This window comes from Lissotriton vulgaris, chromosome 1_1 (genome assembly GCF_964263255.1).
Source record: "Lissotriton vulgaris chromosome 1_1, aLisVul1.2, whole genome shotgun sequence".
Taxonomy (NCBI): Eukaryota; Metazoa; Chordata; class Amphibia; order Caudata; family Salamandridae; genus Lissotriton; species Lissotriton vulgaris.
In genome coordinates, this window is record NC_141685.1 from 1,082,819,724 (window position 1) to 1,082,963,902 (window position 144,179).

The window sequence follows — 144,179 nt, forward strand, 5'->3', positions numbered from 1 at the left end:
GCAAGACACGGCCCAGGGAGTAACGACTCGACCTACCTCCGTTCTTGCCTTACTGGAGCACCACTCCGGAACGCTGCTCTTCACGAAGCAGGTACGTCGGTGTAAACACAATATCCGACAGCGTTGTACCTCCCGGTTCCTCCCTTTATAGGGCGTGTTTTCCTTGAGTTATGTAACAGCTCTCCTGTTTACATAAGGGCGTGTTTTCCTTGAGTTATGTAACAGCTCTCCTGTTTACATAAGGGCGTGTTTTCCTTGAGTTATGTAACAGCTCTCCTGTTTACATAACCTCTCAACCACTAAGCATCCTGGGAGATGTAGTCCGTTTTCGCTGGTTACCGTTTTCCTCCCCTCGCATGACAGGAATTCTTGACAGTACATCCTCCCTCTCAGCGGCTCCCCACGGGGCCAGCGCTGGCAGGAAAACGCCGATGGAACAAGGAGACCAAGCGCGGAGCATGAACCCTGTAATGGCTGGATTTTCTGTTTAGATGGGATCAGCCCCCAGGGGCCCCTGTGACCCAGCCAAAACGTACTCACCTTCCGTCCTCAGGACTCCTCTATATCCAGGCACCTGGTACCTACCTGAGGATAGGGAACTCGCAATATACAAGCTCATATTATTAAGAACACCACTAAATCTATAGGGATACTAAGAATACTCACTGATTACTAGGGATATCCATACCCTACACCACACTTATTCACATCAGTTGGTCTCGCGGCCACCCTGACCCAGACCGTTCTACCCTAGGGCAGATCTGACACACAATCTGGTGCGTCTACACACGGGCCTGCAGAACCCAATGCTCCCTTTTCCAAACAGTTCGCGATCCTGCGAAACTTACACACTAGTTCCACTACCTAGTGCTCTCATTTATTTAAGCCACAATCTGGTGGATTTACACGACAGTATCCTTCCTGTCGCTCTCATTAACGCCGCATATCAACGACGACCACATTCCTATGAACACCTATACATATATATATATATATATTGGGATATTATCTCAGCTGTCTACTCGGGATGAAACTACAATAATAACTTTGATTGTGGGTCCAGATTATTGTGTATTACCTGCTCTTGGCATCAAAGGTCCACTCACTCCCTATTTATGTGATCACCACTTACCTGATTGGGATTACTCATCCATTCATGCATCTAATGCTCACCTAGGAGCTTCATTTACCTTCAGTGAACAAGAATAGGGGCTACACACCAGTTTGTTATAAACTGGGGGTCTTTTATTACAGTAATATAAACATTAATACAAATCTAACAAAGGCTATAGGTAGAACACACCGCTTGAAAGAGAAAAGATTACACATAACAGGAACACTCCGCTGAAAGGGAAAAGATTAAGTGTAGCTAATGTGATGAAAACAATATCACCTGATTAGTGTGAAGTCTTGTTCTAGCTGTCATCTGGGTTCCTCTCTCGTCTGTGCCTTGGCTCATCTCATGCTCTCTCTCTCTCCTGCACTCTTGGGTACACCTCTGCGCTGATCGCTCTGTCTCTGAACTCCTCTCCCCCACACGAACTGTCTCTCCACCTTGCGTCTTCACTCTTAAGGGTTCCTGCCGCTCTGATCACCGTTCATTCTACTATCTTATTCGCTTTATCTCTGCGCCAATGTCCAATTCCATCTGCTCCCATAGGTTAATCCACGAGCTCTCCTCTATCTCTTCTAAAAGGCATTACTTCAGACTCCAGCTATTCACACTTCCTCCTGATAAGCAACTGCTTCTGACTGCTTCCTTCAGTTCCAGCTCACTATTCAACTCAGCTCTTCTCCAGATTGAACCCTCTCTCTCTCTCTCTGCCAACTCCACTCCACTGCTCTCCTCTCTGCTGGACTCTCTCCTCGACTGCCCTCTGACTGACTGACTGACTCCGCCTCTGCACTTCACAAATATAGAATGCTGTTTCCTCATGGAAAGTTCCATCCATCAGCCCACCGCTTACCAGGTCTCTGCATCACCTCGCATCAAGGACACACACCAGCCGGCCGGCCTTTTGTTGTGTCTTCTACACAGAGAATAATACAGCCTACCGATAAGGGCCGGCCCAGACCGGTTCTCTCCAAGTGGAAAACAGCCTTAACTATAAACTTCGCCTTTGCCCTGAAAAGCCTCTCTGCTTCCATCAAGATGGAGTCTCTCTAGCTTTAGGCCTGAAAGGGGTGAAATGCTCCTTAGCTCTGTCAGAATACCTACATGAACCATACCAATATGTCTAATATGTCAAAGCCAATAGGCAATAGACAGGTTAAAGTCAAGAATAAAGGCATATTAAGCAGCTATCCTCTTCTAGGTCTGGAAAAAGGGCTTAAAAGGGCCAACACAGGCTAAGAATGCCTATACTAGATGCGAGCAAGAATAATGATCTATTATCACTGCTAAATAAAGCCAAAAACCCTGCCATAACAAACCCCTTCAGCCGGTTCCCATGATTGCTCCTCCGGGCCATAGCCTTTCCACGCAACCAGATACCACAGCTTCCCCCTGCGCCATTTGGACGCCAGTATGCCCGACACTTCATACTCCACCTCCGACTCCACGCATACCGGCCTAGGTGTCCCAGACGGCTTGGAGGGTGCTGGTTTGAGCAATGATACATGAAAGACAGGGTGTATCCGCAATGACTGGGGCAAGCACACCTTCACGTTCACGGGACCCATACACTTGGCAATTCGATAAGGGCCCATGTACTTGGGATGGAACACACTGTTCTTTCGAAACCTCATGTTTCTTGTGGATATCCAGACGTAGTCTCCAGTGCGGTACAGTGGCCCGGGCCTTCTCTTCCTGTCTGCCGCAGCCTTGTATCTTCTCTTGGCCTCTATTAGGACAGCCCTTGAGCGCATCAACGTGTCTTTTATGTGTGCCACCCTGTCCGCTGTGGCGGGGATCCTGTCCTCTCTGAACGGATGTAGAAATGGCAAGAACCTGGGATGTTGGCCATAGTTGCTATAGAACGGAGATGACTGTGTGGAGCTGTGAGTGGCGTTGTTGTAGGCTATCTCTGCAACCGATAGCAAGTTGACCCATTCTTCCCTGCCCTGGTCCACAAAACATCGCAGATACTGTTTGAGCGTTTGGTTCAGGCGCTCGGTTTGGCCGTCCGTTTGAGGGTGGTAGCTGGTGGACAGGGCGGTCTTAACATGCAGCGCAGTGCACCAAGTCTTCCAGAATTGTGCAGTAAACTGCGACCCCTGGTCCGACACGATCACCCCAGGTAATTCATGCAGTCGTACCACATTCTTTAGGAGTAGTGACGCCAATTCCCCGGCCGTAGGGACTCTCTTGCCCCATTTTCGTCAAGTAATCCACCACCACCAGTATTGCCGTCATCCCCTGGTCTACCGGTAGGCCCACCACGAAGTCCAGTGATATGCTATCCCATGGTCTATCCGGGGTTGGAAGTGGATGTAAGAGCCCTTGGGTTCGGCCATGGTCGGCCTTCATGGTAGCACACGTAGGACACTCCTGTCCCCACCTCCTGACATCCACTCTCATGGTTGGCCACCAGAAATGCCGTCCCATGCTAGCCACCGTTTTTTCAAAGCCCAAATGACCTGCGCATGGAGAGTCATGGCACCAGATGAATGCTTGTTTCCTTAGCCTAGGCGTGGGTATCAATAGGCACCTGCCCTTCAGGGGGTATCCCGTCCTTCAGCTGCCATTCTCTGTGACTGAGGAGCCACCTCCGCCATGCGAATGACCTGATCCCTCTCTTTATTCCCCTCAGGAAAGTATCCGGTTGGATAACCCCCAATACCATCCTCGGGGAAATGATGGAATGCTCGGTCGCAGGCAATGGTTCCTTAACTGCAGATTGACGGGACAGGGCGTCCGCCTTCCGTTTTTCCGTCCCCGGCCGATATGTCATGCGGAAGTTGAACCCCGCAAAGAAGATCATCCACCGCAGCTGCCTGGGAGAAAGGTGTCTTGTGGCCGTCATGAACTGTAGGTTCCGATGGTCCGTGTACACCGATACCACATGTCTTGCCCCCATCAACCAATGCCTCCATTCGGTGAAGGCGTCCTTGATTGCGAGAAGCTCCTTCTCCGCAACATGGTAGTTGCGTTCGGCGTCGTTGAGTTTGCGGGACATGTATGCAACGGGATGAAGCACCCCTGTGTCGTGGTTGCGTTGGGACAAGATAGCCCCCAGCGCCACATCCAATGCGTCCGCTTCCACCACGTAGGGGAGATCCGGATCGGGGTGAGCCAACACCGGCGCCTTACCAAAGGCGCTTTTCAGGGCCTCAAAGGCTGTGTTCGCTTCAGGGGACCAGACAAACTCCTTGGACTTCCTCAGTAGCTGTGTGATTGGGGCCACCAATCCTGAAAATCCATCTATAAACCGCCTGTAAAAGTTGGCGAAGCCAATGAAACTTTGGACGTCCTTCACGCTTTGGGGCACCGGCCATTCTTTCACCGCCTTGATCTTTCGTTCTGCCATCTCCTGTCCCTCTGGACTCAGCATCACTCCGAGGAATTCCACGGATGTGACGTGGAAGTCACACTTGCTGAGTTTACAAAACAGCATGTTTTCCCTCAGCTTTTGGAGCACAGCTTTGACGTGGTGTACGTGCTCCTCCACACTGGACGAATAGATGAGGATGTCGTCGATATATACGACCACGTAGATATCACACTCCTCTCTGAATACCTCATTCAGAAAGTACTGAAAGGCTGCCGGGGCGTTGCACAGACCGAACGGCATGACGAGGTACTCAAAAAGGCCGAACCTGGTCTTAAAGGCGGTCTTCCACTCGTCTCCGTCCCTCATGCGTACCAGATGGTATGCCCCTTTCAAATCCAACTTGGTGTAGATACGAGCTTTCTTGACCTGTTCCAGAAGTACACTGATGAGAGGCAAGGGGTACCGATTTTTTATGGTTATCGCATTCAATGCCCTAAAGTCCACACAGGCTCTCAGCTCCCCATTAGTCTTCGGGATGAAGAAGAGTGGCGAGGCGGCCGGAGACTTGGACGGGCGGATGAATCCTAGCTTGAGGAGTTTATCCAGGTACCCCCGGAGATGCACGTTTTCAGGCTCCGTCAGGGCATACAGCCTGCCGCTGGGAACGCTGGCCCCTGGCACCAGGTCGATCTGGCAGTCAAACTGTCTATGTGGTGGTAGCACTTCCGCCTTCACCTCATCAAATACATCCTCAAAACTGTGATAAGCCTGGGGGAGAGCCACATCTTTTTCTGCCGCTGTAGCCACCGTCTGACTCCCGCTCTCATCTGCGTCAAAGGGATTCCGTTCGTATTCCACAATGCAGGGTGCAATACGGTGACGTCATTTTGATGTGATGTGTTGGCCAATCCACAGAGGGGTTGTGTTTCTGTAGCCACGGCAATCCCAATATGACGCCATATTGGGGCGCTCGGATGATGTTAAAATCGATTTGTTCCAAATGGTTCCTCCCATATCTCATCGGAAGGACCCCCGTGTGCTGCCCGATGGGCCCCGTCACCAATCGCCTTCCGTCTACAGCATAGACGTCTTCGGGTACAGCTTTGGGAAGAAGCACTAGCCCTAGCCTGCATGCCTCGTTGTGCTCCATAAACATGCCAGTGGCCCCTGAATCCACCATGGCCACAACGGGTATCCACTGGTCATGCACTCCCACGTGCACCGTGAGAAACAGGTGTCGTTGTCCCTTAGTGACCGAGTTGGAAATTGAAGGGATGGATGAGTGACTCCGAGATGCCCCTTCTTTGGTCTGGGAGTCCTCTAGTTTTCCGCCGGTATGTCCACCACGGCTGTTACCGACCGGTTGGCCCGATAACGTGACGTCTTCGGTTTGGCAGGGCAATCACGTACGTAGTGGCCTTTTTTGCCACAATATAGGCACAATCCTTGTTTACGGCGTGACTCTTTCTCCATGGCTGTGAGGCTCGCTCGTATTGCGCCGATGTCCATGGGTTCTCCCTTGGATGCGGTGGAAGTTTCAGGACTTCCCACCGTCACATAGGATGGAAGGGATTTTCCTTTTCTACCATGATCCCCCTTTCTTTCACTTAGCCTATGTTCCAGCCGTAATACCAGGTTGATAAGGCCCTTACATGTCTTGGGTTGAGGGTCAATATGAGCCACGGCGTCCTTGAGCTCATCGCACAGCCCTTGATGGAAGAGCGCCGTCTGTTTAGCAACAGGCCACTTGGTTTCCGCAACCAGCCTTCGGAACGCGTTGAGATACTGCACCAGGTCGTTGGATCCCTGTCTCAACTCAAGCATTTCACGGTCCGCCGTGTACGAGTCAGCCCTTCTGTCGAATACCTTCAGGAATTCCTCGCGAAAAGCACCCCAATCACATAAGATGGGTTCGTCCCTGCTCACCAGAGGTACGGCCCATTGTGCCGCGTTTCCAGCCAAATAGGAAATAAGGAAAGCCACACGAGCCTGACTCGTGGGGAACGCCTTTGGTTTGCACGATAAATGTAGCGCCACTTGTGTGAGGAATACCTGCACTGTGTTAGGATTCCCACTGTACCTCTCTGGTGTTGCCAAGGGGATGGCTACCGGCATTTCCACTACTACCGCAGGGGTCTGGTTCGTGAGGGAGGTGCTGGGCGTGAGCGGGTCCAATTGGATAGCATCCAGTCTGGCTTTTACATCGGCTGTTTCTTGCCTAGAGGCAGCCAATTCAACTTGCACGGTCGCTAAAGCAGCCAGCACATCATCAAGTGTTGCCATGTCTGTTATCGACCGGGAGACAGTTAGTGTTATTAAGGTCGGATATTTTGTAACGCCCTGAACGTCTCAGGATCGTTTAACAGACACGATAATGAGGACGCAACCACTTGTGAAGGGTTAGTTATTTTAATGAAGGCACAAATAATACAAAGAGTAAACAAAAGTTATAGTCACTGGAATCCTCCAGGCTAAGTACGTTACCAGCCCACAGCACGGATGGTCCTAACCGTCCTCTGCATATATGCCATTCCCGGCGTATGCCAACAGAGGGCAGAAATGAAATGGCCGACAATGCCAATCGGTAGGCTGTGAGGGGCACGAAGAGTGTTGGGGAGAATCGAGGAGTCAGGGAAACACCCAGCCGGGGTCTCTACCTGAAGGGAGCAGCCGCTCAACCTCTTCCTCAGACTGCACCGGGACGCGGAGTCACCTCCTGGTGATGCGTCACCGATACCCCAATCAAAAGCAAGAAGACTGAACCGAGAGCAGCCGCTCGATCAATCCTGTGGACTTCCGAGTCTGTAACGCGGCAAACACCTCCTGGTGTGCGTTACAGCTGGCAGTCCCTGTATCTCTGGTCGGGCTGGGAGTTACGACTCCAACCAGCATAAGCGCCACTGCGCTTTGACTCAGCCGAGTCAAAAAGCGAAGCTCAATGGTTGACCGGTAGAGCTTCCGGGTCCTTCACAGGTGACGATGGGGCAAGACACGGCCCAGGGAGTAACGACTCGACCTACCTCCGTTCTTGCCTTACTGGAGCACCACTCCGGAACGCTGCTCTTCACGAAGCAGGTACGTCGGTGTAAACACAATATCCGACAGCGTTGTACCTCCCGGTTCCTCCCTTTATAGGGCGTGTTTTCCTTGAGTTATGTAACAGCTCTCCTGTTTACATAAGGGCGTATTTTGCTTGAGTTATGTAACAGCTCTCCTGTTTACATAAGGGCGTGTTTTCCTTGAGTTATGTAACAGCTCTCCTGTTTACATAACCTCTCAACCGCTAAGCATCCTGGGAGATGTAGTCCGTTTTCGCTGGTTACCGTTTTCCTCCCCTCGCATGACAGGAATTCTTGAGACAACCTCGCCAACCTCGGACTCAAGCAGCTGGTGACCACCCCCACCCACTACGCCAGACACACACTCGACCCCTTCTTCTCATCCAGCAAGGACATCACCTTCAGCCACGCCACCGGACTCCACTGGACGGACCACAGCTGCGTCCACTTCAGCTTCAGAAGGACCACGATCCACCACCACCAGCAACAGGTTGCACGCAGAAGCTGGAACAAGATCACAGCCGACCAGCTCGCGACTTCCCTGAGCAAGGACCCACCCACCAGCGCAACGAACCCCAGCCAAGCGGCCACCAACCACACGAAGTAGATCAGCGACTGCGCAGACGACCTCGCCCCCCTGAGGACCCCGCCTAGCAGACCCGGCAGCAAGAAAGCCCCATGGTTCACCGACGAACTCAAGAGCTCCAAGAAGAACTGCCGAGCACTCGAGAGAACCTGGCGCAGAGACCCTACACCGGACAACATGACTGCCCTCAAAGTCGCCACCCGAAAACACCACCAACTTATCCACGCCACCAAGAAAACTGCATTCAAGGAACGACTGGACAACAACGCACACAACAGCAAGGAACTCTTCAACATTGTTAAAGAGCTCTCCAACCCCAACGCCGGAAACAACAACATCACCCCTTTGCAAGACCTCTGCAACTCCCTCGCCTCCTACTTCCACAACAAGATCGTGGACATACACAACAGCTTCAGCACTCAACCGACGCACGCCACGACCGAACCACCGCCCCCCACCACCACCCTCCGCGCCTGGACCCCGATCAGCACCGAAGACACCATCCGCACGATGAACTCCATCCACTCCGGATCTCCGACCGACCCCTGCCCTCACCACGTCTTCAACAAGGCCGACGCTGTCATCGCACCCCACCTGCGGGACATCATCAACACCTCCTTCGACACCGCTACCTTCCCGGAGAGCTGGAAGCACGCCGAACTCAGCGCTCTACTAAAGAAGCCATCAGCCGACCCCACCGACCTCAAGAACTACCGCCCCATCTCGCTGCTCCCGTTCCCTGCAAAAGTCATCGAGAAGACCGTCAACAAGCAGCTGGCTGCCTTCCTCGAGACAAACGGATCCCTCGACCTCTCGCAGTCTGGCTTCCGGGCCAACCACAGCACCGAGACCGCCCTGATCGCAGCCACCGATGACATCCGAGCCCTGCTTGACAACGGAGAAACAGCAGCCCTCATCCTCCTAGACCTCTCCGCGGCCTTTGACACTGTCTGCCACCGTACACTAGTGCAGCGACTCAGCAACGTCGGAATCCAGGAGAAGGCACTAGAGTGGATCATCTCCTTCCTCGCCGGAAGGACACAGAGAGTCCGTCTCCCCCCGTTCAGATCTGAAGCCACTGAAGTGATCTGCGGCGTTCCTCAGGGCTCCTCGCTCAGTCCAACCCTCTTCAACGTCTACATGAGCCCCCTCGCAGACATCGCACGCCAGCACAACCTCAACATCATCTCCTACGCCGACGACACCCAGCTGATCCTCTCCCTCACCAACGACCCCGCCAGAGCCAACCTTCACGAAGGGATGAAAGAGGTAGCCGAATGGATGAAGAACAGCCGCCTGAAACTGAACTCGGACAAGACGGAAGTCCTCATCCTGGGATCCTCACCCTCCGCCTGGGACGACTCCTGGTGGCCCCCCGCCCTAGGCAGCGCACCCAAACCAACAGACCACGCACGCAACCTGGGCTTCATCCTGGACTCCTCCCTCTCCATGACCAGACAAGTCAACGCCGTCTCCTCGTCGTGCTTCAACATCCTGCGCATGCTACGTAACATCTTCCGGTGGATCCCCACCGAGACCAGGAAGACGGTCACCCAGGCCCTCGTCACCAGCCGTCTGGACTACGGCAACTCCCTCTACGCCGGAACCACCGCCAAACTCCAGAAGAGACTCCAGCGGATCCAGAACGCCTCAGCACGACTCATCCTGGACATCCCCCATCGCAGCCACATCTCCGGACATCTGAGAGACCTGCACTGGCTCCCGGTCAACAAGAGAATCACCTTCCGTCTCCTCACCCACGCACACAAAGCCCTACACAACCAAGGCCCAGGATACCTCAACAGCCGCCTCAACTTCTACGCCCCCAAACGCCAGCTTCGATCGACCGGCCACGCCCTTGCCGCCGTCCCCCGCATCCGTAGAGCCACCACAGGGGGACGGTCCTTCTCCTACCTCGCCGCCAAGACATGGAACTCCCTCCCGACCTACCTCCGCCTGACCCAGGACCACCTCGCCTTCAGGAAGCAACTCAAAACCTGGCTGTTCGAGCAGTAGCGGACCCCCCTCCCCTAGCGCCTTGAGACCCTCTGGGTGAGTAGTGCGCTATATAAATGCTTTGATTGATTGATTGATTATGACCCTATTTATACTATCTGAGTACTCATGGGTATTGTAGTTTTCTTCTTTACTGTGTACTGATTGGCTGCTGTTTTTAGGTCTCGCGACCTATCGATGCGCGCAAGCGCATCGAGCGTAGCGAGAATTCATGTGGCGAAAACATCTTCAAACCAAAGGGCTTTCAGCCCAGCGGTTTTCATGCAGTGCCCGTGTACATGCACGCGCATCGCATCCAAGCCCAGCCCAGTCCTCCCCTAGCAGCACTCCTCCCACGCCAGCAACTCCGCCCTCCCACACCAGCACCTCCCCTCTCTCGCATTCGCGCCAACCGGCTTCTCCTCCCCTAGCAGCACTCCTCCCACACCAGCATCTCCCCCCTCCCACACCAGCACCTCCCCTCTCTCGCATTCACGCCCACCCACCAGGCTCTCCCGCCCCCATCAGGCTTCCCTCCCAATCCGCCTGCCTCCCCTCGCGCATTCACGCTCCCCCACCAGGCTCTCCCGCCCCCATCCGGCTTCCCTCGTAATCTGCCTGCCTCCCCTCGCTCGCATTCCCGACCCAGGCTCTCCCGGCGGCTTTCGTTTTCTCTGCAGACTCAAGGAGACAGCAGAATTCTCTCCATGCGGGTAGTGAATCATTCAGAATCGCTGTCAGTACAGTACTCTAGTTTTGGAAGGCAAAAGTAGGCCCAGAGAATCAGTGGTGACATTAGGGTATTGCATCGCTTTCAACTCTAAGGAGCCCCCACTCATTAGTGGAGTTCCTAACGCCATAATGAAGCGCTTGCAGCATTAGCTAAAGGCATGCAAGGGGCATTAATATCATACTTTTCACTGTACCACATATCGTCATACTTTGCTAGTCATGGTTTGTCTATCCCGGTCTTTTACAGTATTCTACCATTGTAATGTTACCCACATTTATTCAGGTGGTCCCATGCACTGATCTGAAATTGGTCTCGGCCTACCTTCAGTTAGTCCTGCAGATGGTGCTGCTTTATAACTGTGACACACCAGTAAGCGCAAAGAAGCCATGCAAAAGGTTGTTGTTGTCCGTTCACAGGCCTATAAATTAAAGTTACACATATCCGTTTTGACCAATAAAGAAATAAAGAAGCATATAGTTCATTTTCGTCCCCCGCTAGGTCACTCCTCATGAACTTTTAAGTCACGACTTTGACCACTTTATTTGGCAAGCATTGTGGACATGTCGGTCTCTTTTAATAATATTATGTCGATTCCGTGCCCTTACAGAGCAGAAAATGTAGGGCTCTCTTGTTATCATAGTATTATTTTTTTGCAGTTTTAGAGTTTTATCGTGAACTCAACCTGAAGGTATCGGAGCGTTTTAAATGAGGACCAAAGACATTATCTTTAAGCACAGGACTGCCTCCCCTCGCTCGCATTCCCGACCCAGGCTCTCCCGGCGGCTTTCGTTTTCCGCTTGATTGCCTTCCCTGCTGCTGCTCGCATCGCACTCTCTCCTCCCCCCTCACGCTCCCCCACCAGGCTCTCCCGCCCCCATCCGGCTTCCCTCGTAATCTGCCTGCCTCCCCTCGCTCGCATTCCCAACCCAGGCTCTCCCGGCGGCTTTCGTTTTCTCTGCAGACTCAAGGAAGACAGCAGAATTCTCTCCATGCGGGTAGTGAATCATTCAGAATCGCTGTCAGTACAGTACTCTAGTTTTGGAAGGCAAAAGTAGGCCCAGAGAATCAGTGGTGACATTAGGGTATTGCATCGCTTTCAACTCTAAGGAGCCCCCACTCATTAGTGGAGTTCCTAACGCCATAATGAAGCGCTTGCAGCATTAGCTAAAGGCATGCAAGGGGCATTAATATCATACTTTTCACTGTACCACATATCGTCATACTTTGCTAGTCATGGTTTGTCTATCCCGGTCTTTTACAGTATTCTACCATTGTAATGTTACCCACATTTATTCAGGTGGTCCCATGCACTGATCTGAAATTGGTCTCGGCCTACCTTCAGTTAGTCCTGCAGATGGTGCTGCTTTATAACTGTGACACACCAGTAAGCGCCAAGAAGCCATGCAAAAGGTTGTTGTTGTCCGTTCACAGGCCTATAAATTAAAGTTACACATATCCGTTTTGACCAATAAAGAAATAAAGAAGCATATAGTTCATTTTCGTCCCCCGCTAGGTCACTCCTCATGAACTTTTAAGTCACGACTTTGACCACTTTATTTGGCAAGCATTGTGGACATGTCGGTCTCTTTTAATAATATTATGTCGATTCCGTGCCCTTACAGAGCAGAAAATGTAGGGCTCTCTTGTTATCATGGTATTATTTTTTTGCAGTTTTAGAGTTTTATCGTGAACTCAACCTGAAGGTATCAGAGCGTTTTAAATGAGGACCAAAGACATTATCTTTAAGCACAGGACTGCCTCCCCTCGCTCGCATTCCCGACCCAGGCTCTCCCGGCGGCTTTCGTTTTCCGCTTGATTGCCTTCCCTGCTGCTGCTCGCATCGCACTCTCTCCTCCCCCCTCACGCTCCCCCACCAGGCTCTCCCGCCCCCATCCGGCTTCCCTCGTAATCTGCCTGCCTCCCCTCGCTCGCATTCCCGATCCAGGCTCTCCCGGCGGCTTTCGTTTTCCGCTTGATTGCCTTCCATGCTGCTGCTCGCATCGCACTCTCTCCTCCCCCCTCCCTTTTCATCCGCTTTCATCAGGCTCATCTGCTGCTGCCATTCTCCCCTCCCTTCTCGTTGTATTTCCTTCTCGTATTTTCTTGTTTTCATTCCTCAGACGGGCCCTTTCACTCAGTCATCTGCTGGGACGCGCCGAGCAGCGCCTCGAAGGCCTGGTTTGTGAAATTAGCGCATTGTGACAACACATCGCCAGTCGTGCTTTGCGCTGCTCGAGCTTGGCCTTGTGGTCTGGCGAGGGGCCAATTCCTCCCTCAGTTAGGAGTGGGCACAATCTTCTAGGAAGCTTTAAGACAGTTTCTATACATTGCGTGCCGCCTATACAAGGGAAGCTATCTCTCCAGCCTCATCATTCAGATGATTTAAGGGACAGTGTAAGACTGACCACAGTCAAACTACCTCCCCTGCGAGACTGCTGCTGTTCCCCACCCAGCATTACACACCATGGGCCATTCTCACCATACTCCATTCGCACTATACTCCATTCTCACCATCCTCCATTCTCGCCATACTCCAATCTCGCCATACTCCAGCTCCTATAAAATCAGGCCAGGGTGAAATTCTGATCACACCACTGAAGTTAGCCAAATTCCCATTACTTGATTTGGTCTACTTTTTTAAGTAACGCTGCACCTCATATGGATAGATTGAAACCCTTAGGATGGTATTACTTGACATATTTGTCCACAGGCTCGTTTGCTTAAAAAATATACCCTTAGATACTGTTAAGCAGAATGTTGCAATGTAGTCCAGGCCATTACTACAGTTTCTGTGTTAAATATTAAGGGACACCACCACATCACTCAGGGACACCATCACACCACTCAACAACACAACCACACCACTCAGGGACATCACCACACCACTCAGGGACGCCACCACAACACTCAGGGACACCACTACATCACTCAGGGACACCACCACATCACTCAGGGACACCACCACATCATCAGTCAGGGACACCACCACACTACTCAGGGACACCACCAAACTACTCAGGGACACCACCACATCACTCAGGGACACCACCACACCACTCAGGGATACCAACACAGCACTCAGGGACACCACCGCAGCCCTTAGGGACACCAACACAGCACTCAGGGAGACCACCACATCACTAATGTACACCACAAAATCAATCAAGGACACCACCACATCACTCAGGGACACCACCACACCACTCAGGGACACCACCACACCACTCAGGGACACCACCACATCACTCTGGGACACCACCACATCACTCATGGACACCACCACATCACTCTGGGACACCACCACATCACTCTGGGACACCACCACATCACTCTGGGACTCCACCATATCACTCTAATACACCACCACATCACTCAGCACCATAACAGCATCACTCAGCACCACAACAGCACTGTCCTTGCTGGCTAACAACAAGCATTCCCATAGCCAATAGGACTCGCATTAGGAAAGTGTAAGCTATTGGCTTTGTAAATAACAATGCTATTAATTTATATATTTTCAATGCCAACACATATTAAAAAAATAATCGTCATTTACAATACCAATAGCTCACACTTTCCTAATGCGAGACCTATTGGCAACGCCAGTGCTTGTTTTCCCAGTAAAGAAATAGAGAAAGCATAATCTGAGCCTCCGTCATGCCATAGAATCTTCTACCCCTAGAGGGTAGGATGTTCTATAGCCCTACCTCGAGCTATACTAGTTGTTAAAGCCCCTCTGCAAGGCCACGTCGTACTCGGGTTCAAGGGCTTTTAGAACGGTATAACCCTCGGCAGCCGGATATAGGTTACATTATAGAACCTGAGCACACTAGAAACCTTACAATACAAACATTCTATAACACGTTTAAAGACGCAACAAGCCCAATTAAAAAAAGCCTCTAAACAATAGCATCACAAGTCTTTTGTTGGTTCCTTAGAGGTACGAAAAAAACGGAATAAAATGTTTACAAATTATTATCTATTAGACGTGGCATGGACATTTATTACTGAACATTTCTTATAGTTCGAAGGCCCTGTAGGATGGTCTTCTTGTCAATGTTCACGTGTAATTTTACCTGTTCTAAGATGGCCGAGATTCTTGTATTTGCGTCGAGATGTCCCCACTACTGTTCCCCGTTCCACGCCTATAGCTCGTTTCTCATTGTAACAAGGGAGAACGATCCTTTTTCAATATGGCCGCCAATTCTGACGAACTTTGTAGAAATAGAAGACAGACGCATTTTGTTGACAGTGGTGGGTGCGAAAGCGTCTACCTGGTCAAGTTCAATGAACTTTAATTATATTTTGAGAGAGCAGATCACCCCCAGGGAGAGGCTGAAGTTACCTTTGGCGAAGGATGGCCGCGCACAGAAGGAGTCTGCCTCAAAATGTGAGCAACTGGGAACTCGTATGGGCAAAGGGCAATAAAGACTAGAATCACATTATGGTGCTTTCATTAAGGGGCTGCAAAATATGTCTCGGGTGAGTCGCAGACCCATTAGCTGATACTGTCTAGTTGCGGTGATTTGGTGGTGTCTCTGCACATAAGGCAGAGGGATCTGCGTCTTCTGGACATTGGGATGGGGTGGTAAGGCGTCGAGGGTAGCATTGTTGTGGGACTTTCATAAAAGGGCGCTAGAGGGTAGCAACCACCACCCCGGGAAGACCTGTAATTGTGTGAGGTACGGGGTTTGGGGTGAGTTACAGAGAGGGTAGAACGGGAGTTGCCTCCCCATAGGCGATTTCGAAGAGGTGAAATCTACATGTCACTTAGCAGCTGATAGCATTTTCTTTCATTTTTTTTTTATCCAGACGTAATATATATTTTACAACTTCACTTTGCATAAAAAGGCTTCAAGTTTGACCTTTTCCATTTTAAGCAAGTTGGCTCTAAAACGCAGCTGACTCGGTGTACTTTGGGCATCTGCAGACAGGCCCGTGGAGACCCTAGCATCGTCAAATTTCTCTAGAGAGTGAATGCCATGCTAAGATTGCAGGTACCCCTACCCTCCGCCTTTAAAAAAAATTGAAGTATCGATACTCCCTACCTGACCGCACCTATCTATTTAAAACAACGTGAAAACATGTGTTTAAAGACATGCACATATGTATATAATGGATATGACAGTGTATGTATTTCCTCATTTCACGTAAGGCTGTACCTCCAAAGAATATTGTTGTAACTCAATCTGTCTGCAATCTAAAATGGTGGGTCGGTTCGTTGCTCACTGTAAAGTGATTCTATGCTCTCGAGGTTAGATCTGCACCAGAAAAAATAGGAATGAAATAAGCGCTGGTAAAGCATGTAGGTCTTGCCTTTGCGAATGTATTTTGCTGGTGCTGTATAAACTAATAAATTCAGTATTTGTAAAGCTTGAACTAATCTCCCCTAAGGGTCTCAAGGCCGTTGGGGATATTAAGTGAGCTGTTGTCCATGGCCACATGATGTTGACCTGCCACAGTCCCCGGGGATCGAACCGCGAGCCCCGTATCAGAAGAGCATGGTAAAGACAGAGCATCAAGGAGCGCTTGGTTGGGGAAAGAAACATGAGGGAGATTAGTGGAAAGCAGATGCTTTCTGATGGAGTGCTAAAGCAAAAGGAAACAAGCATTGGAAATGCAATGGGTCTCGCATTAGAAAAGTTGGAGCTATTGGTCTTGTAAATGACAAATATTTTATTTGTGTTGGTTTTTAAAATAGCTAAATTGATAGCTTTGTCATTTACAATGCCAATAGTTATAACTTTCACGAATGTGACACCTGTAGCATTTGTAATGCAACATGTTTTGTATTTACGTGACTTAGATGGCAGCTCTAGTCGTTAGGCCACATCTCTAGAGAGATGTACGAACTACTGATGAAGACAAGATCAACTGCACTTCAATAAAGATGTCGAAAATAAGTTAGTACCTCTTTGATCGTTTTACTGCAAAATTTTCAAAATTATGAGACTTGTTCAGAACAGTTTCAATTTAGCTGTAGGACAAGGCAACGCAATAAGTGCCAGTGCAAAGTGTTGAAAGTAACTGGGGCCAAGCATCTACTGTAAACAGAGGCCACGTTGTCAGTAAACTTGGGAAAGTATGTAGCCTGGCCCAACATTAAAAGTGTTGCCGTCACTGGGTGTAGGCCATTAAAAACAAGAACAGAAGTGAAATATTAACATTTTTTTGTGACGTTTGTAATAAAGCATGAAACATTGAGAGAACATATTTGAACCAGTTGTTGAATGGTTGCACAGATTGATGCTGTGGTGGCGACGAGTGATACTGTGGTGTTCGGTGATGCTGTGGTAGCGGATAGTGATGTTGTGGTGCCCCTGAGTGATGTTGTGGTGCCCTGAGTGATTCTGTGTTGGTGCTGACTGATGCTGTGAGGATGCAATAGATAGATAGATAGATAGATAGATAGATAGAGGGAGGGCGATAGATAGATAAAGGGAGGGCGATAGAGTGAGGGCGATAGATAGAGTGAGGGTGATAGATAGATCGATAGATGGTTGTGTGTGTGGGGGGGTTGTGTGTGGGGGTGTGTGTGTGTGTGGAGGGGTGTGGGGGTGTGTGTGGGGGGGTTTCTGTGTGTGGGGTTGTGTGTGTGTGGGGATGTGTTTAAGGGGTTGTGTGTGGGGGAGGACGATCAACAGATGAGAGGGAAAGGAGAGAGTGAGAGAGGGAGGAGAGAGACCAAGGGGGGAGAGAGAGGAGAGGTATAGAGGGAGGGAAATAGGAGGGGGAAGAGAGAGTGGGAGAGAGAGAAAGAGAGAGGAGAGAGACAGAAAGAGAGGGAGGAGAGATAAAGAGAGAGAGGGAGGGAGAGCAAGGGAAATACTGAGAAAGAGAGTGGGGAGGGAGAGCGAGAGAGGGGAGTAGAGAGAGCCAGAGAGGGGGAGAGAGAGCCAGAGAGAAAGAGAGCGGGAGAGACAGAAAGTGTGATGAGAGATAAAGAGAGAGAGAGAGGGAGGTAGAGAAAGAGAGAGATCGAAAGGGAAAGAGTGAGAGAAAGAGGGCGAGAGAGAAAGAGAGTAGGAGAGACAGAGAGAAAGAAAGCGAGATACTATGCGCCCTGGTGGGAGCTGTGGGAAACAGGTTCATACAAATTCTGTTGAAAAGAAAGGGCGACATACGTAACATTATATGGATTCTTGAAAAGCACCCCGGCTTCTTGCCTGGGCTCTCAGCAGGCATCAGCTTTACACAGCATGTTTTTTTTTAGCCTTCCTAACACAGAGCACATAAAGTGTTCAAATGGGGGAGGCGATGTTGTTTAAAGGGGAAAACTGCCAATGAACGAGTTTGGAAACTAGATTTTAATGTTTGATTGTGCTTAATAGCCTGTGATTGTGGACGTATTCTTATACACACCAAAAATAAATATGACCTAAAGTGGAGCTACGCTACTAATTTTATTTGTGTATAGCTGCAAATACGCAGTGACAGACGCCCTACTAGTGCTTAATTTGTAACAAAGGAAGTGCCGGTGTTGTGATCAGGCAGCAGCTTCATACCCTATGATTCTTTTTTTAGTTTGCGTAACAGGGAGAGGGCAAATAAACTGAAATTTAATAATGGCTTGGCTGCAGCCGCTTTCAAGACTTATCTGCTGCCTTAATGCCTTCTAGTATACTGATGTTGTTGGAATAGATGCAAGTTCAAAAATCTTCACCGAGTTGATAATTACAAAATAAATGTGGTTCCACTAAAGTAAGAGACACTTTCTAATTAACAAGCTGGGCAACAGAAAAGGAGACACGGCCTGGCGGCCATGAAACTGAAAGCACGGCCGGCCGGCCGTGAAAGCCTTTGATGCAGCAGGGGGTGGAGCGGGAAGAGCTGCTGGCGGCACCACCACATTGTCTGCCTAGCTGTATTTTGAAAAAGCTAAAGCAGAAGGCAGCAAACACACTAGAAAAGCTAGATTAGGAATATACCTAACGCACATTTATTCATAAACATGTACAGTTTAAATATTGCCCGTTCACAGAGTAACTGATAAAAGAGGTACCAAAGGCTCGTACATAACCTGAACTACAATGTTACAATTCACGTGTACGAGGTGTTACAAGGGAAGGAAAAAAGTGGACCTGTGGCGAGGCGTAAGAGCAACTGAACTGTTACTGTTGAGGTGCTAGCAGGAAGGAAACAGATTACTAATATGGCTTTAATTATACGCTCCACATTGTCTGCCTAGCTGTATTTTGAACAAGAAAAGTAAAATAAAGGGAGACACGGCCTGGCGGCCGTGAAACTGCAGGGAGAGAGAGGGGAGGTGCTGGCGGCTGGGAAGGGGGAGGAGAAATGCGAGCCTGGCGGCCATGAAACTGCAGGGAGAGAGAGGGGAGGTGCTGGCGGCTGGGCAGGGGGAGGAGAAATCCGTGCCTGGCTGTTTGCCGGGAGAGAGAGGGGAGGTGCTGGCGGCACCAAGCTGGGGAACAGAAGGCGAAGACTGGCGATTTGATGGTGTGCACGCGCATTTTAGGTCAATGCGCTTGCGCATTGACCTAAAAGCGCACGGGCACAGCATCAAATCACCAGTCTAGTTAAACCTCTGTTTAAGCCCCTATAGTCTCGCTCCGCTCAATGCGCATGCGCATTGAGAGGCGAGACCTAAAAAAGTATTTCCGTAAATGTAAGCAGTGGAAGGATGAAAATAAAGAGGCTGTGCTCCAGATAAGGTATAAACTCAAGATGGACCAGGCAAGCCATAGAATAAGAAGCAAGCGAATGAGGGTGACAATAAAGCCAATGAATGATAGGCAATGGGTGGGCTTTAACCCCTACATTAGTTTACAGTAGGCGTTTTGCATCAAGACAGCTCGCGCTTTTAACCTAAATAAAAATGGATTATGTATTAGGCTTGAAGGATTAGTGTTTATATAACGTAATTAAATAGCATGGAGTGACTTGCAACAAAAAAAAATGAATTGCATGGCAGAAATCACAGCAACATTTTGTTACCCTCCAAGTATGAACTTCTGTCTCAAAAACCATAACGGGTGGAGACGAGAGCCCATGTGCTGAAGAAAAGAGGGATTTAGACGTCTGGGAGGCCCTGAAGAAAAATAAGTAGGGACTACGGTCCCCTCTCAGTGCTTTGGAGTAAAGGAAAACAAGATGGCAACCTCTTCACATTGTATTGCTGTAGTGAGACTTTGCAAAGAACAGCAGTGGCTGGGCTCTTCACAGATACCTCTAGGACAGGCTTCTCCAACAAGTAGCTCGTGAGCTACTGGTAGCTCTCCAGATACCTGTATGAAGCTCTCCTCTATTTATTCCAGCCTACTAAATTGGAAGCTTCTGCTTGGTTGAATAGATGGGCAGATGCCAACATTGTGTATATGAAAAACAAAAACGTATGCCTTTTCAGCACTCATAAGCTGATGTTTGGAGAAAAAAATGGCTGAATTTCTAAAATATATGAAAACTGATTTTTGGGTGATAAATCATATGGGGAGACCTATTACTAATATTATTACTTTCATGCCAGGGGAACCTCAGCTATGACGGACATGTGTTACCTACAAAGAGGCATTCCAAATTGACAAAGCCTTTTTAGGTCTCGTGGCGTTTACCGCGCGAAAGCACGGTTTCGCCAGAGACCTATTGTCACTGGCTCAGCTTCCCAGGAGACAAGAGATGGCCATGCGCATCTCGAAAAATCGGATCGGAGCGGGCCGCGCGCTCGCGAACGCGCTCGCTGTGGCCATCTACTGTCTCCTGGGAAGCGCAAACACACACAGCTACACCTCCCCCTGCTTTCAAACACGCATGCGCACACAGAGACACAAACACACGAGCGCACATACACGCACGACACATACAGAGACACCCCCCCGCTGCCGCCGCACACACACGAGTACACAGAGACCCCCCTGCCGCCACCCTCCAACTAAGCCCCACTCACCGCATCGGCGCCACTCCTCCCGGCCCAGGTGGGGCATCGGCTTCCGACCCACCAGCCACATCGCCTAGTTCCCGGCGCCCCACCAGCGTTAGTCCAGCTTCTTCCGTGGAGACTGCTGGTCACACTGGCATTTCCTACCCAGGGGAGGGGCATCACGGGGGCGATACGGGCACCATGAGCGTCCTGCTGTTGGCGGAGCCATGAGGAAGCCCACCCTTCCCGGACCACTGAGCCCAAGCCCTGCCTCGCACTGCTGCAGTGGGAGGGCAGGATAGCGCAATACGATCACAATACGCGCAGGAACGTCAGAGCGTCCGTGACGTACGCCGCAGTCGTCATCTGAAGGGAAAAAAGCACTTGCATGCTGGTATTTTTAGTCTCCCTATTTGGCCAAAGTACTTCAATACCCACAAACACTTTGTTGAAGCAAACGAAGAATAATGGTAGAATAGTAATTTATCCTCTCCTATAATATTTAGTGAACTTTTTTGCCTCTCTTTCGAGTTTCAAGGGAGGTTCAGAAATACAGGCACTTTCAGGAGGCGTCAGCCCAGTGCGTGAGGTGCATCATCAGAGCTATGTGAATAATAACTGCGTCAGCCATGTGCGTGAGTTGCATCATCAGAGATGTGTGAATAATAACAGCTGTGAGCCCGTGCGTGAGGTGCATCACTTATTTGTCTCTCTTTCGAGTTTCAAGGGAGGCTCAGAAATACAGGCACTTTCAGGAGACGTCAGCCCCGTGCGTGAGGTGCATCATCAGAGCTGTGTGAATAATAACTGCGTCAGCCCCGTGCGTGAGGTGCATCATCAGAGCTGTGTGAATAATAACAGCTGTGAGCCCCGTGCTGAGGTGCATCATCAGAGCTGTGTGAATAATAACAGCTGTGAGCCCGTGCCTGAGGTGCATCATCAGAGCTGTGCGAATAATAACTGCGTCAGCCCCGTGCATGAGGTGCATCATCAGAGCTGTGTGAATAATAACAGCTGTGAGCCCGTGCCTGAGGTGCATCATCAGAGCTGTGTGCATAACAGCTGTGAGCCCCGTGCCTGAGGTGCATCATCAGAGCTGTGTGAATAATAACAGCTGTGAGCCCCGTGCTGAGGTGCATCATTAGAGCTGTGTGAATAATAACTGCGTCAGCCCCGTGCCTGAGGTGCATCATAAGAGCTGTGTAAATAACAGCTGTGAGCCCCGTGCCTGAGGTGCATCGTCAGAGCTGTGTGAATAATAACTGCCGGCAGCCCTGTGCTGAGGTGCATCATCAGAGCTGTGTGAATAATAACTGCGTCAGCCCCGTGCGTGAGGTGCATCATCAGAGCTGTGTGAATAATAACAGCTGTGAGCAACAGCATACTCTTGCACACACTCTCACTGCTCACCAATTCAAAGTTTGCTAAAAATGTTATGCAACGCATTGTCATACACAATGCCAATAACTCAAACTTTAATGCTGCGAGACCTATTGCATTGTAAATGCTTGTTTACACTGCTGCTGGCAATGCTACCTGATGAGGTAATCACAGCTGGTAATCTTGCATATGGAGGTTAGGTCTGGGTGTGAAAGTCCGATCTGCTCGCAGAGTTTTCCCTGCTCCTTGTATTGCACAGAGTTCTTGAAAAACTCTGCCTTGCGTAGTGGAGCAGAGTTTTTTTCCTTGCTCGGGCGGGCGAGGAAAATATTACTCCAGACCACCTCTTGGCGAGGTTTCTCCATGCGGTTGGGTGCAATTGGCCGCTACCGCTCACATTGAGAAAACTTCTGTTCACGTTGAGGAAGCTGCAGCTCGAGTAGAACATCTACTTGAGCGGCAGGAAGAAGCAGCGCCCTCTTGCCATGTACATGGTGCTGTTCGTGCTGATATTCCAGCGTGGGACAGACGCCGGGTGCTAAAATTCAGCGCGACTTAACTCACTTCGCCGCTTGCGGAACTCCACGTAGCGTGGTGGAGTTTTTTGCGGAACTCAACAGACTCCACCCAGACCTAATGGTGGCCAATAATGTAATCTTGTCTGATGTGGTCACTATTATAAACCTAATAATAATAGCAGCTCACAACGTTTTCGATTGAACAAAAGTAGCTCTCATTACACAAAAGGTTGGAGTGCCCTGCTCTAGGAGTTAAAGAGCTTTGCAGGAAAGTGGGACTCAGATGAATCTTGTGTTGAGCCCTCAACAGAGACAGTGCAAATAGCTTAATTGTAATTCTCTTCCCACCATTTACATGATGTTCCCTCCTCCCCCCACCATTCCGTGTGATGCCCCAGGCAAGCCCTTTCCCCCCCTCTGTACTTCAGTGATTTCTTCTAAGTTTCTGATTCTCGTTTTCTGCAGGAGCAGCAACCAAGCTGGACAGATGATTTGCCACCCTGCCAGCTCTCTGGTGTGGGCTCAGCCCCCAACTGTTCCTACACTAGTGAGGGCCAAGACAAAGAGGAACACCCATTCGAGGATAATTGGCTCAAGTTCAGGTGAGTTATCAATGTGGCATGCATAACACCTGTTACAATACCAGTTGTCTTTAGGCACTAGTACAGAGAGGGCAATGCATTGTCTTGCACCATGCGCCCTATTTCTTTCTACCACTCATGTCATACTACATTTGCTGCTGTTTCTGTTCACATCCCTGCACCCCTCCTAGAAGTAGTCCGCATCCAGGTGAGGAGTACTGAAAACTTTGGCACCCTGCATTAATATCTGTGAGCACTTCAAAATTGGAGATGTCAGTTTATAAAATGGCTTCGCTTTGTCAAGCCTCCCGTGAGCTGACTACATCACAAGAGGGCAGGAGAATTTTGCCTGCAACTGATGTACATTAAGGGGAAATCACTGTAAACATTCAGCAATGAAAGATGGTCAATCTAACATGAAGAAAACCCCAGCCTTTATAAGGATGCTGCAAAACCAAAGGGGATGATGGATGGAGTGTTGAACATTGCAAGCACTCACCCCCAGTCAACTGATCTGTGTTTAATCCATCATCATTCTTTAGCTCACTCCGCCACCCCAATTCAGACATGGCCATATGCAAATCATTCTGACCCAGTGCCTCATGGGAACATTCCAGTCCGAACTGCCAAGCCATGTCTTCCCTGGACCGGAAACAAGCATCCCGGGACCGGTTTTGGGCCCACAGCCCTCATCAGCCAGGCTATCTTGAATCCAGTGGCAAAGTGAGCAAGGGACCCACGTCTTGGCATACTCTGCCAACTTAGGGTGAACAAAGCAAAACCATCATCCCCTTTGGTTTTGCTTTGTGCGCCCTAAGTTGGCAGGGTATGCCCAGATGCGGGTCCCTTACTCACTTTGCCACTGGATTCAAGTTAGCCTTGCTGATGACAGCTGATTATCCAGAAACCGATCCCAGGATGCTTGTTTCCGGTGCACGGAAGACCTGGCTTGGCAGTTCGGGCTGGACTGTTCCAATGAGGTAAAGGGTCAGACTGATTTGCATATGGCCATGTCTGAACTGGGGTGGTGGAGTGATCTAAAGAATGATGATGGATTAAACCCAGATCTGTTGACTGGGGTGAGTGCTTGCAATGTTCAACACTCCGTCCATCATCCCCTTTGGTTTTGCAGCATCCTTATAAAGGCTGGGGTTTTCTTCATGTTAGATTGACCATCTTTCAGTGCTCCTCCCGAAATGCCTCTAGAACTAGCACCACTTAACATCAGCAATTATTTGCTATTTCTCTTAGTTCCCGGCATTCCGGGGATAATAATGTAATATTTGGTTACCTTCCTTATCGGAATCCTGCATGTCACTAATATCCCAACACAACCTTGTGAATTACCCTAACATCCTAGAGTCTAGAAAGACCACACATGCTTAGTTCCTAACCTATCACCAATACCTTGGTAGTCCTAAAACACACACTGGCTTCCCCCAGCACCCCATCAATTGTGCATTCTGGTTGCATGCTTTAGCAACATGGACCCCTCCTCCCCCCCATAGGAATCCTGACAACTGCACGATCCCAGATGAATCACTCCGATTATCACCCTACACCTTGGGTCTCCCTGGCAGAACGCTAAAAAAAGATAGCGAAATGACCCAGAATACACTTCTGTTCATCTGGCTTAGCCACTTCTCCATAGCTCTTCCTCCTTACCCCTTAACCCACAGATTCCAATACATGCTTACCATTCCAATGTTGAAAATGAGATGCAGTTGGAAAGGATTGGTTTGCCGGTTGCTATTCCCGGTGGACGGTTTGCCCACTCCCGTACCCCCGAATTAGCCCTCACTAATATGCCCGAATTGACCACAAGGTTGAGGTATCATTTAGGAGGGCAACCTAGTAAGATGATCTGAAGCTGTTTTGTTTACGGTGGTTCTGTCACACTCTACCACCACAGGAAGATGGCTGAGCCTACCTCAACCCCCCCAACAGGCCGGGACAGCAGGCGATGGCCACTTTGAAGAAAGAAGATTTTGCGCTAAGCGTCGGCTCAGGCAGATGGAAAGAGATGAAAAAAGACCATGGGGCTGAAAGTCAGACTGTGAAAGAGAACGTGTTGTGGCAGGGAAAGGATGCTGTTCTGATTACTCTTTTCTTGGTACTAAGAGTTGGGTATCCGTCACAAGCCAACAATTAATTAAATAAATTAATACTGCACATAGTCACACATACACAGGCTGCCACAAAGGGTTAGCTAAAAAACAGTCAAATTTATAATACCCTTTGAGGTCGCTCATCTTTCAAATTACCCTGCATACATCCATTCTCTTCATATACATTCACACAGTCTTGAAAGAGCTGAGAACTCCACAGAATACTGAAATATTTATTTCTCCATGCTTTTTAATAGAAAATATTATTCTTTTTCCAATGTGTCTATTAAAATGAGACAACGTTAATATCAAAACATATACATACAATCCATACAAATACAGATAAAGGGAGAGACAACAAATACAACAATCACATTTGTCATAGAATCAAGTTAATTTGTAGGGATTCATAAAAACACCACATTGCAGAAACCAATTTCTTTTCAAAATGTGTTATTATATTCCACAAATTTAACAAACTCAAGTTCACGATGCTTTTCGATGGATTGTATATGATAAAACCCCCTTCTTCAGGACAGCAGCAAAATATATTCCTCTCCTAGCGATATTATAAAATGCCGGTGAGAAGCACTAGTTTATATGTTGCTACATTTGTGTTTTTTCAGCAATAAATGCGGAGACCTCTTATATATATTATAGATAACTTTTCCGCTTCAAATCCAAATACCCTCTAATGTGGGTATAATAAATCTTCATAATGGTACCAAAGTTAACTTGCAACTTTGTATATGCGAGGAGCCATGAGACAAAAAAAATAAGAGGGCGTTCTTGCCTCCAGCCACTGGTATCTCTGCCCAGCGGTAACGGCATAGGGAAGCTTTTTAGCTCCTTCGTCACTTCTGGCCCCACAACCTTTCCCTCTATATTTGGGCACAAGATTATGCCATCCATTCTGCTCCCACATCTCTGCTCTCCCTCCATCCCACCAGCATTAAAGCCCATCCTTCCTCGCAAAGCATTACACCATTCCTCCTTGTCCTGGAGAGGAATACTGTCTTTCATGCCCTATGCATGGGATCTCCATCCTCATCTAGCATCATCACTCCTTATTTTTGTTCTTCCCCTCTTTGCCCTTCTTCCTTCATAAGATCCCCTTTACCACCTAACTCAACCAGCACACTGTTTCACTCCATACTTCTGACTACTATCCTTGCCTAGCCTACCTTTCAAACCTCCTTGGTAGTCACTCTATTTCATTTCTCCCAAATACGAGCCTGCCCATCCCATCCCCCAAGAGCCGCTACTCTCATTCCTTACCTAGGATCCCACACCAATACACCTTTCCTAACACCCAGCACTTGCCCAAAGAATGTTTCCTTCAATAATACCCTCTCCTTTCTTCCTCCCCCACCTTCCATCCTTGACCATCTCCCCACAATCCTTCCTCAGCTTGCACCCTTCTTAAGTGACTCATTTTGCTGTGTCTTAAAGGTATTAGTGTTGCTAACTGGTGTTGCATTTGTCTCTCTCCTTCAACAGAAGTGACGACCGTGTGTTCCTCTACGGAGTCTTCAACGGCTACAATGGTACTCGAGTCACAAACTTTGTTGGACAGCGGTTGTCTGCAGAGTTAGTCCTTGGGCAGCTGAGCCCAGATTACAGTGACGCGGATGTGCGGCGAGTGTTGCTTCAGGTAGGGCAGTGAATGCTGCCAGTGTGTGAAGGAATAACTGGGGTGGAGGCTGAAGGGGGCAGTGTTGACCTTGCACTTATACGGACGGAGGTCTGGATAGCAAGCAAATACTTTTGCTGAAATGTTATTGTGTTAGTTTTCTTAAGCCTACGTAGGCACATGAGGAATTCTTTGAGTGCTCTAGTTTGCGGCTTAAAACTTAATCCATGCTTTCGTTCTTAAAGAACCAGAGTTACAATAACATATGTGGTATGAGACTAATTCCTTCTAATTCCCCTTTTTTTGCATAAATGGACCATGGAAGATCTCTTAGTCAATTCAATTCAAATAACTTTATTTCGATTCCACAAGGAAATCATAAAAGTATACATCAATTTAAAAACAAAACAATTAATCTACCATAAAATCACAATACATGTTTGCAGGATTCTAAAATAAAACCATAGTACAGTTTAAAACTAAATACCATGAACATTCAATATCTATTTCTGATCATCAGAGCTGATCTAATAAAATTCAGTACAGCATTACAGGTGTTTGCAGTTGACAGAGATAACAAGAATTCATAGGCTTCTTTGTAATAGCACGTTCCAAGAGATAATAATAATGGTCTGATAAAGGTGTTTCTTGGGACCTTATACAAAGTACAAAAGAGAAAAAGGTGGAGAGTATTTTGCGAAACCTTATTATTACAAGGGCAACAAGGTAACTTCTCCCACCAACCCCCCTGCTTTGGAAAAGCAAAGAGGAAGTGTAAAGTGCCAAGGCGAAATCTTGTAAGATAAAAGCACCATTGCGTGTTCATGATATATGACAGATAAAAGGGTTGAATTAGCCTTCCCCGTACCCGTGATACATAATCATTTGTCTTTAAAGAACCCAGTTTAACACTATAGGCATTTTTAATAACTTCCTTAGCATCCTTACTAAGCATGTCAGGATTTATAAACATATTTCCCAACCCTATCTTATAGAAGGTCTCCCTGACATATCGTAGCCATGGGATTTCCCTGTAATGCTCGAGTTTAAGGCAATCTTGAAGGATATCTTTGGTTAATTTCAGTTCATTAGATTGCCAAACTTTAGACCATAATATTAAAGGTGCAACGTGAATAATATCGCTTACAATCTCAATTCCAACCTCTCCGTGGCAGAATATGTTAGATGTGCCAGATGGGACAGATAGTAAGCGTTTTAGAAACTTATTCTCCATAATCTGTATTTTTTCACAATTTTGTGACCCCCAAACACCAGCACCATAGGTCAGAGCAGAAACACATTTAGCTTTATGTGAGTCTGATACCTCTTTTTCTCCTTTCTTTTTTGGGGGCTGAAAAGTAGTTTCACAGCACCATGATGAGATTGTCTTTATCCAGTCCCTCCGTCAATGGCTACTGTTTATTCTACGGTTTGATGCTCTTGCAATCCAACTTGTGTTTTTTCCTCCCTTACACTTTTAACAAGCTTTGGCAGTGTCAATAGGCCTGGCTTATAACTTTGTGTATCAGTGACTGAGGTTAGACACTCAGTAAGTCACCACACATGCACTCCCAATCATCCTTTCCCTCAAAGTGGAACATAGCAATTAACTACCTAATGGGCTACCAGGTCCCCTCCCACCTGACGCCCTGTGAAGTGTCTCCACTAGCTAGCCCAGAACGGACTATTCTGCCCACTCCCAAAATGCCAGAGCCCTTCTCTTGGTGTGTGGAGCTTCTTAGCCCAACCCAAAGGTGTGGCTATCTGGGGCTACAGTGCCCTTGAAAAAACAGTTTGATAACAGCTTTTCTCTCTGCCCAAGTTGCCAGCCTGTTTGCTAAAAAAAGAGCAGCCCCTCTTTTGTGTGAGACTACCATTTGCCCTTCTTCCCCTTTGAACCTCGCCTTTTGGCATCTCATTCTGCTAGGAAGAGGTCACACATCTTCCCCCTGCAGGTACTTTGTTCCTCTTGTGGAGAATCATTCCCACCTCTCACCTGGAGGGCAGAAGGCTGTCTCGAAGACAGCAGCTTGTGTGCAACTATAAACAGCTTCTGGAACTTTTGGACATCAATGTAATGTAGCAAAAGTTAAATTAAAGTCGACTTGAAGAACAAGTTGAGGTTAATGTAACGATTTGTTTGATACCTTGAAGTACCATGTTTTGTAGTACTATTTGGATGTTAGCACTGCTGAGTTATCAGCGTGTAACTTCATATTCACCTTTCCACATTAACAAACGACAGTGCCAGTTGTCAGGACATGTAAATTTAATAAAACAACATGATGATCTTCATAATATAATACATCCTTACTTTAGCGCTCAGTGGACTTGCCTTAGGTGTGCCTCAAAAACATAAAAAAAGAGAGTCTAGGCTGTGTCATTGGTTTAAATGGCAAAGTCAATTTTGCAATTTAAAAATCTCTGTCAGACAGTGGCATGGCCATGGAAGATGCCAACAGGACATGAGAGTGGAGTGCTCCTCCTCAGAGACAGTCCTGCAGCCAATTGCCTGCACACCACGCTCCCTACAAGGTGTTGAGTGATCGGAGGCCGCTTGGAGTGCAGAAAGACACGGCTAGCCTCCTGTGCCACTACACTGGCAGACATTTTTACCAGGTCATGCCGACTTGCTGTGGCCAGCCCGTGCACAGCTAGCACTGCTTCTGTCTGGTGGCCTGAAGACTGAGAACTGCTGCTCGACCAGCTTTGAGAGAGGCCCTGGACTGAAGGTCCCTGCTGGAGAATAGCTGTTTGGTTCCCCTGGGGCTGTCTGGTTTCCGGGCACTAATTTGGACTCCGGTGCTGCCTTCGGTCCGTGGATGCGCTAGGTGTGGGGGTGATGTTTCCTGCATGGCCTTGGGAGCTGAAGGTTTCCCTGACCTGGAAGGTGTGATTGTGCAGTAACATGCCCCTTTTGGATGTGGGGGAGGTTGTATGAGGTCCTGCTGGTGCCCCCCATTCCTGACCAATAAGGGGGGGGGAGACAGTCTTGATGCCCCAATTGCGGGGCACTCCCTACAACCTAAGGACTAGTTGGGGTGAGAGAGGTACTCCTCTTTGGACTTCCCCTGGATCGGGATGTTGGCTGCTGTGATCCGCCATGCAGCCTTTGGGGCTCTCTGCTGCATGCGACATGCATAAGCTGTGTCCCTGGTAGCTAATGTGAGCCGGTCCCCTGGATGCAATGAGGAGAATGTTGGACTGGTTGGGTGGGCACCTGGCCTAAGTTTGAAAGAATTGCAGCACTGATGATCCCTGTTGGATGATAAAGTGAGACTGTAGGGTTCACAGGTTAGGGCTCGAGTTGTAACATACCTGGGAGTGGAGAACTGCCCTGGGAGTAGCTCCAGGGTGCATACGGATGGTGGTGCACTCACCCGCGGCCCCCCTCCTGAGCATAGGCTCTACAGGACGCTTTCGCGAGTATTGCAACCCATGGGGAGGAGTGCTTGGACTTATTGTGGGGCCTTCTTACACAGGCTGGATTGAAGAGCGATGACCTAGTTGCATCGCCCTTCAAAGTCTCGGAACGCCCTTGTAATCTATTTTGGTAAGCTTTCCTGGGGGAGCAGAGGGGCTTGCGCGATGGTGAAAGACAAGACGGTGACGTTGCAGTACACACTCCGCAGAGGACCACAAGATAGATGGATAACCAGGGACCGTTGCCACAAGGGACGATGACTGAGCTGTCATACTGGTTTACAGTAGAGAGAGCGCATAGAACACTGGTTGGAGAGGCCTCCGCCGGAGTCACCTCCTCGGGCTCTGATAATCCACATCCTTAATCATAGGGACAAAGACTGCATACTCGGAGCTTCCTGTTCCGCTGTGGCCCTTACCTTTGAAAACCATACTATTGCACTTTAGCAAGACTACATTAGGAAAGTTCAGCTACAAAGGAAATCTTTTTTGAAAGTAAAACAGAAGCTTTTGGTGTTAACCTACAATATATGCTCCTGTCCCCAGCACATCTCTGGGTCATTGCACAGGGGGAAAGTAATTTATTTGAGCAGCCAGACGTGGTGTGGAACTGGCTTGAAATGTGGGACAAGATATGGCTGCCAAGGGGAAGTGGGGCTCCCGTTCGCGGGGGCAGGGGTGCCCGCAGTGAAAAGACCTAATTGGACAGAGACGGGGGCCCTTCTGGAGAAGCATAGACGATTCTAATTACACCCTCTAGGGTGATTATCCAAGAAGATGGTGCTATGGCGGTGGTGACCAGGAAGACAGCCTGGGGTCGGAAAATCCACAAGTTGTCATACTAGACACAGAAATGGAGAGAACACCTAACGAGGTTCTGACTGCTTTTGCCTTAAACAAAGAAGGACTCACTTTTGTGCCCCCACTTTATATACTTTAATCGTCAGTATATATTAATAGGCCAGTCAGAGTGCACTAAATAGAATACTCCATATAGATGATCAATACATATAATGATATGTGACTCTCTACTTGCTGTGAAAAATGTCTGTTTATTATAATTCAATTCAATTTAATAATGTCCATTGTTCACATATACAAACCAATACACCGTTAAAAGTTTAAAAGCATAGGGAGGATGAAAATATAATCTTAGTACATATATCCTGTAGAGAAGCTACTGGCTGCCTGTTAATGAATATACTCAATACTGATGTGAAAATGTTAAGTAAAGCCTTTGCCAATAGACTTTTTGGGGCTGTGGGTTTTCGGAACCCATCTGATCAGACGTGGATACATTCCGGTAGGAATACTGAATATAACATCAATCAGCCTATGTATAGTGTAGTACTGTCACCCCCGGGAGGGGTATCTGGGCACTGGGGTGCGGGGTCTCAGTCAAAAAGCCAGGTCTTGAGGAAAAGGTGGGAAGAGGGAAGAAACGAGCAGAAAAAGGCAAAACAGAGGGCAGAAAAACGAGCAGAGAAGGCAAAACAGAGGACAGAAAAACGAGCAGAAAAGCACAACGGCAGAAGGGCAGAAAAAGGTAAAACGGGACAGAAAAATCAAAACTGATCAAGAAATAAGCAGAAGAAGCATAAACAGAGGGCAGCCGTTAGACCGGCAGCAGAGAGTAGCGGAAGGGCAGACAAACTGGGCCGAAGAACTGGGGAAGCTGGTACAAGGACCTACACAATTTGGTCACTCTGCAGCCTCCATTAAGTAGGTCCTTGGGGAAGGTGGGGGCGCTGGGTGGCGGAAGGAGGAAAACAGCAGGAAGAGGGAAAAAAATAGCAGAAAGGCAAAACAGAGGGCAGAAAAACAAGTAGAAAAGGCAAAACAGAGGGCAGACAAGGCAAAACAGGGCAGAAGAGAGCAAAACAGGGCAGAAAAGGCAAAATGGTGGGCAGAAAACCAAAAAAGGCAGACAAAATGAACAGAGAAGGCAAAACAAAGGAAGAAATGAGCCAAGGAGACACAGACAGGGCAGCAGGTAGACAGGTTGCGTACTGCGGGCACACTGGACAGGAGAACTGTCGCAGGGGGAGCTGTCACGAGGACCTGCTTCTCCTGTTCTATACATATGTAGATTCTTGCATGTGATAGAAACTTAAGATAGCCAATGTGCTGTGGCGTCTGGAACCTGCCTTTGACATAATGAATGGCAGTTCCTGTAGGCCGTGTTGACAGGTATGGGGTTTAGCCCATACTATGTAAGTTGGGTACAATTACTTTACAAGGAACCTAGGCCCGAGTACGCATGGGAAACATTGTGTCTGAGTCATGGTTCCTGTAACAGGGAACCAGACAGGGGTGCCCACTATCATCATCTTTATTATTCGCAATGGCAATTGAGCCATTAGCACGTAGTCTGCAGAAAAGATTTTACCTGTGGGGTATTAGAGAGGGAAACATGATTCATGTGATCTTTATGTATGCGAATGATGCACAGGTACATTTAGGAGATGCACAAAGATTGGTTTCAATACTACTGCAAGACAGAGAATTTTGCAGTAGTAACGGGTCTATGTACCAATTGTGGTAAATCTCTGCTGTCCCCTGTGGTCGCTTAGGGCGCGTTGAAGTCTATTTTCCCGTAAGCGTAGGACTGAACTGGGTAGGCGGCAACTTTAGTTATCTAGGAGTATGGGTGGTGCTGTGCCCAATATGCATTTAATATGAGCAGAGTGATGGCTGGACTGAAGCCCTCTGTAGCATTTTGGAACACCTTACCCGTCTCAATCATGGGCCTATTACTTTTAGCAAACAATGTGTCTGAGCCCCTGGTGACATCCCGCAGATTCGTTTGTTGAATACATTTGTATAGGCAGGGAAACAAAGTCAAGTGACGTTAGACATATTGAAACTTCCATGGGTGGAGGGAGGCCTTGGTCTTTTGGATCTGTTTCTGTACTTGCTGCAGTACAGTTGCAGCACGTGGTGCATTGGCCGGAGGATGCCCCTAACTGGAAGAAACAGCTCCATACTGGTATGACTTTGGGAGGAATTGTACCAGAATTATTCATAATGGGCCGCAGAATCCCGATTTGCACTCCAGGCCTTATTCATCAGGTGTTAGGGCTGTGGCATATGGTGGTGGTTGAAGTCTTCAAAAGAAATCTTCAGGCAATTTGCCCCTCCGTATTCCTATGGTTACCCCCCACTTTTTGCTGTGATTCTCTGGTTTTTCGACTTTAGTGTGGCTGTTGTCCTGCTAATCAGGCCCACAGCCCAGCCGTTCTCTCTAAATTGATACCATGTACTTTAGGTACATACCAGATTGGTTACTGGGTCACCCTTGTGAGCCCCTGTATAGTGTACTATAGGTACCCAGGGCATAGGTGCACCCTAGGCCTACCAGAGGCTGCTGCATGTATTGTGCCACCCCTGGTTTGCCTTCCAAACTGACACCACAGGTTTGTTCACCCAGCCTGGGTAAGGTGGTGTAATCATCCCTTACTTAGATATAGTATACCTATATCTATATATACATATAGACACATATACACCTATAAGGCACTCCTATGGCAGGCCTTAACAATCCTGGAGGCAGAGTGCTTGGTTTTATGTGAGAGGGTGCCCTAGCATGAGCTGTGATATGGTGAAGGTACCTTCAACGGATTTTAGTAAACAAAAGAATTTTAAAATAACTTAGAGAATGAAATCGTGTGGGCTGAGTAATTTCAACCCACTAGTGCTGGTTATGCAACAACAGAAATTCCATGTATTCAAAAACTGTCACCTGTTAGTAATCAGTGGAAGGAGAGAGCAAAGAGCGGGTGTATATAGACAAAAAGTATTTAATCTTTTTTTTAATCAAGTTAAAATATTGGGTACAAGATGAGCAGCAATAACGCAGAAGGGTAAATACATTAATTTACACAGTCCTTACTACATCAATTGCTAAAGCTTTCTACCTATCACAAAATTAATTGAGCATTCAATGGTAGATAAAGCCACAGTCGACGTTTCGGTCTCTATTCTTTCGTGTAGGAGACCATCCTCAGGACATGGATTTCATATCTTGAGTACCCTTATTCATCTAAACGCCCGGATCAAAGACTCGGTTGCCTAGCGCTGCTGTCAGTTGAGTGATTAACGTTTTTCAGTGAAGTACTCTTATGGGAGCCAGCAGGTGTCCCGGGTAGGTAGAATAATTTGCACCGCAGAGACTCGAGGTTACCGTGGGGAAGCCTGTCTATTCATTCGCTTCCAGAGGCCACGGATTTAGAAACGGTCCTCGTTGTTTGTTAGAGGGTTACCTTGCTAGTTGTTCACTTCCCGAGGCTGCAGGTTTTAAAGAGAAGGGTCCTCCTTAATATTAAAAGGTTCCCTTACACATTAGTAGGTATAGATGCATCTACTGCTGAAGCATCCATAACGTGAGGACGGACTTTGACGCACTGAATTCAGAGCAGACTACCTCACCGAGAAATATTGGCAAGAAGGCGTCTCTATACCTTCTAATGTGTAAGGGAACCTTTTAATATTAAGGAGGACCCTTCTCTTTAAAACCCGCAGCCTCTGGAAGTGAACAACTAGCAAGGTAACCCTCTAACAAACAACGGGGACCGTTTCTAAATCTGTGGCCTCTGGAAGTGAATGAATAGACAGGCTTCCCCACGGTAACCTCGAGTCTCTGTGGTGCAAATTATTCTACCTACCCGGGACACCTGCTGGCTCCCATAAGAGTACTTCACTGAAAAACTTTAATCACTCAACCGACAGCAGCGCTAGGCAACCGAGTCTTTGATCCGGGCGTTTAGATGAATAAGGGTACTCAAGATATGAAATCCATGTCCTGAGGATGGTCTCCTACACGAAAGAATAGAGACCGAAACGTCGACTGTGGCTTTATCTACCATTGAATGCTCAATTAATTTTGTGATAGGTAGAAAAGCTTTAGCAATTGATGTAGTAAGGACTGTGTAAATTAATGTATTTACCCTTCTGCGTTATTGCTGCTCATCTTGTACCCAATATTTTAACTTGATTCAAAAAAGATTAAATACTTTTTGTCTATATACACCTGCTCTTTGCTCTCTCCTTCCACTGATTACTAACAGGTGACTGTTTTTGAATACATGGAATTTCTGTTGTTGCATAACCAGCACTATTGGGTTGAAATTACTAAGCCCACACAATTTTAAAATTCTTTTGTTTACTAAAATCCCTTAAAGGTACCTTCACCATATCATACTATTTGCCCAAACCCTCAAGGGTAAACTGGGTTGCCCACTATTAATCCTCCTAGCATGAGCTGAGCCCCTCTGAAGCTTTTGGAACCATCTGCTTATAGCTGTTCTATGATATAGCCATACCATATACTCTTAAGTGCATTATAATCTTCACAGTTAATGCTAACTTTGATTTGGCTTTATCAAAACATGTTGTGTAAGGTGTCAAACACTTTGGAATACTACCACCCCCGCCAGTTTTGGCGGCGGGGGTAGCATTCCACCCTTCTAGAGGGAGAAGACATGTAGTTACTGATAAACCCGGTTCAAGTTCAACAGAGTGTCAGCATCACAAAATGCATGCTGCTGCCACAGACATGAGTCTGCTCTACTGCTGCTGGACAAAACTCTGGCAGGGGAGGCCTGGATAATAGGTTTCCTGTCCAGGGAAGTGCTGGCACCTCCCCAGACAGGCTTTGGTGTATTGGGGCAGGGAGGGCTGCATTCAGTGAATGCTTTCCAGACACTGCCTGGGGCACACAAAGGTGCTCCATGCATTTCCCAGTTCGAACCATTTGCTGGGGCACTCTGCCCCAGCTCTGGCGGAAAACTGGACAAAGGGAAAGGGGTGTAACCACTCCCTTCCCAGGTCCACCCATAGAAGGGACCTTAAAGGTAGTCCAGCCCCTAAACTTAAGTATAGGAACCCAGTCCCTAGGACTTTAGATTACCCTGGATGAAACTCTGAAACATATATCCTGGACCTTCGACATTCCATTTCGACTGGAAGACGGAAGATATTTCCCTTGTGGTCAAGGAGTGACCACCTTGTTCGAACAGGCACCAACAGCAACTTTGCCCGTCTGTATTTTCGAGGCTCCCGCCGGATCCCAAAGAATCTGCGACACAGGACACGGACTTCCAGACATCTCTGACCCCGACCTTCGCTCACAGCAAAGCTGAGACCTGTGGCGGATATGAGAGACGAGGGACTGGAACTCCTGGACATCCTGCATTTTGCAAGCTGCACCTACTTCACGAGGTATCTCGAAGTTGTGCATTGGGGTGCTTGAAGCCCCAGACCCGAGTACCAATTGCACCGAAGTTCAGAGGCCCCCACTCCACGAGTGTCCCGTGGCCCCGCTTTTGCATTTCAGCTCGACGCGTCTTCGCGGTTCCTTGCCCGTTGGCTAGTGAGCCCCTCGAAGACTTTTCTTTGAATCTAACTTGCTTTCCTGGTTGCTCCAGGCTTGCTCCAACCTCCCTGCAAAGGAGAAGTTCCTCAGACCTTGCTGGTCTGCACCGGAGCCCATCTCGACTTCTTGCGTGGGTTGTGTTTGCCAAGGCTTGTTGGGTCCAGTCCAGATACTGACGCTGCAGTCAACTAGATCCTTCGAGGGACAGCTCGAATCCAGCTCCTGGTCGTCCTATACGCCTCCTGGTCCTTGTGGCTGAATGTTAATGTTAATGTTAACAGGTATTTGTTGAGCGCTCGTACGCCCGGAGGCTTCATGGCGCTATAGGAGGGAACAGGACGCGTCAGCCATTTGATAGAGCAGGCCAGCTCAAGGGTGTGCCTGAGAAAAGAGCCAGGTCTTCAGAAGGTGTCTAAAACTGAGGAGGTTGTCACTTAGTTTAAGGTGAAGGGGGAGGGAGTTCCAGAAGGCAGCTGCAAGATGGTCAAAGCAGCTGCCTCCGAGACGTTTCCTCTTGTACGACGGCACAGTCAGCAGAGATTTATGGGTGGACCGGAGGTGTCGGGAAGGATTGTATTTATGGAATAGGTTCCTGACGAATTGGGGGCCAGTATCTTGCAGGGATTTAAATAAAATGCAGCCCGTCTTGAAGGCCACACGTTGTTCCACCGGCAGCCAGTGTAATTGTTTCAGGCCAGATCTAACTGATTGCCTTCTGGGGATGTTCAGAAGAAGTCTGGCTGCTTGGTTCTGAACCAGCTGGAGGCGTTTGAGCTCTCCCTTTGGGAGCCCAAGGTAAAGACTGTTGGAAAAATCCAGTCTGGATAAAACCAAAGAGATGACAATCTGAGTAAGGGCGGAAAAGGAAAAAAAGCGTGCAATTTTTAAAAATTTTTTCAGCTGAAAAAAACTGGCAGAAACGACTGACCCCACCTGTTTCTTCAAGGAAAGATCTTCACTGATATGGATGCCCAAACTTTTTACCGATGATGATTTAATCGGAGGGGCACCCATACAGGAGGGCCAAAAGCTAGGGTTCCAACTATGTATACTCTGTCCCGGCAAGACCAATTCGGTCTTTCCTGGGTTGAGTTTTAAATGATTGCAGCTCATCCAACTCAGAATGTGGGACATGGTGTTCTGAAATTCTACCACTGAGTCCTTGGTGTTAAGGGGGAAGATGAGCTGCTGAAGAGATAAGCTTCACCTCCTCACCTGAAATCACCCTACATTTGGTGGCATCTTCCTATCGCCGCCCTGGTCACTGGCAAGTGACCCAGACTCTGTCCCTTCTGCTTTCAGGTTCTACAGATCTTCGATCCACTCTTGGATCCACCCAGACACTTTTCCTCTGGCCGCCTGCAGCACTTCTTTGCAGATCTCCATTGAAATGGACGACGAAACCAGACACCAAAAGAGACCTATACACCTGGCTTCCGTGGGTGAGGTAACACGAGTACTCTGGTAGTCTCTAGGGTATTGGCCCTCCTAGTGTCTAAGTCCAAAAGGGTTCCATCGTAGTTTATTTAGAAGTGTTCTTAAATTGTAAATTTTTAACTTGTTTGTTTCCCATAGAAAGTCAATGGTAAACCTTGGCTGTGTTTAGTCACTGCACGCAGCTCCCGTGGGCCTCCTACATCCTAACCTTTGGTTGTTTAGAGTAGCCCGAGCGATTCCACAGGCCCCAGGCCTGCTTTCTAATTCTCACATGGTTCTTATACCACTATTTTAGTTTATGGTTTGTGAGGCCCCTAGGGCAAAACGTATACTGTGCAACTTATCGTATGCCAATTAGGTAACTTGTATTGTACTTTTACGTCTGACCTCATAAAGAGTGTAGAGGGGTTGTGTTTAGAATAAATACATATATATTTGATATATACCTTGTGTGGTGTGCTTTCATTTGGTACTCAAGGGATTATAATTGGTAAAACAACTCGCTTAATTCGCTCTCTGAAGTCTTAGCCTGAAGACTACTCATCACTGCTACCCCTATGATAGCTTTCTATAAGGTTGGCTTTACAACCACAATCAATAAGGGTCGATTAGGCCCTTCGCAGCGGGGGTAATTCCCCCGCTGTGCTGGGGGGGGGGGGGGTTGCGCACAGCGCCCCGGTGCTTGTGAGGAGCTCAGCCCATCACGCAGCACGGTGGCCATGTGCTCATGACGAGTTGAGCTAGTCACGGCCACACCCATTTCTGTGGAACATTCAGCACAGTGGCGAAATTAGCCCGGCGTGCAACCGTTGCAGCCTTTATGACGAGCTGAGCTCGTCATGAACACACGACTACCGTTTCTCATGACGAGCTGTGGCTAAACTGGCTAACTTCTCACAATGGCGCTCGAGGTGTCTTTCTGCGCTTGGCAGGAGGGGGGCTGTCCCAAGGAAGGAGATCTGTATTTAAATAATTATTTTATTACATCCATACAGTCACACGAACAATTTGGGCTGGCCAGTTCCTACAGTATGCCAAATTAGTGGATTCTGTTTTCTCCTTTTGGAACACATTTGCCATGCCTCAGCCGACCGAGTGACAATGTGCTGACTGTTGGACATGGCAGGCAGCAGAAAACAGACTACAGTGCTTCATGCTGCAGTTGTGGTAGGGGGCATGGGAGAACACCAGTAAAGCCAGGGAACACTGGACGGCAGACAGCCCAGAGGCTGGGCATGAAACCACAGCCCCCAGACTGCACCGCTCACCTGCCAGCGCCAGGAGGCGCATGAAGCAACACCCAGATGCCCGCTGTGTGGGACACATGTCCTGTAGTCCCTTAAAAATAATTTACAGGATCTGCGTGTTCGGACAGTATACACTGTAGGTTTGTTGTCAGACTGACCATGTACACCCCCACCGGGTATGTTGGCCTTCTGTATTAGCTAGCTCACAGTGCCACTAGAATCTCCTTACCGGGGAGAGAACGGTTCTTGGCAACCTTCGAACTTGACAACCCTGATCCCTCAGGACCGTGGAAACAATATACTACTTTTCGCTCAGTCACTCGTGCTCACTTAGTCTGTCTCAGAGATATAAACAGAATAAACAGGCTGGGCGTATTCAATAAGTATTTATTGAACAGTTGTTATTCTGGTGTAGAATAGATGAGTTGCAACAACCCTTAGACAGTATAAGATATAAATGATTAGCAGTACTAATAAGGTAAAGGGATGGTATAGCTGTACCATCTTACAATAATCATGAATACATACGAGTATATAAAACACATGATAAAAAGATGTGAACTCCTACGATGCCTTCCTAACTAGATGTACCTAAATGTACCTAGCATGTGTGTTAAGCCAAGAATCCCTCTAGGATTTAGTCAACCCCGTTACCTGAAGTGAGAGACTGTGGGACCCCGTCCAGGTCTTGAGTTGGACAACCCACAAGGGATGTTAGACCACAGCGTTCTGGAGTGTCTGCATGCAGGAACCTCAGCGTCTCTGGTCAGTGTGTCAGCCGGGAAGTCTCGGTCTCCTCTGTCTATATTAGCAAGATCTGATGTGTATATACCCATAGGTCTCCCCAGGGATCCTACCTCGCTATGTTACTGTGTCAGCCTAAGGATGATATCGGGCATGAACTTTATTCATAGTTATTATACAGGAGATGGTAGTCCTGCTGTGATTCTAAGAAACCTCATGCATAATGTATGAGATTCGAATTTGGGAAAACCCGGGTTCTGAATGCAGTGTCATATCTAGGTAAAAAGTCAGTCCCTGTAAACTTTTATAAGTGTAATGTAGGGAAGAATATAGATGAAGGGTCACAATGTTACCTGGGCCTATGTTAGGGTACCTATATGGAATATAACATGCATGTGGGCCGCACCAGGGCGAAGCCCGTGCCAATGGCGGGCCTGTCCTTGCCAGGAAGAGGCAGGGCAGGGTCACCCCCGTGTGTCTGGCTTCCCGACGATTTCTCGCGGACCGACTACTGCACTACGTGGGACTGTAATTTTCTTGCTTGTTTGTTTGCCGGCCTAGCTCTGGCCCCTTCTAGCCCAACTATTTATTTGGCCGTCTTCCAACCTGCTATCCAGCATTGAGCACTTGACATTGTTCGAGACTTTTGACCTTCCCTCAGCCTGCCCAATAAACTGTTTTTAATTTTCCTCTCAAGCTCTCCCATCTGCTTTTTGGGAGAGGTTTATTTTGGTTCCTTGAGTATCTTTTAATCTTATGATTTTTGAAGGGACTTTTAGTTTGGTACTGTTGATCTGCCTTTCGGGGAGGGTTAAAATCCCTTGGTGGCACACAGTCTCCTGTTAGCCTAAGCATTTTAGTTATTCTTTCAAGCCACTTGTTTATAACTTGTGGATAAGGCTTGGTCCCTCGATTTTACCCTGTCCCGGACTGTGCCCTTTGACGCTCGAGACCCAAGGCCTGGGATACGGAAAAGGTAAGCAGTGGAGAGTGCTGGAGGCAGGTCGGCTGGAAAGGGGAGAAAAGTTAATAAATCACAGCACGTACTCCAACGGATGAGAAGTTCCGCTACATATCCTTAGCTTGGTAGTCCAATTGCACTAAGGCAACTATGCTCAGATTAGATGGGGATCGCAGAGGCAACGTACTGAGCGCATTCCAGTTAGCAGGGGAGTCTGCCATGGTTACGTTTCGGCACTAACCCGTTCTCTCTGTATATGAACGGAGTGGTCAGCTTTTTGCAACAAGAACCTGTCGACACACCAACCTTGGGGTGGGGGTGGAGATACAGTATCAACCCTTTTGTTCGCAGACGACACCCTGCTGGTTTTGAAGACCCCGGCAGGGCTGCAGCTTTTACTTAACCGATTCCATCTCTTCTGGGACTCTAGGGGTTTGGTTATCAACACCACAAAAACCAAACTCATGGCCTTTAACCCCCACAAGTCTTATAAAGGTAATCCAACATTAGGAGGGACACCTTTGGAAAGAGTCAGCACCTTCGATTACCTAGGTATCCGTCCCTCACACAAAATGACATGGAAGCCCCACTTAACTGAGATGCTTCTTGGCCAGAAGCGAGTCACGGGGGCTCTTCCAGGAAAGCAACATTGCTCCTCACACAGCAGGGCTGTAGCTGCTGCCCTGCAGGTCTACGATTCAAAAGCAGTCAGCACAGTACTGTACAGTGCAGCGCTGAGGGATTTGATAAGGTACCCGAGCTCAGTAGATCAGAGCACAAATTCCTTAGGAACTTTGTGATATTGCCCCAAAGCACCCAGCTCACTCTTCTATCGGTGATTTAGCGAGGCTTCGCCCGCAGCTTTTCTGGACTCGCATCAGGAGGACCCTGGAGCTTTTTTCCTTATGTGGAAGCCCTATCAGAGGTCATCTGTTTAGACACATGCAAGAAATGTTAGGAAACTGGTGTCAGATGTAGGACTCCAGGGCCTATGGAAAAGCAAGATCTGCCCTTGTATCGAAAAGATGTGCTGAAGCAACATTAATGGGAATGGGTTGAGCAACAAGAGTTCTCCAAGGCCAACCAGGGGAAACTCACCATAGAATTTCATGTTTACAAACAGATCTGACTATTGGAACCCTATTTAGATCGAATCCAGGCCCACCAGTATAGAATGCTATAGATCCAGTTCAGGGTTGGCACTCTCCCTGTGTGTGAGGTAACAGCCAAGTGGCATTGTAATGACCCAACCCCGAGCATTTGCCCGGGATACAAGGCACCCGTGGAGTCCGTTGCTCATGCACTGTTTGCATGCCCAGCCAATGCGCAGCCTAGATCCAAATGGTTAAAACCGATCTGCCGGCAATTGGGCACACAGAACCATTGGAAAGCCCTACGTATCCTAAAATCAGATCCCAGTCCACTCGTTCTGTGGAGTGGCTAAATTCCTACGACACATGTGGGGTATTAGGAGGAAGGCCCTAATGAGAGAACCACAGTAAACAGTAGGTTGGCTCTTAGACCAACCTGCCCATGGATTTATCAGTTCTCCCACACAGAAAATTCTCGATTCCCTTAAACGTAATGCACAAGCACTTTACTGTAAGCAATTACCTCACTGTTTTTTCATGAGAGGACTCAAAAGGACAACAATACGATTGTTGGATATGTTGATCATATTAGCACTTTTTAATTGTTGTTACATCACAATGGTTCTTCTTTCCCACTGAGACTGTTTCAAGCACATTTTTAACCTACAAAACAATCTGCTAGCTGCTTTTAACTCTTATTCCCAACTTTTTTTCCCATTTTAAATGCTGTAACTCAAAACCAAATGGATTTTAACTTTGTGTTTAAGAATGAGTTTGTATGTTGTTGGTTAATGCTGGAAGGACATGGTACCTTTCCGTTGGCTTACCTTTTGGATCACCTCCCACCTGAGGTGTCGAATGTAGTAGCTCTGTGCGTCATAAGCAATTATTGTATGCCGTTCTAACACAAGATCCTTCTTAAAGGAAGTATGACGCAGAAACCATACTGTTGTGGAAAAAAAGAACCTGCAATCCTACTGTGATATTTGTTGGATGTACTGCTATTCTCATGTTTTTTTTATCTGTAATTTTTAATTGGTGCTTCTTCTCTAGCTTTTTGAAACAAGTTGTCGAAATAAAACTCATACAATAATGACAATAATAATAATTGTATTACATTGAAACAGGCGCAGGAACAATTTGGGCTGGCCAGTTCTTACAGTTTGCCAAATTAGTGGATACTGTTCGCTCCTTTTGGAACTCATTTTCCAAAGCCTCAGCCGACAATGTGCAGTAATGTGCAGACTGCTGGACATGGCAGGCAGCAGAAAACTGATTGTGGTGCACTATGCTGCAGTGGTGGTAGTGGGGATGGGAGAACACCAGTAAAGCCAGGGAACGCTGTACAGTAGATGGCCCAGAGGACCTGATGCGGTCTGAGTGGAAAACAGTATGCGTACAGGTTAAGTGCATCTCCACCAGCACTCGCTTCATGTTAATACAAATTCACTACTTGCATAGAGCATACGTCACCCTGCAAATTGACCTTGATTTATCCAGGTAGGCCATCTCTCTGTGGTAGTTATGGTACTCCTGATGCTGACTTCTTAAATATGATGTGGGTGTGTCCCAGAGTAGCGGAGTTCTGGAATGAGGTAGCGAGGATTTTCAATAGATTAACATGGCTGCCTATGACAACATAAAAAACCTGTATACTGGATCTATGGTCACAGAGGCCAAACTGTAAAATGAGGCACTGGGTACCGTCCTGACAAAAAGACTGTCACTATACACTTGCTCCCTCCGGGGGGACCCGGGAAATGACCTCAGTTTCCTTTGTCTCCTGTGCACATCGCTTTGCTCCAGGCCAAAGGGGTGTTGGCATATACGGAGTCAACGTCCCCCGACAATAATACCACTGTGAGGACAGCAGAAACGTCTCAAGGCAGGAAATTGGAAACACACAATAAATGCACATTTTTGCACATCTGGAAAGTATTGGCACCCTTCTTTTGAGAAAGGAGGAACAGTGGTTATGTATAAATCAGTTGTTATTATTATTATTATTATTATTATACAAATATACCAACCCATTCTGCTGTTTTAAGCGTAAGGTTGCCTAATGTACAAAACTGTAATACAAGAACTTTTTCCCACCAGTGGACGCACACAAATTTCTGCCCATCTGAAATGTGCACTCAAGTGAAATAAACCTTTGAGCAGAGTCATAGCACCTGTTTAAGCAGTGTTTCTTAAAGCTTTTTTTCTATTGGTCACATAAGGTCTCTCAACAGCTGCACTGTAGTGTAGTTCCTATATTCCCAATAGGCTCTGCGCATTGGAATAATATATCCTATAGCAGTGGTTCCCAAACTTTTTTGACTGGTGGCTCCCTTGACCTAATTGGCAGTTGGCCGTGGCTCCCCACCATTTTTTTACCGGTGTGCCGCGGCGCACCCTTTGGGAACCACTGGTCTACATGAAGAATCAAGCCTAGACGTGATGAAGGACTCAGAGAGTAGCCATCAGTGTCATAAAACTTTATTTGCAATCACAAAGATCTTATAAAGTACATCTCAATGCATAATTAGAGTAGTATAAAGCACGCCCACTAAACGTAACCAGGCTAGAGAAAGGCTCAAGGAGCTCTGGGGCGTTACAAGAAGTTTACGTGAGGTGGGCTCTGATCATGGGTAGCTGCAGAAATGTTTTCGGGGGGGGGGCACATGTTTAACTTCATCACCATCCCCCTTGCACCCTTTCCCCTCTGCCTTACACCCTTCTCCCCCTCCACCTTGCACCCGTCTCCCCCTTCCCCTTGTACCCTACTTCACCTCAGCCTTGCACCCTTTTCTACCTTGCACCCTTCTCCCCTCTGCCTTGCACCCTTCTCCCCTCTGCCTTGCACCCTTTTCCCCTCTGCCTTGCACCCTTCTCCCCTCTGCCTTGCACCCTTCTCCCCTCTGCCTTGCACCCTTCCCCTCTCTGCCTTGCACCCTTCCCCTCTCTGCCTTGCACCCTTCCCCTCTCTGCCTTCCAACCTTCTGCCCTCTGCCTTGCACCCTTCTGCCCTCTGCCTTGCACCCTTCTGCCCTCTGCCTTGCACCCTTCTGCCCTCTGCCTTGCACCTTTCTGCCCTCTGCCTTGCACCCTTCTGCCCTCTGCCTTGCACCCTTCTGCCCTCTGCCTTGCACCCTTCTGCCCTCTGCCTTGCACCTTTCTTCCCTCTGCCTTGCACCCTTCTCCTCTGCCTTGCACCCTTCTCCTCTGTCTTGCACCTTTCTCCCCCTCCCCGTTGCACCCTTCTCCCCTCTGCCGTGCACCCTTCTCCCCTCCTCCTTGCACCCTTCTCCACCTTGCACCCTTCTCCTCTCTGCCTTGCACCCTTCTCCCCTCTGCCTTGCACCCTTCCCCTCTCTGCCTTGCACCCTTCTCCCCTCTGCCTTGCACCCTTCTCCCCTCTGCCTTGCACCCTTCTCCCCTCTGCATTGCACCCTTCTCCCCTCATACTCTCCAATATGCAGCAGTCACAAGTGATGACCCCTCAACGAGGAGTGAGGCAAAGACAGAAGCTGACAGAGTGCGGCTGCATCAGGGCATAAGGCACCCACCCTACGCTCTCCACCAGGACCCTGACCCTGCACCCACCCACCCAACGCTCCCCACCAGGCCTCTCACCCTGCACCCAACCACCCAACGCTCTCCACCAGGCCTCTCACCCTGCACCCACCCACCCACCCACCCACCCACCCAACGCTCTCGACCAGGCCCCTGACCCACCCACCCAATGCTCTCCACAAGGACCTGACCCTGCACCCACCCAACGCTCTCCACCAGGCCCCTGACCCCACACCCACCCACCCAATGGAGGTTAAAGACAGTCATTTTATGCGTATCTGTGCTCCCAGAGAGAACACTGGGATACCGCCACAGGTTTATTAAGCAGCGCACGAACACCCTCTCTCTCTCTCCCAATCATTAAATTATTCCACCATTTAAAGAATCCAAAATATATGTCTTCAATTAATGTGATTTTTCTGCCTGATAATGGACTTGGTACAACGTTGCACATGAATTTGAAAAAGCCGTCATAATAGGAACGTTCGTGAATGTCATTTAACAGCTGAAAAGTTTTACCCTTTTTCTGTGTTTTGGTCGGCTGGATTTTTTTAATTTATTTTTTGCTGCAGATTTATATAGCGCAAACTCGACCCGAAGAGCAGCAGTCACGTTACACAAGGATACATTCATGTATTCTGCTTTTGTAGGTCCTGGGAGATTAAGTGATTTGCCCAGAATGACACATGATTCTGAGCTGACGTCGAGGGTCGAACCCGGTTCCCCAGCTCCAAAATTGGCAGCTCGCAGTTTTACTACATTTTGAGGATAATTATATATTTTTTTCAGACCTACATCCTGCACAGCCGCCGGTGCCCCTGGCTTCCCTCCACGGCGCACCAGGGTGCCGCGGCGCACACTTTGGGAACCACAGATGTACAACATAGATATTAAGAGTGTACTCCCTGGACTGGTCCTGAGCATGGGTAGAGGAGGGGAGAAGATGGAGCTTGAGGTCAGAGCTACCCACTTTGGAACTGTGGAATCAGGTTTGATTCTGGTTTTGGCTCAACATCCTATGATCCTGGGAAAATCATTTAATCTCTCCGTATCTAAAAAAGGAAAATGTCCTTATGAAAGGCCATTGGTGCTCATGTAAAGCACTCCAATATGTTTGGGTTGGATTTGCTCTATACAAAAATTGAGGGGAAAAAATGAAAACATTTGTTTCATTTACTCTTTCAATGCTATTTGCATCTAAATAACCAAAGGTGCTCGTGACTCCACAAGGAGCCTGACCTCCTCCGGTGCTGTAACACCTTCTTTTCTGCCACTGACCAGCATCTCTTTCACAGCTCATCACCAGTTGAAAGAGTTGGTTGCCTTTTTAATGGTTAGAACTGCCAGGCGCCAAAATGCTGGATTATGGGCATCATCTTTTGCCTTTGAGTAAGAAGTGCCTGGATCTTCATTGGCAGGCGGGCCTCACAGCTATGTCTGTAGCCGAGTCCTGTGTGCGTTGTATGTGCACCCCCCGCCGCCGTGATGCTCTGCTTCAGAAAGGCAGAAACTAGGGGCAGAGCAACCTATTCATCACGGAGGCGGGGGGGCGAAAGTGACACATTCTTAGTGCGAATTTTCACACTTCCTTTCCCACATCGTGCGCGGCACCCCTGGCTCCTGATAACGGCACACCAGGGCGCTGCGGCGCACAGTTTGGGAACCACAGTCCTATAGATTAGACGTAGGACTGAGGGTGACTAGGTCTCTATCGAATATATTAAACTTAATAGTGAGTGCCAGCTAGCTCAGAGGTCACTAGAAGCTTTCTCAAATTCACAAGAAGGGATTTGTGTCTGACAACTGCATAAACATGACAACTTTGTTTCCCAAGAAGAAGAAATATATCTCTAGAGTCGCGGAAACAATAGATAAATATTTCACTCAGTCATTCCTGCATGCTTCGTTTCAACAGAGGTGCAGAGAAATAGAGAGACGGGCATTTTTCAATTAAAGGATTTTTTTAACATTCTTATTTCTCATGTAAAAGAAATTAACTGCTACAATCGTAATGCAATTGCAAAAACAACAAGTGATGGACCGAATGTGGATCAATGTCGCACATTCCCCCAGTCAAAAGATCTGGGCCCGAATCCATCGTTTTTTTTGCACTCCACACCACCCTGGGTTAGACAATGGCGATATGCAAATCAGCTCTGACCCTGTTGCCCCATGGGAACAGTCCAGTCCGAACTACAAAAGCCATGTCCTTCCCAGAACGGAATCAAGCATCCGAGGACCGGACCGGTTTCGAGGTAACACCTCTCATCAGCCCGGCTAGCTTGACTCCAAGTGGTGTGGAGTGCCTGGGACCCACGTCTGGGCATCCCCAGCGCACTTAGGGCGGCAATTGCAAAAACAACAAGTGATGGACCGAATGTGGATCAATGTCGCACATTCCCCCAGTCAAAAGATCTGGGCCCGAATCCATCGTTTTTTTGCACTCCACTCCACCCTGGGTTAGACAATGGCGATATGCAAATCAGCTCTGACCCTGTTGCCCCATGGGAACAGTCCAGTCCGAACTACAAAAGCCATGTCCTTCCCAGAACGGAATCAAGCATCCGAGGACCGGACCGGTTTCGAGGTAACACCTCTCATCAGCCTGGCTAGCTTGACTCCAAGTGGTGTGGTGTTCGGAGAGCCCTGCACGTGTCTGTGGTCTGGTGCTGAGCAGAAGTCGGGATTCTACAGTAGAGGCAACAGGCGCCCACTCGCTCCTCTGCCTATGCGATAAGTCTCTCTGAATCCGGTGGCTGGGCTTGAGTCCTCCTGGATTGTTGGGTAGTTGAATCGTTGCCTTTCCTCTGCTGGTAATGGCTTGTTTCGTCTTCAAAGCTGTACATTGCTCCAGGGTGACACCCCTTTCACTTCACCACGCCCCTCCAGGCATATGGGGTTTGTAATAGTGCACACAGCGAAATGGCCCCTTCAGGTCACCGCATTGCACAGGGCGACTGCCCTCTTCTCGACAGAGCAATGCACCAGGGTGACTGCCCTCAATCATCACCGCAAACCCCACCTGGCATATGGATGTCATAGGCAGTACACAGATATCTGCATTCATTTTGTGCAATTCAGCCACTAAATGGACATCTCTTTATTTCACCTATTTCACATCGAAGATTAATGTTTTGTCTTTAATACTTGCCGCATAAGGTTAGAGTGTGGCTGCCAGGCAGAAGGCACATGAAAGTCAAGTGCATCTTATATCTGGCCTTGATTCTTACTATACATGGTACAACATTACAGTCTATGAAATCAAACCTAGATAAGTCTAGGAACACTCAATTTGGTCCAGCTGGGAAGACTGGATTAATTCCAGGTTTCTGCTTTCACACTCTTCATTTCAGCCATTAGATGAACATCTCTTTAGGTCTCTTATTTCTCCTGTTTTACATCAAAGGGTAATTGGAGGTGGAAGCTGTAACTGTGAATGTTTCACTTCAAATAAATAAAATCGTAAATCATACGTTCTTATATAGCGCCTTTCACCGTAACGACTGCCTTGCATAGTCCTACTTTTTCCTCCATAAGGACCCAAATATTTAAGTTTTATGCAGGAGTATCTAAATCTGTCACAGCACAACAAAAATGACTTCCAAACATTTGAAATTATGTGCCTTACTTACAAATTCCAATCACTAAATGTCAAAGTTACTTTTTTGTACCATCTCCAGTGCACCAAGTTGGTATTGTAACATGTCTAGGATATGATTACTGGCCATAGTTTGTGGTGTCTCGCTGTTCCTACATCTTCCCACTTGGATAGTTTTTCTATGCTAATGAACAGTATTTCCTTCAGAAGGCCAATGTCTACTTGAAAGTGCTATTTGGGACTGGAACTGCATGTGACTTTTTTTGTGAATTAACTTTATTACCATTTTCTTCTCATCCTTGGATACTGGATGGCTTTTAATAATTTTGATGTGGAGCTGCTACCGGGTACTGTGAATATGAAGGTAGTTTAGATATAGAATAAGTACACAAGAGATGTCGGCTGCTAAATGTGAAGGGGGCTACAGGGTGTAATTTGTAAAAACTTAATATAGAGCCCCAAACTTTTTCTGCTTGTCCTATTGCTGAATGCCAGGGCTAACATGACCTTCTTCTTCCACTCCTCTACACTAGCTTATTCTTGCAGGCTCTTTTTTCAGCCCCTTTTCTGCCTTCATCATTGCTATTCGGTCTCTCTTTCTCCTTTCTTCCGTTTTTGTCTTTCTCTCCTGCTTTGGGCCGTGGTCTGGTGGCGAAAAATGACCCCCAGTCGCCTAAAATGAGTGCAGGTGCCTACCACAAATACATTACGTGGTGGGTAGGGCTGAGTAAGCATACTTCACGCATGAGAGCGGTCTCACCTTTAGTGAACCCAGGCAGCTAAAGTAATCACATCTACGTGGAAATGTGCTACTTATGGAATATTATGATTGGTGGAGTAGGCTGGCAGCAGAGTTAGTTTGTTCAATTATTGTGTAAAGGAAGCTTTACGCTGACAAAAGGCAATATTGTTTTATGTGTAGATTACTAAAGTGTGATCTTCAGCCTAAATCAGGAGTGTTTGCATGTATACTCATAAAGTGCTCAAATGTACTTGTGATAGACACATGTGAGGTCTTAAGATCTGATGCCCATTCTTGTGATGTCACTTCCCGTAAAGTCATGGGTTGTGACACCACTTACTGTGATGTAATTTCCTGTAATGTGATGTACAATGTCTTGTGCCTTAATTTCACTTGCATACTGTCTAACTTGGTTAGTCCCCCCACTTCTTTTTTAGTAATTGTGACCTGGAGGGGGGATTGAGAGTGAGTCGTGGGATGAACGAAAATGAAGCAAGGGCTATCCGTACCCATGGTGCGTTCAAGTAAAATGCTATAAAAATATAGAAAAAAATTGATTAAAAAAATAGCATGGCATTAGTAGAGGGAAGGATGCAACTCACACAATCACAACAGTGAAAACTAAATGCTGTAGATGTGGGACAAACACCTGAATTGAGAGGAAAGCCATCAGATCAGAAAGAGGGAATTGAAATGGACAAGAATGCCATCCAGTCACGAGCAGGTAACTGATCAGGGGCGGCTCCTCGAGTAGGGTGGAGGAGTGTCGCACCACTGCTTTCTCGCAGTGCGAGAAGCAGAAACACAAAAAGGTAAAACTACAATTTTATGTTTTTGCTTCTTGCACTGCGATAAAGCAGAAGTGTTTGGTGGCGGGTGGGCGGGCTGCTCTAGGAACAGGGTTGGGCAGGTGAGGAGTGGTGTGCCCACTCCTGAGTGAGCATGACTGGTTTGGTCAGCCCTCTGGGCCTGCCCAAACCAGTCATGCGCACTCTGCCCTTCCTCCAAGCAGGCTGCAACGCAGCTACATGGAGAAAATGGCCTCCCCATAGATGCCTGGCTGGGCGCCACCCTGACCAATCAAAATGCAGCGTTGTGATTGGCGGAGGGGAGGGAGGCCGCCTGATTTGAGAGCAGAAGCAGGAGCCAAGGAAACAAGAGACCCGGCCTGCGGACAATTACATTTAAAAAAAAAAAATTGTTTTATCCCCCGACCAACAACCCTCCCCCCCACCCCTCCTCCGCGAGTAATGTGGCCACGACTGGGACTGACCAGAGCCACCACCAAATATGAATGCATTGGAAATATTAGGTCTTAGGCAGGCTGCTAAACGGTCTTTATTTCGAGACCTAAAAAGAAAAGATATCTGAGTGCGTTACTGAGCTTGCCCACTAGAAGGAGACGTTTCCTAGTCTATGCGGTTCATACTTACTCTGACCAATGCAGAAAATGCGGAGTGAATCTGGACCAAAACACTGATTTCTTGTAATCTAAACAAAGTGGTCGATTACATAATGTGTTAATGGACTTCATGATTGAACGATGTATTAATAAAAATGTTGGTCTACCGCCTCTGTACGTATAGGCAGAAAGCATTTGCAAATTAGAATAGAGTTTAAGTTAAAAAAAGTTACAAAAATTAGAGATGTGGAACTGTATAAATAACTAATGCCAGCTAACAATCCGTGTCCACCCAATGCTGTTTCTTTTGAAAAATAAGAATTTGACTGAAACGCACATAATGAAATAGCAAAGAAGAAAAAAGTAAAAATGGTGCCCGCACTTAGCAGCAGCTGTGCTCCCGTTAAAACAAACCAATACATTTTAATAAAGTTACGTGGGACCGGAAGCAGGCAATGAAAATACAAATGGAATGTATGGGGGAACTAAACAAATGAAAATGTGGCATAAGCGCAAATTAGGAAAGAAAGCAGCCTGGGTCTGCATAAAATAAGACCTCTTCCAGGTAGAAGGTACCATTTATCGAATATTGCTGTCAGCAAAGAGGCAAGTGTCTGAGAACTTGAGGGTGCACCCAGTGAGAAGCAGGACAATGTTGGAAATGGTCTGCTCTTTGAATCTTTAAAACAGCTACACTCTGCTCGGTAAATCCTCTTCGGAAGCTGCTTTTGTCTGGGCCCTGATTTTGAGGCCCAAGCGTCCGGTATAATCTTAATAGTAAAAAAAGTGATCTGCACAAAAGGTAGCAATAATCCAACTGTCGATGTCCAAAGAGTGTAAATTGGAGTCTCTCCAATCAAAAAGTGGCACAGGATGGAGAGGGAAGGCAGTGTGGAAGAAGGAAAAGTAAAAACAAAGAGTCAAAACAATTCTTTAAAAATTCTGCCCTCAAACACTTGGCTGCCAGTAAAAAGGGGAAACACAATTTGTAACCAAGAATTATTTCACAAATTCTCTAGTACTGGTTCCTTTTAAGCCCACGGATCCACGTGCCTTCCTCTTTGCTGCTGGAAAGTCTAGCTCATCTGGGTTGTGTGACGTAGTAGGCATTGCCATCTTAAACGACCTATAGTTTCACATGAAACCAAATGTAGATGGCAGTTGTGCTAGCTAACTTCCACCTCTTGAATACTTTTTTTCCCCCCCGGAGTGTTATATAGCACGAATTTGACCCGAAGTTATCAGAGCGCTTTACATGAGCACCAGTTATGTTACACAAGGACACATTCATGTTTTTGTTTGGCACTGGTATATTAAGTGATTTGCCCAGAATCACAGGATGTTGAGTGTCCCTGCCAAAACTCAAACACAGTTCCCCAGATTTGAGATCGATCACCCTAGCCCTTTAGATCACATCCTCCCCCCAACTCTCCGACTTACAGCTCTTCCTTCTGATACAAAGACCATATCTGTTGACTGCCGTCCTTGTTACAATTTCTCTCTGAGATCCAAATAAACCATCCCCGTCTCTGTTGTAGTTGGATATGAGCCTCTGGTAGGGATCCTTGTCTCCTTGCAGATCTCCTGCGGTGTCTCAGTTACGACTTGTTCTTCCTGAAATTGAACCACAGAGGTAGCTGGGAATCCCACATTCTCCCTCCACCCCGCCTGGCCCTATCAGACCAATGTCTATAACATTTCAGTAATACCTTTTCCCAAGATTCTCTTTAAAAGGGTGTCTTGGACTAGTGTTTCTGTTGTAGACCAGTACGAAGGTCCTCCAAAACCAGTGTCCTGGTAGCTTAAGGCTACACCAAGACTTCTAAAATATTATTTTTTGTTGGAAACAAACACATTCTCACTACGGTTTGCACTTCCATAGTTTTGCTGGTTGACTTTTTCCCCCTCCATCTTGATTTTGAGTCTTAGCTTGTATATAATTCCGTGCTATTAAACAGTTTTATCCCATTGCACTTACCTGATTTTTAGTAAAGCCCTCTTAGGACTCCTGTGAATAACAACGTTATAAAAAATTAGAAAATGATCTAAATCTCATATGATTGGAATCAAAGAACAGATAATGACTCATAATGTGTAGAAACAGCCAGTGTGTTTGTTTATTGGAATGTTGTAATGTTGCTTGTCTAAATGTTTTTCTTGTCTGCGCTCCGTCATTCACAAACATGACTGTACAATGGCTGCATTATCCACCCACTCAGGGTTCTGTATCCATAGTGTCTGTCTGTAAAGCCAAGTACCACTTCCGTACTTTTATAAAACATTAATTTTAGAAATGTCCTATTGCTCAAATATATAGATATAACTGGTAGCAGACTATTCCCTGTGTAGAGGGGCCAGAACACTGGTGATTTTTTAAGTCTGTCTTTGCGACTGCTTTAGCTGTCTTGCCAGTCTCATGCTTAAACAAAATGCATAATGAAAATACATGCAGACACAGGAAGCGCTTTCTATCAGTCCCCTTCGTCCATTGGTCTGTTCAATTGCCATTCACATGTTGCTTCCATCCACCACAACATTTGGCAGGAGGCAATAGGTCAGGCAATTTCATCCGTTGGCTTTCTTGTCCTGAGTGATGGCATGTTGCCTGATCACGTGCACAGCCCACTGAAAATTAGTTATCTTTAGTGCCAACTTGGGTTGCAAGGCCACATCTTTATTGTTATATTTTTGAGTCTTTTTTATTTTTTTGTATTATGCAAATATTTGCAAAAAAAAGTAAAGGATGCACACTCACCAAGACCTGAACTCTTGTCTTTGCAAATGTTTGACCGTCTTTCTGTAAGAAATTGAGTTATTACTTGAGTGGGCTAAGTAGCCGTCTCTAATAATATTCACAGTTCTTGGCTATGGGAACCGAGTAATCTTAAAGGAAATGTGTAAAGTATGTATGCGATACGAAATCAATAATCAAGTCGAAATGCAAAACTAAACAATTTCCCAAAATTAATTACAAACGCACAGTAAAATTTCATTAACATAGTGATAGAGCGCGCAGGTCACCCGATCCTTATTTTCCAAATATATACGTTACTTGGCCCGTCAATAAATTTATCATGAATCAGGTAACCTTCACAGCGCTATCAGCAATTCGGGATTCCGACTTTCTATATATATCAAGTGTACCTGACTTACCAATCCTCGAGAACAGGTACCTCTGACCTCGGTGGATCAGGAGCTAAAATTTAAGTTCTAGGCAGATAACACTAATACCACATACATTTCTTTATTTGTATATCCTTATAATAACCACAAACACAGGAAGATTTAAAGTTTGTATCTAAATCATAAAAGGTTTGTATATGCGATGAGAATAAGGTTTACATTAATGAGAACATCTATAATCAAAATCAAAAACACGATATAACTATGAATCAGGGTGAGAATCATTAATTTTCAGAGAGATACTATGAGAAGGAACATGCTATTTCAGTACTAAAGGATAGGTAAGAACAAGGGAACATACTACTAAATGCTAATTGGAGTAACTAAGAGGTTGGTGATTCAGCATAGGTGCAATTTCTATAGGAAGGGTAACAGTGGAACATACTAAATATGCAAACAATTCAGCAATTGAGTAAGGGAAAGGGGAGAGATAAGGAACATGCTATAAAGAATACTTCTGTCAGAATTTAAAGGTCAGAGATAATCACAGGCAAGGATTGCTTTATTAGGAAATAAGAGAAAGATTTAGATGGACGAACACCCACATATATTTTATATTTACCTAGAACAGAATGAGGACTAACCCTGGCCACGGGTCAGTTAGGAAAGGCGGGAAAGGACCCTCAAGGACTTGAAATGCCAGTAGGCGAGTAGGTACAGCTCATGGACAGTCAGGACAGGATCACCCCGGGATATGGATCAGGACTGAACTCATCTAAGGGTACGACCAACACCTGCAGCTTCGGATGCAACGCCTGCGCTACGCCCTCTCTGCAAGGAATCTGCCAATAACCCCGATTGGGTTCTCGAATCTCCCAGCAAAGTGCTTCGCCAGCACTCAAAGATTTCTCCACCCCAGACTAAGTTTGTGGAAATTACAGACAGAGTGCTCCGCAGCTCTCTGTATCAATCACCTATAGAGTTCGTAGGGTCAGTGACAGGTCGGCTATTCGGACAAGTCGGACAATTTCTCTAGCTAAACCTAGGTCAGTTATACTGTTTTCGGGTCAGTAGACCACCCACAAATGTTGCAAGTGCAAGGATCCCCGATTTCTGATTGGACAAGAGAGGTGGTTAGGTCATTGTCACCACCTAGAATTTGGTGTTCCCACAATTAATATTCATTTACTTGAATCCACTCCTTACATTCCAGTTCCCATGGCATATGAATATGAAGACAATAGCGCACAGAGTACAACAACTACAATGTATCAATACAGGTATGATTTCGAGCTTTCTCGCTGGGTCGTAGGTTGGTTCCCAGGAGCATCTCAGCTTCGGCAGCCAGCTGGCTTAGTTTCACTCCTGCGCAATTCGTTTTCTCCCTCAACACGTGATCAGAGTGATATGGGCTTCCAAGATGGAGTGGCGCACAGCTCCCAGGCCCCCAAAGCGTGTCACATGAAAAGTAAACGAAAACAATTTAGAAACACAGAAAAAAATGAATACACTGTATACCATGAATAGCTGCACTACACCCCTTACTTTATAATATCTATAGCGTTAGGAGTTAAGCAGAAATAAACAGCTGAGCCAGAGCAGCAGTAGCAAGCGGAGAGCATGTTAAAGACAAAGCGGCCATATTTGCAATACTGCGCATGAGCGAAAAATCCCTCCAGAACTACGAGTGCGTCACATCACATGGGTATGACCGACGCATGCGCAGACTGAAATCCCGCATAGCAGCGACCATGTCAGTTGCAAGCGTGGTTAGGATTAATAAACACATAGGCAAGCGTCTCTGGGACACCTGCGTGTAATGTAAAAGTGCAATATTAATACACGAAACAGATTGATTAGTATTTTAATGTTAAGCGAGGGGTTTGAATTCAAGCAAGTCGCGTAACATGCGAATCCTTGCTCCATCAATAGGACTCTAAAATGACAAAAATCTAGTGAGGAGAACCAGAAGTATGAATTTTAAAAGCTTTAAGTAAACTAGTGCCAAGAAGCTCAAAGTGGCAATGATGTTCAAAGGGCGCAGTAGCCTGAGACCTAGGCACAATTTTATACTGACCGTGATGGAGTGTGGGTAAGATACCCCAACCAGGTATGTCCTGGTCAAAGATTTTACCTTCTGAATGTTGTCCTTTAAGTCCTAATCCACCATAGGAATGCACTTCTTAAGTCCCCCAGGACCTTAGGGAAGGAACTTAAAGACTTGCAGGCTGGCAGACAGTCCATTCCAGGTCCTGTTGCCAGTGATCAGCTGGGCAGTTACAGGAAAAACCTTTTGTAGCTTGTTGTATCCCTGTAGCTTGAACAGAAGGTCAGCCTTATGACCCTTGACGTACAATTCTCTCCCCCCGCCCCCCCCCCCCCCCCCTAGTACAAGAGGCATAGAAGGTCTAGTCCCTCAGGGCTCATCTCAGACATCAGGTTTTGTCCTCTTTTGGTCTTCACGGGTCATGGGGTTTTCTGAAAACTGTGCCTTCCGAGGCCACATAAGCATGCGTACAGGGGTGGACACCCTGGGAATGCTCTAACCAATGGTGTATGGTTCCCAGGGCGAACCCTACTCACTTTGTACATTTTCAGGATGGATGAAGTCCTTGGCCCCACTAACCTAGGCTCTGAGGGCTGTATGTATGGGAGGATGTGGGGGCTCTGAGTGTATTATGGTAGTCCTAATGTCCTCTCACATCTAACACTAAAATCCAGTTTTAAGCACTCCCTCTACCCCCAACATACTGAAACAGATTTCTAGTAGAACAGTGCTGATCTTTCAGCAACCAGAAGTGGATTAACACAAAGTGTTTTGGTATTCTGTTTCCCTCCTTTTAAGTTTGCCCCAGGGTCTCATGAAAAACTCCAGCAGACCCGCCAAGCAGGTCTTGACACTCTAGCAGGATCTGATATTGTGATGTCAACAAGAAGCCCACTGTGATAGACGCCAATCTGGCTAGAGGGACGCTTGAAGGGTGTAATTCTAGGTGTTAGCTACATCTGCTATTGACAGGGTAGGCCACTTTGAAGCTAATCAAGTCCTTGAGCCCAGCCCACAGACCTTCCTGTCCAAGGCACCACATCACCCCTCACATCCAAAGCTTTTTGTCCCTGTCCTAAAAGCAGGTTCACACCATATTCACACCTGTGAATATTTCTAGCAGAAACCGAGAGGAAAATGCCGATTTAACTTCCAGGGACTTAAGGCAAAGTTATCTTTCTAAAAGTTACTGTTTCCTAATATCTAAAAAAAAATCAGATTTCATTATTGAATTGGATTTTTAATAACTCGCACAAATAGTTGTTCCATTATTTTTTTTTAATTTTATAAATTTTAATTTTGGTGGTTTTGTATAGCGCGAGCAAGACCCTTGCGGGTATCGGAGCGCTTTACAGGGCAAATATATAGACATATACATATAAGTACTGTGAATTATGTGAATACAGTAGAGGTAAAAATTAGAGTAGCATATATTTTAGAGAGTGTATAAAAAAAGGGTCGGGTGAATTTGGCCAAGAGAATCGATTATAAATAGTCTCATTCCCGAGATTCAGTATTGCAATTTATTATTGCATTCCCTTGCTTTCCTTTGGAACACCCAAATCGCCTATACTGAAAATAGCTTTGAGGTGCTAGTCATTGTAAGGGCATGTTTAATATTAGGTGGTACATGTCCTACTTTAAATTCCATACACCCTGCTTTAGTGGGCAGTAAGGATTACTTAGGGCTGACTTATAAATATTTAAAAGGGGGTTTCGCACCCGTCGAGAGGGGTTATTTTGACAGGTCAAATTTGCAGTTCAAACCTGCACAGCCAGGCTACTGGTGGCAGTCCTGCAGTCATGTTTGCGCTGTCACTCTAATGGAGGGGGCAATGGGTACTTCAGCCCGCTGGTGAAATTAATTTCCCGGACCTGAGTATTCTATGGGTATCGTATACTAGGGTCTTGTAGATAACTCAAATATACCAGTTAAGTGTAGGCCAATTTCATTGTGTTGGAAGGAGCACAAGCATTTTAACACTGGTTAGCTGGGGTAAGTGCACAGAGTTCTATAGCCAGCAAAAATAGGGTTCAGTAAATAGGGGGGAAAAAGATTCTGGGTGACCCTGCTCATGGGGTAAATTACCAACACTTTCACAGCCTGCCAAAAGGTGGCAATAGAATTAAAATCTAGGAAATGCATTGAACAGCATGCCCCGGATTTTGTAACACTTTAGCATGGCAGTGGCTTTATGGCGCAACAAAAGTTGACAAAATAATGAAGAGGGGAAGTGTAATCATGGTGGCCTGACCGGTGAAGCCCTTTAGCAATTAAGTTGAGTACCACAAGCCCAGGCTACAGGACACAAATACCCCTACCTTGCTTTGGGAGGGCTAGCATGTGTGAAATATGCTCAACAGAGTCAAGCTTAGACGCTGGAGGAGCAAGTGAAGATCACTCAACAAGGGAAGTCTGAGGCACGGATTTTAAGAAGGATAAACATGCTCACCACCATCCTTACAGTCATGAGGGGCAAGACTGGCACTTATTGTAAATTGATTAGAAAATAATTGTTGCAACACTAGAAATCCAGGTCAAATAATGGTGTTGAGCGAACCCCACGTCCAACCTAGTGTTACCTTATGCAAAACTTCATGAGGTTTAGTACTTTGGTGGTACAGTCAGGTAAAATAAACTACCACAAAGGCTGATTGTACTTGCACCATGGCAGAGCTTTCACCATCTATGCAGCTTCCATCCAAGAGAATGTATGATGGTCCCACGTGCGATAAAATGGCACCCATTCCGATTCCCTGCCTGTAGATCTTCAGCTCCTGGGTGCTTACACCCTTGAGGCCCAACATATCACATTTTCTACAATAATATTCTAATACATGTTCGTCCCTCTCTTGTGGCAATACAGGCAAAATGTTCTTTCCTGAGTGGTTACGTTTTTTTAGTATTGGTGTCCTAACCCACCTGCGTTTTTATACAAGTGACGGATATTGTGGAAAAAGGTACATGATTTTCAATATTTAACAATGCTGCACAATATCTTTTTGGGGTTCTCGTGTTGTGGCAGGTTCCCAGGGTTATCTTGCCCCTAATTCCTAGTTTATCCACATCCTAGAGGTGCAGACTTATTGAATGTGTCCAAAAATAGTGAATCCACTTTTATAAAGATTCATAAAATTGCAGACCACTGCATCTGTGTATGGAATTATGTAAACCTACTTGAATACTTGAGCGTGTAGCGCATCTCACCACATTGGCCTACCCCTACATGGATTCTGCTTGTGGCGTTATTTATTCTTCCTGACGTGTGAGTTGTGTGCTCTAATGCCCCGACTGCCAAATCTGAGCTTTCCTAAAACTGCAAATATGTAAATAGTGCTTCACCACTTAGCCAGGTGGGCGGAAAAGACATTAATGTACGATTGCAAACTAAAATCTATCACTTGTGCTAATTGCCTGTGAAGGCAGACAGTGCAGGTCAGTTACCCCATTAGAACATACATTTCACAAATGGAGTCACTTTAATACTACAGCACCATGGGAAGACCTGCACTACTTTAATCTTACTACGTTCGAAGCTGCTGGTGAACTTCCACTACAAAATGAGAACCTGGACATGCAAGTTGACATCTGTCCCCAGAGATGCTTTAATAGCAAGGTTGCCAAATCCTGATTTAGCTCTGAACTGAGAAAGGCCTGACTGGCAACCAGACAAGCTGAAATAACATGGGAGAGAATTTATTCCCCAGACAATGAAGCAAGATACAGAGCCCAACTTCTGCTTTAAATCTTAATTTGTGCCAATTACTGCAGGTGGTGAGCACTGCACTCCACTTGTTTTTGGGGACCAAGACTTCTTTTTAATCATCAGCCTTTGACTAAAATCATTAGAAAAGGGCAGAAAATGGAAAAGGAGAACAAAAAGCCAGAACATTTGTGACAAAAGGAGAGAGCAGAGATGAAAAATAACCTGCATGACTGATGAAATGACTGGAAGTGTTGATGGTGGATGAAAGAGGCATGATATGGACGAACACTAGGCTGCCTTGGCACTCAGCAGCTGCAGCATTCTGCAGCTCCTGCGGCAGGCTCCTAAGAAGATTGTGGGGCCACTACATGCAAGTATTCACAAGAGCTGTTGGCAACTTGCCCACCTTTTCTCTAATACGATTATCAAGATATGTGGTATAGTCTGTTAAGTCAGAGCTAATTTCCACTTCACAACTTTTGGGAATTGCAAACCACTTTCCAGCCAGAAATCTAATTTACCTCCTACCTCACCAAAGGAGGTTGCAAAAGCTCTTGGCTGTCTCAAGTCATGTTCTCTTCTAGTTCTACGTTCAATAATTTTGTTGTAGTCACTGACCCCAAAAAGATCTCTCCACATAGTGGATACCGTCACCATTTTTTCTCCAAGTGGGCATTTTCCTTGACTTATTAGGTCTCGGCTCTAGACAGCGCATGTGCTGTCTTGAAAGAGAACTGCTGTATCTACTTTGTGGGCTTCAGCACCCCCATAGGCTTTCCATTTGCTGACTCCATTGTTGCTCTTTTATTCCTTCTCCCCATTTGTCCATGGCATGCATGTGTCATGCCTCTTCCTGTGTTTAACCCATCCCAAGAGCAGAGACCAATTACTGCAATCCATCCACGTTTCTAATTTAATGCCCATTTTAGGAACTTCTTTTTCTGTGTCTAACAGCCCTTGTCAGGAGTGCTTGTGTTTTCACTTGCTTCAAGCGCCGTTGTAAACAGGTCTGTAAATCCTGTTCTGATCTCTTCACATTGCTGAGAATTTAAAGATCGAGACATTGTTTTCACAGAGCACCGACTCTGTGCCCAAACCCCCTCCCGCTTCAGTGCTTGTTCTAAAATGAGCAAATATCTTGTTTAATTTGCTGATTGAGGCCTGTGTCCTTAGTATGTGTCTTGACAGTCTTTACAAATGCCTCACCAGCACAACCTTTATCTTCTGCTTTTGAGGACTTGTCGAGCTGCATTTGTTTTGGCCTAAAGCCAGCCCATAACTTATTTTGTAAGCCATTCCTATTATGCTGGACGCACCATGGTATGTGCATGGCTATTCAGAACTGCACGCACTTCAAGGTTTGGTGTATCCACGTGTGCCACGTTGGGAGCTCTGTTAAAAGCTGGAGTGCAAGAAATGTGTTACTCAGAAGAAAGAAACCGCATTGACGCACCCAGAATAACTGGTTGGCTAACCTGTTCTTCAGCGAAGGATGCGGTATGACAGGAATTCTGACTGGAGCGCTCATGTTTGACTTTGAAAACTCTAGTACACGACTGACCTTTTGGTAAAATCTATTTTCTTTGAAATCTTTCTGCGTTGTAAATTGGCACCCATTTCCCAAAATAGCTGGAATGTGTGGCAAAATCCAATACTGCTTCTACTACTGGATATGCATTGTTCTGGCAGAGAAATGTTATTTTTTTTAATCAAGCATTTAATTTTGCGCACTCTTATTCCAGCTCTTTTAGTTTGCAGTGTTGGCCTAGCAGTGAATATGGACTTTTCAGCATGGCCGCTAGCCTGTATTGAATTTGGAGACTAAAAAAACATCCTATAATGCCCACATTGAATCGAGCAATGTGACCGACTTAAAACTGTTGCTGTACATTATTCTGCATAAATAAAATCTGATCTTGAGCATCTGTGCTCTGCCTGGAACGGTGCAGCAGCTGTCGCTGTAAATGTAAAACTTAGCTACTGTGGCTTTGTTGTGCTGTTTCTGAAATAGCTATATAGGTACTTTGGGACTAAATATATCAGCCTTTCATATTCCATACCCACCATCCAGCTAAATTGGAGAAAAAGGCTTCTAAGGTACAACTCCAGTCTATCATAGTGTCTGTTGATATTATGCACCCCAGCCCAAACTCGTTCCTGTTCTTTTTTGGAACGCCATACCGTTCTCGCTCACTAATGGTGAGGAGAGGACCTGTGTTTTCAAACCTGTTTGCATCCCTCATCGTGGCCTATCGCTCCATCGTGTGCTCCTGTCTTCTGACTTTGAAATAGAGGATCGTGCCTTGAGCTGCTGTTGCTGTCTCGCGTTGATAGGGTGCAGATGTCAGGACTTCCTCCTTTCCCTTGCTCTACTTACTACTACTTGTGGTGTCTCCTTTGGATTATTATTGACAGCACTCAACACACACCTAGCACAACATCCACACCTTGCTAAGACATGGCATCAGGCACTTTGTATCAACGGAACTGTCAGCACCCTCTTATGGGGACATTGCCAGCTCAATGCTTATGTTCAGAAGCTAAACCCCAATACAGAAGTCAAAGTTGCATCTTTCATTCACCATGTCTGGATTGACCATTTCTTGCCTCCTATTTTACAAAATCTTTCAGTCTCAGCTGACCGAGATAGTAACCCAGGGGTCATAGTCAGTGCTGACCGAACATTTATTTCCCAGATTTCAGCTGCCTCAACGGCCTGGTGGTACCCTAGACGTATTCCTCTTTCCCTTTTCCTGTCTACTGTCAAAGCACTAGTCTCTTGCAAACACTACTATGCCAAGCATAAGCGTTATGAATCCACCATACCTGCTAATTGCTGCAGCTCAGATCATCATACATCTCACTTGTAGAGCGAACACCACCGCAGCTCTTTGTTCACAACATTGGCGGCAGGTAGGCAAATGGCGTAGAGTTATCACACCCAAACTCCTTCCTCAAGCTGTGCCTGCCTGTGTCACAGCCAAGCCAACAAAGCACATATGATGCCCAATGCAATCCTCTGAAGCATGCCCCTTGCTCCTCTATTTCTTGAAAAGAGCACACGCAGGTTGTTTTGCAGTTTAAACTCAAACTGCTGCTTTTTGCAGGCAACTCCCTCTCGACATTGGGTCTTTTCATGAATATTTGAACTTCTGCAGACACTGCTGTCGACACGCAAATTAAAGTAAGCCACTTGACCATTGCTCCGTGTACTTGCTACTGGTGCCATGAAGCCATACTAGATGATATGGAGCTGATTTAATTTTAGATGGCATCCAAAATAGAACCTCAGACAAATGGGTGGAATGTCTTAATCTTATGGGAACTGGGGAACTACTTGGCTGCATCTAGAAACCTGCATGGATACTAGTCTGCATGGAACCAGAAGACAAAGTATGTGACACTCCTTCTATAAGAGTCTGAGCAAGTGTGGTTGGGCAACCTTATGTTCACTGATAACATTTTAACACGTAAAACCTTAAACTTAATTTTCGTAACGCCATGCTCAGCCTTGCAAGCCAACACAGATGCTTTCCTCAACAAATACTTCTAATCAGATACATAGGAAATATGCAGAGCTTGACTGGATAACAAATTCAGGAGGTGGCGCAGTGGTGCTGTCATTCTTCACTATGACTGCACACTGCAGTCTGTGCTGGCTGCCAGCTGTTCTTCTACTGCCCCATTGCCCCTTCGGAGTTGCTGAGGTGTCTAAGTGGAACATTACTGTGCTCACAGTAAGGGGCATTAGGTTTTGCCACTAATGGGGAGACATGGGTGTCAACACGGGGATAACTCTCAGGGTCTTGAGCAGAGTAAAATACTGATTAAAGCAAATCACGAGGGCTAATGAACCAGGCTGTAGAATGAATAAATGTCTGTCAATGTCCCTAGCCCCAGCGCCATAAACCAACGCAGGTTTGGTGGCGACTCGATGTACGACACATGGCTAAAACACATTAGCAATGCCTATAGCTCTCATTGCTGAGATCTATTGGTTTTGCCAATGCTTGTGTTAGAAAAGAGTTGTTATCCCACTCTTGAAAAAGTGGATTTGTCCCTGATGGATCTGACTAATTATAGGCTCATTGCACTTCTCTCAGCACAGGCCTAGGTTATGGAGCAAACAGCTACCTAAATGACTTACAGCCACTATTGAAGGTACAGGATTGATTGGCGGGCAGTGGGTTTCCTCCCAGGACACAGAACTGAAACCACTTATTGTGACCACCATTGATAACCTTTGGGCCATGAGAGATCAAAAACCGATCACTGGTCTCATGCTTTTTGACCTGTTTGCCTCTTTTGATGCTCTATATCATAACATCCTCCTTGATCAGTTAGCCAACCTAGCCTTACCGGCTTAGAAGTGGCTTTCAGTCTGTGAGAAAAGAGTGAAACCAACCAATTTCACTACTGCTGTTTGATTGTGCTGGAATGGTGGTGAGATGTGGGATCCAAGAAGATTTTGCTATCTTCTCTATCCAATTTAGTTTGCATCCCCCTATTAGGGGAGTTGATGAGGAAGATCTGCATTCGTTTCTGTCCTTTCCTGATATCAAATTGCTCTTGAAACAGGTCTGTCCACAGAGCTCATGGGTCCCTTTCTAAAGGATTGCCTTCTTATCCTACAAGGCAGGATAGCTGCCCACCTTTGGAAGCTTAATGGTAGTAGGTCTGAAATTCTGCTTATGAGGACAGCACCACCTGATCTAATGAGCTATGGCCATCATCCATGGGTGCTTTACCTACCCGTGCTCCATTTTAAAAATCTAGGTTTCTGGTTTTATAAAGACCTTCCCCTTGATTTTCACATCCACAAACCTCCAACGTTTTGTTTCCAGTCCCTCCAGGCCTGTAAAAATATATTTTCGCCACGTAAATCTCACACATCTGTGATCATCTTCCCATTTCTTTGTCTTTTGGATTGTGCCAACACTGTCTATCCAGGGCCCGTGAGACCCAGGTTAACAAATTACAAAGTATTCAGAACTTGGCAGTCCAGCTTGTAGGCAGCTGGCTTGTTCGAATTTGATCACATTTCCAAAGCTCAACGTAATTTACACAGACTTCCGGTTAAACAGAGCATCCAGTTAAAGGCCCTGTGCTTGATTCCATCATGCCTTCCACCGGAAGGAAACCAGAATACTCTCTCAGCTCCTGGTGGTGTATGCTTCTTTCAGATCCTCTAAAGTTATTTTTTGCCTTTTGTTGCTGAATATCCTGTGCTACAAGAAGGAACTTAGCAAGGTAGAGCATTTTGGAGCTCCGGCTATAAATTTTGGAATGGGCTACCCCTGAAACTGAGACAGACATCGCACGCTATGGCCCTCCCTAAAACGTTGAAAACGCTGCTATTTTGCGGATACCTTATTTTCTTGTCTTTGTCTTTCTTGTGTATCCTTTCTTCTGTTTAGTTTCTTTTCCTAGCACCATGATGCTTTCTAATGGTAGGTCTTGTAGTTTATTAGTTAAAAACATTGTAGGAGGACTGATGTGGAGTTCCACCTATTGGGAGTATACCTCAAGAATAATGTTTTGGAAGAGCAGTGCTTTCTCTGTAAGGAAATCTGAGTTTATGGGGCTTGTAGTACATTGTGTGATTTTCCTTGCTGCTTCTTGGTAAGGTAACCAGAACTGATATATGTGTTAATCTGCCAATTTGGAGCACTATGCATGTCTCAACGATCAACTAGTGTGCTAATTAGGGCTCTTGAATATTGAGATTAACAAAACTGTTCTTGGTACTTCTTTGAAGAAGCCAGTGTTGTCCAGTACCATATTGCTGTAGGCCACAGAAAAAAGAACAAGGCCTGGATCCTTTGTTCTAGGCTCCACAAGGGCGTCTGCACAGCATATTGAGGTTGAGCAGAGAATTACCTCGCAGGTGGTATGATGAAGTTATCTAGAACAGGTTTGCAAACGGTGCAGGGGCTTAGGGGAAATTCCTTATCCACTGGTTGCAGCGCGCTCCTGTGCCCAGGAGGAAATGTACTAGATGTTTTATTTGATAAGGCAGACTTGCGCCAAGGAGGAAATGTACTAGATGTTCTGTTTGATAGATTTTTTTCAAAATTGGACGACAAAGTTCAGTTTGGGGATAGCAGGTCACGCCTAGAGTTCTTAAACCTTTAGCAATAGCTGTGTATTGCCTCCATACAGGTACACAGGGACACTTAATTTCCCCCTCTGATTTCTCAACGGTAATTTATATAGATAAAATATCAGGTGGTGGCCGTGCTAACGTCTGCTACACGTCCAACTGGGGCTAGAGGTAGAACTGAACTGTTCTGCAACAATCCCGTACCAGCCAATCCGGAATAAGCTACCGATGGGTGCACATGTCCCACTCTGTCAAAGCGACCCAGCTTAGCAACAAACCGGCTATCTTGTCTTCCAGTATTAGCAACTCAAAGTCCCGGATATTCTTTATAGCTGGAAAAGTGCTGCACTTTGGTAGCAACTGGATTTAAACTGGTGGGTAAATTGGTAGCCCTCCAGTAATATTTCTAGTTGCCATGCCAAATATTTTTGAATAGCATTGGCCAAAAAGGGAAAATTCGTTATCGGTCAACCATTGTTCTGTGCTCGGTGATTCAGTTGGGGCATCGATTGTGCTGCCCTGGAAAACAGTCTTCTTTAAAGGGATAAGTTAATGATTTGCAACGATGCATGTTCAAAAGAAATTTCCGTTATGAATAGTCCTGGCTGGAGCCACACATGCGAAAAACGTAGTCTGCTTTATGGCAGCAAATATCTTAACCTAAATATCTCTACCTAAATGAGTGTGTCCTTAACTGCTGCTCATAAAAAGCGCTAGTGTTGATAAATGCCGGTGCTGACCACCGGCTCAAATTAAGCACTTCTCGAGGGTGATGGGTGGAGTGCTTGTGTTGGACTTGGCCAGTGGTTCTTAATTTTGGAACATTCTTTTGCGTATTTTTGGCTTTGTGGGCTGATGCGGACAGTGGTTGGCCTTCTGAGAGATAGTTTTCACCATTACCCATGGGAAGGACAATCTTTCCTGAAGTGAACGGATGCATCCACTTTGGACCTAAACTGGAACTGCTCTAGACAGTCTTCGACGTGGTTGAGCCTCAACAGTGATGCACTGCTCCAGTACCCAGTTTGCATACGGTTGGCCCTGACTATAATCCAGTCCACTGGCATTATGCGATTCTGCAGCAGCGGAGTTTTTTTTCTGCACAATTATGGATTTGCTGCGCTTGCCACATAATCTATTACCTGCTGCATAACTTGTAGATTTGAACAAAAAAAATTCTAGGTCAAACGGATCAAAAGGTACTAAAAATGCAGCTACTTGTGTTGCTGTGCAGTGGAAGGCTCTTCCCGGAAGTTGACTGATCACCTTTCAGTAATTTATTGCTGAATTTGAGTGTTACAGCGCTACTAATGAAGCAAAACCTTTGCTAAGACAGTGTTACCATGAGTCAAAATAACAAAATAATGAAGTAATACGGTCACAAAAAGTGCTGCATTGCGCTGCTTAATTTGCCTTATGTTGTCACTTTGTGTAGACAACTCTCCTACATAATTTGGTCCTCTTTTGCCACATAATTCTAGTTGCCCTGGCTATAATAATCAGTGAGCAACACACAGTGAGCAAAAAAAGATGGAATGGAATACATCTAGATTCATTCATGGATAGGTGTAACCCATGCGTTTCCATCAATTACGTTTTTTGTTTGTCTAAGTGAGCCACTCTTAAGTGGCGAAAATGTTGTAGCTCTCTCTGTCATGACTCGTTGCGGCTGTGCTTTGCTCGTGGAGTTGGATGGAGCCGAGAGGCGTCTGGGAGTTTCAGTGGCTTGACATGGCCTGGTGTTTCAGGCTGGGCTTTTTAAATTGGGGTGTAGCCAGGATTGATTTGCATATGCTTGGTCTCTGTAGCAGTGCTTGAAGAGGAACGATGGAATAAAAGATCCTAGTAGCAACTCCCATTGGCTGAGGTTGGTCAACCATTTACTTTAGTTCCTTAGTATTATGAAAGTGAATAGCCTGAACTTTACTCACATACGTCTAAATTTGCATACAGAAACAATAAGCTTGAATACTGGAACGAACACCTCTTGGAAAAATATACCCCATCGACTTTGTGAAGCTGCACAATTCACTTTTTCATAAAGAAAAATGGCGTAAATTGTTTTACATTTGACTTGTAAGTAGTGCATTTGTGTAAATGTCGTAGCTAGCAGAAGGCAGTGCTTATACAGCAACCTGTGGGCAATTTCCAAGTTTATTACTACTTACACCATATTCTGTAATTAATTCATTTATAACCTGCGCTCCCTTATTATAGTCTTAAAAATAAGCCTACTTCTTCAAAGCAGACTAACCATAAAAGTCCGTGCAGTGCAATATATATTTCAACATAGCGGTGCTAGTTTAACGTCTCATTCTGAACGTGGCCTGGTGGCCTGACTGCCTATAAACAGGCCATACAAATTAGTTACTCCTCTATCACCTCTGTGTGCACGCCATAGAGTATTGCCCCAGACAGCCTGTACCTAGGGAATGCCTCTTGGTTGCTCTGTTGTAAATACTTGGTGGACTCTGTCGATTATTGTCTACGGCCAGTGGCGTAGCTAGACCACTGCCACCCGGGGCGACCCCTACGTTTGCCACCCGTTACAGGTATTAGCGGTGGGGGGTGGTCGGCCGATGGACGACTTGTTCGCGAGGGGATGGTGGTAGTCTACAGACATGACTTGCTCACCTCCCCCGCCCCCAAAAAGAGTGCTGCCTGGGGCGCACCGCCCCACCCTAGCTATGCTACTGTCCACAACTGCGTCCACCGAACCCATATGTGCGGGTTGAGAGCTCCTCCATTACCCAAGTAAACTGAACAAAAATTTACCCTGGCTGCCTGCCCCCTCCCGCGCATGCCCGCGGGTTGCTTTGTCACTCTTAGGTGGACTCTATTGAATATTTACTATGGCTGCCCATAATTCTTACAGGTGTTCCGTTAGTGGCTCCTGGGTGGAATCTAAAGACCATATACTCTGTCTCCTAATAGCCTTCACTTTCCTCTGGGTTGCTTCTCTGCCACGCAGACCCCTCTGGGAAGTTGAGGACAGGAGTGAATTCTGCTACTCGCTTCCTATATAGTCAACACTAAACCAAATATAACAATAATTCAATGTAAATCATATTTGTTCTATCTCTGCCTCTACTAATGTATGATTACCCTATGGGAATATGTGTCGTTAGTACGCAAAGCAATACTTCGCATGTTTTTAGTACAAAGTTTTTACTTCGCAAATGCCATTACTACGCAAGTTTTTAGTGCCCATACTTTTACTTAGCAATAGCTTAGAAAAAAATATGTTTTTACTTCGTACTAAAAAACGCTTACAACTACAACGCATTACTACCCCCAGCAAAACTCTGCCCCTACCCCCAGTACTGTCCCTACTCCCAAATACAACCCATCACGACCCCTACACTACCCTAAACCCAAATACACTACTCTACACTACACAACTACACTACCCTAAAACCTAAGACTATCCCTGCACGACCATGCCCCTACCCCCAGTCCGTTCCCTACACTGAAACACTACCCTGCACGAGCCCCGGACACTTCCCTAAACCCTAAAACACTACTCTACACTATACTAACACCACAACACGATCCTAAACCCTAAAACACTACCCCCAGCACGACCCTGCCCCTACCCCAGTCTGTTCCCTACACTGAAACACTACACTGCACGACCCAGACACTACCCTAAACCCTAAAACAGTACCCAACACTACACTAACAGCACAACACTACCCTAAAACACTACCCCCAGGATGACCCTGCCCCTAGCCCCAGTCCGGTCCCTACACTCAAACACTACCCTGCATGACCCCCAACACTTCCCTAAACCATTATCCTACAATACACTACCACACACTACCCTAAACCCTAAAACACTACCCCTACACGACCTTGCCCCTACCCCAGTCCGTTCCCTACACTGAAACACTACCCTGCACGACCCTCCCACCCTACCCTAAAACACTACCCTACACTACACTAACACCACAACACTAACCTAAAACACTACCCCCAGCATGGCCCTGCCCCTACCCCCAGTCCTGTCCCTACTCCCAGACACTACCCGTAACCCCTGCATGACCCTACACAGCCCCTCTTACCTCTCTCTCCTTGTGGTTCCTTTCTTCTTCTTCAAGCGTGGTTTCTCTCTTCCCCGGCTTCCAGCATTGTCAGAGGTGCACGTTGTTGTGACTAAACGGAAGCGAGTCAGTTTCCTCACAACGAAGTAGATAACCATTACAACGCATGCGTTGTAACAACATGCGTAGTAAAGGCTACGTGTTATTACATCGCATTAGTTGTAAAGCTTGCGAAGTAATGGTATGCGGACTAACAGCCACGTAAATACTACTGGCTGTTTACCCTATGGTGATCACACCCAAAACCAGTATAATTTCCACGTGGGACACATTGCTATTAAGTGCTGTTCAAGCCAAACACTCCCCACCATGTAGCGTGCCACCCATCCTGTAACCAAACAATCCCCTACATTACACTTGCCACCCATCCTGTGACCAAACACTCCCCTACATGTTCAGTGCCACCCATCCTGTAACCAAACACTCCCCTACATGTAGCGTGCCACCCATCCTGTAACCAAACACTCCCCTACATGTAGCGTGCCACCCATCCTGTAACCAAACACTCCCCTACATGTAGTGTGCCACACATCCTGTAACCAAACAACCCCCTACATTACACGTGTCACCCATCCTGTGACCAAACACTCCCCTACATGTTCAGTGCCACCCATCCTGTAACCAAACACTCCCCTACATGTTCAGTGCCACCCATCCTGTAACCAAACACTCCCCTACATGTAATGTGCCACCCATCCTGTAACCAAACAACCCCCTACATTACACGTGTCACCCATCCTGTAACCAAACACTCCCCTACATGTAGTGTGCCACACATCCTGTAACCAAACAATCCCCTACATTACACGTGTCACCCATCCTGTGACCAAACACTCCCCTACATGTTCAGTGCCACCCATCCTGTAACCAAACACTCCCCTACATGTTCAGTGCCACCCATCCTGTAACCAAACACTCCCCTACATGTAATGTGCCACCCATCCTGTAACCAAACAATCCCCTACATTACACGTGTCACCCATCCTGTGACCAAACACTCCCCTACATGTTCAGTGCCACCCATCCTGTAACCAAACACTCCCCTACATGTTCAGTGCCACCCATCCTGTAACCAAACACTCCCCTACATGTAATGTGCCACCCATCCTGTAACCAAACAATCCCCTACATTACACGTGTCACCCATCCTGTAACCAAACACTCCCCTACATGTAGTGTGCCACCCATCCTTTAACCAAACACTCCCCTACATGTAGTGTGCCACCCATCCTGTGGCCAAACAATCCCCTACATTACACGTGTCACCCATCCTGTGACCAAACACTCCTCTACATGTTCAGTGCCACCCATCCTGTAACCAAACACTCCCCTACATGTAGCGTGCCACCCATCCTGTAACCAAACACTCCCCTACATGTAGCGTGCCACCCATCCTGTAACCAAACACTCCCCTACATGTAGTGTGCCACCCATCCTGTAACCAAACAATCCCCTACATTACACTGTCACCCATCCTGTGACCAAACACTCCCCTACATGTAGTGTGCCACCCATCCTGTAACCAAACAATCCCCTACATTACACTGTCACCCATCCTGTGACCAAACACTCCCCTACATGTAGTGTGCCACCCATCCTTTAACCAAACACTCCCCTACATGTAGTGTGCCACCCAGCCTGTGACCAAACACTCCCCTACATTACACTGTCACCCATCCTGTGACCAAACACTCCCCTACATGTAGTGTGCCACCCATCCTGTGGCCAAACAATCCCCTACATTACACGTGTCACCCATCCTGTGACCAAACACTCCTCTACATGTTCAGTGCCACCCATCCTGTAACCAAACACTCCCCTACATGTAGCATGCCACCCATCCTGTAACCAAACACTCCCCTACATGTAGCGTGCCACCCATCCTGTAACCAAACACTCCCCTACATGTAGTGTGCCACCCATCCTGTAACCAAACAATCCCCTACATTACACTGTCACCCATCCTGTGACCAAACACTCCCCTACATGTAGTGTGCCACACATCCTGTAACCAAACAATCCCCTACATTACACGTGTCACCCATCCTGTGACCAAACACTCCCCTACATGTTCAGTGCCACCCATCCTGTAACCAAACACTCCCCTACATGTTCAGTGCCACCCATCCTGTAACCAAACACTCCCCTACATGTAGTGTGCCACCCATCCTTTAACCAAACATTCCCCTACATGTAGTGTGCCACCCATCCTTTAACCAAACACTCCCCTACATGTAGTGTGCCACCCATCCTGTGGCCAAACAATCCCCTACATTACACGTGTCACCCATCCTGTGACCAAACACTCCCCTACATGTAGCGTGCCACCCATCCTGTGGCCAAGCAATCCCCTACATGGAATGTCACCCATCCTGTAACCAAACACTCCCCTACGTGTAGTGTGCCACCAATCCTGTGACCAAACACTCCCCTACATGTAGTGCCCAACCATCCTGCAGCCAAACACTCTCCTGCATGTAGTGTGCCACCCATCATGGGTCCAAACACTCCCCTGCATGCAGTGTGCCACCCTCCTGTGACTAAGCACTCCCCTGCATGTTGTGTGCCACCCAACCTGTGACCAAACACTCCCCTACATGCAGTGTGCCACCCAGCCTGTGACCAAACACTCCCCGACATGCAGTGTGCGACCCAGCCTGTGACCAAACACTCCCCTAAATGCAGTCTGCCACCCAGCCTGTTGACAAACACTCTTCTGTAATGCAGTGTGCCACCCATCCTGTAACCAAACACTCCCCTACATATAGTGTGCCACCCATCACGTGTCCAAACACTCCCGTACACGCAGTGTGCCACCCATCCTATAACCAAACACTCCCCTACATGTAGTGTGCCATCCATCCTGTAGTCAAACACTCTTACATGTAGTGTGTCACCCAGCCTGTGACCAAACACTCCCTACATGCAGTGTACCACCTATTTTGTAACCAAACACTCCCCTACATGCAGTGTGCCACCCATCCTGTGTCCAAACACTTCCCTACATATAGTGTGCCACCCATCACGTGACCAAACACTCCCCTACATGTAGTGTACCGCCCATCTTGTGACTAAACACTCCCCTACATGTAGTGTGCCATCCATCCTGTGTCCAATCACTCCCCTATGTAGTGCGGCACCAATCCTTTAACCGGACACTCCCCTACATGCAGTGTGCCACCCATCCTGTGTCCAAACACTTCCCTACATATAGTGTCCCACCCATCACGTGACCAAACACTCCCCTACATGCAGTGTGCCACCCATCCTGTGTCCAAACACTTCCCTACATATAGTGTGCCACCCATCACGTGACCAAACACTCCCCTACATGTAGTGTACCGCCCATCTTGTGACTAAACACTCCCCTACATGTAGTGTGCCATCCATCCTGTGTCCAATCACTCCCCTATGTAGTGCGGCACCAATCCTTTAACCGGACACTCCCCTACATGCAGTGTGCCACCCATCCTGTGTCCAAACACTTCCCTACATATAGTGTCCCACCCATCACGTGACCAAACACTCCCCTACATGTAGTGTGCCATCCATCCTGTGTCCAAACACTCCCCTATGTAGTGCGGCACCAATCCTTTAACCGGACACTCCCATGCATGTAGTGTGCCATCCAGACTGTATCTAGACACTCCCCTGTATGTGGTGTGCCACGTATCCTGTGACCAGACACTCCCCTGCATGTAGTGTGCCACCCATCCTGTGACCAGACACTCCCCTGCATGTAGTGTGCCACCCATACTGTGACCAGACACTCCCCTGCATGTAGTGTGCCACCCATCCTGTGACCAGACACTCCCCTGCATGTAGTGTGCCACCCATCCTGTGACCAGACACTCCCCTGCATGTAGTGTGCCACCCATCCTGTGACCAGACACTCCCCTGCATGTATTGTGCCATCCAGACTGTATCAAGACACTCCCCTGCATGTAGTGTGCCACCCATCCTGTGACCAGACACTCCCCTGCATGTATTGTGCCATCCAGACTGTATCAAGACACTCCCCTGCATGTAGTGTGCCACCCATCCTGTGACCAGACACTCCCCTGCATGTATTGTGCCATCCAGACTGTATCAAGACACTCCCCTGCATGTAGTGTGCCACCCATCCTGTGACCAGACACTCCCCTGCATGTATTGTGCCATCCAGACTGTATCAAGACACTCCCCTGCATGTAGTGTGCCACCCATCCTGTGACCAGACACTCCCCTGCATGTATTGTGCCATCCAGACTGTATCAAGACACTCCCCTGCATGTAGTGTGCCACCCATCCTGTGACCAGACACTCCCCTGCATGTATTGTGCCATCCAGACTGTATCAAGACACTCCTCTGCATGTAGTGTGCCACCCATCCTGTGACCAGACACTCCCCTGCATGTAGTGTGCCACCCATACTGTGACCAGACACTCCCCTGCATGTAGTGTGCCATCCAGACTTTATCAAGATACTCCCCTGCATGTAGTGTGCCACCCATCCTGTAGTCAAACACTCTCTTAATGTAGTGTGCCACCCATCCTGTGACCAGACACTCCCCTGCATGTAGTGTGCCACCCATCCTGTGACCAGACACTCCCCTGCATGTATTGTGCCATCCAGACTGTATCAAGACACTCCCCTGCATGTAGTGTGCCACCCATCCTATAACCAAACACTCCCGTACATGTAGTGTGCCATCCATCCTGTAGTCAAACACACTCTTAATGTAGTGTACCGCCCATCCTGTAACCAGACACTCCCCTGCATCGAGTGTGCCATCCAGACTGTATCAAGACACTCCCCTGAATGTAGTGTGCCACCCATCCTGTGACCAGACACTCCCCTGCATGTAGTGTGCCACCCATCCTGTGACCAGACACTCCCCTGCATGTATTGTGCCATCCAGACTGTATCAAGACACTCCCCTGAATGTAGTGTGCCACCCATCCTGTGACCAGACACTCCCCTGCATGTAGTGTGCCACCCATCCTGTGACCAGACACTCCCCTGCATGTATTGTGCCATCCAGACTGTATCAAGACACTCCCCTGCATGTAGTGTGCCACCCATCCTGTGACCAGACACTCCCCTGCATGTATTGTGCCATCCAGACTGTATCAAGACACTCCCCTGAATGTAGTGTGCCACCCATCCTGTGACCAGACACTCCCCTGCATGTAGTGTGCCACCCATACTGTGACCAGACACTCCCCTGCATGTATTGTGCCATCCAGACTGTTTCAAGACACTCCCCTGCATGTAGTGTGCCACCCATCCTGTAGTCAAACACTCTATTAATGTAGTGTGCCACCCGTACTGTGACCAGACACTCCCCTGCATGTAGTGTGCCATCCAGACTGTATCAAGACACTCCCCTGCATGTAGTGTGCCACCCATCCTGTGACCAGACACTCCCCTGCATGTAGTGTGCCACCCATCCTGTGACCAGACACTCCCCTGCATGTATTGTGCCATCCAGACTGTATCAAGACACTCCCCTGCATGTAGTGTGCCACCCATCCTGTGACCAGACACTCCCCTGCATGTATTGTGCCATCCAGACTGTATCAAGACACTCCCCTGCATGTAGTGTGCCACCCATCCTGTAGTCAAACACTCTCTTAATGTAGTGTACCGCCCATCCTGTAACCAGACACTCCCCTGCATGTAGTGTGCCACCCATCCTGTGACCAGACACTCCCCTGGATGTAGTGTGCCACCCATACTGTGACCAGACACTCCCCTGCATGTATTGTGCCATCCAGACTGTATCAAGACACTCACCTGCATGTAGTGTGCCATCCAGACTTTATCAAGATACTCCCCTGCATGTAGTGTGCCACCCATCCTGTGACCAGACACTCCCCTGCATGTAGTGTGCCACCCATCTTGTGACCAGACACTCCCCTGCATGTATTGTGCCATCCAGACTGTATCAAGACACTCCCCTGCATGTAGTGTGCCATCCAGACTTTATCAAGATACTCCCCTGCATGTAGTGTGCCACCCATCCTGTGACCAGACACTCCCCTGCATGTAGTGTGCCACCCATCCTGTGAACAGACACTCCCCTGGATGTAGTGTGCCACCCATCCTGTGACCAGACACTCCCCTGCATGTATTGTGCCATCCAGACTGTATCACGACACTCCCCTGCATGTAGTGTGCCACCCATCCTGTGACCAGACACTCCCCTGCATGTATTGTGCCATCCAGACTGTATCAAGACACTCCCCTGCATGTAGTGTGCCATCCAGACTTTATCAAGATACTCCCCTGCATGTAGTGTGCCACCCATCCTGTGACCAGACACTCCCCTGCATGTAGTGTGCCACCCATCCTGTGACCAGACACTCCCCTGGATGTAGTGTGCCACCCATCCTGTGACCAGACCCTCCCCTGCATGTAGTGTGCCACCCATCCTGTGACCAGACACTCCCCTGCATGTATTGTGCCATCCAGACTGTATCAAGACACTCCCCTGCATGTAGTGTGCCACCCATCCTGTGACCAGACACTCCCCTGCATGTATTGTGCCATCCAGACTGTATCAAGACACTCCCCTGCATGTAGTGTGCCACCCATCCTGTGACCAGACACTCCCCTGCATGTATTGTGCCATCCAGACTGTATCAAGACACTCCCCTGCATGTAGTGTGCCACCCATCCTGTGACCAGACACTCCCCTGCATGTATTGTGCCATCCAGACTGTATCAAGACACTCCCCTGCATGTAGTGTGCCATCCAGACTTTATCAAGATACTCCCCTGCATGTAGTGTGCCACCCATCCTGTGACCAGACACTCCCCTGCATGTAGTGTGCCACCCATCCTGTGACCAGACACTCCCCTGGATGTAGTGTGCCACCCATCCTGTGACCAGACACTCCCCTGCATGTAGTGTGCCACCCATCCTGTGACCAGACACTCCCCTGCATGTAGTGTGCCATCCAGACTTTATCAAGATACTCCCCTGCATGTAGTGTGCCACCCATCCTGTGACCAGACACTCCCCTGCATGTAGTGTGCCATCCAGACTGTTTCAAGACACTCCCCTGCATGTAGTGTGCCATCCAGACTTTATCAAGATACTCCCCTGCATGTAGTGTGCCACCCATCCTGTGACCAGACACTCCCCTGCATGTAGTGTGCCACCCATCCTGTGACCAGACACTCCCCTGGATGTAGTGTGCCCCCCATCCTGTGACCAGACACTCCCCTGCATGTAGCGCGCCATCTATCCAGTGGCCAAACAGTTCACTGCCACCCTTCCTGTAACCCGCTTCAGCACCTCATCAGGGGTGTGTAGTACCATGTAAACGCAACTACAGTACAAAACAAATCAGTATGGTTTTCTGCTTTAATACACGGTTGATCAGACAGATGCGTGTAACCACCCCCGTGCCTTTTTGCTGTTAGATCCCGGCACAATGGCAAAGCAGGTCACGTGAAGAAAGTCACTTTTCTCACAATGCATCTTAAAAGTGTTAGGGTTGCATGGTGGGGATGGCCCCTTACATGCCCCAGTCTATTTCACTACGCGCATTTTTAATAGAAACTGGATCCCCTTACACATCCCTGTTGGCTTGGCCTGTGCTCGGTATAGCTCCTCTTATTGCAGTCTGATCATAAGGAAGGGGGGTTTTCTAGTGCTTTATTGTAAAAGAACGAGTGCTTGTGCCCAAAGTTCTGCCCAGAAGCCCATGGCCAGTGCTATTTATAATGTGTGAGTGCGCCAAATACTGAGGTTTTGTAGTCTGGAATCGACCTCATGCCTTTTAATCGACTACCACAACTCACTCCTGCAGGCTCATGCTTTCACCATTTATGACAGTGTTTCCGCCTTTCTCTTTCTCCTCCTTTCTCCTTTGTATGGTTTTCACTCTCTTGATCTTGGGAAATGTCTGATGAGGACAAATGTATGTCAGGCCCCAAAAATGAGTGCCGGTGGTCCCCGACGGCTCATCTTAAGCCCTGGGTTTTCCCTTTTAACGGAAGCAAGCTAGGGCTGAGGCTGGCATAGAGCCTTCAGTAGAGGTCACTATCCAAAGGGGAGCAAAAGAAAAAGTATTTGGAGACATGATATTTAGGAAATCGAAATAACTATGCTAATTCTGTTAAACATTGCCCGCAGTTTCTAGGTCTCCCCTTTGAGTGTAATCTGTCTGGTTGCAAAAGACCTGTTGTGTGGGCTTAGAGCCTACTTATTGCTTACACTTGGTTGGCTGTAATGTCACTCATGTGCTTGTTGCTTAATCAACGGCTTTCCTTCCTCTTGTGGTTTGCCCCTCCCCTGGAGCATAGACTCTTTATGATATTTTGATTGGCTGGCTTGTATCCTTCCACTGCTCGCATTTAGGAAACTGCGGTTTTCTTTTTTTATTCAGTTTTCTTCAAGAGTGAATGTATTATCTAGCTCTCACCCTAGTGTGCTGTTTCTCCTCCTAAAATCCCACCCCACCTACAGTGCTGCTCCCCCACCCAACATGCGGGCTATTTTTTCTCGGGTGTGGCTGAAGGGCAGACTTTAAGGGTTATGTTTGTGTTAGCTTCTTCATTCCTCATATTGCATGACAGCACAAGCTTTGGCACACTAAGGTTTTTATGGCACTTGGGAGAGGGCCATCTGCTGCACTTATTTATCCGGGATCTCTGAGACAGAAAGTGTACTTAGCATGACACCTTTTCTGCAGGCTAATGAATCTACTCCCAGTGCTACTACAAAGGAACAAATTGCTGAATCCTGTGGAAACTAAATTAGGCCTTAGCAAGTGTTTCACTTTACATTCTGACAATTTTTTTATGATCATTTCAAATTTCAACCTGCGCAATTTTTGTTGGATGAAGCCAAGGTGCAATATCTTAGCTCTGTCAGGGGCCTCTTTTAAAATTCTGTTCAGAATTTCCAGAGTGAAACATATTTGGAAAATAAACCATGCCATTTATGAATATAGAAAAGCTTTGAATTGAATGTAGTGCTGAGATACCATAACATGTCTCCCCAGTTATTGAATACACCTGGACCTTCTGTGCGAAATACACACCGGGCCTACCAAAAATATGAGGATGCAGCACTGTAAGGAGCAATGGTAATAGCCTTAGTAAGGATGAAGCAATGCCTTCAAGCCCCACCACTATTGATTTGCCCTCCTGAAGAAATCGCCACAATCCACTAAGCAATGAAACCGGTGGCCCTGTCTTTCTCAAATGGTCTAAACATATCCTGATGATTTTAATATGCAGAGAGTGAATTATTAAGTACTCCAACTCCTTTGATACATTTTAATCCCCTCGTTATAACTCCCCACAATTTGAGAACATCTTAGAAAGCAAAGACTATGTCCCCTGCTTATTTCACATTAGAATTAGTCCAGGGCCAAATATCTCTAGGCCTCCCTCTTCACTACAGTTAAGTTTATCGTGGGTGCTAAAAAGAGTGACTTTTAGCCCTGTTGTACGTCCTGCCATTGCTTGGCAGTTGACACAGATTATGAGACGTCTGGGACAAAGTAGACCCAGCATCTCTTTTCCATTCCAGAAGCTCTTGGTAGGTGTCTCCTGTACTTTGGGTAGTGTATCTGCTCCTCGTTTTTATTTGAATATTGCATGTTTATTTAAAATCTGAGCTGCGCCCCTTAGGTTCCAGTTTCAAACTGTATGGTACTGTGCGTAGGAAGAGCTTTCCCCTTACTCAGAGTGCACATTGTCACATTGAAGTACAGACCCCCTGGTTGGATTTCTTAGTATTTGATTATGTTTGAGGTGATGGTTTCTTAATCAGTTGTCATCCCTCTTTATTCCAGTTTGGCCTCACACCTAATGAGAAATAGCTCCACTGTACTTGCCCTAGACACTCTGGTCCCACATAGGAAGATTATCCACTGACCTATAGACAGCTGCCCCAATCGATAATCTCTGGTTTGTTCAGAAAGGAAGGGTATTGGGGCTGGGGCAACGACCCATGGCGTGCGCTATGGCTACCTTGAAACTTAGCCACTTTGCATATGTAGCCTTAATGTTCCGTGGCTGACTCTGGAAGCAGCAGGCTCTAAACTTCCCTCCTTAATAAACAAGCATTTGCAATGCAATAGGCCTCGCATTTACGCAAGTTTGAGCTATTGACATTGCAAATAACAATGCCTTTTATTTTTGTTTTCAAAACGTAAATAAAAGGCATTGTCATTTACAATGCAATAGGTCGCGCATTTACGCGAATTTGAGCTATTGACATTGCAAATAACAATGCCTTTTATTTTTGTTTTCAAAACGTAAATAAAAGGCATTGTCATTTACAATGCCAATAACTTAAACTTGCGTAAATGCGAGACCTATTGCATTGCAAATGCTTGTTGTGTTCAGTTGTTAATGCTGTTTGAACTTGTATTCATGGCTTATTAATGCAAAGCCTTTATTATTAGGGTGAGTGTTTTGAGGAAATGTAAGCTAGGAATGCACTACTGACAGCATCTAATATAAACACATGTACAGACGTTTTCAATGTTTAGAAGTATGAAGCTATGTGTAATGGTCCAAAAATGCTCGGTTATTAGATGCAAATATTTTGGTTTTGGCAATGCGCGTCTTGTTTTGCATTTTTTTTAATAAAAAGTTATTGGCTTGGGAGTTGCCAGCCCCTCAACATTATAACAAGCATAGGCAAAAAGCAACAACAACAAAATCATGGTCTCAAAAATCACACATTGCCACATTAGTTTCTGGCACTGAACAAAACGACTTTGTGTGCCAATATGCTCCTTGTGAAAGGGCAGAATGCTGTCACTCATAGTGAAACCAGCCGATCTTATAGAGAAAATTTTAATAAACACAAAAGGTCTTGGTTAACGCCTGACCTAATTAGGGGCCCAATTATGAAAGAAATTTTAAAGGTGCACCCATTGTACATGTACTTTAATTGGTGCAGATTTACAGCTTTAATGGATTCCCAAACATTTACAGAAGTAGGTCAATGAATCATAGTCCTAGAAAATATTTGGGAACGACATTTTAGCACATGACATCATGACCACCATGCTTGTTAACATCGGCCTGGAAGGTGGGGCTCTAGCGTGGTTGAGGAGTTTCCTGACCGCACCCAAATAGTCACCTTGGGGGCCTATCGGTCAGAGGAGTTGGGGACCTCGAAGGGGGTGCCACAGGGCTCTTGTTTGAGCCCCACCCTTTTTAATATCTATGTGGCCCCCCTAGCGAACATCATGAGGTCCCATGGGTTTATCCCTGTGTCATATGCGGATGACACCCAACTCCTCTTTCCTTTTAAATACTTCACGGATGAGGTCAGGAACTCCTTCTCCCAGGGGATGAAGGCAGTGGCCCACTGGATGGCATCTAACTTCCTGCAATGCAATGTTGCAAAAACGGAGGTGATGCTGTTCGGTGAGGCCAAACTCCTGTGGTCCCCCGACTGGTGGCCGCAAGATCTTGGCCCAGTCCCAGAGCCCAAGCAGGTGGTTAAAAATCTCGGTGTGCGTCTGGACCAGGAGCTGTCCCTGAAGCAACATGGCAACCAAGTGGTGGGGTCCTGCTTCCATGTCATCGGAATGCTGAGGAAAGTTTTTCTCTTGCTCCCTGACTCAACCAGGAGGACGTTAGTGCAGGCCTTAGTGTTGAGTCGCTTGGACTATTGAAATGGGTTGCTTCTATCAGCAAATGAGGGAGTAACTGCCAGATTGCAGGTAGTCCAGAATACCGCGGCCCGTCTTGTTCTAAATCAGCCCCCTCGCAAACATGCATGTTTATATTTGCTCATGGGAAAATCGGTTGAGCGTTTGCAAGTTCACTTTTCCTCCATCTATTCTTTTCCCAACCCTGGAAGAAGATTTACTTCTGCCATAGTCAGGAGTATATTTCCAACCTTTCTCATATGGGAAAAGATTAGAGAAGAGCTGGTGAAAACCCTTAAAACATGCAAGTTAGTACATTTGCACAGATTCAAAAGGGCAAAAGCCCTCGGCTTTAAGTTGGGATGAAAAAACTGAGGGGGGGGGGTGTGAAGGTGAAAGGGGTGTGGCCAATGTAATTAAGGGTGTGGCTTAGAATCACGTAAGCTAAAAATCTGTTCTTGGCATAGTGTGCCGCCTGACTTGTATTTTGCTTTTCCTGTCATTGCATCCAAATATATGATACAACAAGTAACATCATACCTGCAACAAGTCAGAACTATTGGCTTCGTCAATGGTTGTTAGTTGCATAAGATAAATAAACAGAAACTATGGCGTGTTTGTAATATTGAAAAGCTTCCAATTAAAGCCCTGTTGACACCACAACAATGTTGTTGCTCCTCAGTTTCAAAAAGAGAAGGGAAATCCAGAGAGAAACTTACTCTCTTTAAATGATTTCCCGTCCCCTAGAACCTCACCTGCCATGACATCATGCTGTAACTTCTCCACTAGTGAGAAGGGATCAGTGTGAGCAGTGTGAGCACGCGCACATCAATGTGCCTGCTGCCACTGCAGTTCAGAGAAAATTGAACCGCCTGTGCCAAGGCAGAATACAGAGCCCGATAGAGACCCGTTTTGAGGCCCCATTTAAACAAGCATTTGCAATGCAATAGGTCTCGCATTTACCAAGTTTGAGCTATTGGCATTGTAAACTACAATGCCTTTCATTTATGTTTTGGTTTTTAAAACAAAAGGCATAGTCATCTACAATACTAATAGCTTAAACTCTTGCAAAAGCAAGACCTATTGCATTGCAAATGATTGCCGTGCTGCGCCCTTACAAACACAATGCAATCAGTTACCTGGCACCCAGAAACAACACGTTCATCACATGCATGTGTCTGTTGTCTGTTTGCACCCCTTGCATAGTGTTTGCCTCCTTCATGTGGAGGCTCGCTAGAGTTCGCGGGGGCTGCAGGGTCTTATGTTACACCACTGGCTTTCCTTGGTAGAGAGAATTGGTACCAAGTCAGGGTCAGGGTCAGGCTCAGTAACAGCTGCCGGATCTGGCATTGGGCTGGGTAGCTCTATTTCAGCACCACCCCTATTTCCATGATAATCATTTTCTCAATGTGTAAACCATGAAAAGTGTTCTTATCTGACACACCTGCAGGGTCACAAAAAAATGTGGAATAAACGCCCGACCCAGTATCTTACTCGGAATGAAAACTCGATTATAGGGAAACACTGATCCCTGTAGCAGATGTAGTGACGCCCTGGAGTATTTTTCCAGGTTTAAATCTCCACTTCAAAATTACACAGATTTGTGGTCTGGAATAGATGATCAAACCTGTGCTACAATACTACCTGGATTCAAATCAGAATTTGTAACTGCAGGCGACAGAAAGATTTCGTCAGAAGAGCTATTAGGCCACTCAGTCACTATTTTTCCATGTCACGAGCCATAGGCTTTCAAGTGGTAAATGCATCTCTGCAGCATGCGTTAATGCAGGGGCCCTTCTCACTGGGACTCGAACCTGTGACCTGTAGGCTGTACACGTTTCCAAGCAGGGGCCAAGCCCGCGGAGTTGTTTGACAAGCTTAGCAATCGGTGGCTTGCAGCACAGGTGCGTTCTCTGCAAAAAAACAAGCCCCAATGCACCATGTCCCTGAAAAACAAAGACGTGACCAGATGATTGAACACAGATGTCTGCAGCAAGCGTCTTAAACTCCACCATATCTCCTAGAATCCTACGGCATGGCGAGGAAAGAACTGCCAACGGGTCTCCGCAGGAGGCACATCAACCCACTAACCTATGTTACTGTGTCTGGATCCTGTGATGTGTAGGTTACGCAGACATATTTGCAGCGACACCTGCATTGACAGACTGAGCTATCCAACTGAGATTCGAATCTGAAACATTGAATAGAAACAACTGCCCCTTCGTTAAGCACTACGGGGCAGATTTACAAGCCCCTTGCCCCACTTTTGCGTCACTTTTTCCATGTTAAAAGTGACGCAAAAGTGGGGCAAGGGGCTCGTAAATCTGCCTTATCTTATTTAAAATGCCACCAGAACCTCCGATGCGATTACCTTTCTGGAAGGGTAGTGGTTCCTTCTTCTCGCCTCATATCCCACGCCTGCAGGCTTCGAGGCGCTTGCTTTGACGCTGCACGCCTTCTGGATTCTTTGAGAAGTGTAGAATGGATCTCCGCCCCGGGACGATATCCTGCCCTCGGTCATGCGTTTGTCCCCGTTTGGGCCCAATCCAAACTGACGAATGTGGATGAGGTCAATGTTTCCGGAAAGAACTCCCACCCATTGGCCGGTAGAGGAGCGAGCCATTGTGTTAATAGAGGAACAGAGAAGAGAGTTCACGCAAAGCTGAAACTGTTACTTCTGCTTATGTATCATCCATCCCAAGCGAGGACTCTGCCCTTGAGCAAGAGGAGCCGCGCCTCCCAATCTCAGGGGCTCACTGTGCTTCCCAGAGAGACAGGAGATTGGGAAACGCGCGCGCGCGGCCGCGCGGATCGCTTTCCAGAGCGTGCGCGTGACATCTCCTGTCTCCTGGGAAGCAGACCCGGCAGCAATAGTATCGCGCCTGCGCGATGGCATATGGCTTCGCCATATGCATCGCAGGCGCGAGACCTAAAAACTGCTGGTGCTCAGCACCGGTGAGACCCGGCCCACTTAAAGCCCTGGGCACTCCAATCCTGGAACTATTGCTTACCACTACCATCAGCCCCGTGTGTAGATCTGTGGAAAGGTGGCAAAATAAGGGACTCGTTAGTACTCAACCCCTCCTATGGAAATGAGTTCTGGCATAATCAGAGAGACTATTATCAGAGCTCTTATAATGAGATTGCTGCCATAATTTGTCACCGTTCCATATGGCACTAAAGGGACAACTAAATTTTCTTACTGGACTAGTAGATTTATTAAGTAATCTGTCCCATGGACAAGTAGATATTTTATTAAACTCCTCTCAACTGTATGCATAAACATACTGAAGGAATCACTGGACAGAGTGCAGGCCAGATGGCACACTTTCCCAATGGATGTCTGTCCAAAAAGGACATCTGTCTTTTTTTAAGGGGTACTGCTAAATCCTCCCAAATCCCAGGTCAGGTATGCTACCAACTTAGTGTCTGCATTAGCCAAAGCAGGCATAGTGAGAAGGCATGGATTAACATAGCATTACTTGCCAACAGAGGCATTAGAAATCAACAAGGTGAGCCTTACTGACTAATATGTATCAGACCATAGGGGGTTGTCAGTAAAGCCAGCACGTACCCCCATGAAGAAAAGTTGTGGGTATCAGGAGAATTATTCTATTACACCTTAGGCTTAAAACCGAAGATAATGCTTGCGCTGGTAACTGTTCCTGCGATGCCATTCTCGGACCACACCTGGGCTCAAAAGATAATTTTAATTGACAAATGACTCCTTTCCCCATTGCGTAGAGGTTGCCCAATGCGGTCTGGAGAGAAGAAGTGTAAAAAACAATATTGTATGTGGGGCTGAAGACTTATTATTTTGGTTTAGTAATCACAACCCTCCTCTTTATTTGGTAAATTGTAGTGCAATTGTACTATTCTCAGCCGAGACCTTCCACCTTCTAGCGAGGCACGACTGAGGTATACAGCATGAGGTGTATCTTTAGGCCGTTTAATCCTGCAGTGGGGGGGCCAGCTAACGGATACCTTTCGGGTAGAGAAGGGGGTCAGACAAGGCTGTGTTCTGGCCCCCTTCCTTTTTACTCTGTACACAAACGGGCTTGAGGCTGCTCTACTTGAGGGCACAGATGATCTTCCAGCTATTGGTCGTCGGCATATCCCAGCCCTACTATATGCAGACGACGCGGTTCTCCTTGCCCGAACCCCAGTACAGCTTCAACGGGTCTTGGACAAGTATTGCTCATTTATGGCCGGCCTGAACTTAAAAATAAACATCAAAAAAACCTATGTGATGCATGCTGGCCCAAAATACAGAAACCCGAAGACAATATCCGTTAACAATATGCCCTTCGAACAAACACTAACATATCCTTACTTAGGAATTTTAATTGACAACAAGTTCAATTGGAGGGAAGCCATTAAATCCCGTAAACTAGTATTTCTTAGAACTGTAACAGCGCTCAAATCCTTTGCACAAAAGCTAGGGAAAAAAACATCGTTAGAAATGATTAAAATTTACAAAGAAAAGTGCATAAGCGCAGCAACATATGGGGCAGGGGTCTGGGGAGAAGCGAACACGGACCAGCTTCAATTAATCGAGAACTCTTTTTTAAGGTATTTGCTATCGCTGCCAAGAAGTGCATCTACATATGGATGCCATAACGAACTGGGTTTAGATTACCTCTTGGACATAATAAAAATTCAACCACTTATGCTCTGGAGGAGAATTTGGGTTACGGAGCAGTGCCACCTGACAAGGGCTATTGTGCTGGACTGCCTGAAACTTGATAACATGAGGAGATTCAATTGGCTGGCCTATGTTAAGACATTCCTTACGGACATGGGCCTTGAGAAATATTTTGATGATCCCCCCACAATAGTGGACATATCAAAAACTGAACTAAGAATGGCTTGCCTCTCGCATCTAAGCGAATTGCGCTTATCGAAGGAGGCCGGGAAAATATCAGTCCAACACTGTCTGTCAATTCAAACTGTGCCCACAATTCAGCCGTATCTAAATTACAACATAAATCAGTACGGGAAATTTTTGTTGACCCGCTTTAGATTTAATTTATTACATTGCTTACTGTCCTTCCCTCTTCCTAATGATTGGTCCCAAAACCTTTGCCCTTGCCCCTGTGATTCCACCTCCCCACAATCTACCATCCATGTGGTATTTTTTTGTAAGTTTTATACGGTTCCTCGTAAAAGATGGGTTGTTCCTATTCTGAGGGTAATGGGGTTGCGGCAGTGTCGCCCAGCATATCTGGTTCTCCAGCTCTTGGAACATGAACTGATTGCCAAATCCATAGTTAACTTTTTCAAATTCTGTGTCAGACATCGTTGTAATCTATAATGTCTGCCCGGTCATAATACCCTGTGATGACACTAGTATGAGTTGAGTGCTTCATGGCTAATTTTTAGTGTTGGTTGAAGCAGTTTTTTAAAAATGTATAATATTTTAAATTCTTTTCCATGTATAATTAGTTCTCAAAAGTTGTGCAAAACTTAAACTGCTTTTTATCAATTTTAATCATCAACGTTAAAAATGTAATGTATTCTATGTACTTTTATGGATTTTTTAATAATTACGGAAATCCGAATAAAGACAATTTGATTTGATTTGATTTGACTCCTTTCCCCATTGCGTAGAGGTTGCCCAATGCGGTCTGGAGAGAAGAAGTGTAAAAAACAATATTGTATGTGGGGCTGAAGACTTATTATTTTGGTTTAGTAATCACAACCCTGCTCTTTATTTGGTAATTTGTAGTGCAATTGTACTATTCTCAGCCGAGACCTTCCACCTTCTAGCGAGGCACGACTGAGGTATACAGCATGAGGTGTATCTTTAGGCCGTTTAATCCTGCAGTGGGGGGGTTCCTTTGCCGCCAACCAGGACTTTATGCCATAATTACACCGCTTACCCTTGAAGTCAGGAATAATTAATAGCAGATGTGAAACCAGAATGCATCCAAGCCCCCTTTCAGGTAATCACAGTGGGACGAAAGGGCTCATATTCTTTTCCCCACCACTCTGTGGCTTCCTTCAATTGGGATATCCCAGCATTAGCTCCCAGACACTACAGCGGCAGCCCATGGGTCCTGGCTTCTCTATGTGTGGTGATCAAAGGATCACAAAGTTGAACAAGCAGAGTCAAGTCCCATCTGACTCCATAGTCCAACGAAGAAGGGAGCAAACCAGTGTCTCAGTGAGTTGGAGGGGAAACCCCAGTCACACTCCAACAAACTGAAACCACCGAGGAATCCTTCAGTCCACAGTCCTCCGATCCACCGGGCCCACTACAGCCCTGGTGAAATGGTCAGCCATATAGATGGCCGACTCTCACCCCTGAGTCGCAGCACAATATTTAAGGGCGGCCTCACCAGTCCTGGTATTTGTTCCCGCCAAGTAAGTACCTGTCAGGTGCTAGTGCTTAGTCTAGGTTGCTGTCTGGGTTACAGTAGGGCTCCACAACAATGTGGCAGTCCAGACACTTCACCTCTACTCTTCTCTGGGGAATGATGGCACAGGTTACGAGCAGGCCTAGAGAGCCGCGTGCAACAAACTCTCACCTACTGATCCACAGCTCAGCACAGAGAGGAGTGTCTGGGGAGCCCCAGAGGCAGCCCACACACAGCCCCCAGAAGCACCGCCCCAGTCGCACTCATAGGTTTATGCCTCGCCTCATCCAGATACATCAATCCCAGTATCCCAGCCGCACAGTTAGCGGTTCTATGGCTGCCATCTCTCTCGTGTCCATACTGGATCTACCACTTCTTACTGCGTTGCTCTCATTAGGCGAATATTAGCAATTCTGAATCCAATGGCACATTACATTCGCATTACAGGATAGGACACCTTTACATTGGAGTTTTTTGCGCTGCAAACACGCTAATTATATTGGATTGGAATATGCCCACTGACTGCAAGAGTCTCACTTAAGTATAGTCATCTTGCGTACCTGCTCTCTGCCCCCGCCCCCCTAAGTATAGGACACCTTTACGTTGGAGTTATCTGCAATGCAAACAGGCTAATTATATTGGATTGAAATAAGCCCACTGACTGCAGGAGTCTGACTTAAGTACAGTCATCGCGCAGAACCGGCGGTGGCCGGCTTGGCCGCGCGACGTCATGTGAGCTGTCTATTGTAGAAGCTCACGCGCGCGACCCGATCCAAAGGCGCGCGTCGGAATCTGACGCCACCATAGGGAATGCTGGGCGTGCGGCCAGCTCTTGTCTCCCCTCGTCGTTTTTTTCGGCTGGGACGCCGACTATAGTTCTCGCTGTGAGAACGCGCATAGCGCGTTCGTCGTAGCAAGACCTAAAAATGTACAATCCCAGGCAAGTCACATCATCTCCCTGTGACCACAGTCCTTTATCTGTTATATTGTCGGGCCAGTGAAATTATGCACCAGAGGAGGACCACATTAGGTGGCAAAGCTTACTAAATTATGTGGCAAAAAGCCAAAGTATGCAGCATAATGCAGCACATTTTGTGATAGTACTACAACATGTGTTGACATATTTACACATGTTAAAACAACAAGTGATGGACTGAATGTGGATCAATGTCACACACTCCCCCAGTCAAAAGATCTGGGCCCAAATCCATCGTTTTTTTGCACTCCACACCACCCTGGGTTAGACATTGGCGATATGCAAATCAGCTCTGACCCTGTTGCCCCATGGGAACAGTCCAGTCCGAACTACAAAAGCCATGTCCTTCCCAGAACGGAATCAAGCATCCGAGGACCGGACCGGTTTCGAGGTAACACCTCTCATCAGCCCGGCTAGCTTGACTCCAAGTGGTGTGGAGTGCCTGGGACCCACGTCTGGGCATCCCCAGCGCACTTAGGGCGGCAATTGCAAAAACAACAAGTGATGGACTGAATGTGGATCAATGTCACACACTCCCCCAGTCAAAAGATCTGGGCCCAAATCCATCATTTTTTTGCACTCCACACCACCCTGGGTTAGACATTGGCGATCTGCAAATCAGCTCTGACCCTGTTGCCCCATGGGAACAGTCCAGTCCGAACTACAAAAGCCATGTCCTTCCCAGAACGGAATCAAGCATCCGAGGACCGGACCGGTTTCGAGGTAACACCTCTCATCAGCCCAGCTAGCTTGACTCCAAGTGGTGTGGAGTGCCTGGGACCCACGTCTGGGCATCCCCAGCGCACTTAGGGCGGCAATTGCAAAAACAACAAGTGATGGACTGAATGTGGATCAATGTCACACACTCCCCCAGTCAAAAGATCTGGGCCCAAATCCATCGTTTTTTTGCACTCCACACCACCCTGGGTTAGACATTGGCGATATGCAAATCAGCTCTGACCCTGTTGCCCCATGGGAACAGTCCAGTCCGAACTACAAAAGCCATGTCCTTCCCAGAACGGAATCAAGCATCCGAGGACCGGACCGGTTTCGAGGTAACACCTCTCATCAGCCCGGCTAGCTTGACTCCAAGTGGTGTGGAGTGCCTGGGACCCACGTCTGGGCATCCCCAGCGCACTTAGGGCGGCAATTGCAAAAACAACAAGTGATGGACTGAATGTGGATCAATGTCACACACTCCCCCAGTCAAAAGATCTGGGCCCAAATCCATCGTTTTTTTGCACTCCACACCACCCTGGGTTAGACATTGGCGATATGCAAATCAGCTCTGACCCTGTTGCCCCATGGGAACAGGGACATGGCTTTTGTAGTTCGGACTGGACTGTTCCCAAGGGGCAACAGGGTCAGAGCTGATTTGCATATCGCCATTGTCTAACCCAGGGTGGTGTGGAGTGCAAAAAAACGATGGATTAGGACCCAGATCTTTTGACTGGGTTGAATGTGTGACATTGTTCCTCATTGGGTCCATCACCTGTTGTTTTTGCAATTCCGCTCTAAGTGTACTGGGGATGCCCAGACGTGGGTCCCAGGCACTCCACACTACTGGAGTCAAGCTAGCCGGGCTGATGAGAGGTGTTACCTCGAAACCGGTCCGGTCCTCGGATGCTTGATTCCGTTCTGGGAAGGACATGGCTTTTGTAGTTCGGACTGGACTGTTCCCAAGGGGCAACAGGGTCAGAGCTGATTTGCATATCGCCATTGTCTAACCCAGGGTGGTGTGGAGTGCAAAAAAACGATGGATTAGGACCCAGATCTTTTGACTGGGTTGAATGTGTGACATTGTTCCTCATTCGGTCCATCACCTGTTGTTTTTGCAATTCCGCTCTAAGTGTACTGGGGATGCCCAGACGTGGGTCCCAGGCACTCCACACCACTGGAGTCAAGCTAGCCGGGCTGATGAGAGGTGTTACCTCGAAACCGGTCCGGTCCTCGGATGCTTGATTCCGTTCTGGGAAGGACATGGCTTTTGTAGTTCGGACTGGACTGTTCCCAAGGGGCAACAGGGTCAGAGCTGATTTGCATATCGCCATTGTCTAACCCAGGGTGGTGTGGAGTGCAAAAAAACGATGGATTAGGACCCAGATCTTTTGACTGGGTTGAATGTGTGACATTGTTCCTCATTCGGTCCATCACCTGTTGTTTTTGCAATTCCGCTCTAAGTGTACTGGGGATGCCCAGACGTGGGTCCCAGGCACTCCACACCACTGGAGTCAAGCTAGCCAGGCTGATGAGAGGTGTTACCTCGAAACCGGTCCGGTCCTCGGATGCTTGATTCCGTTTTGGGAAGGACATGGCTTTTGTAGTTCGGACTGGACTGTTCCCAAGGGGCAACAGGGTCAGAGCTGATTTGCATATCGCCATTGTCTAACCCAGGGTGGTGTGGAGTGCAAAAAAACGATGGATTAGGACCCAGATCTTTTGACTGGGTTGAATGTGTGACATTGTTCCTCATTCGGTCCATCACCTGTTGTTTTTGCAATATTTACACATGTTAACACTATCTGGGCAAAGGATCCAACTCATTATTCGCAGCAGGACAACCAAATATAGCAATAAGCAAAATAAAGGTGACTAGTCAACCTTTGTGAAGGGTCTTCCACTGCGCAGCAACACGTTACAGCCACTTTAGTAACTGGTAATCCATTTAAGCTAGAAACAAAATGTTCTTTTTGTTAAAATCTGCAGATTATTCAGTGCTTAAGTCTATCCCAAAGCCAGTAGCCATGGTATTGACAAATCTTCAATTCCATGTTTAATACAAGAATCTTTCTACTCTCTGAAAGAGGGCTTCCATTCTTCCGCTCTTAAAAAAAGCTAGTCTGGACCCGGAAGACTCCTCTAATTACCGACCTACTTCCTTTTCCAACCAAAATAATGGAAAAAATCATGAGCAGTAAACTAAATCCAATCATTAAAGAGAGTAATCTGTTGGGGTCCAACACAATTCGGGTTCAGATCGGAACACAGTACTGAAACAGCCCTTATTAAGGCCACTGAGGAACTCAAGATCATTTTAGATGATGGGGGAAAGGCTGCTCTAATCCTCCTGGATCTGCCGGCAGCTTTTGACATGGTGGACCACCCAACTCTTATTTCTCACCTGGAAGACATAGGTATAAAAAAGATGGCCTTGGAGTTACTTAAATCCTTCCTAAACAACAGGGATAACCTGTTCAAATTTGATACCTTCAGTTCTAACCTTCTCATTGCCCTGTGGAGTGTCACAGGGATCTTCGCTCAGCACCACCCTTTTCAGTTTATATGCAACAAAACTCACTCCTTTGATTCAATCCTTTAGTTTCTCCCTCACGTCATATGCGGATTTAACGCAGATTGTGCGTTCCGCCACTAATGATACTAATTATAGCAGCCTCAGAATTCAAAACTGCATGAAAGAAATTAGTACATGGATGAGCAAGCACTCTCTCAAATGAAACTTTGAAAAGGTGATTCTCCTGAGAAAAAAGTCCCAATTTCTGGTCCACGGCTAGCTGGTCATCAGAATAAGTCATGCTCCCCTTGCTGACTCCCAAAGCCAAGAGTCTTGGGGTAATTTTAGATGACTGCCTTAATCTTAGCAAGCAAAGTAATGCAGTCTTATCATCCTCTTATAATACTCTCAGAATCCTAAAGGAAAATTCTAAACTTTTTCCTCATTAACTCTAGGAAGACAGTGATTTCCACATTAATTCTCTCCAAAACGGGTTACAGTAATGGTGTATATATCAGTCTTCCGGCACAATATATCAACAAACTTCAGGTCCTGCAGAACTCAGCCGCCAGGCTACTTCTTGGCCTTCTCAAGCCTCATTCAGTCTATCAAGCCATTAAAGATCTTCACTGGTTGACTGTTTGGAATCGAATCAAATTCAAAGTACTTTGTTTTATATACAAGGCCCTGCACGATTCGGGACCAGCATTCCTGAAACAAGCCATTTCTTGGTATGTTCCCAATAGAAACCTCAGATCAATGAGAGCCTTCAAAGCTAACACCCTCAGGTACAAAAAATTTAAATGAGGTGGAAGCAGCTTTCTTGCCGGAGCAACCATACAGTGGAATCTCCTGCCTATAAACATTAGATCAGTTTCCTCCCTTCAGATGTTTAGCAAGCTTCTTAAAACCTGGCTTTTCAACCAGTAATCTCCGCCTTGCTCACATAAGCTCTTTACCTAGGCTAGTGCCAAGACACCCTTGGGGATACGGTGCACGCAATAAACATTTTAACATAACATTATTTGGCAAATGCAGAAAATCCATAAATATGACGGAAACTATGCAGCCACAAAATCTACTTCAAGTGACCCTGCGTATTGTGAGTCCTTAGAAAGTGGCTGAGTGCCCTTGTGACGGGATATATTTCTAAATAGTGCTGATTTGATTGTGTTCTAATGGCACAGAGGAAAAAGAAAGTTCTGCCTAAAAATAACTATAATTGGACTATGGAATTTCGTAAGTTAGCTACAATAACAATCAGTGATAACATTGCTTGACATTTAAAAAATGAATAACAAAGAGTATTACAGCAGCAAAAGAATGTCTTCAACGTCACTAAAGTTTTAATAAGTTGCTTAGGAAATATACATTTTAAAGATTGTGTATCTTGCTTGGTAAATAGACCTAAATGAGTATCCGGACAGAGGGGTGCAGTTGGGGCGGGGTTTCCCATGAGTAGTTAATGCATTGAAAAGAGTTTGGATGTGCAGGGGAGGGCGGATTCTCCCTGTTGGCAAACTGTTTGGCTATGCACCCACATCTATGCTTACAAAAACTTATATTTTATTTTTAAACCTACAGGTAAAATGCAAATAATAGGATTAAATTAAAATATATCTATGGGAAGTGGAGCGTTTTTAAACATATTTTGCTCCAGTCATAGAATACACTGAAAACGAGGTTATTGTTAAAGATGTTCTGCTAAAGAACTTATAAAAAAATGTTGCGGAAAACTATTTTAACACAAAGAACGGTCGTAGCGGTGCCAGAATGTGTGCTGGCAGGAACGCTTGGGAATGTTCCATCGATTTTTGTCTTAAAAATGTAAAAACCTCAGTTTCCGTCTGTGGCCGTTTCTACACTTAATAGCAAGTACACGAGAAGGGTTGCTGGGTGGATGGCCACTCCAAACAGATATGGCCTCTTGGAGCAGAGCCCAGTGCTAAAATTAGACTCCAAAACAATTTGTTTTATTTCCTCTGGGAAAGTGGCTGATACACCCTGTTCCCATGGAACTTAGAATACTGTGTGTGCAGACTGGTTTCTCTAATGATACCAAAAGCTGTCTAATTTAATTATATGTATGTAGCTGTACTGATCACTACCTGGATTGTCACCTGCTCCCTAAAGAAAAGGGGTTGTAATGGAGAAATCAAAGACCAAACTTGTACCACCAGAGCAGGACTCTCTGATCTGCAGATTCCACAAAAATGTGTGCACCGGTTGTAATCACCCTCCGAACTGTTGTACCAGGATTCAAACGCTGGGCTTGCAGGTTGCACTCGGTGGCGGCTGGTGAACTTTGAAAGTGGTGAGACAAAATAGCTGCCCCAAATTACACTAAATGAGTAAGTCAAGCAAGCAACCTTCATTTTCCCCTAGTGATTTTTTTCTACAATCTCCAAACATTTATACAGATATGGAGCCTACTGGTATATTTTGTAGTACATGTTTTAAAAGTTTGAGGTTTTGCAGGCCATTTAGAGGGGGAACTCCTGAAATATTCGAATAATTTTTCACGGTATGCCAAATATTAATGACCCTGCTCAGGGGTTCTAAATTACTGTTCCCCCCCCCCCCCCCCCCCCCCCCCCCACTAATGGTTTCATTAGTATACAACATCCCTACTTGCCTTCCACTACCATAAACAGTGATTGGGTGGCTCTACTCCAGTAGGACCAACCTGAGGCAAAAGGTGGTGGTCCACGCGATAAGCCATTGTCTCAGTCTGCCAGTCTTTCAGAGATGATGGTGTTTTTTTTAAGGTTTTATATAGCGCTGGCTAGACCCGGAGGGATCCGAGCGCTTTACATGAGAATCAGAACATAGTTCCAGGTTACATTGTTACAAAGGTACCACAGTTATTAGAGCTTGGCAAACATAGTTACATGTAAGGTCGAGACAAAACAAAAGGACATATACGTAAGGGAAAAAGCGGACAATGGGAGAGATTCAGGGGAGGGGGGTAGGAGATGGGGAAGAAGATAGAGAATGGAGGAGGGAAAGAGGAGGGGAGGGTGAGAGACACAGCATGAAAAGAGGTGGGGGAGGGTGACTGACACAAACCGGTAGACGAGTCAAAGCTGCGTCCAATGTTCAGTGAGCTGTGATCCCTTGGGAAGTGGTATCTTTTCCCCATCCCTGTTGCGAGAGGCTCTCTATACGCAGTGGACTCTCTCAGAGGGGTCTCTGAGACTCCAAGGCCTACATACTGGATCCTTCCCCAAAAAGGGGAGAGGGAGGGCTTTGGCAAGGGGTGCCATACCATACCTCTAACGTGAATGGGTCCCTGGGCGCTGTGGACTCTCTCAGCGGGTTCGCTGAGACTCCAGAGTATAAATATTGGATCTTTACCCAACAAAGGGAGAAGGAGTGCTTGTCAAAGGGCAAAAAAGGGCAGGGGGCTGGGCGGTGTAACAGGTAAGGGGAGAGATTTAGGTGAGAGGGGTTAGGAGCAAAGGAAGTAGACAAATAAGGAAAGAGTACTAAATGGGAACACACCGCATCAGTTAGGGGGCTCTTGCACTATTTACATGCTTAAAAGTAAATTGTTTCTGGTGATTTTATCAACCTCCGCTGTATAAGCCAGGGATGGCGCTAATTGAGGAAATAAGTACAAACATTGAGATTGCACCAAGTCTCTGTAGCATGAGCTCACCCCACTGACCTATTTTACGGATACTTGCTGATCATTGTAGGCTTTAGCCCAATGTAGGTTGTGCCGGGCACCCCCAGGGGTCAGAATCCGCAAATATGAATAGGGGGCGGCCGATGCCCCCCCCCCCTCCCCCTCCCCCTCCCCCTCCCCCCCCCTCCGATCCCCACTGTATCAGATGCTATGTGCTCCGATTGCTTCTGGGTGGGGGAAGACTGCCAGTGTTTAGGTCCAGCGCGGGTCGCCATTTTAAGGCCAAGCATAGTCCAGAGTTGATGCAGCGTCTGGGTACATGTAGGGATGCGTCGGCTCCTCTCTGGGGGCAGGTGATGTCTCTGGGTACAGCAGGCTACCTACTCATGGTTATCAGAGTGCTCTGGTAGAGGGCTGCAACATTCCAATCTCTTAGAATCAGCCGCGAAGGCTAGCGGGCGTCATTTTGGAGTCAGGCGTCCGTGAGCAATCAATGGCGCCAGAATCCAGGTTTAGCGGTATTACCAGTTCCCCTTGCCCGCTAATCTCAGGCGGGAAGATGGCTCCTCACTGCCGCGCCGCCAGCCAGTGCGGGTCTGAATCATTGGGCTATAGAGGGCGATTCACGGATGCCAGTCCGGTTCCGCTCTTTCCCGTAGGCATTGTGACTTGCTCCGTAGGTGCCCGCGGTTGGTCCGCTACCCCACCGCTCCTCAGGGAGGAGTCTTTCTCCCCATAAATTATGTTGTGGGAGCCTCGCGATTAGACGCGGGCTCCGCGGATCGGAACCAGGCTCCGGTGGTGGACAGTGGACTGGTCTAACTGACTATTCAGAGACATTGGCCCTTCAGTATACCTCCTACCTTGCCCTCTTGAGTGCAGTTTCAACTGCTTTGAAATAATTTTCCCCTCCCAACATATGACATGCCTTTAACTGACTTTGTAGAGGTCACTGCCTTTAATCGCAGCTGGTCAAACACCCTTTCAACCATTTGAGGTCGACAAAATAAGTAACATTGAACTGTTATCCAGTGCAAAGATGTCCTAAAAAAATGAACGTGGCACATTATAAATACACATGCCATCCAAGCGATGTACCCTCAGCGAGATCAATCTGAAAGATGACTGTCTGTGAGTCAGCTTTCGGTACATCTCCAATAATCAGTCACATACTATGGTGCATCCCAAGTCCCCCTACCCCAAAATATGCACATTTACATGCTAGCAAACAAACTTTTCTTGGCCTCTGTTTTATCTCTGCACCAGTTGGCTTCTGTGCTTGAACCTCATGCTCTACAGACTAAAACAATCTAATTTTTAAAGCATTGAACCCAGTGGTGGCTGGTGAATTTTGAAAGTGGTGGGGCGAAAAATGTTGTACCTCAATGTAATAAGCGAGCGAGCCCGAACTGCAAACGGAAGGTGCAGGGCGAGAAACTTTTGAAAAAAATGTATTCAAATGGTGAGTTTTACACCACATATTTACTGCAAATTGTTGAAAAAAGGGGGATCCAAATATAGCATTTTGAAGCACAAGTGTGAAGAAAACATTAGAATCAATTAAAAAATGTGCCCAATCCTCAAACTGGTCTGCTTGCAAAATGACCACCAAGCCAAGCACATACAACCAAAGGAAACAGGTCCTCTGTTTCCCAGCTGTAACACATCTCTGAACCACCTATGTTTTCATTGTATATAATAATGAACTTCCTGCAGTTTGTTCTTATTTATCTTATGCAACTTACAACCATTGACAAAGCCTATAGTCCTAGCTGGTTGTAGGTTTAATGTCACTCGTACTATATATCTGGAGGCAATGAGATAAGAAGCACAATACCAGTGGGGCAGCACACTATGCTAAGTACAGATTTTTAGCGTAACAGTTTTAAGCCACTCTCATAATTACACCTGCTGCCCCTACTAGAGACCCCCCCCCCCCAGTTTTTTTAGCCCACTTAAAGCCCTGCACACACAGACGTGTGTGTGTTTCTTTTGTATATGGAGGGAGGCATGGTAGAAACAAAAGAAAAGGCTGCGCATGGTTTGAGGTGGGCAGGGTTTGCTAGTCTTTTGGACATTACACTACTTTGTTTTGCAAATGCTTCCTTGCGAGGGCAAACAGAGCAAACTGTTATTGGGAGTAATGACACGTGGGGTTTTTTTAGAAAATAGGACTAGATGGCCTAGCTATGTATGTTATTGGGAGTAAGACCTTAGAAAAGAAGATGCTAAATGTTCCACTGATTGGTTTTCCTGCAATAATCCATAACTTTGAAAGATAAAAATAAATGTTCGGTATTCTGGACTTCAGTTGAAAAATTGTATCGCTTGAATCAATAAAAAAATCCTTAACATATCAGAATGCTTGAATAATTTTTAGGTAAATACATTTTATAAGAAAATCCTTTTTCATTGCCATGGTCTCTTTGTTGGGTATGGGGTTTGGTGGCCTTCAATAAAGACTCAAATCTTCCGTGGACAGCGGACCTGTCCAGAAGAACCCAACTCAAAAGACTCTGGATCCTGGCAGATCCGCAACTCCAGCCCACTCTGCACCTGACATCCATTGCCCGAGTCTGAGTGGCTCACCTGTACGTTGAAGTCTCCCGGGCGATCGGGTCCTCGTGTCCTCTTCTGTCCTCCACGACGGCACCTGCAGTGTGAATCCAGAGGCTCTCCCTGACCGGCTCCTGTAAGAAAAAACTGATGCAGAAAGGCACCCCTGCACCGAAGCACCTGGACCTTGGTGAGCTGAACCGATGGTACCCCTACCACCCCCTCCATCCCAACTTACCTCTGCTGTTGATGGTCTCCCTCCTGCAACCTACGGTGACACGGCTGCAGCCTCTTTGCTGCCAGGAGAATCCTCATTGAAAAGCATTGGGCGTCCGACATCGAATTTGCACCCTGCATCTGACCGCTCCGTACCGCTGGTGGTGTATGTTTGGTGGTGCTTTGTGCCCCCCCCCCCTGTGCTTGTGCTAACCCCCAAAAGCTTGGTCCCACTAACCGATTTAACTACCTGTATGTAGTGTGGCTCCAGGCACCTCCTGTCTCCATTGGAAAGCATTGGTTCTAACTCTGATTTTGACCTCTGCACCCGGCCGCCCATGTTCGCTGGTGGTGCAGTTTTGGTACCTACCTGACTCCTGGCCCTTGCTGACTTTTGGCTCAGAAGATTGAGATTGCAAGATTTCCTGTTTAACCGCAATATTGTTTTCCCCATAGGATAACAAAAGTTTTTAAGTGTTGATTTTTCAAAGTGAGAAGTATTTCTAATTAAAAATGTACTTACCTGATTACGAAGATCTGGGTCTTAAAACAAAGTACACACAAAGGATTTTTTTTTTTTTGGTCTCGATCTCTTCCTTGAGCTGTGTATCCGTTATTGGTCACTGTTGTGCAATACATGTCTTGCACTCCTCTGTTAGGCCTAAGGCTGCTCCCCCACACTACCACTGATAGAGCACTTTAGGTTTTACATTGAGCCATGTAACTTTTGGGGAACCCCTGGACTCTGTGCACGGTATTAAATGTTAAATGTTGTATACTTGTAAAGCGCACAGCTGCCCCAGCAAAGGGGCGTCCCGGCGTTGTATACCGCTGGGGAACCCATCCTGGCTTTCCCTGTGAGATGGTCCCTCCAGGGCATCTCCAAGGTGAACGCAAGCATCCCCGGCGCTGATGGGGCCGTTAGTAGAGATTAAGCAAGCTATTGCCCAGCGTTGCTGAGTGGGACCCATGGTTGGAGTAGGCACCGAGGCGAGAATTATCGAGTCCGCTGACCATGGCCCATGACCCTGCCGCGTCGGGAATCGAACCCTGGTCCCGGGACGATCTCTGCATCCGGGTCTGCCGCCTCTAACCAGTGAGCCACACCACTCTACTACCACCTAGTGACAGTATCATATACAGAGCCAGCTTCCTACAGCAACACGGTGATGAGGAGAGAATCACAAGAGGAGTTGAAAAACTCAAGCAATCTCATGGAGTGCTTAACCAAAAAGAAACAAAGCATTGGCAAAGTCAATGGGTCTCTCCTATGGAAGAGCTATTGGCTTGCCAGTATGTTTAAGCCAGGCTGTACCCCAGTGTGGCTGCTGTTAAGCATGGCTAAGAAATAGCGGTGTAAAGGGGAGTGATGTGGAGATGTGTGGGGTGTCATAAAGTGGAGTGTCGTAGAGGTGTAGAGAGTGGTGTAGAGTTGAGTGGCGTGGAGTGTTGTGTAGGGAGTAGTGTTGTAGATTGGGAGGTCGTAGTGTGTCAGAGTTGAGTTGCATAGAGTGGAAATGCATAGAGTGTTGTGGATTGGCGCAGAGTGCAGTGCTGTAGAGGGTGTTGTGTAGAGTTTTGTAGAGCAGAGTAATGTAGAGTGGAATGGCATAGAGTGGAGTAGAGTGTTGTAGATTAGAGTGTTGTGGAGTGGAGGGGCATAGTGTCCTAGAATGCAGTGGCATTGAGTGTGTAGAATTGAGTGGAGTAAAGTTCCATGTTGCAGAATAGAGTGCAGTGACATAGAATGCAGTGGCTCAGAGTATTTGGCATAGAGTGCATTGGTTTTGAGGAAAATGCTGCTGACCCACTCACACAAGACTCTACACAACCAAGGACCTGTCTACATTAACCACCGGATGAACTTCCACCAACCATCACGAAGACTACGCTCTGCCTCCCTTTCACTTGCCCATATTCCCTGCATCTACCGAAGTGGAGGTGGCTCCATCCCCCACATCGCAATAAAGACCTGGAACAGCCTCTCCACATACCTCCAGACCATCGCCTCACTTTCAGAATTTCTAATGACCCTCAGGACCTGGCTGTTTGAATAATGCTCCAGGATCTGCAAACGCCTGGATACCCTATCGGGTGACTGGCTGCGCTTTGTAAATCCTGATTGATTGATTGATTGATTGAGTGCAGTAGTTTAAAGTAGAGTGGCGTAGAGGCAAGTGACGTCGACTGGTACAGCTTAACACCATCGCTGCTGCAGAAATTCTCCTCATATGCTAACTATTCTGCATTTCCATTGTTCATGACGAGCTCAGCTCGTCATCAGCACAGCTCAACCGTGCTTCATGACGAGCTGAGCTCGTCATGAGCATCAAAGGGGTTAAATTGCAATGGCGTAAAGTGCATTGGCATAGAGTACAGTGGTTAAAGTGGAGTGGTGCAGGTAGAGTGCAGTGACATAGCGTATACTGGCGTAGAGTGAAGTGGTACAGAGTAGAGTACATTGGCGTGGAATGCAGTGTTGAAGAGTAGAGTGACATAAAGTGGCATAGACTGGAGTGACCTAGAGTGGCATGGCATCGAGTGCAGCGTCCTAGAGTGCAGTGGTGCATAGTTGAGTGTAGTGGCGAAGTGTGGTGCAGAGTAGAATGGCATAGAGCGTACTGGCACAGAGTACAGTGGTGCAGAGAAGGCTACAGAGGCATAGAATTGAAAGACATAGAGTGCAATGGTGTAGAGTGTTGCAGGGTATTAAGGCATGCAGTGCGTTATAGGTTGGCATAGAGTGCAGTGACGTAGAGTGTATTGGTTTTGAGGTAAAGTGGCATAGAGTGCAGTGGCTCAGGGTATAGTGCAGTGGCATACAGAGGGATGGCTAAGTAGAGTGCAGTGGCGTGGTGTAGATTGTTTCAGAGTAGAGTGCAGTGGCATAAAATGCAATATGTAGAGTGCAGTGGTGGAGAGTAGAGTGGCGTAGAGTACATTGGTGCAGAGTATAATGCAGTGGTATAGGATGTTGTAGAGTATAGTGGCATACAGTTCAGTGGTGCAGAGTATATTGGTGTGGAGTGCATTAGTTTTGAGTAAAGTTGTGTAGAGTGCATTTCGTAGAGTGGTGTAGGCTAGAGTGGAGTAGTACAGCGTAGATTGCAGTGGCATTTAGTAGTGTGGAGTGGCGCAGGGTAGAGTGATGGGGTGTGGAGTGCAGTGGTGCAGAGTAGGGTGCATTGATAGAGTGCAGTGTAGTAGAGTGGCCTAGAGTGGTGTCAAGTGGAGTGGTGTAGAGTGCAGTGGTGCAGAGTAGAGGGCTGTGACATGGGTTAGAGGGGAGTATGCATGGTGTGGTAAGGCACTGCCATAACAGACAGCACATCTTTAATTGAAACGGCCATTACATTTGCACAGACATACAGTTTTACACGATAATGTGTGGAAATGTCATGGACTAGTGTATTGATTTGTTTTTATTGTAATATAATAATTGTTTGCACCATGCTTCAGAATTACCCAAAAAATGTGCTTCATTTGTGCTTTCCTAATTCTGATATATTCTAAAATATCTGCACCGATCATTTACAGATATTTACATTTTGTAGTGTGCTAGAAAAAAAGAACACTATACAGCCTTCCTCCAGCACACTTCCAGAAGCCAGCGCGATTGTTACATAAAACCTCTCACTTTGAAGTCAGAGAAAGAAAAGTAAACGCCAAGCTCCCATAGAAGACCGAACCTGACATGTGACCTCTGGCTTTGCATGCACAGTACATTTATCAAGATTTAAAGACCTGTTTCCAGAAAGCGAGTAGTGGTGGAAGAACACAGTAAATAGGATATGGGACACTGAAGGGACAAACTGAAACTGGACAGCCTATAACAAACAAAGGCAGCAAATAGAGAGCAATCAAATGTGACTTACAAAACACAAAGCCAGTGATAAATAATGGGCCGAATGCATTGCCAGGGAAGCTTTCCCAATATCCCCAAGATGTTGTTAGCAACCAGACAGCTTAGACCTAAAAAGTAGTTTGCTAAAGTGAGCAATTTAAAAGATAAAAGTCAGCAAATCAAAGGGATTGTAAAAGGGGTATGCTCCTGCTGAGGGACACACACAAGAAAGAGACAAGCCATCAAATAAGAAGTAGGCAAATGAAAGTGACCAAGCTGACCAATGCTAAACAGTGGGCAAGCTGTAAACCCAATGAAAGTTCACACTAGGTCTTTTGTTGCAACCGGACAGGTGAGACCTAAAAAAGGAGATGTACAGTTAATTAAGGAGATCAGGATAAATGACTTAAGTGGGTAGGTTAATGGAACTCAAGCAATATTAATTAGAAAAGTTTGAAATCAAATCTTTCAATATCCAAAAAAAGTCATGTGTTTTGGGGGCGGGGTGAAATATAAAATGCTCAAATAAAACACTTCAACATACTTAGTCCACATTTAAATCAAAGTGAAGATAAAACATAAATGCATGATTTAGGTGACAGAAGCTCACAATAGCAAATACAACATTATATATTGGCACTCGCCTCAAAGACTTTTCAGCAGTACTATTCGAAAAGGTATATAATCTCCAAATTCCTCCAAAAGAAGGAACAATTGCTAAAATTGCTAATTGTATCATAGTCAGAGGAGGCTGGTGAAGTGGCAGCTTATTTTCAAGAATTCTGAGAGGCCATGTCCTATTCTCAAAAAAACAAATATATACCGCGTTGTCGCCTTATCAGCTCAAATCAGTTGTTCAGTAGCCTTTAGTAACAACTATGGAGTAAAGACCTGTTTTGGTCAAAAATGTGTTGAAATCTTTACATCTCTAGATGTTATGCTGCCACTAGTAAAAATGTTACTTACATTTCTGGCTAAACGACTTTATTAGAGTATGTTCATTTTTAAAACTGTACAATTTAAACTGTGAGCGGGAGGATGCACGCACAACTGAGGTAATCTTTAGGACACTATGCTCGTTCAAAACCTCACTTGCAAAATTTACCAGTAGAACTGATGGAAACTGGTGAAGCTGCATTCTTGTTGGCTGAGACCTTCTGCATGCCATACTTTCCAGGCAACCGTCTGTTTAGTCCACCACAATAAGCACTGGAAATTTGTTAAAATCTAGTCAGGGAAAAACTAAGCAACAAGTTGGGAGCAGAGAAATGTCAAACCAGGTCTAGGATCTTACGGAGACGTACAAGGATCCAGGTGACAAGGCAGTGGACAGCCTAGTTCAGTTATTACAAATCCAAAATTACAAAATTGAGAGCCTTATTCTGAGTGTTTTAAAATAAAAACTAGATAGAAGTAGTACTCAAAACACTAAACATCAATAAAAAATCTCATATAATGTATACCTTATACCACTACACGTTCCTCTTCAACAGAAAGGTATGTTAAAATCCAGAACTTTCACTGCATCTAGATTAGATAAAGTTAGCAAGGGTGTCACAGCCAGGGTTGCAAATAAAATGTTGGTAATAAAATGCGCAGATTGCTGTTTATGAAGAACTAACTTTTAGAAACAGACAAGCATGTTGTATCAGAGCATATTTTTAATCATTCTGTAGCCGCAAGCATTGACGAAGGACATCGAAGTCAAGATGAATTTGATTTGGTACCTTGGCGGCACAGGCCTGAGAAGCAGTTAAGGGTCGTGTACCTGTTTCTGCTGTCATTGTCAATATAAAGAGTTGCACAATGAAAAAAAGTCACTGTTGCTAAGCTGTTTATACCAGGGCTATATATCGTAATTCCTTGATGGCTAGCTCCAGGCTAGAGTTTTAGGATATCCAGATGAGATATATCAACATCCAGTGTATCTCGTACCAATGATTTTCAGCTGAACTTTATGCTGGGGTTGTGTGAGAGACGATGAAAAAGCGTGTGACTGATCTATCCAAAAACTGGTCGTAATGAAACTTGCTCCACCGAAATGGGGGGCAGAAACAGCTTCCTCTGATCCTGGATCCTGAAATAAGAGGCATGTAATTTAGCCCCTTTATCCTGTTAATTACCGAATATGAGATCCCAGACACTGTAATGCAGGTTAACGGATTTTGTTTTTTAAATCAAGTTGTGGATGAATGGTACTGCATGTATTGGTCAGCTGAATTGGACCACGGCCCACTCCTTTCTAGCAAGGAAGCGACTTGTCATCATTGACTTTCACCCCATTAGGTCCTGTAATCAGTCCCTATCAAAATATGTATATTTAAATGCTTCTCTCCCAACCTCCCCAGCATTGCTAGACCTTGCACCATGTCCTAAAAGGTCTCCATGTTACCACAGACCTAGTTTGCGAGAGTTTGGCATGCTTGGTATGCTTTCATGTACAGAATCTTTAGTTTTTGTGTGCTTTTTCTGTAATAGTGTTTACTTAATCTGCCCCCAAACCACTCACTTAAGTGAGTCAGCCATGTTGCCCAAACCTGTAGATATGAAACTACCCCCCTCGCCCCCCAACCTGCTATCTTTTAAAATTCCGAGCAAGGCTTCCCCTTCTACAACAGTTAACCTTGCGAATCAATCAGCCCAGCTCAATTTCTTGTTCTCCCCATCTGCCACTAAACCAGACTCCTCGCATCCTCTGCTCCTGCCGTGGTTTTGCTCCTGTGCCTATGAGGATCCACACACAAAGACTGATGCCAGCCAAGTTGTTTCAGGAGAATGCCTGGGTAAAGAATATGCAGGCAGAGGTGTGGTGGTTACACCCTCCACTCCTGCCAACTCTGTTAAGTATTGAGGGATGGTAAGAGGACTAGGTTGGCCTTAAACAACATAAATCTGTAAGGAGAGGATACTTCTGCACATAGAAAAAGCACTGTGCCACAGGAAACCGCCTTACTGAAACACCATGACTGATTCACTTTATGTAACCCAAGCACACCCATTGCCCATACTTGTCTGTCATAAGACTCCAATCCAGTATTTTAACTTCCTGCTTCATGTTGTTTTACTCTATAATTAGCGTCTTTGTTTCTATTGTACCCGCTGCCTACTACTCATATTGCCTAAGTCATGCAAATCTGTTGTCTTGCTCAAGAAATATTGCAGATAAACAGGAAGGGACCCTCTGGACATCCCAGAAGTATGCAACCTAGGGTAGGAGCATGAGCACTGAACACCTGGTCCAAGCCGCAGTTTGAGGCGAGTACTATGGCAATCTTTTAGCATCCTGTCGTGGCTTTCATCCATACTCGGGCATTCAGACTTCTGGGAGGGTAGAGATGCCAAAGTATGAAGAACACAGTGATTATGTAGCTTACTCAGCTCTCCCTCTTTTAGCTCCTTTTTCAGCTGGTGGCTGATGGTTATTCACAACCACTTACAAATGTCCCAGACTCAAAACAAGTCTGTGTGAAGGGCTGGACACAGGGGCCGATCCTTCAGTTCGCAGGGGGCGCTGCGGTCCAGCCACCGCTGCACCGGCAGTCCAACTGCCCAATTACAGGTAGGGTGGTCCGACTACCCAGGGACTGCCGCAAGGCGACTTCCGCCAGGGTACCTCCTTTCCCTGGCCATGGCACAGTGGTCGTAGGCAGCAATATGTTTGACAGGACATTGGCAAAATGTATTTTTTCATGTTGCTCTTTCTAATTTTAGCTTAAGTTTCTTCCTCAACCATCTGCCCCTCTCTCTCTGCCTTCTTTTCAGGCATTCGATGTGGTGGAAAGAAGTTTTCTGGAGTCTATTGATGATGAACTGGCAGAAAAGGCAAGCCTTCTGTCCCAACTACCAGAGGTAATCAGTCCTCTATAACCGAGGGATGGCAGTGCTGAGGGGTAGCTTTGCTGTTTCTGGCATGAACCTTTTAATTAAAAGTGCACCACATCTGTCTGTCGTCTAGTTTCTCATTGTCATTCTTTTAATTCTCTACTTTTGCCCTTCTTGCCCTTTAGGGTGTACCGCACCATCAGCTTCCTCCTCAGTACCAGAAGATCTTAGAGCGTCTAGCGACCTTGGAGCGGGAGATTTCAGGAGGGGCTATGGTTATTGTAGCACTGATCCTAAATAACAAACTGTACATCGCCAACGTTGGTAGGTTGAATGGGAGTTCATTTTCATTTACCTGCTGAAGGGGTTATTAAAGTCTGCTAAAGAAATGCAATCTTTGGTGACACGAGAGCCACATACCACACTTATAACAACACCCGCTATCTGAGAGAGCTTCTGCAGTAAACTTTGTCTTCCTCCACAGGAACCAATCGTGCCCTGCTCTGTAAGTCGACGGTGGATGGTTTGCAAGTTACCCAGCTTAATGTTGCACACACTGTGGAGAACGAGGATGAACTCTTCCGACTCTCTGAACTGGGTGAGTGCCTGTTTCTTGGAAAGTGTCCTCCAATAAGTGATTGGTCTGATTTGTGAGGAAGGGGAAGGATCTTGGTATGTTAAAGAAAGTTGTGGCTGCGTACGTTTTACCCAGGGTTCCCTGGAAGGCTGTTGTGTAACGTTATTTGTGGGACTCTGGGCCTTTTCAGTCTACAAATTCCCAGCTCTTAAGTTCTGAAGCCTTCAGGACTAATACCAATTCCCCTTTCCAGCCCTGCTTCTTAGACCTTACATGGTACATCTTGAAGTTTGTTCTCAGAACCTCCAAGCACTGCCCTCCAGAATTCCAACCCCTCAGGTCTATTCCTGTTGGACTACTCAAGGCTGTGGGTTTTTTAGTACTGGCCTTGTAGAACCATGCCAAACATTTGACATCCAGAATTTCAGGCCCCTCGGTGAACACAACTCCGAAAGTGTGATTTCTCAATTCTGCCCTCCAGGCCTACTGCCATTTGGATTTTCTCTCTAATACACCACTCATTGAGAATCTTGCGACCAAGACTCTGCCCTCTTTTTATGTTTGACCTCAAATACACCAGCCCCCCGGAAGAGTAAAGCACTCTAAAATAACTGCTGATCAGAGCTACCGATTAGGGGCTTGACTCCTCACGTCTGCCTTTCAGTATGTCTGCATTCTGACACTGGCTCCTCAGATCTTTCCTTGCAGGCTTTCACCTCAATGAGATGTGCACACCTCTAGCTCCTCATGCCCGTCCTCCCAGGTATCAGGCTTGCAGTTCATTCTATAATTGTTTGAATATATTCATGTTCTCACCATCTGCAGGTCTGGATCCTGGGAAGGTGAAGCAGGTGGGTCTTATCGGGGGTCAGGAGAGCACACGGCGCATCGGGGACTACAAGGTGAAGTATGGCTTCAGTGACATCGACCTGCTGAGGTAAGCATGTGCCCCTTCTGCTTTCCAGTAACCACTCTCCCTCCTCTGCTACTCGTTTTATGTAACCTGCATTGGTTTTAAGCACATTTTCACAATACGGATAAAATCAATTAGACTGATCAGGTAAATTGTAGTATACGTGACAGGGCGATACAAAGCTTTTACTGCCTCACCAGTTGGTATACATTCCAAAAGGAGTTCAGTACAAACATATGAAACACATAATTGTGTATAATTGCTCAAACAGTTGGTTGGTTCCTTGCTCAAGTCCTTGGTCCATTAATTTTTAGTTTTTGTCCAAAAGACCTCCTTTACTTTTGATTCACAAATTGCATTCTTGTGTCTGGCACAAGCTCAGATATCCATTCTCCGCTTCAGCCCTCAATCTATCTAGCACCCCTATCACTTTCCTGTCACTCTGTGATCATTCACCACTCACCTACCACATCCCATGTAGCACTCCTCTTGTCTGATAAGCCATGCATTTTTTGCATGGAAAGCAAGTTTTGCTTTCTGTGGGTGAAATTCAACAAACCAAATCTCATCAAAAGCAGTGGTAGATTTATTTACTAAGTCGTGAAAAAGGAGAACCCGAATACTGCAATGTCCGAATATAAGCATTACATTAGAGCAAGACGCCATTCCGGGTTATCTAGAACAAACACTTATATCTGAAGATTTGATTTCCAGTTGTTGAGGATTTGAGAAAGGGATGAAGTGTGTTCTTGTGGCCATTTTCATCATCATCACCTTTGCAAAAAAAAGTCCTCTCCTAATTGACAATGAGGTGCAAAGTGAACTTCTTAGCCCACTTTGTAGTTTGGAAGCAGTGAAAAGAGTAGTATCAGGGGTGTCATTTGAGCCTGAGCTTCTGTGCTGCAATCCCAGCTCAAATACAGGAAAAACAGACATGTGGTGCCTGAACCTCTTCTAGATTCATACGCATTGCATTTATTCTACTGTATAATTGGTGTGTCTAGAAATATAGTGCATGATTAAATGTTTTTTTTCTTTTTGGCAAAACAGACAAAAACTTATTTGATGTCAAAAACATTTATCACATGGATTGATGCGAAAAAAATCGATGTTATAAAGAAGTCTAAACCTTTGAGCTCGGCATTGAAAGAGAAATGAGACCTGAGGAATGTTAAGGATAATGATACAACACAAAAACACAACACAACACAAAAACCCCATAAAATTGGTCTGCGACAAAGGCTTGGTTGGTGTAGAAAGACATAGGGGCAGATGTATCAAAGCAATTTTTAGCCGCAAATGCTGCGATTCGCAAAAAAGCAGCATTTGCGACAAAAAATTCGCTAAGCGGTATGTATGAAGGAAATTGCATAGCAAAATTAAGGAATCGCAAAATTTGCGATTCCTTAATTTTGCGTAAGCATTTAAGGAATCGCAAATTGCGATTCCTTAAATGCTATGCATCAAGCATTCAATTATTGCGATTTCTCCTTAAGAAATCGCAAATTACCACCAACTTCAAGTTGGTGGTAATTTGTGATTTCTTTCACAAATGCAATTTTTGGCATTTGTGAAGATGCCATAAGGTGCACATTCATACACTTAGGGCATGTATGTACGCCATATGCGAATGGGAAAAGCTTTCCTAGGCAGTGAGATTCATAAACATTACATTCATTTATTCAACATAATGTTGGGGATAACCCAAGCTCAGTGCAATTAGTGAACAACTGTTTAAAACATATTGGTTATTCTTTTATTCGAGTTTTTTAAAAAAAAGTTCAGATATCAAAAGGCAATAATCAAAGATATTTATATATAAGTGCCTATACATCAGGTGTAATGTATTTACCATGAGTAACGGACGGTAAGCACTTTATCCAAAATAACACAATAAATACATACATAATACAAAAACAACAATTAAATATACATCAAGTCCAATTTTGAAAAAAATTATTAAAAGGTAAAAGGGGAGGGGCAGTAGATATATTGTAGCAGATGGTAACGGTTGTTACAGTTCTCGCCATATGCGCACACATGTAAATTTCAGGGGTGCATCAGGGTGTCCTTATGACACCCTTGAAATTATTCTCAATTTGCGATTCTCAAATTGCGAATCGAAAATTAAGAATAACTTCACATTCATTCCTATGGGCCTCCTGGCCCATGGAAATGAATGGGAAATTATTCCTTAATTGCGATTAGCAATTTGCTAATCGCAATTAAGGAATTAAAAAAAAAAGCTAAAAAATTAAGATTTAATTTTTTTATATATACACACCATTTTGCAATTCTCAAATAGCGATTCTCAACAAATCGTTATTTGAGAATCGCAAATAGGTATTTTGATACATCTGCCCCATAAAGCATAGACTTGAAGACAAATTGGCAGATTTTTGGTAATGGTAATTCGTTTAGCGCATTATCGCAAACGTTTCTTGGCACTGTAAGCTGTTTGGTTGTAGAAGAGGTGGTCCACCATAAGGAAGATTATGTGCAAGGTTAGGTATTAAAAACAAAGGTCCTCAATATTCTCCTAGAAATAGTGATGGATGATTTCCTAAATTCTGAGACTGTGAATTGGCCACGGGTACAGAAACTGAATTATCGTCTGAAAGTTGATGTTCTAACTTTGGGAACTTGTAGAAGTAATTTATTTTCCAGTTGAAGCAGTCTGGGATGCCTCTAAGGATAAAAAAATTTTGAGAGAAATCCTGGTTTATTTGTAAAGAGAATTTTATGCACAATGGTCCAAGTTTTAGAATCAATACATTTGTGTACTGGTAACCAGTGTAGCGTTGCAAGGATAGGGGAAATAGTCCTATTTCTTGAGACAGCAGGGCAGCCTGCAGCAGTGTTTTTGAATAAACTGGAGCTGGGAAATTGTGCTCTTAGGGTCATTCAGGAGTCTGTCATTCCTGTAATTCAGAAGGGATTATATGTGTGTGATGGCAACTGGAGCCCTGAGTTCCTTATATAGGAGTGGGAAACTTTTCTTTAAATTTTCAGGTGGGAAAAGTAGTTTTGGACACTTTGGGTACATGAGAATTAGGTCAGAGCTTTGACTCAATATGGATACTGAAATTGCAGACTTGTGGAGCAGCTGTGGAAGCAGGATCAGAAGTAGATGGCTAGTTAAGATCTTATATCTGAATTGTGGGAGAGTTTAGCAGAATCTGTTTTGTTATAGTGTTTAGATTCAGGAAGTTAGTATTCATTCACCATCAAGTTATTAGGGGACACAGAGAGAAGGGGGGATAACGCTTTAATATGAAGGGATATGCCAAAGATTAGTTATATATTGTTGGTGCATATATAGTAAATTACATTCACCTGATGAAACAGGTACGCCAGCAGTCTCATGTAAATATTGAAGAGTAAGGGGTGGGTAGGGTCAAACCCTGTGCAACGCCACATTCAATGTTTTTTTTCAGATGGGAAAGTTTAACACATAGCCATCTACTGACGCAGGGTTGGGAAATCATTTAACCAGGATCCTGAAGATTCCGTTTCTCAATTAGTAATGCCCCATGCAGTGGAACATCAGCTACAAGCTGCAATATAAAACTCCTCCCCACCTTCAACACATTAGCACAGCTTTTTGGCAATAAATAGCTTGTCTGAGGCATGAAAGCGCTTCACGGCAAGGCTGCAGGGAGTGTGCGCCGCTGAGTAGGAAATTAACAAAGCAAGTAGTGTGCAACACTAACCTATAAGGCCCATCGTAAATGTAACAGGGTCAGTCTCCAGGGCGTGACCAAAACAGCAAAAGGATCAATTAGTGTCTTGTAAAGCATGACTACTCACCCGTACTGGTCTCAAGGTGTGTGTATGGGGGGCGGGGGGGGGGGGTCCTGCTGATCCATCTAAGGCGCTGTAGTTCCGTCAAAGAGCCAGGTCTTGAGGTAATTCTTGAATTGCGGTGGTGACAATGATTTCCTGAGGTGGAGATGCAGGGTGTTCCAGGTCTTTGCTGCGAGGTAGGAGATGGATCTTCTTCCAGCCGTGGTCTTGTGAATACGTAGGACGGTGTCCAGAGCCAGTTGGGCGGAGCAGAGGTCTCTGGGGGTGCGTGGAATGCGAGACGTTGGTTAAGGTACGCAGGTCCCGTGTTGTGTAGGGCTTTGTAGGGGGGGACACATGTAAGCTATAAACCAATGAAAACAAAGGATTTTTTTTAAAGCACATGAAAGAACCAATCAAAAGCGATGGGCGTGCTGAATACCCTCACACTGGATACAGCATGCCTTGCGGACCAGCGCATGGGTGCTGCTAGGCTCAACCTAAAAAAACTGAAATGGTGGACAAGGGCAATTAAAATTTTGGGCAGACTATTCAGAGCTCCACATCATTCTGCGACTATAAAAAGAGATGCAACAAATAGCAAGGTGAATGGAATGCTTCAATTAATTTAATTGAAAATTGTCTTTTTGGTAACACCTGCATCGCTATTCAGGGTCAATGAAATGCAAGCTATTACTATGTAAGAGCCATACTTCCAAGTATGTGTAGATAAAGTGGTGCTGAGACATAACTCAAAGATCCTACGGTGGTAACCAGTTTTCATGTTAACCAAACAGTAATGATGAAAAAACTAGCAGAAACTGCACTACAAGCACTAGTTTTCCAGAGGGCTATTATGTATTGCGAAGATGTTACAAATGGCATTTGAAAAACACAATAGTGTTACTCATGCATAAGAATCGAAAGGGCACCCGGTATCGAAAGCTACCGTAGCCAGAAGGATTGTACAAAGCATTCTGCTGGGAAGAAAAATATTAGTACTCAACAAAAGAATGCCTATGCCTTTTTACAAATGTTTGGTGCTGCTGCAGGCACATTTCTCGCTCCATGTGCACTCTCTATTGTCTCATTGTTGCTGTTAGATGGTCGGACTGCTATGCCCTGCAAAGGATTTTTAACTCTTTAATTCCCCACTAATATGGTACAGACGTAAATACACAAATTACAGCTCCCTCTGTGCACCTCTCACCCCACAGCAACCTTTTGCATATTACAACTTTCATCCCTGAGTGCTATCACACTTGATGCACCTCTCTCGCCACAACAATTTCTCACTATAGCTCTTGAGGGACACCCCCTCTATTTGCAGTAACTCACTTATGAGCATCACCACATCACTTTCCATCTCTTCCTCTCAGCACTGCAAAGTCCAAACCAATCACCGCGGAGCCGGAGGTGCATGGTGGACACCCACTAGATGGTGTGACCGGGTTCCTAGTGCTGATGTCAGAGGGACTCTACAAGGCTTTGGAGTGCGCGCATGGGCCTGGTCAGGCCAATCAGGTGAGAGAGGTCAGCATGTGCAAGAGATGGTGTGGGAGGGTACTGGCATGGGCACAGGAACATACTTACAAGACATACAGACCTCTACACCTACAAAATTCAAAAATCTTTTTCTATTGTGATTAATTTACCATAAGCAAGAATTGAAGATAAATGTTGCATAAAAACAAGAAATGGTGAGAAAAGCAGAAGAAAAAGAGATCCCACAAAACAGAAATATTTTACCATACCATTTTTTACAAGTTATTTTTACCAAAAAGTAATATTCGTTTTCCGAAAAGCTATATCAATCAGTTATAACCACTGTACCCAAATTATGAGATGGGGTTGTTACAACAACATTCTTATGATTCACTGAAATTGGGGATTATCGTGGCAGACTCAACATCTGCCAATTTGCTTCTTGATATCATTGGAATATTAATGTTTCAAATTAAAAAGCCAAAGTAACATATTTCTTGATTGGCCTGGTTTGAGATTTAATAAAAATATGGGCAAACCACAATTTATTTATAAGATTCATACCATATATTGAGTGGAATTATCTGGTGCTTTCACAAATGGTGTTTTAATATACATTTTTACCCATCCATATGATAAATTGAGGATTAAAACAATTAAGTTGAAAACGACAATGATTTTTTTCTTACCTGAAAATTTTATTTAAGACTTAATTAAAGATGTGATCACCTTATTGCCCGTATTTTGATTCATGCTGTGGGAACGGTCCATTAATATTTGATTTCTAGAAAATAGAATAGAATATCTATGAAAAGATATTTTGATAAACTATGCCTGGATTAAGCGTGTTAAAAAAAAAACATTATAGGCAAGAACATTTTGCAAAGGAACTGTTAATGCATAGCAATCATAAGATGAGATGAGACCTTTGTTTGCAAATGTAGTTAATAAAGAATATCTGAAAAACAAGATATATGAAATGCTCCGGTCTTATTTCAGGGAGGAATAAAAAAACAAATCAATTATCAATTTAGAGTACAGAGAGCAGTAAAAACGTTAAGAAATCTCACCAGACTGATAACATGATAACCCTCTGGCTAACCCGTTGTATATTAGTTAAACATCAAAGACCATGGACGGTTTAACGCCATCGTATTTACAGTGGACGCCATATTGGCTGCTATGTACACAAAGGGTTGCATGTTATTGTCCAAAAGAAAGACTATGGTTTGAAGAAAAAACGGTGGGTTAAGCCGCAATATACATTCTAGTGTAGCAACACATGCTATAGAGAGAAAGGTGATACCAAAGAAAAAGAGTTAATGTTTTTTTTTAAATACATTTTGAAAATCTTTTGAATGAAAAATATGTACAGAATCCAAAGAGATGTTTGTAAATTAAATACTTACTATTCATTCACAATCAATCAAAGATATTGTGATTAAAAGTATGACTTTAAAATTATGGGGAAATGTTTAAATATAGTGCATAGCCAAGTTAAAAGGCCTGAACCCTTAATTGCTGGGAACATATGCCTCGGTTTGTGGCTTTAGAAGTACTCCGTATTCAGAATGGACTTCAAAGTTAAATTTGTAGTATTATAACAGGCATTGCCGTGGTGAGGGGAACCCATAATGAGGAGTATCTAAGTGTATAGCAAATAAATAAGCAATTCAGACTCTTGTCTAATCAAGTAGAGACACCCAGTTTCTAACTTGGTGCCTGATCTAAGCCCATGATACAAAGTCAAGTTAAATTCAGTAACAGCAACATTTCTAGGGGTGAAAATGCACATAATTCATATTATCTTAAAGATACAAAGGATTGTTGACCAAAAAGTAAAAATCGGTAACATAAACAATGCATTTCAAATCATTATTGAGACACTGTTTTAGTTTCTCATTTTGATCAAAACCATAAGATGTAATACTGACACTTAATTTAAACATAGTGTAGCAATGTATCATATTTAAAATGTGGAGTAGTAATTCAGGCGTCCATAAAACAAGTCCTAATAATAATCACTGGTAAATTCTTTAGTGGCTTTTAACAATCTTGTGTTCATCATCAAGGCTTTAGCCAAACATTGTGGATTTCAGTTGATAGATCCAAAAGCTTTCCTTCTCTCTAAGGCTCTCTGGCGAATGTACAGGAGGGTTGAAGATCCATGGCACAAGTATAAACGAAGTGAGGGTCCCAATCATAGGTCTGCCTTTGTCATATCCAGTTAGAGGTGGATCATGTTCCCTATGTCTGTGTACCGAGTCAATGGTGAACGAGCATTGTTTGTGTTAATATCTGTGGCTTCTGTTGACCCCTACCACTTTTCTCTCTCCTGCTCTCTATCAATGCAATTGCTGCAGGAGATTGCTGCGATGATTGCTACAGAATTCGCCAAACAGGGGTCGCTGGATGCGGTGGCCCAAGCTGTGGTGGACCGCGTTAGGCGCATTCACCGTGACACTTTCGCAAGTGGTGGTGAGCGATCCCGCTTCTGTTCCAAGCATGAGGATATGACACTGCTAGTCCGCAACTTTGGCTACCCATTGGAGGAAGCAAATGCACCCACTTTGACCCCAACCCAAGGTAGGTGCCGCCCTGCTTGCACTCTCATGCAAACTTTTGCCCATTTCGCTAAAGAGGGCTAATGGTGGGGGAAGCCAACAGTGTATTGGGGATGGAGTTTTTCTATTTGTGCACTACTTTCTTCATAGCCCTTGTCAGGGATACTGGCCTGCAATAAGCATCAAGTCCAAGTATAGGGACTTTCTGAAATGAAGCACCTCCAAGGACCAGCGCACGAGATGCAAGCCGAGCATTTCGCAATATTACTAACCTTCTATTTAATTGATACACCCTCTTATGATACATTTACCGGTAATGTTTACCAGAGTCACACCACTCCCTGCATTTGTTATTCACTTGTCAGGGTATTTGGTTAAAGTTTAAAAACACTGAGGGTGTGGCAGCTTTGCAGAGGTCCAATCTACTTCGACGTCCTAATGAGAACAGTACATTTCCCTTTTGCTCTGATGTGGGAAGTGTGCTAATAACTATGTATTAGCTGGAATTATTTCAAGGTGAAATGCGACATTAATATAAAAATGTCTGCCTCAAAACATTTAAGATCGTTTATGTCTGTTTTGGTCATTTATTTTAAATTTAGTGCATGGATTGCTTCCAAAATGGGCTTCTGGGTGGCCTTGTTATGTTGAAAGGCATGTTATTCCCTTAGTAGAGGTCATGGAAGTAGGGTGGATGGTGTCACGGCAAGCTAGTGAAACATGCTGCTTCAGTCTGCACATTGTCCTCGCCAAGTTCCAAAGTCTCCTCCTTGAAACCAATGTTTCTGAGAGAAGGAGATGCCTTAATGTCAACCCCACAGCCTACGGTTTCTTTCCTGGCGAACGATGGATTTAGCCCAGATCTCTTGACTGGGGGTGGATGTATGATTTATTCAGCATTCCGTCCATCATTTGTTTGCATAGCACTTTTCGCCGTAAGTGGGATGGGTATGCCCAGACATGGATCCCTTACACACTGTGACACTGGATTCAAGCTAGCCTGGCCAATGATGGGTAATACCAAGAAACCGGTCCAGGATGCTTGTTTCCGGTCCAGGGAGGACCTGGCTTGGCAGTTCAGTCTGGACTGTTCCCCTTAGGCACAGGGTCAAGACTGATTTGCTTGTGGCTGAGCCTAAACTGGGGTGGCATGGTGAGCAAAAGAACAATGGATTTAACCAGATCTCTTGACTGGGGTGAATGTATGATTTTTTTCAGCATTCCGTCCATCTTTTGTTTGCATAGCACTTTTCATGGGGATTGAGGATGACCCTGAACATTTACCAGGCACAGTGAATGGATTCACACGTCTATCTAGTGTTATTACCACCATCTGATAACATTTGGTTTCATTGTACAGACGTAGTGTTACCAAGCATACAGCAAAGACTCGGGCACCCTTTGCACAACAGCCCTACTACCCCAGATATTCCAAAACAGTAGTTCTGCCTCTGTAGCCAGCTGCACCTCGGGCGACCCCCTACATCTTTAAACTGTAGAAACCCGTAGCTTCGGGGGACTCCCACATTCCCCCTAGCCTCTGATCCACTCATGCACTTGCGCCTGTTCTCCCCCGCAGTCCTGTACACGAGGAGGAGGCGATCCTGAAGCACCCTGGCACAGGCTTGCACAAGCAGTACTTGGAGCGCTCCGTCCTGGCCCTACATACTGCGTTGCAGACCTGCCATATGTTTTTCCGCGACTGGCCTCCTCCCCGTGCCGGCTGTTGTGGGGTCGGTCTAGTCTCCTTGCTCCAGCCCTCCACAGCAGTTCTAGTCTCTCGCGTGCACTCGCAGGTCGTGGCGCGCGCTACCCGTGGCCCCACTGCCAGTGACGCCTGAAGCATTGCAAGGGGGCTTTGTTCGGTAGTTTGGCCGACGTCCACCCCGTCCATTCCTCTCGTTCTTCTGCAGCTCTCCATGGGCGTCTCTGCTTTCGGCTGTGAATCGTGGCACCGGCTTCTCTCCCACAACGCTCCTTTGTCCTCACTAAAGTGCCTCTGTTTTTTTTTCTTTCCTTTCTCTGCGTAGGGGGGCGCATATACCCAGTCTCGGTTCCTTACTCCAGTGCGCAGAACACCAGCAAGACCAGCGTCACTCTCTCGCTGGTCATGCCGTCGCAGGGGCAGATGGTGAACGGGAGCCACAGCAGCTCCACTCTGGACGAGGTGACGCCCACGCTAACCAAGTAAGAAACATGGCGGCCGCGAGATGAGGGTGGCTGTAATGAGTCTGAGGAGACCCTACTGGCTTTAGTAAGCGAAGGGGCAGGGCCGCAGAACTGTTATTGAAGTGTGCTCAGTCAGCACAGAGGAAGGGACTAAGGGGAACGCAGAGAAGCAGCTTTTAGGTGATGATACTCGCTCTGGCGTCGCCTCGCGCTATTACAACCATCTGGTATTAATCATTGTCTCTCTTCTCTTTCTATCACCACAGTCAGAGCCCCACCGTCACCTTGCAGTCCACGAACACCAACACGCACACGCAGAGCAGCAGCTCGAGCTCGGACGGGGGCCTCTTCCGCTCGCGGCCCTCGCACTCTCTGCAGCCGGACCAGGATGGCCGCGTGGAGCCCTACGTGGACTTCACCGAGTTCTACTGCCTCTGGAATAAGGACCATGGGGAGCAGGGGCCACCGCTGACAGCCCAGTGAGGGCCTCCTCGTCATCCAGGCCAGCCACCTCCAGCGAAGAAGTGAAAGCCCGGCAAGCCCCCACAGCCTGCAGAAAGAGGTTCTCTTTATAGGCCACCCAAGTGGAATCCAATCGCCTGATGATCAGCTGTGTCCAGCGGTCATCATCATCTGTGCTGACCACACTAGGGGGTTCATGGAGGACGGTGTGTGCAGCCCTAATGAGGAGCTAGTGGTCTATAGCAGTTCATCATAAGGAATCTCACCTGACAGCGATCTGCTGCCTTCATGTAACCAGAGGAGGACAGTGGTCTCTACCAGCCTCCTATCTGGGCTCCCAGCGGACAGGGTGATGCTGTGTCCAGACACAACGAGGAGACAATAGTCTGTACCAACTTCCCATATAGACAGTGTGCTGTTTTGTCAAGCCATATCTAGATGTAATTTGAGGAATGCGTGCTCCCAGCATACCTTGCTGAATAGACTGGAGAACTGTTCATTAGGTACCAGCCGACACATTCCTCGTTGAGCTGAGAACCGCTTGCCCACTTTGTCAGAGTAGTTATACCCTACCCACGAGGTGAAACATCTACCTAGTTTGTCACTGTACTAGCAGTTATCTTACTTTGCCACGGACGTGTCCTCGAGGGAGATGGGGGGGGTTATTGTTTAACTTACATCGGGGTCTAAGAACCCTCGGTTGGTCTGAACTTGTATCCTCTGCTAATGCCCCACAGTCCATCACAGGAAGCTGCCTTACTTGTTTTTTGCTGTGTCTGACCAGTAGTGATTGTGCCTTGTCTGAGTCAGGAAGCATGGTGGTGTTGTGTCTGAATAGCACCATGCAGTGGCACATTATAGAAAAGTGAACATTAAAAGGGTCAATTGTGCAATGAAGAAAATAAATGTGCAACGACTGGATAGAGGGGAATTAAATTGACTTGGGAGAGCTCACAAAATGAATAAAAAAGGACAATAGAATATATGTCATTACTGCTTTTTCAGGCCGTTCACTGCTCAGATGAGTGTTCCACTGACATGGACACTGTTTTAACTGCTACTTAAAACTTAAACGCATGGTTACAATTGTCCACACACATGCCTGTCCTGTGTAACCAACAGTATTAGTTCTTGGGTCATTTTCTGTGGACACGGTTCAACATGGAGCCCGCCCATGGCAGTCTGGTGAAAGCTTCGCTTTAACTACAAAGCATATTGAATAGTACTCGTCACAGAAGATATACAGTGTATTGTTTATTATTAGTTAGAGGCCTCGATCTATGGAGATAGAAAGCTGGTTATATTTCAATTCTGACCCAGACATAAGGCTAATTGGTGGTAATGTGCGGTGAGGCAGGGAATCTGCTAACTTTTAGAGACCATACTGAACTGAGTTACTGTGTTCTTTGGCAGGTACCTAATGTATTGTTGCACAGATGAGTGGAGGGAATCTGCTAACTTTTAGAGACCACACTGAACTGAGTTACTGTGTTCTTTGGCAGGTACCTAATGTATTGTTGCACAGATGAGTGGAGGGAATCTGCTAACTTTTAGAGACCACACTGAACTGAGTTACTGTGTTCTTTGGCAGGTACCTAATGTATTGTTGCACAGAGGAGTGGAGGGAATCTGCTAACTTTTAGAGACCACACTGAACTGAGTTACTGTGTTCTTTGGCAGGTACCTAATGTATTGTTTCACAGACGAGTGGAGCAAGTTGCCATCATTGTTTGTCATACATGCTGCGCTTTAAATTGAATTATAACTTGTCACACGGAGCCAAGATTAAGATGGTAGTAGGGCTCTGATCTTATGTACTAAAGTAAAACATAATGTACTAAAGTAAAAACATAAAACTAACTGTAGCACTGTGTTACCGTTCAAGGGTGTTTGTATACATTTAACCATTCTATCTGCCTACAGGAAATTTGTCATGCGTAGTCTTGAATTAATGGAGTGGGTATTTTAGCTTCGGCATATGAAAGCAACATCTCATAGGTACAGCTATCGTTTGCATTATTAAACATGTTTTAGGGTATGTATGTTAATGCTTTCATTTGAGAACTGGATTGATCTGGTTATGTGGAATTTGCTAGAAATTTGGTAGCACGAAGATAAACCTCATGGTTAGGGGGCCTGAGTGTGCTATCCGGCAAATGAAATGAAATACCAGTATTTGTAAAGCACACAGCTACCTCTGAAGTGGTGTCCCGGCTCTGGGGGCCCTCGGGAAGATTAAGCAAGCTATTGCCCAGAGTCACATGGTGCTGGGCTGACCTGCCACCGGTGCCGGGGATCGAACCGTGAGCCCCAGATTCCAGCGTCAGTCGCCCTGTCTGCGGCGCCACACCTCTTTCAAAGACAACCTTTGTATCTTCCCTGCTAAACTATAACCAGCTTTTTTACTTCCATGATTTTGGAGTAATAACATTTTTGTTGTTGATATGCATGTCTAAACTAGGGTTGATAACTGAGTAAGACAGGAAGTTGGGAACAACTCCAGGGGACTCACACTGGCGCTCCCTGGTAGGTGAAGGAATGGGCGCTAGTTTAATTTGTAGAATCCTCTTTAGAACAAATGAAGAAAACCAGGATAGAACTTTAGTACAAGTGTGGGACCTTGTAATGATTTGTAATATGTCTTGGCAAGATTTTCAAGTCCTTTGGTAGTCAAAGGAAACTGTAGCAACAAGTTAAGAACTGCTTACCCGTGTATGGTGGACCGATTGGCATTTCTGGTTATTTACTGAGGAGAATGACATGTTCAAGGTGGTACAGAGGATCTGGGTAAACACATTAGCGTCAATCCTAGTACGGAAAAAAAAGAATCTGGCTCAGCGAAGGAGGCTGTAGGTTCAAATGTTTGTAAAATAGAAGTTACTGAACCACATACGATCATTTTAAACCGAAAAAGCCTGTAGACGGTAAACTGCGGAATCTGATGCAGCTAGAGGATTCCTTTTATGTACTTTCCTGGGAAGGAGGTAGACAAGTTATTCTAAAGTTCTTGTGTGGGTCTACTTTTGACTATAATGGGCAGTGCAGTAGGCTCTCCACTTCAAGGCTCACCTTATGTGAGGAAATCCTGCTCTCCTTGGAGCACTTGGTTTGCTAGGAATTTATGGTTATGGACATTTTTCAGTTATTTCTCCTCTGCTGTATAATATGATAGGCACAAGAATACAGATGGACTGTTTATGAAAGGGGTTTCCACACCCTGGTTCTACTGGGGGCATAGGTGTTGAGGGTGTAGGGGCAGCCATAGCCAGCAAAGCAGGGGCTCTGCCCTACTTTTCATTCTTTTTTTTTGATGCATGGAGAACTGACAATTGCTTTCCAGGTTTTGGAAAGTAGAGCAAAACGCCTGGTTTATATTTCTTCCCGGTTCCCTCTATGCCATGTTAGTGTCCAAATGGATTCTGAGAGCAACAGATGGACACCTTGTAATGCTCTGCTGATACTCATGATCACTAAAACAAGGCTGCACTAGTAGAATTAGTTAATTTGAGGTACACATTTTAGGCTCACAGTTTTGAATTTGGGGGTTGTTGCTGATGCCCTGTGTGGCACTGGGCTGATTCCAGCATTTCTTCACACTTGAGAATAAGTAATGCCAGCGACGGCTGCTGCAAATCTGACTTGGGGGGGTAGGGGGGGCAGCACAGTGAACAATAGTAACAATAAATAAATGTACATTTACTGATCATTGCCGCCTCCTTGATCTTCTGCTCCTGTGCCACACTTCACTGCTCCTCTGCTCCTGGCACTGCAATCCCTATGAGTACAGGCTCCCAGACGCCCCATGTAATCCCAATTCTGCTCTCATGCTATTACCCAGCATGAGAGAAGCGCTGGGATTGGGTGGAGCGGGCCAGTTTAACACTGCAGCAGGGACTGGGAGCTTGTGCTCCGGAGCACTGCTGATATCTCCAAGGAACAGCCTGGAGATATCCAGTTGCGCATGTCGTTTTGGCCAAATTGACATGCACACTTTCAGTGACTACCTCTTCTCCTCCTCCTGCTACTGACGCTGCAACATGGCCCCTCCCCGCCCTAGACTCCGCTAACTGAAGGGAGAAATAAAACGACAATAAAATAGTTTTATTCTCATTTTGTTGTTCTTCTGTCTGCTGCCTTTTAGCAGTGGGGCGACCCTCCCCGACCATAGCGCAGGAGTCGCCCCTGAAATGCTCTACACCACCCAGAGTCACCCATTCTGGGCAGACAGTCTGGATGCAATTTTGCCCATTGGTTTCTATGAGGAAATGGCATGTGTGTATGTTGGAAATGTGTTTTAAAATATGACACAAAAAAATGGCAGAAGCAATGATTTCACACAGGTGTGAACCCATTTTTCTGAAAGGTCCTTTATGCAGGGGAAGGCTGTATATTTGCACAAACTCAATGTTGGTACATGTAATGCGCCAAAACTAGATTAGTCATTACAGATGTGCATGCTCAAGGTCTCCCATATGTCCTGGCCAATGGTCAATGTCTCATTTGTGTCTTGCACCTTACTAGTTCTGTTTTTTTCTGCCATACGTTATGGACTGGAATTACTCCACTTAGTTTTTCAGGGCTGCGTAATTGAGCCACTATTTCTTCACTCACTTTACATTATCTTCTGATAGATACCTCACCAACTGGAGATTCCTGACTTTTTGAATACTCCCAGGCACCAGACTGAATCTGAATATTTTCCTCAATATTGCTCTTTTGTGCCGGTAGGTGGCGTGACGCTTCTCCATGTCTGCATCGCCCATCTCCAGAAGTGCTGCTGGACACCTGACTTTTGACATCCTTTCCTTTCTTTCTGCACCTTGGATGTGGATCCGGTGCTTGCTCCTCAACTTTTTCACATCTTGTTAAAAAGTTTTTCTTGTAAAAAAAAAAAATAATCTGCATTTCTCTAAATATGCAATTCTCAATGTGCAATGGAAATGTCCCCGGATTTGAAGTACACGGACCTATGAAGGCACCACCCATGCATGCTTTCTGTTCATTGTCAACAGACGTGGATCTGGAGCTACCCCTTTACCTAGCTGAGACACTTATACAAACATCTCTACCAAAAGTAGTGTGCATGTGAAATATGTCAGCGGCCAAATCTACAGGATTTAACATCTTTGGGAAATGTTACTAACAAATGCCTGTGCCTAATCTACATATGTGTTGCCTGTGGTGTCTGGGGTTGGACCACGGTTCCAAGGCAAGCAGTGACTCTTTTATGAGGCATACGAATGCCCTTTGAGACTGGGAAATAAACCTCTTTGTGGCAAAGCATGTTCTTGAATTGTTTGGTGCATAGCCTTGTGGTGCAGGCTTCAGCCAGTACAGTCAACTTAAAATTCTTTCCCCCTACTCCCCTTGGCAAGGATTCGAAGAAGATAGAAACTTTTGGTAAGTGGGTTTCCTCTACCAGTTTGGCCATTTGCCCAGTGAATGCTAGCTGCTACTCTCCTGCCTTGTGGGGCTCTGTGACTCCAATATTGCCCATGGTTCCAAAGGAAGTCATGCCATACTTTCCCAAGCCATGCAAGATGGTCTTGAATGCATGAAATGAGATTAGAGACTTCGGAACGCATCTTCCGGAAACAACTTAAAACCTACCTCTTCCCTCTGGCTAGAGAATGAGGAGGTTAGTAGGAGAGAACTGGGTGGGGATGATTAGTCTGTTGGTTAGGGCCAGCCACACTTAGCGCGAGGACACACTGCTCCCAGTGTAACCATACGCTCTATAAAATTTATTATTATTATAATGCGGCCAAGTTCACTATCCGCTGCGGACTGGATACCACAAACCCCATTGGCAGGGCTGTTGGCCCCAGTGTGGCCATTTGTAGGCAGGCTTGGATGTGGTCCACTGCCATTTCTGGAGATGTTCAGGCCAAGGTTATGCACATGCCATTCGATGGCTCTCAACTTTTGGGGGGGAAAGGTAGAGTCATCCTTGGAGCGCTTCAACAATACTAAGGCCACAGCACGCTCCCTGCGTCTTTCTGCACCTCTGCGTCAGCTGCACCAGCAGTTTCATACTCTTCATAGCTCCGATAGGAGCATTCAATACTGTGAACAGCCTCAGCAGATGCAGCAATCTACCTTGTCTTTTTTTGCGACCACAGCCTCGGTACCCTAAGTCTCAGTACTCCCAGTAGATGGCAACAAGGACAGCATGCAGTCCAATATGTAACCCCCCACCCCTGCCAACTGTCGCTTCTCACAAGCCTTTTTAGCATGCCCTTGATGGCACACAGCCACCTTATCGGAGGCAGGATCACAACAACAAATCTCGCACTTTCTGCCAGGGTGGCAGTAACTTTGGATAGGTGGATCCTACAAATTGTTCTGTTGTGTTTCATTTCACTATTTTTCAAACCCTGCTGCACCTTACAAAATCCTATTACTGGTTGTCACTGTTGGAGCAGAAAGTGCCGGTTACTTGGCCAAAGGAGCCATAGAGAGGGTATCAGCACCAGCAGTTTCTCTTGCTTATTATTCCCCCTACTTCCTGGTGCCAAAAAAGGATAAGGGCCTCCGTCCCATTTAAGACCCTCACCATTCTATTCTCTCCTACCACAACGACTGGTTGTTGAAGTCTGTCCTGCCCCAAGCAGCCATAACTTACCCCCCGACTACAGCCAACTTTCTGACATCCTTGGTGTTCACTGTCAATGTTCCGAAGTTGCATCTGATTCCTTTACAAACGCTTCCATTCATCAGAGCTTTTCTGAACACCATGCCTATCACCCCCCTCAAACCACCCCACCCCGAGCGAAGATTCCAGGACATTTGGGCTATAATCCCAATGTTTAAACCTCTGTCCTGGATCTCTGTGAAGATGATTATGAGCCTGCTAGGGCCAATAGCTTTCCGCATCCTGCTCATCAAGCATGTGAGATGGCATATGTAGGCTTTGAAGTGGTATTTGAAGTCCCAGTGGATGCATCACCAGGGGATCGTTCCGATGCAGTGGTGGCTGCGGAACCATGATTGCGTTAGCAGCTGAAACTTTGTGTACCCCACCGAGAGTTCAAACTGGTGACCAATGCACTCCTGGTTTGGGGAGGCTAGCTGAGAGAGGTGGAGATCAGCGTCTTCTGGTCTCTGGTGGAGATTCAGCTCCATAAGAACCTTATGGAGCTGATATCAATCCACCTGGTGTTGTAAGCTTTCCATTCCTCCATTAAAAAGAAGCTGGTCCAGATGCTCAAGGACACCACCACCTGCATGTAGTACTGCAAAAAAGAGGACTGAGTGGGGTCGTGAACCCTGTGCCAGGAGGCTTTACATCATTCGACATAGCTGGATGCCAAGGAGTTCTTCTGCTGACACCACCTTGCGGATTCCCTGTATGCAAGAGCAGACAAATTAAGAAATCCACACCTTGCGGATCACGAATGGCAGTTACATACGGAGGTGGTGCATGGTCTTTCCCCGAGTGTTGAGAACCTCACTTGATCTTTTTGCCACCACTGAGAACGTGCAGTGTCGGCACTTTTGTGTGTTGGAGTTTCCAGCGTATCTCTTACTCAGAGAGGCTTTTCACATAGTGGACCTCGGGACTTCTATACCCCTACCCATCAATACCTCTCCTTCTCTAAGTTCTGAAAAAGATATGACCTACTGTGCCCAAGTAATTCTAGTTTTATAGAAGCAACAATGGTCCCATGCAACATAGGATAAAACATACAAATGAATACAGACGCAATGGATTCTGTGTTTAAGTGACTTGTCCAGCCGTACAGTGGTCAAAATCTATTTACTTATAGCAAAAAATACAGGGAGAATATCCTTCGACAATCTCACGTTGTGGGGCACAAGCCTGTACCTCAATTAAACACAGACACTTTAGTACACTCAAAGTGAACAGGAAAGGGCTTTTAGGCAAAAAGCTGAAGTTGTTCTTTAAATCATAGTATGAACAGATATTGTAGGATGTGCCATTATATCAACATCGTACGGTCACCGGAATCGGGACCTGCCAGGAAGAGTCGGAATGTCCGATAGCTTGCTGACCAGCAAACTGAAGATCGCATTGCCGAGTGGGACTTGATACCGGCTGATCCGGGACTCCCAGCAACTTGCAAGCGATCGGACATTCCGACTCTTCCTGGCAGGTCCCGATTCCGGTGACCGTATTCCGTAACAACACAAAGCCATGGATTTAACATGGTTTTAGAGGCTTGCAATTATTAGGCACTTATCAAATGTCCTGATGATGATCCCTTTGAATTAAAAGTGGGATTGAAACGCCGTCGACCAATTCATGTGCCTTATACAGTGTCTATACTATGTACATGTAATGGCGCATCCTACAATATCTGTTCATACTATCTGTTCATACTATGATTTAAAGAACAACTTAAGCTTTTTGCCTGAAAGCCCTTTCCTGTGTACTAAAGTGTCTGTGTTTAATTGAGGTACAGGCTTGTACTCTCTTCACTGCTAGTGGATAAAAAAATCAAGGTAGCACTGCCAGGGTCACAACAGTTAGCACAAATCACTGTAACAGATTACTAAATCCTCTAGCTTTCTCAGTGATATGTCCTGCTACGGCAAGTGCTGCTTGTGTCTACATTAGGAGAAAAGCTACCCCAGCCCATGAGCCCTTGTTGTGTCCAGGAGGTCCACCTGTGCTGTGTAGCTAACACAATGCTTGACAATTAAGAGTATTAACCACAGCCTCACTACTAGTGACCATGCTTCATCTCAAAAGTTGTAGGTCGCTCCTACTAGAATATACAAGCCTGCTGGCTGCAAAAGCTATGTGGTGGGCTTACCAAGAACTCACAGACGGCTTACAACCCCCGACTGCTTACACCATCCAGAAACCATCTCCATGGAAAACTTTAACTAATTATCCGGGTCAAGATGTCGATGAAAATGCACAGCACCCTGGTACTAAGGAGACCCTGCAAAGATGCCCAGGCAACTTGAACATAAGCATCTTATGGCACCAGAGTGACCACAGCTATGCACCCATGTCAAAATGCTGGCCTATAGGCCCAGGGGTCTCCTGCAGGGCCTGGACTCATAGACTTGCATAAGTAAAAAAAAAGTAGGATCAAGAGTTTAGGGAATGTGCCTAGTCCCTTTCTGCAGCCCCAGAGAGACTGTCAAGCATCCTTGTCAAATATCTAGTGAGGCCACCACAGGGCTTTTCAATGGCCTGGGGTGGCAGAGTGGGCTAAAGAACGGTGATGGATTATACCCAGATCTGTTGACTGGGTGTGAGTGTTTGATTGGTTCAGATGCTCCTTCCATCACCACCCCCTTTTGTACCGCTTTGTTCGCCATAAGTTGGCAGGGTATGCTCAGACGTGAGTCCCTTGCTCACTTTGCCACTGGATTCAAGAAAATCTTAGCTTAAGACGGCTGTAATGCTAATGCCAGAAACCGGTCCTAGGAAGCTTGTTTCCGGTCCAGGGAAGGCATGGCTTGGCAGTTCGGGCTGGACTGTTCCCAAGAGGCACAGGGTCAGACTGATTTGCATATGGGCATGTCTGAACTGGGGTGGCAGAGTGGGCTAAAGAACGGTGATGGATTAAACCCAGATCTGTTGATTGGGTGTGAGTGTTTGATTGGTTCAGATGCTCCGTCCATCACCACCTCCTTTTGTACAATTCCTGTGGAAGGACACATTCAAAATGCTCACACAGGCCAGCATGACTGGAATCCCACAGACTTGACCTGCAGCTCTCGGAAGGCCCAGGATCAATTTTAGTTTGCTGTACTCCCAGTCAGCCTTACCAGCGTCCCTCAGGTGTTCACGAAAGTGATGACGATGGTCATTGCCCAATTTCAAAGATTGTACAAACCTTTTTTCCTCTATCTCGACGACTGGCTGTTAGCTCCTTTGCTGCCAGCACTGGGGAAGTAGCGTTGCCGTTGGCCGACTGCAGCGCTAAAGGGGCTAAAGGTGGGCTTGCCACAGTTAGTCATAGACCACCACCAGATGACAGTGAACATTTTGACATCTGAGGGATTCTCTGCCAATGAGCTGAAGTCACACCTGACTCCTTCACAGAGGCTTCCTTTTATCAAAGCTGTTCTGGTCATGGCGCAGTTCCAGGACTTTCCTCCCTTGCATAGAGCCCAGGACATTAAAGCTATGATCCCAAAGTTTTAGTCACAGTCCTGGATCTCAGTGAGAGCAGCTCTAAGGTTTCTTGGCCTGCAGGCCTCATCCATCCTGCTTGGCAGGCATATGTGGGCTCTGCAGTAGGATCTGAAGTCTAAGTGAGCTCAGCACCTAGGAAATCTCTCTGATGTCATCTAGGTTTCTAAGGTGATTCCACATAATCTGCAGTGGTGGATAATCAACTGCAACCTCCCAGAGCTGATGGATGTATTCTTGCAGGCAATCTGCCTGGCATTGAATACCTGCCTGTTGTCCATCAAGGGAAGGCCGGTGGAAGTTCTTGCAGACAATGCCACCGCCTTGTGGTACTTCGACATGCAGGGCAGATGTAGACCTAGGTCCTGTGCCAAGAGGCACAACTCCTTTGGAGTTAGCTAGAGCCTCAAGGCATTTCCCTAAGAGCCACCATGTGTGATCTTTAAATGCCAGAGAAGATTAGCTCAGCCAGCCCTGCCTGGTTTATCATGAATGATGATTGCATCCTGAGGTGGTGCAGCACATCTTCCCACAGTGGGGACAGCCATGGCCAGATCTTTTAGCAACTACAGAGTATGTGTAGTGTCAAATCTTGTGCGTATTTGAGTTCCCAAGAACATACTTTCTAGGGGACACAGGCTAGAGTGGAGCACAGGACTCTTTTAATCCTTCTGACTCTCCTTCCACGAGTTCAGAAGAAGACCAGGAACAATGGAGCCCTAGTCATCCTAGTGTCTCCGGATTGGGCCAGGTGAATGTGGTTTCCAAAACCTTTAGACATGAGCATCAGGTCTCCAATCAGGCTACCACTTCTGGAGAATCGTCTGGCACAGCATCAGGGCAGGGTTCTGCACCCGAACCTGCGCAATCTACATATACATAGGCAGAGATTAAGCAGTGGCAGTTAACTGAGTTCAATATACCTCCTGGTATTCTGGTTGTCATGCTTGCAATCAGGTGTCCGTCTACATACTTTTCGCAGGACACAGCACTCCTTCTTGCATTTCTCAACACAGACTCCTTTCAAACCAAACTGCTGGATGTTTTTTTGTTTATCGCTTGCTTAGCAAGGTCTTGCAGTTCGCACCATTAAAGGTTATTAGTCATCCTTTTTGTCCTTTTGTGATGCAGTTTAATAAAGGTTTGACATATATGTTTCTTCCCAAACTGTTTGAGGCCACAGTGGGATCTTAATTTGGTCTGGACTTTCCACATGTGTACCCCCTTCAAGACAATGCTCAGCTGCTTATTGCATTTTCTGACTCAAAAACGACCTTCCTTGTTGCGATTGCTTGAGCTTCTTGCATGATTGAGCTTCATACTCTCTCTACACCACCTTTTATATTGACAAACTAGTGTTGTGAACCAAGGCATTCTTTTTGCCTCAAGTCGCAACGCCTTTTCACGTTGAGCACTCCACTCTCCCAACATTCTTTGCCCCACCTCAACCCTCTAAAGAGGAGGACACGACACTTGAGCTTTTACATCAATTGCACCAAAGACCATTTGTGTGCAGTGGTTGCAACTATATGCAGCTCTGCTCTCTCACTTCCGAAACAGAACGAGGCTAACGCGAAGCTGCATGATGCCACTTAGCTGCGCGCAGGAGCACTACTGTAAAAAAACGTCTAGATCTAGTCTGGCGCCTCGAGAGTATTCCAAAGGTGAGGAATCTGCAATTGGATAAATAAACCACAAGAACGAGTGTTACCACAGGTAAGTAACTTGTTCATTTGCCATTGAGCAACAGCTAGTACTCAGCATTGTTAAATGGTTGATTGAGCGTGACAGGGTTTTTAGAGGAGGAGGAGGAATTGTTACAAAAGCTGAGCCAATGGATTTGCAGTATTGAGAGTATTGGTTTAGGAAATACCCCTAAGCATTACAGTGCACATTTACCTGTTAAATTTGCCTCACTAAATCACTGGCAGATGCCCCATATTTGCCTAAGTAATCTTGGTGGTTCTGATATATACCTAATACAATGATAGGCTCTTGGAACTAGAAAATCCATATATTTTATTCTTTTCTTAGGTTTGCTCCCTACTTTGGAAAAGCGTGTTCGCAAATAGAAAATTAGAATGCTTATGCCCTCCCTGCAAGGGAGGGAATTTCATGACTAAAATATAACTCGGAGATTGTTTGCTTATCTGTATTCTTTTACACCACAGGCGTACTACAGGTTTGCAGTGGACATTTTTTTACCAACCTGTAACATCGGTTCTCCATCAAGGTGTCTTAAATAAATTCTTAAACATTAGCATATGCATATAGCTGAATATGCAGAGACATTCTCATTTTGGTAGAGGAGAATGAATATGTACAAGAGCTTATTTCATAGATGTGCAGTATTGAGAGGGTACAGGGTCAGGAAATTCTCATCAATAACACACTGGACTGTCACAGTTTACGTTTACCTCTAGTCTCCATACCACTAGCTGATCTACGATATATGCCTAGTAAACTTGGTTGTTCTGGATAATAATTTCTGTAATGATAGACTCTTGAAACAAGAAAGTCTTTATAATAATTTTGTTATTTTCATGACGGACACAGTTTTGCTACTGATGTTGGAAAATGCTTGTCCGCAAACAGATGAGAATGCTTAACACTTTCCCTGCTGGCAGGAAATTTCATGACCAAAATAGAGCTCGGAGATTGTTTGCTCAGCTTTACTCATTTATACCACAGGTGTGGTAGAAGAAAAATGTACAAACCTTTAACATCTGTTCTCCACCATGGTTATCTTCTTTAAATGGATAAACAGTAGAATAAACAATGAGCAAAAAGGAGGAGGAGGATCCAGCTCCCATCATGGCCGCTCGGATCTGAAGCTCCGTTGGGAACCCTTTCTCCAGCCTCCAGAAAGGCGTTTCCACAGCATTGCTTTTCCACTCTCTAAGAAGTTTCTGCAACCGGAATGTAGGCAGCTCACCCTGAGACCAATTTCGCCCTTCTCCATTCAATCTCTGAAGAAATATTTGCTGTGACGTCCCTCCCATTGAATAAGCTAAGATGGTGCCTGGGGAGCTATGAACAAGTGCCTGGTGCCGAATGAAGTGCACCGTGATGCCAGCGACCTCCGTTCCAACCAGCAATCAACGCCCCATCCCTCGGCACCTGCTGACCCCACTGGGGTGATTCCGCCGCTTTGTGCTATCTCGCGTACCCGCTCTGCTGATAAGGTAGGGTTTCGGCTGGAGAGGGAGGGTCACACAAGCTCGACCTGCAGTGTCCCTTGAGATCCACTGAGAACACGCTTCAGAGGCGGTGAGTGGGGGAATGGAAAAACAGCCACATGCGATCCCAATGTGGGTTTATAGGACCTGCTGGCACCTCAATTAATCCCACCACACAACTGTCGGAGCTACTGAATACCTAAAAATTAAACATCCGAGGACACCTTTGTTTTATGTATTGCCTAAAATATACAAAAACGAAAAAGCACCCCCAGGACGTCCAATTGTGTCCGGTTGCGAATCCCTATTGAAACCGATTTCCAAGTTTGTAGATTTTTTCTTGAAGCGGTTTGTACCAAAAGTGAAATCCTATGTACAAGATACGACTGATTTTATTAATAAGCTGACTACAAGTACATTTGACAAGAATTTCCACTGGATGGTGACGATGGACATTATGTCCCTATATACCCAAATCCCTCAGGACGAAGGTATCTATGTCCTAGAGACATTCCTAGAAGAGAGAGAGAGACCGCACAAAATACCAACAGGATTCATCCTAAAACTCGCCGAGTTTGCATTGAAAAAGAATTACTTAATTTCAATGGAGAGTTCTTCTTCCAAGTAGGGGGTGTGGCGATGGGATGCCCATTTGCCCCTGAATTAGCGATACTGTTCGTGTCGAAATATGAGGAGACGTTTGTCTATAACAACAAATCTTACATACCATGGATATCACATTGGTATCGTTACATCAACGATATTTTTTTCGTGTGGTCAGGGCCAGAGGAGGAACTGAAAAAGTTCCATGACTGGATTAACAACAGAGTTCCCTCAATAAAATTCAGTATGGATCATTCACGCAATAAAATGCCGTTCCTTGATGTAGAAGTGTACCCTTCAGAAGGAGGTTTAATAACAACACTCTACAAAAAATCTACCGATCGCAATAAGGCCCTGCATTTTCAAAGCAATCATCCACGCAGTTTAAAAGATAACCTCCCATACGGACAATATCTAAGAATCCAACGCAATTGTCAATGCAAAGAAGAATAACTGAGACATGCGGAAAACCTAACAACTAATTTACAACAACGTGGGTACCCCTAAAAATTACTAAAAAAATCACTAAAGAGAGCGTGGTGGACACCACGAGACACCCTCTTGGAAAGAAGAGTTAAAAAAGACACTGACAGGATAGTTCTTGTATCCATTTTTTGCCCAAATTTCAACGCTTTGAAGAAAGTGGTCAAACAAAACTGGCATTTGTTAAAAAATTTGAACCAAACTTTAAAAAATGAACCACTTTTTGCATTAAAAAAAACTGTCGCGTTGCCAACCAATTGGTTAGAGCTGCCTTACCACAAGCAAAAGCCCCAACCTACGGACCATGTTAAGCTTGCCACCAATTCAGGGACCTCATAGATGTGGAACATGTTCATGTTGTGATACAACGAAAGAAGGATCCGTGTTCACACATAATCGAATAAGCTGGAAACATGAAAGTTTCTCTAATTGCAGATCACGCCATGTGGTCTATGGAATTTTGTGTCCATGTAACTTAATTTACATTGGCAAAACAAACCAAGAAATACGGCTACAGATACAACAACACAAATCAAGAATCTGAAATAATGTGGCAACAGCACCCTTAGTGAACCACTGGCGAGAAAAGCAACATAAAGAGACTGATCTAGTCTGGACAGTAATTGCAAAAGTGGAAAATGATGCAAGGGGCGGAGATCTTGAAGCTAAACTGACAAGAATGGAAGCTATGTTAATAGTCATATTTAATACGGCAATTTCAGGGTTAAATGAGATGTCAGAAATGTTCAAGCTCTGAATTACGGTCTCTTCTCCAAAGTAAACTCTCTGTCATAACAATGAAACAAATTCCCACTGGACTAACGTCCGCCATCGTCGAGATAAAAAACACAGGACCATATGACAATTATACTTCACCACGAAAAAACATGTCTTCTTGGTTTAACTACAAGTCCCATAATGCCTGAGGAACTCATCTGACTAAACCGGCAAACCAAATACACAATTCCGCAGCATGAAAAAATGCGTAGAGGAAACACTAAACTAAAAATCATAAAGGGCACGAAGATCGGTTATTGATGCGATGAAGGCCATTTCATTAGATACATACAATCATTGGGGCTATTTCCTTTTCATTCATAAACCACAATTACTTGAATTTATTGCACTGTACTAAGAAACGATAGCAAAACAAAATACGTGACATCGAGATGAGAAGGTATAGAGAAAGTACGATTTTTGAAAAAAATGGACAACGATGTTTAAATTTAACATTATCACGAATGTAGACTGAATCAGCATCAAGCGCAACCGAGGTTTTTCGTTAAATGAGGTCCCCACTACAATTTTCGCGAATGCGGATTCCTGTATATAATGAGATTGAGGAGAGTTCAAACTACATGCCCCATGATCCTTTGCGGACCCGGACGCATATGCGACTAAGACGCGGTTCCTGACAACAAACGGAGGAGATCTATGTGCACGGCCTCGTCCGAGGAAGGTAAGGAAACACCATGCAACCAGCAGAAAGGACCTATATAGGGCGCCAGGTAGCGAAATGGACACAGTAGATAACGGAATGTTTATTTCCTCGTAGACTCGCAGGCGAAGGCTAAGAATCAACAGTACAAACAGCCCGAACCTTCATTGAAGGTAAGGACCCTCCCATTGGCTTCTTAACCCCTTTGCTGCTCATGACGAGCTCAGCTCGTCATGAGGCACAGTGGAGCTGTGCTTATGACGAGCTGAGCTCGTCATGAAATAATGGTATTCAAAGTCACCCAGCACAGGAGGGGAAAAGCCATAGCAGCCAAGGTGTTAAACAAACGATTGTGTATCCAAGAACCAAAAGGGTACTGACTAGTTTCCCCATTTTGTTACCAGAAACGGGAAAGCGAGGCTACTCCAAAAATTACAAATTGGGGATGGACATTCATTAAAAAGTAAGTGAGATGAGACCCAGTAATCTAGCGGTACACTGTGAGTTATGAGTATTTAGTGGGTGTTGACCACGTGTCATATATGTTTCCACATTAGATGTGTGCTGGCGACGGGGAAAACTCTACTAACTCTGGTTTCTATTTGATCGAGAGGTAAGATAAAGGAGCTTGCAGTATTGGTAGAGGCAGTGCACTCTTGAGAAAGGAAGCCTAAAGCAAGATATTTCTTTTTTCATTTTCACAGACTATGGTCCTGATGAGAACTCAATACTGATATGAGTTCGAAACGCGTAGACTAAAAAAGCCTGAAATAAGTAAAAATCTTAAATAACATAAACAGGTTTCTGTTGAGCGCAAGAAACATTTATGGCTTTGTTATGAATATTTATATTCCAACCAGAAAATAATTTATATGTTTTAACACTGTCTGTTGTATGTTTTTCCGTGTGGTATGTAAGCTGTATGATTGACTGTATGAGATATTTTTGAATTGTACTTAGACTGTTGGTTGTAAATAGGAATATGATGAAATGTTGTTTTTCTTCAATGTTGTACATAAGGTCTTAAAACATAAACTTTGTAAAATTAATTTTTCAAAAAAGGTCAAAATTGAATATTTGACTCAGGCAAAAATAAAAAACGATACTTTTTGATCTCAAAACATTGGTTTGAATTCAGATGTTTTGCAATAACTAGGGCAAGTAACTAGGTAGCAGCACGTGCACTCTTTTTTGTTTTTATTAGCTTGTGGCAAGCTGTGCTGTTGGGAGCCCAGACCCAGTGGTGGTGTTTCTGTTTCCTAATGTAAAGCGCTCTGATACCTCGGGGCCTAACCAGCGCTATATAAAACTCATCAAACAAAATAAATAATTAAATAAATAGAATAAGTTATGAGCAAAAAGCTCAGGCACCAATATTTCAATGTTAATAAAATGAAGATTGATAATGGATGATAAAAAGTTATTAGTCACACGTCGTCCATCATAGGTAGCTTCATTAGGATCATTGAAATTCTGCTTTGTTGTAGGTTTGAGAGATTACATTTTTATTTGGGGTGGGTGACTAATCACCTTAAGAAATAATCAAAACCTGGATCTGGGTGAACCCTCAGAGACACTAAATTAACTGGAGCTCAATCCCTTGGTAGCAATGGCACAGAGCAAACAGGCTTAACTTAGGACAGTGTGTAAAGTATTTATGCAGTACCAACACATTAATAAAGGCAAAATGCAAAACAATACAAATCCCAAATCAAATTAGACAAATAGAGTAAAATGTAATAAACAAAATAACACAAAATCCAATATGGTGAAATGGAGATATGTTTTTTTAAACTTTCAAGTAGGAATAGCGCCAAAAAGAGCTAAGTGCCAATGGTGGACTACGGTAAGGGTAGACTTGGACTTCCGTGCAATTTCAGGCTAATCGTGATAAAGAACGAGGCGGATACATCAACCAGTTTAATCTTGATCAAATATTTTACCGTCTGTCTTAGTCTTTTAAGTCCCAATCCACCACAGGGTTAAAGCCCCGCAAATACCTCAGGCTAGACACTTAGTGACTCACTGGATGTCAGGCATAGGCCAAAAGCAGGGCTCAGTACTGGTCCATTTGTTCCTGGACAGCAGGGTACTTTCAGGAAAAGACCTTAATGTCACATGAATTAAGCCAGTATATATAATTAGGGCTCCTGTTTTTATGGTATTTATTTGTTTGCCATTTCCATCTGTATTTATCCATATTTATTTTTTGCTAATTTTATATGTATTTATCCATATTTATTTTGGGTTTTGTGGAAAAATTAAGCTGAAATTAGTATATTTCGACATTTATTTAACTGATAAATATGCACTCATGCTTGAATGTCAGGTTTCAGTGCTGTGAACACCCGCAAAAGATAAATCAGTGCACTTATATGAAAATATGCACATTTCAGTATCCACCTTGTGTATATCCACTGCTGTTAAAGTCTCTTTACTAAAATTCCTTTCTTTTTTTAACCCCCTACTATCAACCCACACATCAAATGGCCTGGCATTTATGGCAAAGTGTATTTAGAATCACTCAAAAAGTACCCAATTTCCGTTTTTATCCACATTTAAAATAAATATAGGCAAGAAAATAAATGTTTTTCTGTCTGTATTTATCAGTAACAATTTGTAAAAACGGAAAACAGGGCGCTTTATATATAATCCAAAAGTTTGTTACCCTGTCAGGTGAAGAAAATATTGGCAATGTTCCGGTGGCACAATCTCTCCGATGTGAAATGTGGCATCTCTTCAGTTAAAATTCGTCAACATGCATATTTTCAAGACTTGAGGCAAAAGTTGCTCCCATAAATGTACCCTGTTTCTGTAAGTAAAAAGTGTTCTTTCATTGAAAACAACTCTGCATTAGAACTACCCCAGCATTGAATAAAGTCACTTGTGGCCGTACAATGTTGTTCTGTCCGACCAGCTTTTGTTTAACCTCTTGACAAGTGAAAAAGTGAGAGAAAAATCCAGTATTTAGCAATGATTGGGCCTGGCTTCCAAAAATTCTCACTAAAGGTTGGAGCGCATGAATGATGCCTAAATAGCTTGACCAATACAAATAAATCTTTTACTATTTGTTCATGGAGCGCTCATGGCCTGATAACTTTGCTTGAAAATCAAGATACAGTAACTTTTATACAGAACTTTGCAGTTCTAATGTTTCAGAAAACATGGAATATGTGTAAAGTACCGATAATTGGATATCAGAAGTATGCAAACCTTGCATCCCGTTCGTCTTTCTATGGTCGTGCAAGAGGTGGGCTATCTACCTATGTGTCATTGGACCTGGATATCAAGCATTATGAAATTGACTTACAGTTAGCATGGCGTCTATGTGTCAAAATAGATGTTTTTTAAACCAACAATATTTTTAAACGTCTACCTAAGCACAAAGAGAACAGTTAAGACATCCCAATTTACAGAGCTTTGGGAAATAGTTAAATCTTAAATCATCAGTTCCCTGCCACCATGTTAGTTATTTCAGGAGACTTTAACATGCATTTACTCTCTTAAAATCAAGCCGACAAACCAAGCAGAGCTTTAATCCCGATGTGTAATTCACAGCAAAATAAATATAATCTTATGCTACTACAGGAAGATAAACAAAATATCATTGAGAGTGTTCCAACATTTAATAACTCGCTGCAACATTCCATTATTGACTACACCATTATTTCAAAGGATCTTGTATCCTCTCTCCTTGATTATCAAGTTATCCCTAGAATAGAAACTGATCATAATCCACAAATAATGACACTGGTATCACCAGTTTATCATTATTATTATTATTATTATTGCATTTATATATGGCGCGACAGCTACCCTGAGGGTTTCCCGGCGCCCTGGATCAATGTTACTGAAAGGAGACAGGGGACAGTTATTGATTGAACAGCCATGATTTCACTCCCTTGCGAAAGTGTAAATAACATGGTTCTAGCCGTAATTGGAGGGGTAGTGAATTCCATAGTGTCGGCGCCAAAAAGGAGAAAGAGCGACCTCCTAGTCGAGCCCTTTTTATCTTGGGCACAATTAATTTTGCTTGATTTATTGAGCGCAGGTTACGCGCAGGTAGGTATTTCTGGACCATTTTACATAGGTACTCCGGGGCTGTTCCTAAGCTAATTCTGTGCATAAAGCACAGTGCCTTGAATTTTGTTCTGCTGGACACTCTCAGCCAGTGTAGATTTCTAAGATGGTCTGTCATCCTGGTACGTCCTGGGAGATTGAGGAGCATTCTGGTCGCGGAATTTTGTACTACTTGTAGTTGGTTCAGAGTTCTCTTCGTAGCTCCTAAAAATAGTACATTACCGTAGTCTAATCTAGACGTAATCAATGCCTGTATAACTGTCCTCCCGGCCCCCTCTGGCAATTGCCACAGTATTTTTATCAGCCATTTAAGGATGAGAAAACATGTGGAGGCCGTTTTGGCTGTATGTGTCTGCATGGACAGTTTGTCATCAATTATAATCCCTAGATTACGTGCGGATTGAACAGCGGTAGGGGTGGCGCCCATTTCCGCGGGCCAGTGCGTTGGGCCCCAGAGATTCTTTTGATTGCCAAAAATTAACAGCTCAGTTTTTTCCCCATTCAGTTTTAGTTTTTTAGAGTGGAGCCAATTAGCCATTTTGAGTAGTCCTGATCGAAGGGGAGAGATGTCCGATTTTTCTGAAGATGTGAGGGAGAACACAAGTTGTGTGTCGTCAGCATATGAATAGATGGTAAGATCCATCTCTTCTGCTATGTTAGCTAGGGGCGTGACATACACATTGAAAAGGAGGGGGCTCAATATAGAGCCCTGGGGTACTCCATAGGGGGACGTATGTACTTCAGACCGGTTGCCTTTGGAGAAGACCTGATAAGTGCGGTGCAGGAGAAATTGCTCCAACCATTTTAATGCTTTTCCTCGAATACCAATGTCTTCTAGGCACTTTATGAGGGTGGTATGGCATATGGTGTCGAATGCGGCACTAAAATCCAGAAGGATGAGTGCCGCCGTGCCTCCCTTGTCCAGTTCTTGTCGAATGACCTCAGTAACCCCAAGTAGGGTGGACTCCGTGGAGTGACCTTTTCTAAAGCCTGATTGTGAGTAGTGAAGCAGATTATTGTTATTGATAAAGTCTGATAACTGCTTGTTGACGTGTTTTTCTAAAATTTTTGACATAGTCGGTAGTAAAGATACCGGACGAAAATTAGAGAATATTTCAGGGTCGCTATTGGCCTTTTTTAGCAAAGGGACTACCATTGCGTGTTTCCAGTCATTTGGTAGTATAGCTTCCTCTAGGGAGGCGTTTAATAATGCTCTAAGTACCTCCAGGGTAGGACTGTCTAATTGTTTAAGAACATGTGCAGGTAGAGGATCTAGGGGTGAACCTGATTTTATGCTAGTCAAGGCAGCTCTAAAGGCCAGAGCGTCTATTGGTTGCCATTTTCTAATTTCTTGGTTCCTCGGGAGCTCGGGTTGATCTTTTTTGAGAGGAGTAGGGGAGCTGATATTGATATCATCGTTATTGGGTGTAAAATTGGTGTATATTATAGCTATTTTTTCGTAAAAGAAATTAGCAATATTATTGCATTGGGTAGATGATAATACAGGGGGTTCAGGTAGAGTTGCTGCTCCAGCTAAATTTCTAAGTACCTTAAAGAGAGTCCCTGGATTATTCTGCGCTTCTAAAATCGTATTCTTGGTAAAGTTTCCCCTGGCGATTTTACATGATAGGTGATAAGTATTGAGCGCTAGCTTATACTTTTGTTTATTATCATGATTATAATTTTTTCTCCATTGTCTTTCTTACATCGGCTTTTTTCCTCTTTTAGCTTATCTGAGAACCAGGGAGCTGGGGGATTACATGATTTTTGTTTACTTAGGGTCGGGGGAACGACCGTCAGAGTAGCATCTGCTATCCAGCAATTAATTCTGTGATGTTCCTCGGTTGTAATTTTATCTATTTCAAAGCCTGGGTTGGATCTGGTTAGTTGTTCATCTAGATCTTTTATCTGAAGTTTTTTCCATTTTCTAAGCCACACTTTTTTTGTGAGGGGGAGCCCATATAGTAAATTTACTAAGAAAGTGGTCCGACCACACAATGGGTAGTGTTGATTCCCATTTAATGCAATCGAAATTTGCGAATATAGGGTCCAGTAGGTGGCCGGCCTGATGGGAGGGAGCAGAGTTCCACAGGTAGATGTTTAAAGCCTCTAGATCTGAAAGAAAGTTGACTATCACTGGGCAATCCCGATCTTCTAAATGTAGGTTTAGGTCGCCTAAGATGGTGAACATGGAAGCCTCCAGTAAGAGAGGTGGTAAAAGGTCAGGTAGGGCAGCCGTCCATTCTCCTGCCGCCCCCGGGGGGCGATAAATCAGGAGCCCTGTAAGTGTTATTTGCGGAGTTAGGGTAAGCTTAAAAAGTCCTGCTTCGCAATTACCTAATTTCGCATCAGTCCACTTGCATTGATAGATATTTTTCAAAATTACACAGATGCCTCCTCCTCCTTGGTTCTCCCGATCTTTCCTAACTATAGAATAGTTAGGGGGGAGGGCCCGGGCTATATCAGGGCCAGAACTGTCTGATAACCAAGTTTCTGTGAGGAATAGCGCATCTGGCTTCTGATCAATTAAAAGATTAAAAATCTCCTCTTGGTGTTTTGGGAGTGATCTACAATTGGTACTCAAAAAGGAGAATTGACTATTTTGCTTATCAAGTGTGTTTCGGCTAGAGAGTTTACTATCTGTTGACACCCCAGTGATTTCGAGTGTGGCGTGAGAGAAGGAGAAGTTACAGTGTTGGCAACAGCTCGTGGGAGAATCTGGGTTCACTGTTCTACATTTGTCGTCACATCTCGTCTTAAGGGCTAGCAGCGTATCTCTCGAATAAGTAAGAGCTGTGAGGTTTTGGGCAGGGGGGGTGGCCCTTGGTCCCGTCTGGGCGCAGACGGGCTTGCCTTTGGTGCGCCGCCGGTGCGCCGGCTGCGCTCGTCCGCTGCGCGACAGCCCCTTGCCTGTTTAAATAGTGTCTCTGCAGGTAGTCCCCGCCCCCGACCTCTGCCCCGTGACTCGAGCCTAGTCCCGCCTCTGCTCCCTCCACCTCAAGCGGGAGAACCCGTGGTGGAACGGGGAGCCGGCGGACTGAACGGTGGGCATTAAAGAGGTGAGGTCCGACACTTTAAAAACATTAGTGACCGATTACAATAAACAGGAGCAGCATTTAATGTTTAAAAATGCAGTTTAAAATGATGGCAATTTAAAAGTGCTAGTGCCTCCATCAAGGTTTCAGTGCAAAATCAGGTGTGCACAATAAGCAGATAATCGTCAATCAAAACCCGCCGCCTCGCACCCTTACCAACATATGCCAGAGTCTATGTCCATGGAACTAGGTCAATGGCTTACAATCTGAAAAGGTTAGTGTGGGACATAACCAATCAAACGGAGATATGGGCATTTTTAGAACCTGCAATAGATACAGCTTTAACCAAGAGCAGACCATGGAAGTCAGTGGTTGAAACCTGGCCCCGTTTTTGTGCCACCCTGCTAAATCGCTTTCGGTCTAAAACAACATCAAGGGGGATACACTACAAGGCCAAAAAGATCAGGATGGTATTCAAATAGGTTACACCAGCAAAAAGGAAACTTATTAACACAACAAGGGCCATCTTCAGACAATCAAATTGTGTCTTTAAGTTTTCAAAACTGTGCATTTTAAAACGCTTGAGAAGAATATACAAAAACAAAATATGGAAAACAAAACATACATACTATGAAGGAATATGGACTACGTTGCACTTTGCCAGCAAAACGAACAATCGGAAAGCGTTCTGGGTTTAATAAGGAACCTTGAATACAGCAGTAGAAGAGCAAACAGTGCAAACATCCATGAATCATGCTAGGCATCCTTCATTCATAATTTATGTGGGGCCTCTGCAATTACAGTTTTAAGCAACATCCATCACCATATGTTAAGTCCGCTGAGTAACAGAAATAGTGGGAAAATGGAAATGATCATTATCTTAATGAAGTCAAACCACTAGCAACTGAGATACGGCAAGAAGATCAAGTTATAATGGCAATAAGCAGGATTAGATCAAATGGAGCGCTAAGCCCTAATGGGATTCCAAACTCCGTCTTTAAGGCAAAAATAGATCTTTGTTCAACAATATCATGACAGGGAAGTATAATCCAGCCAATTTATCAAAGTGGCCCATTAGACAATCACGCAAACTACAGGCTTGTTGCCCTAACAGATGTTGAGGCAAAAATCTTTTCTAGTTGTCTGCTTAATGAGTTGGAAGAATGGCCCATGAAAGAAGAAATCATACCAATATTTCAAACTGGCTTTCATAGGGGAGAGTCAACGATTACAAACTTGACTTCAATGATTTTTTTGGCTGAAAGAGCAAAGTATAAAAGGCAAAAGTTATATATTTGTTTTGTAGACCTTAAGGCTGCTTTTGATTCTGTCCCCCGCAATTTACTTAGGGTGAAGTTATTCACATGGGGCATTCCAAACCAACTGTTAGATATGATTATAATGCTATATTCTAATATGTGGGTCAGGTTAAAGTGGGGGATCATAGATGTACAACTCGACGATTTAAAATACATAGTGGTTTCAAACAAGATTGTGTCTTAGCCCCATGTCTTTTGAACCTTTTTATGGCCGATTTACTATCTTACTTTAAAAATGTTAATGCCCATTCGCCTAACCTTGCAAGATGAAATATAAAATATTTACAGTATGCAGATGACACTATGCTGCTAAGTCATACTGCTATAGGTCTACACAGACTAATCAATTAATAACTATATCCTACCTAATGGTTTATTGATGAATAAAAAAAAATATTGATGATAGGTTCAACTTAATCAAATATGAGAGTATGGTATATTAATGGGTTAAAGATCGAAACAGTAACATTTTATAAATATTTAGGTATTACATTTAATTACAGATTGTCTTTTAAACAGCATTTTCTCAATTTAAAAGCGAAAGCTACCGCATTGTCTTTTACTTTTAGAAAGTTGAGAGACACTGGTATGTCCAAACCACAAGCATTTACTCAAGGTAATGAAATCAAAGTTGATTCCTTCCCTGGCATATGGGTCAGTTATTTTTCAAGGTAAAGACTCAAAAATTCTTGATAATTTACAAATAAAAGTTTTTAAATCGGTCTTCAGGGTCCTAAGAAATATCAGGCACGCCAACATCAGATTGGAATTTGGTTTGTTACCAGACACCCCCTCGCCCAGCTTCATTGACTTTAAACCTAGTGTCCATGGAGCCTAAAACTATGGTTTGAACAAAATATTGTGACTAGGGGTACTATGATAGGGCTGCCATGTGAATCAGTGAGTGCACGGTATATGGGGATCTATGACCATGTGTGTGAATGAATGGGATATATGTGTATGGGTGACTGAGATCCTGTGTTGTATGCACTTGTTGCACAGGACATACATTTCGCTAAATGTGGCACCATTACAGACATTTTGTGTTTTAAATGAGAGAAATTTAAAGTGCAGAAAAATGTTCTGCAGAAATGTTGATAATAAAGAAAAAATTTCTGCACTTGATGGAACATTTTATGCACTTTAAATTTCTCCCAA

The 144,179-nt window shown here is 45.7% G+C and overlaps 1 protein-coding gene across 2 annotated transcripts; it reads left to right on the forward strand.

Moving 5' to 3' along the window:
• Positions 1–14,983: 14,983 nt before the first annotated feature.
• Positions 14,984–120,632, forward strand: TAB1 (TGF-beta activated kinase 1 (MAP3K7) binding protein 1). 2 transcript variants are annotated; one of them, XM_086963437.1, is made up of 11 exons: positions 14,984–15,196; positions 23,044–23,180; positions 26,768–26,921; positions 106,752–106,838; positions 106,997–107,135; positions 107,296–107,409; positions 108,214–108,325; positions 113,467–113,611; positions 115,936–116,158; positions 118,167–118,323; positions 118,572–120,632. In XM_086963437.1, the coding sequence occupies exons 1-11, from the start codon at positions 15,164–15,166 to the stop codon at positions 118,786–118,788; spliced, it is 1,518 nt and encodes a 505-aa protein (XP_086819563.1). In that variant the 5' UTR covers positions 14,984–15,163; the 3' UTR covers positions 118,789–120,632. The 2 variants fall into 2 exon arrangements, with proteins under 2 accessions (XP_086819563.1, XP_086819562.1); XM_086963436.1 differs by having other exon boundaries at positions 15,034–15,196; positions 113,467–113,620.
• Positions 120,633–144,179: the final 23,547 nt, after the last annotated feature.

Excerpts from the sequence above, each read along its gene's own strand:
- TAB1 (XM_086963436.1), top strand. The coding sequence starts at position 15,164 with ATGGCCGCGCACAGAAGGAGTCTGCCTCAAAAT. Across the intron at positions 107,136-107,295 it reads ACTGTACATCGCCAACGTTG|GAACCAATCGTGCCCTGCTC; the intron begins GTAGGTTGAATG and ends CTTCCTCCACAG. Across the intron at positions 108,326-113,466 it reads AGTGACATCGACCTGCTGAG|CACTGCAAAGTCCAAACCAA; the intron begins GTAAGCATGTGC and ends TCTTCCTCTCAG.